This window comes from Gobio gobio (genome assembly GCF_949357685.1).
Source record: "Gobio gobio genome assembly, chromosome: 21".
NCBI classification, from domain to species: domain Eukaryota; kingdom Metazoa; phylum Chordata; class Actinopteri; order Cypriniformes; family Gobionidae; genus Gobio; species Gobio gobio.
This window is the reverse complement of record NC_137117.1, coordinates 26661298-26762496: the sequence shown is the minus strand read 5'-3', so window position 1 is coordinate 26762496 and position 101199 is coordinate 26661298. Positions and strand designations below refer to the sequence as shown.

Genomic DNA, 101199 nt, shown 5'->3' with positions numbered 1-101199 from the left:
TGCTAGATGGTAGCTAGGATGTTCTGGATGGATACTAGGGCATTACTCAGTGGTTGCTATGTTATTTGTGGCTTCTATAGCACTGGAAAGGGGTTTCTAGGGTGTCTTGTTTTTGCTAGGCCACTTCTAGGTGTTTGCTATGGCTTTACTAGGTGATTCCGTGTGATTAATAGGGTATTACTAGGGTGTTGGTGGTTGCTAGGGCATTGCCTGGTGGTGTTAGGGTGTTCTGAGTGGTTACTAGGGTGTTGCTACGGTGTTTGTATTTTCTAGGGCACTTCTACACTGCTAGGTGATTGCTACGGAATTTCTAGGTGCTGCTGAGTGGTTACTAAGGTTGCTAGTGTTTTGGTGGTAGCGAAGGCATTGCTAGGTGGTTGCTAGACTGTTCTGGCTGGTTACTAGGGTGTTGCTAGTTGCTAGGCTGTTACTAAACTGCTAGGTCCACACCAGTCTCTATGATATTCTGCAAACCTCATAAGTCACATTAAGCCACATGATTTGAGGTCTCATTCATATCTGGTCATGAAACAGTGTGGAAGGAGTAATACACCTACATTTTGGCCGGAAGAAGAACACTAATGCAAGCACTTTAGCAAGCACCACTAATAGACACAATGTAAACAAAACAAAACTCATTTTGAAACCGTGTACTACTTGTGTTATCAATTACTGACCTAAATAGAGGTTGCATGGTATGAAGTTCTGGACAAAGACAGATAAATGAATGAGTACTCCCAAGGGCTTCATGTCTTACCCAGTACTTAAAGAGGAAGTTTACTTTGGCCCCTCAAGTGAAGTGTCAGCAGTCAAAGCACCTTTTGATGTCCTAGTAGTTCAATGAGTGTCATTACAATGCCAAGCCTGTCCTATCTAATGAGAGACACTTCAGGTTTAGGACACTAGCCAGAGTCCACAGACCACACCTATAGACTTTAAAGCAGATCTAATGGAGCAGGGAGTGTCCGTCTGAACTCCTGCATACTTATTTGGCATGCTTGGGCATATCCAACAGACACCTGATTGGCGTGACATTTTCTTTCTTTTTTTAAAATGCAAATGCGCAAAATATGAAATAAAAATGACCAAAAACAGAATAAAGCGTTCATACCTTGACAGGTGTGTCAGTTTAAAACCAAACTCTGTTAGCTCATTCCCATTTATAAAATAGAGACTAAGTTTAAGAGCACTTAAACACAAAGTCCATGTATAATAACAAACCGATGGGCAGCAGTTCCATTGATAGGTGTAAAGCGTCTAGCAGTGGAAACTGTAAAGTGGTTGTGGTGCTGTGGGAATGCAGCCCTTCCAATAAGCATAACTGGAAAGCTGGTGTGGAAAAGCTACTATGCCATTTCTTTTTTTCCCCTAGTGTCTTTGAGAATGAAAGGCTATAAAATTTTACAGTATGAACAAAGTAAGCATTCTTACTCCAGAGAAAGCTGGACACGATTTAATTGCAGGATCGGACACAGAAAGACTTTCTGGTTTATTTTATTTATAGAATCATATAAATAGTGACAGAAAAAAAAACAGCCAATGTACTTTCCAACATCAAAAAAAGCCATTTCCTCTATTTTCACAATTTGGAAAATATGTTTGGTTTATTTTATATAACCATATGCTTCCCTCAGTGTTATGTGTAGTTGTATCTAAGCAGAGACATAAACCTTTCAAGAACAAAAAAGCTAAATAGTTCCATATGAAATGCAATTTTATCTGGACATAATAATTAATAACTAGCTGTCGATAATTGTCACAAGCATGTGTATTTGCCCATTTTCCCATACTGTGGTGTTAGATCATTCAAACTACCCTGAAAAATAAAGTCTTCAATTAGAACCAAGGACATTTTTTAACTGGCCGTACTTTTGTATGTAACATTTTTGGTGCTGTGTTGGCTTTCCACTTCATGTTCAATGCAAAATAAAAATCAGTTGTATTATCAGTACTATACACATCAGTACTATTTTTGTCAATAAAACCCTCTCAAGGCAAAATTCATCAAAAATGTATTCTCCTGACTCACGTTATTTTCCTGCTCTAACTTGACAAATCCCATTAAATGTGGGATTAAATGCTCTTCAAGACATGGGTGTGTTTTGATGCTGAAACCCAATCCACCCTGGACAAGTGAGCCCAAGGGAGCAAGCCTTGCCAGTTTGTCTCTGCTGAACATCAGTGCTGTTCCATCTTCCAAAGAGATAACCATTCCAACAAAAACACACTGCTAGTCACGTCCTGAGTTACCATGATCTGACGCAAATCTTTAGATAAAGAACTGAAGATGAAACTGTCTAGACAGGTTTGCTGCCACTTATTCCACCTCCTACCGATTTATGCACCAGAGATTAGGAAGAAATATTACATCATATGTTATGCATTTGAGATCATAACACCCATTTAATAAAACTACAGATTTTCCCTGCTGGGTCACATATTGTGGAATCGCTGACAAAATAATGGAAAGACGCTTTATAGCATCATGACAATTCACTTTAATTAAGCTTTTACTATGGACATTTGGGTTCTTGGGAAGAAGTTTCTGCTTGATTTTTAGAGCAAAGATGCAAGTGAGATCTAAAGGTGTGGCTATACCGTATATATTCAGGCCATGTTTTCTTTGGGTTTTATACCCTAATAATTCTGTCATCTAAGCTGTATGTTTGAACTCAAAGAAAACTGCAGGGGGGAAAGAAAGCAAGCAGTTTAAATCTAAATAAACAGAATGCACACAAAGCCACATCCATCACAGACTTGGAAGTCATACTGCTGAAGGACTAGATGTGTACAGTAAGTCTTTGATTTAAGAATATAATACACTTCAATAGCTTTGCTGGCACTACAATAGGCTACAATAAATCCATCAAAATTAGATTTATAGCATGAAAATGCAAGATTTGTGTGTATCAGTATCAAAGTGAGGTTGGGAGTTTGAGAAGTATTGTTTTTAACCTTTAACTTCCACTTTCTTCTTCTAAAGTCCACCAATAACATTTAACCGATACTCTGATGAGGGTGAAGAAGAGCACATGTCAGGTAACTATGAACAGATGGGATGTTTTTGTCTTTATAGTCTACCAGGCTGTGAGAACAAAGAGCTCAGCATCCTTACGAGTTCTGGTATCTGGATGGGGTGTGAAATTATGTGCGGTGGAGGTCCTGAGTCTCTTGTGGGCCCTGACACGCTGACCTAAGCAGGATATTTGCTTCTTCATTTTGAGTCAAATTCAGGGTCCGCCCTGAGACTCAGTTACTGCTGACACCTGCAGAAGCACCGCATGGGACGTTTTCTCACTTAATACTTCCACATTAATCAAATGGAGAGATTTCACCTGCTTCGTGAAGAATCATTCAACATTTTCTAGAGAAATCTCCTTTTTCTCCCATGAAACCCTTGCATTAGAGCAGCAACACATCTGATTTGTTATTATTAAAATATATATATTTTTAAATCATAATACAAAATAAATAAAAATAACATATTAAAAAATATTGAAATAACATTGCAAACAAAATGTCCATCTTTTAACCCTTTTATGACCTTCTGGACATTTTTGTCTTTTTCAGTTTAGTTTTTTTGATAATTTTGCCTGTGTTAATGCCAACTGCATAAAGTTAAGCATAGGTGTGTATTTTTATTAGAACGTTACTATTTCACTCCCATTTTCTTTTAATAAATCTATTCTGCACTAGGTATTCAAAATAGTTCCTCTCAGGAACTTTTGGACGAAAATGTCCCCATTGAAACCAACTGAAACCAAATTCAATCTGCAATTTTTAATCCCAGGGCATTTAACTATAAAATGATGCAGTCTTTGTTAATTTCTTTTGACAAGGCTTCACATCTTTTTTTTTCTTTTTTACCAGATGGCCATTTTCTCAGGTTTGGCCTTTAAAGCAAATGCTCATTTTATTCTGCTTCTTCATATTTTAAACCAATTGGATACGTTATGCAGCTATAACTGTGTGGGTGTGTTGGTATGGATGTCAGAGTGTGGTTAGTATGTGTGTAATAAAAAATAATTGTGTGTGTGCTTGTAATATTTGATAGAGAGAAACTCTACTGTACTGCAAATTACAAATCCAACCACTGTGTGTACCAGTGGAGTTTTGCTGGCATCTAACGGGGAAAATTTGGTACTGGGCTCAAACAATATCTTACTGAAAGCTCATTTTTTGAGATATCAACCTCAAATTTGGAACACAACTTGCTTAGATTTACGTTTTAAAAATGTTTTTATTTCAACAATAATTTTCCATGGGTCTTCTTTAAAAGTCTGTGCTACCAAGTTTAACATTTTTATGACTGTTTTATGACACAGACATTTTTGTCCACTATGGACCTGTGTAACTTTTTTTAATTGACGCACAAGTGTTAAGAACACTTGTTGTACAATTTTTTTCTATTATTCTAAATTAAGTTTTTTATTATTGTTGTACTTCTTTATTTACGATATCTTGAAATAAAATGAATAAGAAATGTCTTGCCCATTCAAACTGCACGTGTCAACTTGATTTTTGCAATTAAAACAACAAAAGAATACACCTTGCACACGCGAACAATTAAAAAACGATTTAAAATAATAAATAGTAAACATTTTGGTCAGTCTAATCGAGTCTAATAATTCTACAATAAGTTTTTCATTAAACTGAGAATTCTGTCATAATTTAGCATTTAGCAGAAATCTGTTTATTATTCACCAAATACAGAGTGGAAATGTACATATTGAGAGGTCTAACCATTAAAAAGAGTACATATAACCCCCACTAGAGGGCAACATCTGCACATTTCTGGAATTGTATTCATATATGATACTTGTCATAATGGCATATAGGTTTGGAACAAAATGAGGGAAAGTAAATACTGACATTTTCATTTTTGTGTGAAGTACTAAAGCAGAAAACAACCATTTAGTCATAGAGATACGATAAATAAAGGCAAAACACATGACAGAAAAGAGCTTCGGATAGTATGTGGTATCATGTTCCCAAAAAACTAAGTAGCCTAAGTGAGTAAAAAGTATGTCCCACTGAGGACAGTAAGATGAGAAACTAAAGGTCCCTGCAGTGGATGCATGCCAACACAGGTGTGCTGAAAGCAATAAAGGAAAATCTCTCTCGTGAGGCAATGGTAGCCTATATAGTCTGTTCAGAGGGAAACTAGACACTATATGAGGACATTTCACCTTTGATTAATCATGTAAATCTGCAATTGATTCAGGGGTGAATTCACTTGTGCATGAGGCAATTTAGACACAAATTGTTTTTGTAAGTTAGTTTGAGATTCCGGGGAATGGTCACAGAGCTTTAGCTCTACGCAATGTTATGCCACTAATCGAGCCGGACACTGGATTTCCTGTTTGTTAGCTTTCTATGAATGAAACCATATTACTGCCAGTGGGTGCAGAACCAGAACACAAGACTTCAGAGATCATCACTATTTTCCTTCCAGTTCTAAACATTCTAGAGCTCCTTTCTGAATGCAGTCGGTGCAGCAGAACCTTTTGTTTTTCTAAAGAGATTAATTATCCAGTACAGGTTATGAATTTTCATGAATTTCCTGTTTCCATGCAATTTGGTTCTGATCACATGGTAAATAAAAAATTTAAAAAACTGATTCATGGAAAGGATATTCCAAAACAGAAATATGATTAAAAACAACAACAACAAAAACTTTTTAGGGCCTTTTTCAAATGAAACATTTTTCATGCCATTGTTCATGAACACGTTACAGTGCAATATACAGAATACATACACCGGGGGGACATTATTTCATAAAAATCCAGCTATTCATGGTTTGTTCATGTTAGTTCACAGTGCATTAACTAATGTTAATAAGATTTGAATAATGCATTAGTAAATGTTGAAATTAACATTAACAAAGATAAATAAATGGTTTATAAGTGCAGTTCATTATTAGTTCATGTTAACTAATGTAGTTAACTAATGTTAACTAATTAACCTTATTGTAAAGTGTTACCGATTTATTATATATCTGCCACATATCAGTCAGCCTCATGCTAGGCATTTCTTTCATACTGAAAGGTCCAATGCTATCAAAACTCATCATGTCACCACAAAACTATATCTCTGAAAAACTATTCATCAAGCTTTTGTTTTTACGCATTTTCCAGATTTGACCAATGAATTTCCATGACTTTTATTCAAATTCCAACCTATTCACTAATGAGATTTTCAAACTAATTTGTGAACCAGTTTGACTGATTCATTGAACTGACTTGATTAATTCACAAAACAGACCTCACTTGGTGCAAGTTTTACTCGATCCAAAGAGAAATATCAATGTCTAGAAAACAATTCTAAAATTACCTGGTATTATTTCAAGAAATACCGTCTCTTTTTCCTTATTTATCATCTATTGGAATAAAAATGTCATGTTTATACAATAATTACAATATTTTTTATGATAAGCTATAGTCGGATGGATGGATGGATGATACAGAATTACACAACAACATAACCTACAGAACAAACCTGAACATGTATATGGACTTTAAAAATGATATATTCTGTCAGGAGAATAATGATCCTAATAAACTCATGACTGCTTCTAAACATTAGCCTATTTATTTAATATTAAGGTTTATATTTTTGAATCCCCCTAAGAGCAACCTCTAATTATTCAGGTTAAACTGTATTACTGTCATGCTGTTGATAAATGTGTTTGATTTTATCATCTGGGATACATTTTTCCTGCCCCAAAAAAACAACAACATTCTGGACAAGCTTCCTTTTCTATCTTCAAGAAACCCAGTGCCAGCACAGAATCCTGATCTCCTAATAAGCCATTATCTGGGCAATATGAGCCTTTAATACCTTGCTGCAATTCCCTCACAGGTAAGTGACTTCCCAAGTAATACCCCATCATAACAGACCAGAGACATAAGCAAAGTAAGGAATGGGAGAGAAAGAGAAAATTGAAGGAATAATTTCACTTCAGAGAGTGATAACATCATGGTCCCTCTCATATTAAGGGTAATTAATGAGAATTAAGATTTTACACAAAGCTACTACTATTCTAGCTCATGAATGCACATCTCCAGTCAGATTTCGGTTCATGACAGGGATACATAACTTATATACATATATTTCAGCAGGCTCTAGAGAAAGTTGGATGTATTCCAGATACAAATGCATGAGACTGAACATGCACGTCTTGATAGCAGGCGTCACATAGTCCAGGAATAAAGATTATTGTCTACTCTATGAAGTTAACATTTTCTGAGCTTTTCAAATAAATGGACTCAAACTATTCATGAGCTGCCTAAAGGCTTGGCAACACTAAATAATCACATATACAAATTGTGGCGTGGTTTCACAGACAGGGCTTAGATTAAGCCAGGATTAGGCCTTAGTTCAATTAGGGCATTTAATAGCTTTTTATACACGTGCCTTAGAAAAAAACATTACTGGTGTGAATCTTGAGACAAAACAATGGCAATTTGTTTTCAGTTAAAACAGCTCAAATATGAATTTGAAACATGCTTATGCCTTGTCTGTGAAACTGGGGGTATATGTTGTAAATACTAATATAAATACTTAGTAAATCAAACTCAGTAACTCAGGATGGGAATCATAAAGAATGTAAACATTTTGGTTCCGGTTCTGATTCCTCTTAATGATTTCAGTTACTTAACAATCCCATTAAAATAAATAAATGTTTGAAAAAATACATGTAAAAATGATCATTTAAAAAATTTTATTCAGTAGTGGTCTTGCTGCACCATTGAAGGTAGTGGTATTCTCTACACATCAGTGGAGGAATGGATTGATTCGTTTCCGGTATTGTTTAATGAAACTGATTCTGCAAGAAGGTTCGTCATGGCTCAACAATAAGGATTGTCTGATGACCTGGGGCCAGCATGAAATGCACTCAGGCCCTTTGACGGAACTGTCACTTGCCCAATCGGACCAGTGCTGCATCTTCATGGAAGTTGATCATTTGTACGTTTTTAAGCCTTGTCATCTTAAATATTCAAGTGCAAGTAGATACAAAAACCCACGTCTCTCAGTTTGGTACTCGCACGCTCTGTGATACATTTTGTGTGTGCAATACATCCAAAGCACGCGCCCAGATGTGAATACTATTTCACATCTTCCTTAGCTTAAACAGACATATTCACACAAAATTGTAGGCCTACTTGTTGAGTATCATCGTAAGCCCTTCCAGAAAAATGCGTATTTTTTTTGTGATTGTTGCGGGCAAAAATCCTTGATTTTGCGGCACCTTTTCTTATAAAATGCGATGGAATATGCAGGATATTTATGCAATTTAATGCGATGAAATTGCGGGAACTTGCAAAAACTGCGGTTTAATGAAAAAGAGAAAAAAAGTGATTTCCCCCAACACCCTGTTCTCACTAGGCTACTACCTTAATGTAAAGAGTCATTTCTTATTACTTCCTATGATAAGCAAGCATACTACATCACAGAAAGTGCTGGGAATAGTTAAGTTCTCATCTTGTTTTATTTCAGACCTTAAAGCAGCACTAGGTAACTTTTCAACCTTCATAATATATTTTCAAAACTCTTGTGATGATACATCGACTTACAATAGGTTGAATGACACGTCTGCCATAGCCTGACGGGGTCTGTATCGTTTTTAATCGTACTTTTAAACTTCGGGTTTCGGGTAGTAACCCGAGAACAAAAAGAACTACAAAATTAGACTGCTTTACGGCATATACGTCACTTCCACCACCATCCCCACTTCCTTAAATTCGGACGTGCGTGAAAAAATCGCTCGCAAATCATTTGTTTGCCGAATGTTATAGTCATGGCCGAAGCAGCACAGAAAAATAAGAAAGCAAAGGTTTTGTCTGAGGAAAGCAAAAAGAGAAAACGAGAAAGTGATCGGATTAAAGGCAGGACGAGGATCAACATTGGGCAGCGTTTGCTGGTTGGCGTGAGCTGAAGGAGGAGGGGCTTCATTCTTGCAAGTAAATACGTAATACATACAAAATCATATTTTAGGATACCTAACATGTCTGTGATTATTGGTTTATTTGTCTTTCCTCAAGCTTTAATGCAAATCGATTTTTCGAATTTGCAGATTCATCTATGGTAGCTTGATATTATAATATTGACGATACATGGTTATTACCTACCACTCAAACATTGAATTGAAGTATCATATAGATTCTGTAAAACGGGAACCAATAGACTAGGCTACTATAATGACGCTGGCTTGTAAACGTGAGCATCGCGATCATTTGGCGTTTGAAAAAAATAAAACCCATGAAATTGTATTCATATGACATGCTGAAACATATGCCACTGTACCTGGGATGAAGACATTTCACACGCGACGCAAGCAGAACACCTGCATGTGAACTCCTGCAGAGTTCAGGGCTATCATAGTTGTCATGTCAACAAATGCACGTGCGATGCATCCCCTGATGTAGAATTACCGTTTACGACAGTAGTAGAGGACAATACTGTTTCACAACTGTAGGGGGAGCCCGAGAGCAAAAGTTACCTAGTGCGGCTTTACAGTTTTTTTTATTCGCTTTAGTACTATTTTCACAAGTAAGGTGTACATTTTCAAAACTCTTAGTGCAAAAATCCAAACTGATCACACTTGTAACACAGCTAGTCATTCTTTCAAAATCTGATCTCATGCTTTCATTCAGTTGCACATATTTTCAGTCCATGTAATCATTGTTTCAAACACAAGATTATTATAATATATAATGAGAACATTTGGTTTAATCACCGAAACACAACAGTGTGATCTTCTTTCAGTTTAGTACTTTTAACAATCAGTTCATCCAACAGAAAACAATATAAGATACATGTTTCAAATCTCCCTCGTTGCTGAATTATCTACTGTAACAGAGGCTACATTTGCCTCATTAGAAAATACACTAACATTACCTAACTTATGTCATTGAATCCATAATGTTTGTAATAGCATTATTCAGTGTTATCAAAAGGTGTGATGAAGTTATTACACAGCCATGATGCTCTGTGCTATAACAGAGTTTGCTGCCAATACAGTAAATGTTCTCACTGTACCATATTACTCGAATCTAAAGTTGAGCTTTATAAAGGTGAGTTACGGTATTGTGGCAGACTCTACCATGGTAATCTGTTTACAGTATCACATGGCATACATACTGTAATGTAAAATGTTATATTTGATGCCATCTGTCGCCCTTCTTCTGATTTCTGATCAGTCTGATGTTACACCGTCATTGACTATTTCCTCTCCCTTATACTCTTATAATCTGTCTGGGTATACGTAGGCATAATGGTTACAAGCTATACAAACTGTATATTCTCTCCCCTTACACTAACACTAACCCTAACCCCTAAACCTACCCATCACACAAAACTTTCTGCATTTTTACATTTTCAACAAAAAAAAAACATTCTGTATCTATACGTTTCCTCATGGCCATGGGGACAAAAAAAATGTCCCCGCAAGGACAAGGATTTAGGATATTGCCATTTTTATGGGGACATTTTGTCCCCATAATGTAGAGTTTACCAGGCCCCCCCCACACACACACACACTTTGACAAAGTAGTTATAATCTAAGATAAATTGCTTGTAATGTAAAAAGAATTCATTACATATGGTTATCCATATCCGAAATTGCAAACAAAGTAGAAACTATGTCTATATAATCAATATCTATAGAAATCTGTAGGTGTACCAAATGATTCATTGATTAACCATTAAGATCAGTTGGATTAAATAATAGACAAATGTTTTAAAGTGAACGAGAAGAGATGCAAATCAAAAGTTTGATTGTAAGAGCTTTATGAAAGGCAGTTACTGTGAATGAAACATTTATAAAGAGGAAACACTTATTTTGTGTAGTGAAAAGGATACTTTGTGGTTTTGTGTATTGTATTAACACATTTGAAAATATGCTGAAATGTTTGAAAAAAGTCCACTTTTGATGATCTGTTGTGATATTAGCACTATGAGTTTTGAAAATGTACACCTTGGTTGTGAAAATAGTACCAAAGCGAATAAAAAAAACTGTAATAAACACATGGCTCAAACTTACAAAACATTGATGAATCAAACAAGTTCTGTAGCTTTACAAAAGGAATATGCTATAACTTCTGTAAATAAAATATAAAAAAATAAAATGTGTGCTTCCTGTTTTACAGAGGTAGCTATACAAAACAGACACATTTTGTTAAAATAAGTGCTTCCAATGCACAAAGTGCAATCTCTTACTGTAACGTAAATTTAGGCTACATACTACTAATATACTTACAATTGAAACTAGTATGATTTAACCCACTGGTAACAAAAAAGTGCAATCTTACAACTGTAAAGTTGCATCAACTCCTGAATGAAACTACAACAGTCCACTGTGAAAATGAAAACTATAACTGCAAATGAGAATGATTTGCATGCTTCTTCATCATGGTTTCATAGCAGGGTTTGCAGCTTTTCGATGATGTTCACATCGCGTAATTACGTCACTTCATACGTTCCCATGGCAATAGGGGGAAATGGCTGCTCTTGTGTGAAGTAAACGCAACATTTTTCAACTTTCTGCTAAGATATAGGCCTATGTGACTTTTTTTGCAATGAAACAGTGGGGATTATGAAATCGTGCAAGCCCCGCATATTTTGCGCGCGGAAATCTGCAATTTTTGCTGTGAAAGTGTGGCATATTTGAAAAAATGCGACCCCCGCATAAATATGCGGACTTTGGCTGATTATGCATTGAATTATGCGATCGCATAATCACGTTTTTCTGGAGGGACTGTAACGGTTATGTGAGCATAAACATTAAATGGAAATACTTTAGAAATAAAGTGACAGCAGCCTAATATTCCTGCTGCTGTCTGTTTTTATATGTTAATCAAACAAACAAAAAAAGAAAGAAAAAATAAATCGCTCACTGAAGGGTTAATCTATATTTATACAGTGAAGACTATGCAGTGATAATTTACATTTGATTACTATTTCTCTACCTGAAAATCTAGTAAACTGTTTATTTCATTTGTAGATGTTTGTTCTGTTGTATTCATTTATGCTATTGTTCGTAATTTAATTGTGTTCTTATTTTATTACTGACTGTCATAAACAATATTTAAAATGTATGAGTTAGGCTAGTAGTTTTTGGTGTCATAACCTTAAATATTAAGGTTACTGTAATGTGTCTAGTGTTTTGGCTGTTTCATGTTCATGTTTTATGTCACAGTCATGTTTTCTGTTGTGCCATGTGCTTCTCTTGTCTGTGTCATATGATCCTGCCATGTGCTCTCTTGTCATGTGTTCTGTGTTGTCGATTTCTCATTGGTTTATTGTCTTGAACGTGCACACTTGTCTAGTCATTAGTAGTCTGTGTATTTAACTTAATTAGTTACATGCATCAAAAACAACTAAAACAATAACTAGGCTAATTCTATGTAATTTATTTATTTATTACTTTTTTTGTGGTTGGTCCAGTTTTTATTTTTTTTATTTTTTTATCCTTAGTGTTGAGCCCTGGTTCTTGGTGTGGCCCTAAGAAATAACATAAAATACATTGACATTTAATCACATTTATATGCATTTTGAAGGCAATAATTATGAATCACTCAAGCATACATTTCTGTCTTACAAGCACTATTTACAAGTACCTTAAGTGTCCCTCCAAGACATCTATCACAGTAAGAGTGCAGAAGAAAAAAATCAGCCACACTGCTGTCCAGCATTACTCAAAGCTGCCACTCTTCCTTGCATGGTTTAATGTAAAGCTTCCAGATATACGAGTCCCTATAGACTTCATGCTAAAATGAATCACCTACTACTGCTGCTATACTCAGAGGGTCTGTGAATTAAATTACATCGTGTGGTAAGAGTGGTTAAGTTTATGAACAGAAAACAGTATTATATTTTATGTTTAAAAATCTCTAAAGTATTTGAAAAGCATGTTGTACTGAATAATCTGTCCATACTGATGATTTCAGTATACTTTTATGTCATTGGTAAATATTTGTGGCACAGTCAGCAGACTCATTGAAAACGTCAAGGATATTGTCTAACATTTATCTAGGAATGTAAGAGCATGACCAGCATTTGTCTTGTATCAGGGGCTCAACGATATGGCAAATTGCTGAAGTATTTTATCAAACTCATTTTGGCACAGAATTTTCCATAGATACTACAGACAAAAAAACACTGCTACTGCACCTAATGACAATAAACACAAAGATACAAGGAGTAAGTAGATTCCAGCAAGAATACCATTTATTTTCTTTCTTTTGGAACAGGAAAATGACAATGAAACTTAAAGATGCATCTTTCAAGAGGTCTATAACTGCCTGATTGTCGATATCATAAAATGTAAACTATATTACCACCAAGCGATATATTAAAAGTTTGAAATAAATTACATCCAACTTTGCATACATGCAATACACTCGTCACAAAATGTAAATGTACAGTTGTGCTCAGAACCCCTAGAATTTTTCATTAGTAAAATATCTCTGAAGTATATTCCCATTAATATTGATATTTTTAGCACACCAGGGTGACTAGGAACATGAAATTGTCTAGCTATGATGTCCTGTTTCACATGACTATAAATATGAGGAAACACAAAGGCCAAATTCCCTTAATCATTTATCACATTGAGTAAAACCAAAGAATATAGTTATGATGTGCAGAAAAAGATTGTTGAGCTTCAAAAAATAGAAAGTGGCTATAGCAAAATAGCTAAAGCATTGACAATTCCGCTTTCCACCATCAGGGCAATAATTAAGAAGTTCCAGTCAACTAAAGATGTTACGAATCTTCCTGAAAGAGGACGTGTGTCTGTATTGTCTTAATGCAAGGCGATGAGGATAGTTTGAGTGGCCAAAGACTATCCAAGGATCACAGATGGAGAATCGCAGACAGACAGACAACCCCTACATCACCACATGTTGTTTAAAAAAAATCCTACTTTCTCATCCAGAAACAAACTCCAGCATATACAGTTGTCAGACATGACTGGAAATTCAAAAGGGACCTGGTTTTGTTGTCAGATGAAACTATAAAAAGAGCTTTTTTGTGCAAACAGGGATAAAAAGTACCCCATGCCCACGGTTAAAAATACCGCTGGATCTTTAATGTTGTGGGCCTATTTTTTTGCTGGAGGTCCTAGACATCTTGTTCAGATACATGGTATCGTGGATTCCAGCAAATACCAACAGATAAAAAATCAAAACCTGATGGCCTCAGGTAGAAATCTTATAACGGGACGTGGTTGGATCTTCCATCAGGACAATGATCCAAAACAAACATCAAAATCAACACAAAAATGTGTCACTGAACACAAAATGAAGCTTCTGCCATGACCATCCCAGTTCCCTGACCTGAACCCTATAGAAAATGAGTGGCGTAAACTGAAGAGAAGAAGCACCAACATGAAGCTGGGAATCAGAAGGATCTGGAAAGGTTCTGGATGGAGGAATGGTCTCTGATCTCTTGTCATGTGTTCTCCAAACTCATCAGGTATTATAGGAGAAGACTCAGAGCTGTTATCTTGGCAAAAGGAGGTTGCAAAAAATATTTAATAAAAGGATGCCAATAATTATGGCCACTTGTTTTGGAGAAAAGCATTTATTTCATAATGTGATTCACCCCCCACTTTCAATTATTTTACTTCAATGAAAACTTTGAATAAAAGATAAAAAAGGATAAATGATGCAGATTTATTTTTTACAGCCATCTTTGATCATATTTACCAGGGGTGCCAATGATTCTGACCACAACTGTATAAAAAGTTGGATATGTTGTTGCATATCCTTTATCTACCTACATACAGGATACTCATGTAAAGCGTACAATATAGCACATTTATATAAAGTTGGATATATAAATCTGCACACATACGATATACTCATGTAAGGGGATATACAGTAGCAGGTCTCAACTGCTTAATTGCTTGTATCGTCACATAATTTAAATGATTGCCCAGCTCTAATCTGTACCTATACCAGTGGATTACTTAAAACTAGCACAGGCTACTGTATAATGTCCAAAATTCTTGAACTCAAAACAACCTCAGAGAGTCTAATGTTAAAACCATCTTTTATGCAGCAACTGAAAATATTGCAAGAGAGAAACTGTCATGTCCAATATGTCCATGATTACCGGTAGATTAGATTCACAGCGTCTCCATGTAATGTAATCCACTGAGGTTAACCATACCAAGACTGCACCTGACACCTCAGCCAAGACTATTTGATACGGATTGGTTTAGATATGATTCATGACGCAAAGTGCATCACGGGACCACATATCGTCCTATTATGTTATACCTATGGGTACGTTTACACGTCAACGATTTACTAAAAACAGAAAAGTTTTTCCTTTTATTTAAAAAAAGTTTGTGTACAAGACGACAACGTTGACAAAACTATCGCCGTTCACACGGATCTGCGAAAAAGACTAAAACCGCTGTATTATACATGCCAGGCCAGTAGGTGGCGATGTCTCTTTGAAAAGGAACACTACACACCTGTAAACTGAACACTTAATCAGTATGCGCATGACGTCACTGTTTTCACAAACTCACGTTTTTGTAGTTAACACAGAGACGATATGGATATTGTTTTGCAAAAAATTGCAAATCCGGTTTCAAAAGGTTGCATTTTCAGGCCTCCAAAACGTCATTGTCATGTAATCGTGTATTAGGGAATCATGATTTGTTCGTAAAAATGTACACAAATTTGTTCTTGCCTTAACTAGCTCAGTTACGATGACAGTTACTGCTACAACAGGCTTAAAGTGATTTTTGAAACGCAAACTGTGTCAAGTCAAACTGTTTCTCTGAAGTATATCCGAAAACATCCTTGACAAATCCCATTACATGATCGAACAGGTTTTCCCTCTATTGCGATGAATTATTGCACACCAAACTATTCTTCTACCACTCCTAGAATGATAAACGATCAGATCAGGACAAAATGGATAATGCTATTACTGTAAAAGAAAGGGCTTTTTTTTGTGCCATCAATTGAAGACAACAATTCCCAAGATATTCTTCAAGACAAATGGAGAGCACTGGACACAAAAGCAGCGTAAAAACTACATTAAGCATTTGGCAAACATGAGAACTGGGATTTGGGGATTTTCGTTTGCCCTGTTGTTGATGATCCAAAACACTCCCTCCAGCCTGATACATGTGGTGTGACTGATGTCTGAGGATTGTGAGAGAATACCACAGCATGTCCTCCAAACATTTGTTCTTTCAGCGATCGCTATCAGGGCTCAGAGAGCTCTGAGGTCACTTCTCTGGTAGGATTAATATGAGGTCTATTCAATGATGTGTCAAAGGGCCATCGAGCAAACACTCCATTTGACTACAGGAATAAGAGTCATTCCATCAGACCCATGAGACAAAAGGGGTCAGTAACATCACGTCCATAACCAAAGGTCCTCCAGCCCCATGGGCAACATCACATGCGATCTTCACAAGGCAGGAGATCTGGAGAGCAAGACAGACCACCTGCTGAGGTTTGTGTGTCCAACACAATCATTATTTGACTAAAAAGATACTGACTAGGGTCAGGGGAGGCCACTAGGGAATAATTAAAAATTCCAGGTCTTGGCAAACATGGAAAAAAAAAAAAATCTTACAATAACTTGTACATAAAAGCAATAAACATACTGTCAATTGTACTAAACTAAGCAATCAGAACATCTCAGTCACACTGAACATGTAAAAACTTTAGATCTTGATTTCTTTAGAAAAAAGGCATTCCTCTCATATTTCCAGAAAAATAATCTTAAATTACCTTTGCAAATAACACATAGATCCCTTTGGAAACAACTGAACACTTAATTGGTGAGATGGAAACTCGGGGACAGTGTTTAAACACTATAAATGTAATAACATTTCTGGGATATTGACCATACATATCTCAACATATAATCCAACATTTTTGCTATTCCGTTGTTTCTTTGGGGAGCTTTCCAAAAACTATTGAATCTTTTGGTTACACTTAGTTTTGACGGTCCACTTTAGACATTTGACTAACTATGAAGTAACCCAACTACATGTCAACTAACTCTCATTTCGGACTGTTTTTGACTGTTAGGTTAGTGTAAGGGTTAGTAGAATAAGTTGTTGTGTAATTGCAAAGTTACTTATAGTCAGTCTGTTGGAGGAGCATCAAAATAATATGATAGCAGATATTAAGCAGACAGTCTACTAATACTCTAATGACTGCTAGTTGACATAGTTGCAAAGTTACTAATAGTCAGTAGTACAATGTCTAATGTAGACCATCGAAATAAACTGTTACCAATCTTTTTTAAATTTTTTAATTTTCCACAAACTGGAACAAAACTACAGTTTTACTGTAGTTGGAAACTAATTAAATTTGAATTAAATTAAGTAGATTAAGCTTTTCTACAAAAGAAATTATGTGAACATGAAATGAAGCACAAAAAAACAAGATATCTTGTCTATATCTATACAAAGTATCAACATCTGCGTTCTCTGTCCATCTTTTATAAACATATATATAATATATATATATTAGTAATGTATCTTTTTATCTGTCAGCAGTAGTTAATATTAATGCATGAAAGACTCTTCAATAATTTGTCACACGGAATTATAAAACTCGTCCGGCAGGATGTGTCTGCACATACCAGTAGTTGGCTTTCGTCCTGTGGGCTCTGCCAGCTATACTTTACAGCATAACTTACAACTTTTACCAGTGTCCACTTTTGATAGTGCCATTAAAAGAACATCAAACATGTTATTTGGTCAAAAACTGAACTTCTTACATTGTGTTGATTACAAGGTCAAGGAGAAATTGTTAATCAATAATCAGAAGTGGGTTTTTTTGTTCGGATTCTTCTGTACTGCCTCTTGCTTGCTGTGACTTTAGGTTTTATAGTATAAACACCTGTTTATCAAAGCCCATGAACCTTATCAAAAAAGGAAACCTGTCAATATGCTAAACATTGCAGTACTGGCAAGCATGCAAAGCTACAATCCGCTCATGATGAAGTTGTGGGAGACAAGCTGTTATTTTCACAAAAAAGTAGTTATCTAAACTAACTACCAAACAAAAAGTAACTACATTGAGGCAACATGAGGGGACAATATTATTTAAAATACTAACAAATGGGAGACCAGCTAACCAGCTCAATCAAACTAAGATGACCGAACATCTTGTTTTTCAGGGTGTATTAAACTTCAAATACTATAACAAACCATCATTTATAAAAAGAAGTTCATCCAAACAAATCGATTCTCCTAATATTTTGTGATGTTTCAAAACCAAGACTGAGCAGGGCTTTAACAAAATATTTTGTGTGACGCTGAATTACATTTTTACACCTCTGAACATCCAACACTGCTCTGGTTCATATGAAATACAATCACGCGTCATGCTCTTTGTTTCCTTATTTTCGAACACTTTCTACAGCAGCCAGAAGGTCTTTGGTAACCTGCATGATTTTCCCACCCACACAGACAATGCAGCTGTGCAGAAGGACCTCCAAACCCCCTAGAGATCTGCTCTAAATCATAGTCACTTCACAGAGAAGCCTGACTCTCTTCCAGAACCTTATTCTCACACTCACTTGCACAGAAATACCATAAGGGAACACTGATCCTACAGTGTAAGGAGAGGGATTTAACTGCCCCATCAGCCCTGCTATGACCTTAGAGTGCCTGTGTTCTACTGACGCACCTGGAGGCTGTTCTGTAGGAAAGCAGTGGATGTGCTGTGGAACAAAATCAGCAAAGCAGAATGAACTGACTGAGAAGTCCAGAGGATACAATAGTGAAAGTGAGAAGCCCTTTGGGAGAACAACATATATTCTGATACAGGGGTTGGAGGTGCTTCATAGCATGTTGAATTTCACAGAAAAGTGCGGTGAAACAGCTGGAACTGGATGAAATACAAGGTTCTACTGTACTGTAAAGTACTAAAAAAGTTTTTACAATGAATTTGACATGTAAATATGTGACACGACAAATCAAATAAGCTTTGTTAGCTGCAGTAAATAGCTTTAGTCCTAAAAGCTGATGTAAACTGCAAAATTCCTAACATTTTTGAAACTGTCAGAACTCATTTAACTTTCCAACTAGCACTGTGTGATGAAAATGTTTCCAGAAACAAACAATATTTCTGTACACAACAATCATGCTTATGAACCAATAACCAACAGAAATTAAAATTCTATTCGAGTTGAGACATTATATACAAATATTACTTTAGGTGTGCTAATATTTCTAGTCTATTATCACGTTGTTTAAATGAAATGTATCCTAAACATTTCTGCTCTGGTCACACGAGAGACACACTCAGCAGTAACAAAGGAAGGAAGGAAAAGTGCCTTTCATTTAAGTGTTATCATGAGTGATAGAACACTGTCTGTTTAAATGCATTACACAAGCCAACTGACATTCATTGAGTGCTTTAAGAATGAGATAGCTTATTTCAAGGCTCAGATAACTTGTGTACTCACCATACTGACAGTTGGATCCATTGAATCCTGGGAGGCAGTCACACAGTTGATGCACGTGGCCTGTACACACACCTCCATTAAAGCACACACCGTATGTGCAGAGAGCTGGAGGAGGAAAGACATTTAGAAACAGACAGTCAAACTTATCAGGAAAAATCATTTTATTTCACCTATCAATGAAAGTGACAAATCATTTATGATATTTTGTTTGCTAAGACAACTCAGCTGCTAAATCAATTAAACGAGAGAACGAGATGAAGAAACAGAGAAACATACATCCTAAAGGAATACATACTTAAAAATGAAATTAATCAGAAAAAAAAATTGGATGGATGGATGGATGGATAGTTTCGCAACATTTGCTGCTTCAGTTGTTGTGGTGTTGCTTCACATTGTGCAGAGTGTTCATATGCATTTTAAATAATTGCATAAAGCTTCATTGGCCAAATAAAAAAAGGCAGTGGCTATTTGTTAAGTCTTAATAGCAACTAGGTTATATTTACACTAAGTGTCACAGGGTGTTTTGGTGTTGGTTCATGTTCATTGTTCCTTGTTCATGTTTTAAGTTGATTATGTTCAAGTTATGTTTGAGTGTCATGTTTCTAAGTTTGTCTTGTTCTTTCACTTCCTGGTTTTGTCATGTTTTATTGTCATGTGATTCCCATGCCCTCATGTGTTGTGTCATGTCATTCATTGGTTCATTGTTTAATCACTGTTCACAGGTGTCACTTGTCTTGTCATTAGTCTGTGTGTATTTAGCCCTCATGTTTGCCATATGTCTTCGTCTGTTATTGATGTTGTTACCTGCTGTATAGGTGAGAGTTATGCTTAGCCACGTCTTTTGTGTCGACTACTGCCATGTCTTTGTTTTGATTAAAAGCTGCATTTGGGTCCAACAACTCGCCTCGTCAGTAGAAAACCGTGACACTAAGTGAAAATAACTTATTTAATTAGTGATAGATGCTATTTACACTAAGTGCAAAAGCTGTAGATGCTATTTACTAAGTGAAATAGGTGATATAGATAAGTGTAAAAGTGATATATTTGCACCATATAAAAGTAGCAGTTCTTTGCAAAATGTGTAAATAGTAATTACACTTTTGACAGGTACATACTATTTTCACCTCAGTATTGTTGTACATTGACAGGATGCAATAATAACAGAGAGTAAATGATTATATTTATTACAATTATTAAATGGATGCCGCCTTAATGGGACAATAAAAGCCCTCCCTACACCTACCCCTAACCCTACCCAAAAAATGCTTTTATTATTATTAATCATTTCGTTAGGCACTTTATTTCCCCATTTAGAACATTTTCTTAATTTTTATTGAAAGTAAATGCCTTTCCAATGAGATGAGAAAAGAGATAAGAGCAAGCTCTGCTAAAGGCAGTTCGAACCCGGGTCGATCGCATCAAAACCTACATCATTTAGCCATATGCTTTACTGATTGCGCCACTGAAGATGTTAAAAGAGGGTTTTTTTGTTGTTGGCCCAAACAGGCATTGTTAGGCGGAGCTAGTGCGAATAGCGCTTGCCAACAAAGCATGTTATTTGCACTTGGTGTGAATAGCCACTCCGAAGAAAAGTGTAATAAAGAACTTTATCTCAAAAACTGTTTTTTATTCCTGGCAAAAAATTGACCAGCTAACATTTTACTCATCATATCATCATTACATGGTAAAATGAACTCAGGTAAAATCGCTCTATCATTCTGTTAAGATTTTAAGACCTTAAGACTGACTGCTATAAAAGGAGGGAAGAAGTTCTTCCAATCATTGTTTTCTTGTGTTTGCAATGGTTACCTTCAAAGAAAGACATGCATCCATCATCACTTTGCATCAAAATGGCCTCACATCCAAGGCAATTGCTGCAAAGAATATTGCACATGAAAGAACCATATACCGGATCACCAGCTTCAAGGAGAGAGGTTCAACTGCAGTGAAGAAGGCTTCAGGACGTCCCAAAATGTCCAGCAAGCACCGGACCCATCTCCTCCAGAGGAGTCAATCGTGTCACCACAGGTGCAGAGCTTGCTCAATATTGGCAGCAGGTGGGTGTGAGTACTACATCTCAACGCACAGTGAGGCCAAGACTTTTGGACAACGGCCTGGTGTCAAAGAGGGCAGCAAAGAAGCCACTTCTCTCCAAGAGAAACATCAAGGACAGACTCAAATTCTGCAGGAAGTACAAGGATTGGACAACAGAAGACTGGTGCAAAGTTATTTTCTCTGATGAAGCCCCCTTCTGACTGATTGGGGCATCTGAAAAATTGATTGTACAGAGAAGAAAAGCTACCATGAGTCTTGTGTTGTGAGAACAGAGAAGCATCCTGAGACCATCCATATGTGGGGTAGCTTTTCATCCAAGGGACTGGGCTCTCTCACAATTCTGCCCAAGACACTGCAGTGAATAAAGACTGCTATCAAGACTGGCATTCTGAAAGAGCAACTTCTCCCAACAATCCAGGAGCAATTTGGTGTTGATCCTTGCATTATCCACCATCATATAGCACCAGGTCACAAGGAAAGAGTGATAATGAAGTGGCTCTGAGATCATTACATTGAAATTTTGGATCTGTGGCCAGGCAAACTGCCCGGATCTTAATCCTATAGGGAACCTGTGGTCAATCCTCAAAAGGTGAGTGGACAAGCAGAAGTCCACAAATTGTGATGAACTCCGAGCACTAATTAGGCAAGAATAAATAACTATCACTCAAGATTTGGCCCAGAAGCTGATTTCCAACATGCCAGAGCAAATTACAGAGGTTATGAATAAGAAGGGTCAACACTGTAAATACTGACTGTTTGCATATATTGAATGTTTTGACCAATATAAGCCTTTAAAACTTCCAAAATGCTTATCAATTGTTTTTCAGTATACAATCGAAATGTGTGAAAAAAGAATCTACAAATACTGAAGCAGCAAACTGTGAAGAACACAAAATGTATGTCACTGCCAATACTTTTGGCCAAGGCTGTACAGCTGTCTTTTGCCACTGCCTCTGATGATCACAAAGGTGCATTGTATCCTAGCTCACTGCAAGAAGAGGTTACAAAGCCTTCCAGATTCTTACAAGGCCACTGATGAGAAGTTAAGCTCTGTCTTTTTATGGCCTTTAAGCATCAAAACAAAACAAAATGATGCAGAAGTGACAGTAGAGACCTACAGAGATTGATCTATCTAATAGTATCTTTTCAACTATTCTTGTGGATTTCAACACCACACTGACTGAATCCAATGCACAGTGATATACTATTTGATTGTTAGAGAATATAGTTTTATTGTGCCCCAGCAATCCTGAAGAATCCTGAATCAAAATAAAGAGTCTATTGAAATGTTGCTGGAAGTGAGCATCTGATGAAAAGATGATTTATGTGATTGCCAATAGCAACAAAGCCGGAATCCTTCTCAAGGAACTTTCGGAGAAGAACAGGAATCTAATTAATCATGTAAGCCATTCACTACACAATCCTTCAGTGAATGATGTTTAAGAATCATTAACTTCAGCCCTGCAGGTCTACAGTTTATCACTTTAATTTTAGAAGCTACTATATATATATATATATATATATATATATATATATATATATATATATATATATATATATATATATATATATATATATATATATATATATATATATATATATATATATATATATTAATAAATTGCCAGTGCATTGTCTGATTTATTTGTTAAAGGGATAGTTCACCCGAAAATGAAAATTCTGTCATCATTTACAGATGATGTAAACTTCATCTTGTGAAGTTTTAAACTTGTTCCAAACCTGTATGAGTTTCTTTGTTCTGCTGAATACAAAAGATGATATTTTGAAGAATGTTTGTAACCAAGCAGATAGAGCAACCATTGACTACCATAGTATTTTTTCCCCCTACTATGGCAGTCAATGGTTGCTCTATCTGCTTGGTTGTAATAGGGTAATTTCATTTGATTGTAACATCTCTATATAGTGTTTTATTCTAATTATATTTATTGATTAAAAATAAGTCATTTCTCAGGCAATGTGGATCTTTATGAATTTAAGGAGGTGCTGGTCTTGTCTTGGTCTCAACTCCTCAAAGTCTTGGTCTTGTCTTGGTCTCAACACACATTGGTCTTGGTCCCGGATTAAGTGGTCTTGACTACAAAACTAGTATAAAATGTAATTGAAATGTCTAATCAGAAATATGACAGAACTGACTGTGCAAACACTTACGATAGATGCAGCCTGTCTCTGTATTGAGCTGGGACCATCCAGGACAGCATTTGTATGTAGTCTTGAAGTCTTGTCTGTATGCTTGTCTGTAGCCTATGTAGTAGACAGTCCTACAAAGTGGTTAAAAGATATGATTACTGTAAAACTAGGTTAGTAAAATTTGAGACAAATAGCACAGTCTCTCACAGACAATGACAATTGGCCAATCAGAACGAGAGAGTCTTGTAATAATAGACTAGATTGCTCTAAAAACCCCAATTAGTTCAGCATTTGTTCAGTGCAATGGCAGCATTTAGCAAACCCAGTGCCTGTTTCATGAGGGCTATTCAATCACCTTCCATAATTGCCGAGGGGGTTGATGGCTCTGAGAGTCTTGAGCTTCCTTTTGATTCCCGGAGCATCTGAGACCCTTAATAACCATCGTCTCTCAACAAAAGTATCAGTTTCTAACTGCTGTCTTTCTCTAGCCCTCTGCCCATTCTCAAAAGTGGATAGAAGTTGGCTGGCACTGAAAGGTGTGCCAATGAGAAATGGCTGTCGGGGTAAAAGGACTATTGATCGTGATTTAGAAGAGAGGGATTCTTTACTGCATGTAAAATCTAGAATCAGCTTTTAAAATATCATAACCATCGTAGCTGAATTGAATCTGACAACAGTTTAACCAGCTCTTAAATCTGACAGTCAAATAAACAAGTACCTCCTCTCATAGTCCATACACCAAGCATGACCTGTGCATCCTTGCCGCCAAACCTTCACCATACGTGTAAAAGCCTGCACACATGGCTGTCTCTCAGCTGTGAGGATTCTCGCTTGCTCTGAGCAGACATTTGGCCTGAACAAAGGAAAAGGAAAGAATCACTTTCCATTTCAAGTGCATATAATGTTTTAAAGTCAAGTTTTAATGTTTTAATGTTTTAAAGAAACAATAAGTGGAAGTTGATGTGTAATCAATTTATTTATAACTATAATAAATGACATTTTAATTGGGACATTTACTGCAAACTGATATGTTTAATATATGTAATAATAAAACTACTTTTAATTTTTATATAGTATATTAAATAATATAATAGCATTATTATAGTGTACTATACTAATACGATTATACAATATAATATAGTACTAGAAACCTTTAGGTTATTAAAAAAAAGAGAAAGAAAATGTTATACTACATATTTAATAATAATTCACAGCTCTGTAAGGGGGAAAAGATTATTACAATTTTAAAAATTCATTTATTTTATTAAGTCATGTTCCCTGAAAAACTTTCATGCAAGAAAAGAAACATTAGTGCATACAATCATCAAGCAGTCAATACAAAATTAAAATAAAAACATGCCTATCCCCATGGTACTTACATGAAAGGCTGCAGAGCTCGAAGACAGCGCGATGAAAGGATCTCTGTAAAGATGAAGGATAATAATATCACCGCGAGTACATCCATGTCAGTGTCTGACAACACTTTTCCATACTGCTCAAACTGAGTGTTCAGGCTGTTTCATCTGCCAGCAAATAGCTGAGCAGGAACCGCATGTCTGGTACCGTAGTAGTTCAGCTCAGTGTTTACTATAATAGCATTTACAGTAGGCTAACCTGTTGCATGAGCAGGCGTGAAGCGTGTTATTTTTATTTTAGTTTTCCATAAGGATTCGCAAATTTTCCACGTTTTTGTCCACCTCTCAAAAAAAAAGTTTTAATTAGCCTAATTGTAGCCTAATTGTTTATTTATTTATTTATTGTTCATTTTCATTGCAAACGTGTTCATTGACATGCAAAAACATGATTCCAAAAACAACAATTTAAACATAGTCGTTAAAGGTAATAACAAAAGTCGTACAAGTAAAGTAACAGTTTGGGATGCAGAAAACATTGAACACCTGCGTAGGCTAATGTAACAAACAAACAGTGTAAGTTTGAAATATTTTGCTGCCACCTACTGGCCTAAACAGCACTTTAGGAGCACAGCATAAAATATTGTCAAGCAGGACAAAATCATATTTAGATTGCACTTTAGAAAAGGTGGACATTTACTTTTTAAAGAAACTGCAGGAATTATTAAATTTAAATAAAATCGTAATAAGCAATTGGAACCGGAAAGGGGGCTATTTTTATGGTGTATAGGCACCAGAAAAATACCCCCTTTCAGGTTCCAAAGCTTATGGGATTTTTTTATTTTTTTTAATTTAATAATTATGGAGTAAAACAATTAATAATTTAAGAAGTGTTAAAAAACGTCTGCAGGTATTTCTACCTAAAAATCTTTATTAGCATTTCATAATATCGCTCATATTTTATAACAACTTCTTTATGGTTCTGCTAGAAGTATTCGTTAATGAACTGATATTGTACATGACCCAGAAACATTATTATGCTGCCTTCACGTGCTATTGGAATTATCGTAAATACGAATTTCCTAGTTAACAATTGGACATGAACGCCCTCTCAAAGCAAAGTTCGAATGCGATGAGCTCGTAATAACGACTTCAGTAAGAAGTAGGAAGTAGGAAATTTCCTATAGCACGTGAAGGCAGCATAAATCCAGTCATGGGTAGCACGCGAATGCCTGATGTAAAACATTTTTGCAGCGGTTCACGCCGATCAATTTAATGCAATTTTTAAAAAATAATTTTGTATTGCCATAACTAAACTAATATCTAATATCAGATAGAATGGAAATAACACATAACAATGTATATTGTTTTATTAAAGGTTAGCTGTTTGGGTCCTTAACCGCATAGCATTGTGGGAGTTGTTCCTCTGCAGCAATGGCTTGGCTTGCAGTCAGATTAGCAATATCTGTATCTTTATTATATACTGCATCGGCGGTATTTGAAGACCAAGTTGGAAAGTTTGATTGGTATGTAAACGCGATTTGTAGCTGTGTGTTGGTTTCACGTATAATCCATTGTGGAATTTCTGCGACTGTAAAACAGCCGGTACATTAAGCAGGTTGCTGACTGTTGTCAGCTACACCGGGCTGATCAGTCATCATGTGTTAACATCACTCTCAACTCTCTGCGATTTCTTTCAGGAGGCAACAGTTCATCGGCAAGGTGCGTTTTGCCTTGTTTGACACTCATTCTCAAGCGTCTAAAAAGCTCCTGGTGGCAACTGACAAGAACGTGTTTGCTTCACTTAATTCAAGGACTGGAGACCTGTGTAAGTCTTTGTGCTCATTTTGAACATTCAAATCTTATATAGGCTTTGAATACATTTAACATGTCTAAAAAAAGTGATGCATCAAATACCTCTGGAATATTTACTTCTTTTTTCCCCTTTTGCAGTCGAAAAATGTGCATTTCTTTACAAAAACAACAATACAAACCCCACAAATAATAATAAGATATTAAAAAATCATTACAAACGTGTTGAAATAAAAATAAAACTTTTTTTTTACTAAAATAAAACTACTTGTTGATCAAAGATGCTGTTTTACTTCTGTTTCTTTATGACGTCTAAGTAGATGACTAACTCATTTGCAGAATAATAAATGTATTCATCTTGAGAATCTGAATCATAATCAAAATCTAGGTGGAGACGTTTGCATTATGGACGTTAGAATATGCCTACCTTAATGAACTTGTTAAATACAAAAACAAGGGTATTCATTTTGTGTATGATCAGTTCATTTAAAGACACAATTTTTTATTAAAATATCCAAAAACCACTAGAACAGTGTTATATATTTTGTTGACGTGTACTTGCAGTATCCCAAATGTTTCCAAGAATGTTTTCCAGAGAAATAAGCAATTTTAACCAGGACACAGACCGTGTCCGTGCGTCGCCTGTCAATGACATCATACCTGCCTTACCCTTAATTTCTGGTTTTATTTTGTAGACGCCATGGAAAATATTGTGTTTTTTTAGACAGGTGAGCAACTGTTTGGATCAATTCATCAACAGAAAACTAATCATTGTTAAATAACTCAACACAGTTAGTCTTATTGTTTAAATCGAATTTTCATGATTTACTGCGAGTCCGATGTTTTACCATGCCTAATATCGATCTAGCTTACTGCGGTGTGCAACAAATGTCTCATAGTAGCTGCTGAGCAAACGCACCGAGTAGCATTATAACATAACTTTCTACACACTCAAATGGTCGTCTGCGACATAATAAATGCTCAGCGAAATCTAGGTGTCATCAAGCTACGCCTTTGTTTTGAAAAAGCGACCCCTCTAGCAGCGAAAATGTACATATTGTGTCTTTAATATTGTTAGTGAACTGTTTTTAATTCTTGCAGTCTGGCGTCATGTGGATAAAACTGGTCCAGAGGGCCATATTGATGCGCTTCTTATGTATGGACAGGGTAAGCATGTGGCGCAAACTGTGTGTACTGTGAATTTGGGCTTTGTTTTTGGCTCTTAAACGGTTGTTATCTATTAGATGCTGTTGTTGTTGTCGGGAATGGCCGTCTGCTTCGCTCCTGGGAGACCACAGTCGGTGGCTTGAAGTGGGAGGCAGTGCTTGATACTGGAAGGTTGTAATTTGTGTATGTTTTATTGTGACAGTATTAGGTTTAACTGACGCATCAAACTGAGTGTCCTCTTTTAACCACAGCTTTCAGGCCGCTGCCTTAGTTGGAGTTCATGACTTTGTGAAGTATGTTGCTGTGCTGAAAAAATCTGCAATCTCTCTCCATGACCTTTCAAGTGGCAGTCAGATATGGGTGGAAAACCTACCTGACAGGTGATGATTAAATCTTTGAACAGCTTTTCTTTATATTGCAATTATTACTGATGTAATTGATTCTCATTGCTGTAAAAGTACTCTGCTAGAGATTAGTTCTACTTCTCAATTTTTTTTCTTCATCTTTTTGCATCCTACAGTGACACTGTTCAGTATCAAACTATTTATTCTGGTGGGAATGGACTGGTGTTTATTTTGGGATTTGTGCCAAACTCCCATATTGTTATTGTTGAATACAAAATTGAAGATGGAGAAATCATGAATAAGGTATGGAGTTTAAAATAAATTATTTATTTTTTCAGCAAAGATACATTAAATGAACAGTGTGACAGTTATGTTACAAAAATTACATTTCAACTAAATGCTGTTCTTTTGAACTTTCCACAAAATATTAACTGTTTATAATAATATTAACATTGATAATGATAAGAAGTGTTTCTTGAGCACCAAATCAGCATATTAGAATGATTTCTGAAGGATGATGTGACACTGAAGACTGGAGTAATGATGCTGAAAATGTAGCTTTGTCACAGAAATAAATTCCATTTTAAAATGTATTCAGAACAAAACTGTTATTTTAATTTGTAGTATTATTTCACAATATTACTGTTTTTACAGTATATTTATCAAATAAAATGTATTGAGCATAATTAAATGCTTTGTGAGCATGAGACTTCTGTGTGCTTTATAAATAAAATGTATTATTATTTTTTTTTATTACTTCTTTCAAAAACAAACAATTTTACTGCCACCAAACTTTTGAATGGTTGTGTTATAATGTTCTAATACACAAATATAGGAAATAAATTGAGTTTTCTTAATGAGAGAGTCAGATAATGACACAATCACACATTTGTTTTTCTTAGAAATCAGTTGAAGCTGCATGGATGTCAAGCCTGGAGAACGGCTGCGCAGTCATCAGCTCAGGGATCCTAATGTGTGTGGATCAGATCACACAGTCCTTGTACACTCTACCATTGCAGTCTGCAGAACAGACAGAGATGAGACAGATCCACCTCCAGGTGCAGATGTCACTACATGTGTATTTAACGTACAGTGCTTTCTCAATTTTCTGTAGCTATCTTTAATATCATGGATGTCTCTTTCTCTCTTTTTTCTTTTCAAAGACGCTAGATTTGGAGGTGGCATCTGGATTCCAACCTGTTCTGACATCCACTCAGCCCAATCCGGCACAACCTCCTCTCGCTGAGTTTTTCCTGCAGCTCAGTCCAGATCATCACATCCTGCTGCAGCTCAAAGATGGCTTCATCGCTCCGCTCCGAGACTTCAATCCAGTAAGCACTGATATGTCTCACACATGGAAGGGCACGTTCGCACCAGGGCTCCGAATCGGTCCAAGGAATTACATTTTAACAGCAACATAAACGAAAATGAATCAAGTTCTAATCTTTCTGAATAGTGTTGCTATGTGACTGGGACATTGCGAGACTCGCACTCCTAAGTAAATGTTGTTGTCAATCCCAAAAAGAATAGAATGGGACCAGAATGAACAGTATTTTTGTTCATTCAAAGTCTAAAGCCCAATGTTCTTCATATTTCAGTCATATTTGGCTGCTTTTGCTACATCTGGAGAGAAGACAGTTGCTGCTGTGATGTCCCCAAAGAATGATACTGTGAGTCACATTTCAAAAACTCAAACATCTTTCTAAGTATATACTTGTATCGTAATGGGTTGTTATTCTTCCTTAAGGCTTGTAGCATCAACCTGTTCAGTGCTGACACCGGACGGAGGCACCTTGACACCACCATTATCTACCACATGGACCCTAATGGAGGAAAGCCAAACAGAGTGAGGACTGATGCTGAAGCATATAAGCTTAAACGTTTATAGGCCAATCATTTGTGTAGGTAATTTTGGTTTGTCTGTTCTTTAGTTATATGTCCATGCCTTTCTGAAGAAAGATGACTCTGTGGGCTACAGAGTCATGGTGCAGACGGAAGACCTTACACTCACATTTCTACAGCAACCTGGTATGAATTACATTATGGAGGATTAGGAGTGCTACAGTTATTTATCAATGTATTAATTACAAAATAAAAATATGAATGAATTACAAATAAATAACTGTATTTAATTGAATTTAAATTCATATTATACACATGCATAGAAACACAATTTTTCAAAATGCAACTTTACATTTTAAATGATTTGCGTTTAAATAAGTCAATACATTGGTTTGTCAATTTGAAAGGGACTTGATTACTTTTTTATTGTTGATAATTGATTTTAATTTTGACATCATTTTGTTTTTAAGTGGCACTCCTGGACCTCCATACTATACCTGTAAACAATGATGTAAAGTTCAACTAATTATATTTTTCTGAGAAATATAATGTTATTCATACTATTATATTAATAATCATTTTTCCTTATGAGGTAAAAAAAAAGAAAGAAAAAAGTTTCCTTTTTTGCCTTTTTTATAATTTTCAGCCACAACTTGTATGGCCATATGTTTTATTCTAGCTTCATGCTAATTTTTACTATGAACACTTGAATGTGGATTTCATAAAAGGCTACATTTTGAACAAAAAGATAAGAAAATTGCGTTTTGTTTTTTTTCCAAAGATTACAACGTGCATAAGCAATGTTTTGATCACTTGGGTCTGCTCCTTTTTGCCTGTGTTTTGATCCGGAGATTCTCTACTCTTTCAGAACATGTGTAATAGCGGCCCCTACCGTATTACAGTGAAAACATGGAAAGGCTGGAAAATTCCGTCAATGGTGTGGAAAGAGTTAATATAAACAACAAAAGGCATGGGGTTTATTTTTGTGTTCCACTGTAGGCAGGGTAGTCTGGATGAGGGAGGAGGCCCTGGCTGATGTGGTCACCATGGAGATGGTTGATCTGCCACTCACTGGAACACAGGCAGAGCTGGAGGGAGAGTTTGGAAAGAAAGCTGGTAAAGTGCAACAGAAATGGAAACCATTGTTTATGATGTCCTCTGTTTTTGCTTATTACATATAGTTTATATTCGTATTTTTCCATCCTGTCATTTTGAAGCAATCAGGTTAAAGGGATAGTTCACCCAAAAATGAAAATTCTGTCATCATTTACTCACCCTCAAGTTGTTCCAAACCTGCATGAGTTTCTTTGTTCTGCTGAACACAAAAGAAGATATTTTGAAGAATGTTTGTAACAAAGCAGATAGAGGAACCATTGACTACCATAGTATTTTTTTCCCTACTATGGTAGTCAATGGTTTCTCTATCTGCTTGGTTACACACATTCTTCAAAATATCTTCTTTTGTGTTCAACAGAACAAAGAAACTCATGCAGGTTTGGAACAACTTGAGGGTGAGTAAATGATGACAGAATTTTCATTTTTGGGTGGACTATCCCTTTAAGAAGAGTTAGTTCATTATATGAATACACATATCTTGAAGTCAACAAGAAGTGTCATTTTAAAAGCTGTTTTACTTAGGATATAATAAAAAAGTAGATGGACTTTATTTTATCCATAAGGAATTTATTGAATCATGACAGTTGTCTCTATATTTATAAATACATGCACCAATTTATTGTTAGGACCTAAAACCAGTACTATAAAATAATAGAGATTAATTTTGATTTCATGTTGACTTTAAAGTCTAAAATCTGTTTAGGTTAAACCCTATACACATTTTCTAAATATAAGTGTTATGTAAGCCTGTGTTTGTGATTTATGTCTAATGCGTGTTGTGACGTTGCTGTTTTTGCTTGTTAAGCCCAAAAAAACCTACTGTCTTACTCATCTGTCCTGTGTTCCATGGCTTGCCATTTCTTTCTGTATTTATTTCTTTCTGTGTTTTCTTTTGCACTTGCTGCCCTCGGATCCAGCCATTCAAGGTAAAGTAGAGAGCTTCCTCTTAATTTTGCTTCTCTTCCTAATCCTGTTTATTTTATGTCTTTGTCAGTGTCACTAACTTTTGAACAATGATTGGCTCATGAATGTAATGAAAGTAGTGTTACAGCTGATTTATTTTTTTTCTTCAATGAATCTGACACTTATCACTGATCTCTTGTTGCCTGCAGATGGGCTGTTCCCCATGGTTCTTAAGCGCCTCTCTTCCCAGTTTATCCTGCTGCAGTCCTGGATGGCCCACCTCTGGAAACTCTTCTATGATGCCCGGAAGCCTCGCAGCAGTGTGAAGAATGAAGTCACTATAGACACACTTTCGCGTGATGAATTTAACCTGCAGAAGATGATGGTGATGGTGACTGCCTCTGGAAAGGTAAGTTCAGAAAGCACAGATGTTGTTTTGTCATTTTAGCTGTCCTGTTAGTAAATTCATCTGTTGTTGTTTTTTTACACAGCTATTTGGCATCGACAGTAAATCAGGAGCCATTTTGTGGAAACAGTATTTAGAAGACATCCAGCCCAACTCCGTTTTCAAGCTCATAGTGCAAAGGACCACTGCCCATTTTCCACATCCTCCACAGTGCACACTTCTTATAAAAGACAAGGTAAGATTTTGAAGTTTGTTTTTGTGTGGTCTGATGCCATTTATTTGCTGGCTTGCTTGTTTACTTGTTTGTGCAGTTGTCTGTTTGTTTGCTAGGTTTTTATTTTTATTTGCTTGCTTGTTTAAAAGTTTGCTAGTTTGTTTACTTGTGCATTTGCTTGTCTGCCCATTTGTGTAATTGTTACACGTTTGTGCATTTGTCTGTTCATTTGCTTTTTTCTTTATTAACTTAAAGGGATAGTTCACCCAAAAATGAAAATTAGCCCATGATTTTCTCATCCTCAAGCCATCTTAGGTGTATACGACATTCTTCTTTCAGACGAATACAATCGGAGAAATATTAAAACATTCCAAGCTTTATAATGGCAGTGAATGGCTGCCCAAAATTAAGCCTAAAAAAGTGCATCCATCGATTATAAACATCTGGGCCCGTATTCATAAAGAATCTTAAAGGGTTAGTTCACCCAAAAATGAAAATTCTGTCATTAATTACTCACCCTCATGTCGTTGGACACCCGTAAGACCTCCGTTCATATTCGGAACACAAATGAAGATATTTTAGTTGAAAGCTGATGGCTGAGAAAGGCTTCACACAGGCCTCCATTGGCATTCAGTACATTGACACTTCCAAGATCCATGAAAGGCACTTAAAACGTCGTTACAAAGTCTATCTCACCACAGTGGCTCTACAATAATCATACAATGCGACGACAATAGTTTTTGTGTGCAAAAAAAAATCAAAATAACACCTTTATCCAACTTGTTCTTGTCTTCCGTGTGCGCCTCCATGACGCATGCGCGAGAATATGACGTAGCACCGGTGTTCGGGAATCGATGAAATACACACTTAAGCTCCATTTTGAGCACTACGCCGAGACCTAAAGCACGATCAATGTAGAATCCAACAGCTTAGACACGCGCGTCTTCCTCTGCTCGTAAACAAATCGCTTCTGGGTCATATGTCCGAACGCCGGATCTGCGTCATATTCTCGCGCATGCGTCGTGGAGGCATACACGGAAGTCGAGAACAAGTTGGATAAAGGTGTTATTTTGATTTTTTTTTGCGCACAAAAACTATTGTCGTCGCATTGTATGATTATTGTAGAGCCACTGTGGTGAGATAGACTTTGTAACGACGTTTTAAGTGCCTTTCATGGATCTTGGAAGTGTCAATGTACTGAATGCCAATGGAGGCCTGTGTGAAGCCTTTCTCAGCCATCAGCTTTCAACTAAAATATCTTCATTTGTGTTCCGAATATGAACGGAGGTCTTACGGGTGTCCAACGACATGAGGGTGAGTAATTAATGACAGAATTTTCATTTTTGGGTGAACTAACCCTTTAATGCAAAGAGTAGCTCCTAGTGACAAAATTCTAAGAAAATTCTTAGAAATGTGGGCGTTTACTCTTAAAATTAACTAAAAAATCCTAGTAAAGAAAAAAGTAATTCAGAAAGCATCTTAACCCTTAAAAGAGGTCTTAAGGTCAGATTTGTTAGGAGCACGGACGAGGACTTTTAAGAGGCTTAAGAGTTTCTTTAGCAGCGGAGAAAATGGCGAAGACAAAGAGGGAGAAGAAATGTGTTGCAGACAATGGATGACAGTGACTTAAGAAGACGCTATAGATTAGATTGTGCAGGGATCATGTTTGTTGCATTAAACAATAATAAACCCAAATTTCAAACCACCAATTAAATAGACATGCCAGCAATCAGTGTAATTGGAAAGAGTGGAACAATGTTTATAGTTCTAAGCCAATCAAATACCTTATAAAAAATTAACAGCATGGTAAATAATAAAAGGATTTATATACATATATTGTGTGTGTGTGTGTGTGTGTGTGTGTGTGTGTGTGTGTGTGTGTGTGTGTGTGTGTGTGTGTGTGTGTGTGTGTGTGTGTGTGTGTGTGTGTGTGTGTGTGTGTGTGTGTGTGTGTGTGTGTGTGTGTGTGTGTGTGTGTGTGTGTGTGTGTGTGTGTGTGTGTGTGTGTGTGTGTGTGTGTGTGTGTGTGTGTGTGTGTGTGTGTGTGTGTGTGTGTGTGTGTGTGTGTGTGTGTGTGTGTGTGTGTGAAAATAGTACAATTTGCGCTTGTAATTTCAAAGTGAAGGCTTAGAATAGACCCTATAACTTAAAAGCGCTCCTTTATTCCCCTTTTTGGACAACCAACCAATCACAGTCTTCAAAAGACTGTGTCATACGTAGCAACAGGGTCAGCCCCGCCTCTTCACTAAGATAAAAGTTTTTGTATTGTCCTTGCTCAGAGTTGCTCTCAGATCGGTCCCGAATAGCTCTTAAGCTAAGACTCCTACTTAAAAGTTTTTAAGCTAAATTAGGAGTTTTCTGAGAGGACTCTTAGAATCTTTATGAATACGGGCCCTGAACATCAGAATGAGAGTAACCCATATGGCTCCAGGCGGTTAATAAAGGCCTTCTGAAGCGGATCGATGGGTTTTTGAAAGAAAAACATCCGTATTTAGCTTCCGGCGGACTGCCTTCTATATACAACTTATGAAAAAAAGCATAACTGGCGCGACAATTATGTTGGACGTAGTGCAAGCATTTTGAACTGGGTGAGGCGTTACACTTTCTTTGTAAGTTGAATGCGGAAGGCGGTCTGCCGGAAGCTAGATATTTTACTTTACTATACATACACAAACCCATTGATTCACTTCAGAAGGTCTTTATTAACCCCCCGGAGCCATATGGGTTACTTTTATAATGGATGGATGCACTTTTTTGGCCTTCAAATTTAATTATTTTTATATACTCATGATTGTATTAATCTGAATGAAGAATGTCACATACACCTAGGATGACTTGAGGGTGTGTAAATTATGGGATAATTTTCATTTTGGGTGAACTATCCCTTTAAGTTGTTTGTGCATTTTGTTTATTTTATTTTTCTATTCGGTTGCTTGTTTTTCAATCTGTTCATTTGTTTTTGTTTATAGGACAGTTATGTGTTGTTATGTGTATTATGTTCAAATTTGAATAGTCCTGTTTAATTGTATTACTTTTTTGTGCTAAATTTAAAAATTGACTGTATTTATAGGACACAGGTCTTGGAAGCCTATATGTCTTCAATCCTATCTTCGGCAAGAAGAGTCACATAAGTGTCCCTGCTTTACCCCGACCTGTGCTTCAGACCCTGCTGCTACCTGTCATTGACCAGGACTATGCTAAAGTCCTGCTTCTTATTGACGATCAGTACAAGGTAGGTATCCGTCCTTCTGACAAACCTTCTGTGTTCCTTGCAGAATGTGAACCCATTTATTTTATTTTCTCTTTCAGGTCACAGCATTCCCATCTACTAAGAATGTTCTACAGCAACTTCAAGACACGGCATCCTCCATATTCTTCTACCTGGTGGACTCCAGTCAGGGAAAGCTGTCGGGTTTTCGTCTGCGCATGGTTAGCATTCTTTCAGCAGGCATACAGACGGAAAGCCCTTTCTTTGGTCTTTGGTAAGGATAAAATGTTGCCTGATTAATGTTATTTCTTTTTCCCTTCAGGATTTGTCTACAGAGCTGATCTGGGAGGTGGTCATCCCCACTGAGGTGCAGAAAATAGTGGCTATCAAAGGAAAGCGTTCAAATGAACATGTGCATTCCCAGGGCAGAGTGATGGGGGATCGAAGCGTACTTTACAAGGTACTGCTGACCTTTATGACTGCTCTTATTGGCCAAATGAGAACACGTTTTTTTAATTGTAAATCCTGTCTGTTGTTTGTCCTCTCTGTTGTTCCTCTGCAGTATCTGAACCCTAATCTCTTGGCTGTGATAACGGAAAGCACAGACACTCATCAGGAGCGCAGCTTTGTTGGAATCTTCCTGATTGATGGTGTGACTGGCCGTATTGTTCATGAGGCGGTGCAGCGGAAGGCCAGAGGACCAGTTCACTTTGTGCACTCTGAAAACTGGTTGGTGGTAAGTAAACGGGGTTATCTAGATTAGATTAGATATTTCTGGTGCAGAATTTAAGACTACGTTTTGTTTTCTTCCATATAGTATGTGTACTGGAACTCCAAGTTTCGTAGAAATGAGTTTTCTGTGTTGGAGCTCTTCGAGGGAGCAGAGCTTTATAACAGCACAGTATTCAGCTCCCTGGACAGACCACACCCACCTCAGGTGCTGCAGCAGTCGTACATCTTTCCTGCGCCCATAAGCACTTTGGAGGCCACACTTACAGAAAAAGGCATCACCAGCCGACACCTTCTTGGTTAGTATTGAGCACACTTAGGAATGTTCGGATATTGACAATTATTTTCAAGTAATCGCTAATTGGTATGTTTGGTTCGGTTAAAACGAACCCTGGTGCGATTGCTCTGTTAGTGCGGTTCATTTGAACAAGTGTGAACAGATCTTCATTTGTGTGTGATGGAGGGCTTCCTGCCACTGTTTTGACTCCTTCACACATTATAAGACTTCACGAGATCTCAGCTGGTCCAAATGCGCACATACAACGAGCACATTTATCCCAGCACACGGCATTGTTTAAGATGTTCGGTAAGTTCCATCTCTAAATAGGCAATACGTCATAAAAGCCGGCCAATCAGGTTGTGATTGTATCCCTATGCCTTAATGTTTGGTATCTTTTAGGTTCGGTGAGCAAAAATGCCAATCTGAACGCTAAGCGGACCTGGACTATGTTTTTTTGTTATGTTTTTTGGTCTGGACCCAACTACAAGTGTGAACACACCTTAAGTGTGTAGACAGGGGTGTACTAGGTATGAATGAGGTCAGAAATATACTGGGAGCAAGACATTGAAGGGTTTTGAATGTGATTAATATGTATCTTGTATTGAATACGGAAGCGAAAGGGTAGCCAATGTAGTCTGCGTAAAACAAGAGTAATGTGGCGAGATTTCTTGGTATATGTGAGGACTCTGGCTATGGAGTTCTGAATATATTGGAGGTTATTTATTTTTGTAGTGTGGGTAAGCCAAATAAGAGAGAATCGCAGTATTCTAGCTGAGAAATAATGAAAGTATGGACTAGGGTCTCAGCATCATTGATATTTGAACAAGCAGCGTTAAAAGGACATAAACAAGCAATATTTCAGAGGTGAAAAGGCAAATTTGGTAAGTGAGAAAATGTGGAGGAAGGAGAGAGAAGAATAAAAGATTATGCTCATGGTTTCAACAGTGGTGGAAAGACGAACCAAGAAACCAATAATAGTAACATTGTTTACAGATATTTTTCTTAAAGATAAAACTCTTAAGACAAATATCAGCATTCTCTTAGTAAGTTCTGGGTGTTACTTTTTTCTTTATAGTGGGGATGCCATCAGGCAACATTTTATCCTTACCAAAGATGTTTCTGGACCCACGGAGACCAGAGATGGTCTCAGAACAAAGTCGGTGGGTACTAATATTTACTTACTATGTTGGAAAAATGTCACACACATCATTTAGTCTTTGATTGAGTAACCAAGTTGAACAATGATTGTGCCACCGTTTAGGGAGGAAAACCTCATACCATATGCTCCAGAAATGCCCATTCGTACAGAGTGGTTTATAAACTACAACCAAACTGTGTCAAGAGTTAGAGGAATCTACACTGCCCCCTCTGGCCTGGAGTCTACCTGTTTGGTAAGAGTCATAGTTTAGTCCATTTTTCATTTCACAGTACTAAACTTCTTGTTGGTATGATTAGTCTTAATTTAAGCTCTGGACATCCATGTCATTGTTATTACATTATACATAGTCACATGTATAAAATTTCCATTTCATTTCTTTACCCTATAGGTGGTTGCGTATGGTCTGGACATCTACCAGACCAGAGTGTTCCCCTCCAAGCAATTTGATGTCCTTAAGGATGACTATGACTATGTATTAATCAGCAGTGTACTCTTTGGCCTCTTCTTTGCCACCATGATCAGCAAACGTCTAGCAGAAGTGAAACTGCTGAACAGGGCATGGCGATAAGACTCTTCCTGATGGCCTGTTGACTTCACTCTCACCCTCACTGCAATGTGGTTGACACATTGATGGCAGGAGACTAGCTGGTGACCGTGTCAAAACTGCAAGATCATTTGATAAGTTTGGTGTATTTTTGCAACCAGCTGTCTTGGGGATCTTGTGGTGTCTTGAGTGTAAGTGCATAGATGGCCATTATAGTTTTGTTTTTTTTCGTTTTCAGAGAGATGTAATGGTGTAGGTCTTATTTTTCCCCCATCATTGAACAGTTCATTGTCTAATTTGTTTATTTATTGTGCCTTTCGGGGTAACAACTCATGTGATTTAAAGGTAGACCCGCCAAATGTAACAAATTAACTGTCTTGTTTATTATAATTTTTTCATTCTAGATTTCATTAAGTAAGTCTGAGTCTGCCTTTCGAAGAGGGTGAAGGATGAATTGATGTATTAATATTGAGGAAGGATTATTGCAAATGGACTGCCATTTTTATTTAAATTAATGAAAACATTGAATAATGTGATTTGGTTTTAAATGAATTAAAGTAGTATTAATATGATCTTTTGAGCTATTAAAGAATATATTGCCTCATTTCATGTACAGGATTTGAATGGACCAGCACTAGTGCACATGAGAACTGTGATATTTCAAGAGTCAAGATATTTGGATCATTTTCTCCTGTACATTAATGATAGAGTTTGGATAGTCTTTTGTAGTTATTTTATGGTATGTCAAATGCACTGGATGGTTTAGAGCCATGTTCTTACTTGATACGTTTATGAGCAAGATACTATTATGCCATATCATACTTTGATTTTGACTCATACACATGCAAATCTTTGTGATTTTACTATTGTGCAGAATGTTTCTACTCTTTTGTTCATAAATAGGCCTGTTTATATACTTAATTTTGAAAGCATCCCCTCTGCTGCAAATTAATGATGTCAGACAAAATGAGTTAATATTTATAACAAACGGATAGATATTGAGTTAAGTTGGTAACAAACCTAATGCTTTTTTAAACATGCATAAATTATTTGTTCTTTTTCCCCAATCAGTAATAAAAGATATCCCCTTCCTAATTGTTGATGCGTGAATTGTTTAGAAAATGTATTGAAGTTAGAACTGCTACAATTGTGGATAGTACAGGCAATAACCATTGAAATACTTTCTGGTTGATCATTAAAGGGAAGGTTCAGCCTGAAAATTTAATTCTGTCACTGTTTGCTCACTCTTATGTTGCTACAAACCTGACTTTCGTCCTGCGGAACAAAATATATTTTGAAGAATGTTGGTATCATCTTGGTTTCCATGGGCAAAAAATTATGACTTCAACATTTGGTCTGAGGTCTGATTTTGAACTATTTTAAATGGATAGTCACCCAAAAAATGCAATTGTCATCATTTACAATTTCTTAAATGGACCACAGAAGACCTTTTGAAGCATGTTTGCAACCAAAACCGTTTTGGTTCCCATTGACTTCCATTATATGGACAAAAATGTGACCATGTGCAGTGATTTTGGATGATTTTAAAGGGATAGTCGCTTAAAAGTAAAAAAATACCAAAATGTTTATTCACCATCATGTTGACAACTAGGAGATGTGTGTTAGGCAGAATGACAGCCTCAGTCACTATTCACTTACATTGCATCTATTATCCCCCATATAATTATTGAATAGTGACCGAGGCTCATTCTGTCTAACATTTCCTTTTGGGTTTCAGAAAAATAAAGTAATACAGGTTTGGAAATACATGATGACATAATTAGTTTAATTTTGGGTGTCCCTTTAAGTGAACGTTTCCTCATCTGTTTTGGCGACCGTTGTAAATAAATAAAAGATCAGATATTAAGCTTACGAGTAAAAACTGTCCATCACAGTCCTATTATTTTCTTAGAAGGTTACTACGTGCTCACATCATGACACAACACACACATACACAAGACTTTTCATGTTTATCTCTGACGACAGTTCCTGTTATTTGGCGTCTGATGATTAACCTCATTTCCGCTCTTGGATTCTAATAGAGTATCTCAAGATGGCGTCGAGTGGAGGAGATGGAGAACCTGAGTGGACCGCAGCCGTACGGCCACTTTTATCAGCGTCCTACACGGCTTTCGAAACGAAAGAGCTACCTCAGCTTATAGGATCCATCATAAACAGGTCAGACGAGGGCTTGTTTGTTGAGTTGGCCCGTGCAGGGATGAAATAAACTGTTGAGTGACTCTGCATTAGCTGTGATGCTATGGCAGCACCGAGGCTGTGTCTCAAAACCTAGTCAGCTGACTACCTTGACAGCATTTCGGGGCATCATGAGAGGGTTTCCCAGTGCGCACACGATGGTCCAAAATGCTGTCTTAAACACTTTCCAAAGCAAAAAATGATTTTTAATGCCCAGACGCGCATATTATGCCTAAACGTGCTTTCTACGTAGCCAGCTCGTTGGGTTTTGAGATACCTGGAGTGTTACTGTGCATTTACAGTAGCAGATACATCAGATTCTGCTTCATCATCAGGCCGGAGATCCATTCTTTACGTTCATATAACCGGCCTGAATGATATTTTAACAATGCCGCTTACTTATAATGAACGTACATGATCCCATGACATCCAACCCTAAATAAAACCATTTTATATTTGTGTCGGAAGTGAATTAATTGACATCGAATGAGCTTGTTAGCCTCCCTCGATTAACCCTAAACAAAGCTAGTTAGCTTGCTAGCCACTGTGAAGAGCTACAAATAAGCGTCCCTTTAAATGAAGAGCTACAAATAAGCGTCCCTTTAAAATGTCAACCAAATAAATCTTCCTCTGTCAGTCAGTGGAAACCACATCAGTCCCATTTACTCCAAGTTTTACTTGTAGTCGGTTCAATTTAATGCATATGGGGGTGTGCCTGCTAACTAGCCAGCTATGACTTAGCAGCTGGTGCTATTAGTTGCAGATGGTTCGCTAATTATGAGTTAGCCTCTTTTGGTTAACGAATAAACGTCGATATTCTGTGTTTTCGTTTGTTGTGAGCTTAGTTGTACATTTCAAAAGCTTATTGCCCATTTCAAAAGCTTATTTTGTTGGTGTATATATGTGTACTGTCATCGAAGTTTCGTTTTCACAGAAATAGTGTTAGGTGTGCGCAAACAAATCACCGTGTGTGTCATTTGATCTGACTACGAGCAACACATGTATGAGCTTTAAAATAAACAGTACACCCAATGAATTTAATTTATGATTTAAAAAAAAAGTTGTCCTTTTGTTTTGTCGGTTTTCATTGATAAAGTGCAACTTAACCAGTCAAAAGTGAAAGTAGCACGATTGAGCTGCCAACCTATACTGGACTAAACCTGTTTATGTTAGTAGTTTAATAATGATTGAGTCAAACTATTGCAGTTTGAATTTAAAAACGAAATTTAGTGTTACGGTCCCATATGTCTGTGTTCATCTGTCTGCATTCAGTGTTTGCTGACATGAGTGTATTTGTTCAAAATAAAGTTAATTCCCAATGGAAATTTTATAAATGTGTGTGTGTATATATATATATATATATATATATATATATATATATATATATATATATATATATATATATATATATATATATATATATATATGTGCATATGCATATATATATATATATATATATATATATATATATATATATATATATATATATATATATATATATATATATATATATATATGCATATGTATATATATATATATGCATATGTATATATATATATATGCATATATGCATATGTATATATATATATATGCATATATGCATATGTATATATATATATATGCATATATGCATATGTATATATATATATATGCATATATGCATATGTATATATATATATATGCATATATGCATATGTATATATATATATATATATATATGCATATATGCATATGTATATATATATATATGCATATGTATATATATATATATGCATATGTATATATATATATATGCATATGTATATATATATATATGCATATGTATATATATATATATATATGCATATGTATATATATATATATATATGCATATGTATATATATATATATGCATATGTATATATATATATATGCATATGTATATATATATATATGCATATGCATATATATATATATATGCATATGCATATATATATATATATATATATATGCATATGCATATATATATATATATATATGCATATGCATATATATATATATATGCATATGCATATATATATATATATATATATGCATATGTATATATATATATATGCATATGTATATATATATATATGCATATGTATATATATATATATATATGCATATGTATATATATATATATATATGCATATGTATATATATATATATATGCATATGTATATATATATATATATGCATATGTATATATATATATATATATATATATGCATATGTATATATATATATATATATATATATGCATATGTATATATATATATATATATATATATATATATATATATATGTATATGTATATATATATATATATATATATATATATATATATATATATATGTATATATATATATATATATATATATATATATATATATATATATATATATATATATATATATATATATATATATATATATATATATATATATATATATATATATATATATATAATGCGCATATATATATATATATATATATATATATATATATATGTATATGCGCATTATATATATATATATATATATATATATATATATATATATATATATATATATATATATATATGCATATATGCATATAATGCGCATATACATATGCATATATATATATACATATACATATACATATATATATACACACACAAGCATATACACATTAAGCATATGCTTAAAGGGGATTTTATTTGTATTGTAGTACAAACCAGTGTCATTGTTTACTAGAACCATTAAAATTTATTTTGTCAAGGAAAATCTGAAATAAAATAATCAGATAATATAAGATGAAAAACAAATTTGAAAAGCTTGAACGAAAATTAGTGCTGCCTTAGCAACTAACTGAAATAAAATCGGTTTAAGTTGAAGTACTAAAGTTATAAACAATAAATGACACCATATTAGAAATTCATACAAAAAATAATAAAAAATGACAAGCTCAAAACAACATTACTAAAACATTAAATTGAAAACTGAAAATATATTAAAAAGCTAATTCAAAATATTAAATGCTATAATATTATATACATAACACTCGTACAAACTGGGCAATTATTCAAAGAGATTTTAGGAATCATTTAACTCATGCACCTTAAACCCTTTTTAATGATGTTTGATATAGTGTATGTTGTTGTTGTTTTACACAAATGAGAACCTTTTGTAATTGCTTTCATGTAAGCATTCAGTCTGTCATATAATGTCATGCATTCATACTAGGACTGGGCGATAAAACGATAACGATATATATCGCGATAGACACGTAATCGATATCAATAAAAAATGTATTCGATAAAACGTTCAATTTTTTTTCTTCGTCGGAAGAAACCAGAGGTTGCGAAGCTAGTTTGGTTGCATGAACAAAGGCACTCGCTCTCTGGTAACCAAGCAACGTAGGGGGTGACACGCTTACAGCCAATCATGTAACTGTATCAAGTTTAGTTGCGCCATATCATTGTCTCGTGTTGGATTCATTCTTCAGTAAACAGAACCGGCGTGGAGTGATACGTGGAAAATGAGTGCCGCAGCGAGCGAGGAAATGGTTGATAAAACAGGAAAACAAGTGTGACCGTAGTCAGACCAATGTCGTCTGCAAAATATGCAAGACCATCGTCCCCACCAAGACCGTAATGCCACAAACTTGTTTTACCAGCCTTGTTTATACTTTCGTCTGGCTCCGCAGTGCGAGCCTCCGCTGACAGCGCGCTCCTCGTTCGTTTGGGGACGTGTTTATACTCAACGTACTCGCCGTTGTGCTATTGTTGAAATCGCCTCCTAAACCCTCAATCACTATTCCCTATTTTAGTCCACAAATACAGCTCACTTGAAGGAGTGAAAGAAAACAAGTGAGTGATTTAGGACTGCCGCTGTGTGTACATCAGCTGTACACTCGTTATTGCGGTGCAAAGTTGAATAGAATGAGTGCACTCAATAACGTCCACTATGGTTTCGAACACCACTACGAATGGCTGTCCCCTCAAATAGCGCCCTATTTAAGGGTATAGGGGGCGATTTCGGATTCAGCCTTTGAAATTACATGGAGAGGTAATGTTACTCTGCATCAGTGCCTTATGACAAAGCATGTAAACGTAACAGTTACAAAGAAATAACGGAGGCACTGCACCTTAATGTTTAGAGATAATTGTTAAGTGTTCATTGTGATTTTAGACTTGTGTTTATATTTGAATTATTTGAGTGTTTTCCATGGTAGTGTTGACATTTCTCCCTTAATAACTGAGGGGATTATAATCAGAGGAAGGTTACGTTTAAAATAAAAATGCTTAAATGTAAAATATTTTTCTCCTGGTCCTTATTTTAAATATAGGTGATTAAAAATATCAGTAATTATCGATATCGACCGATATGAAACTCTTATATCGTGATACAGTTTTCAGCCATATTGCCCAGCCCTAATTCATACTCCAAAGAAATGTTTGAGCTTTGGAATTTGTTTTTCAACTTTTATTTCTAACTAGTTGTTACATGCTTACTATTAGGACCGTTTCATAAGGTTATCTCTGCATCTACAAGAATCATGTAGATTGCTGGATGGAACAGCGTTTTGTGAGTTCTTTAGTTAGTTTAGCTCAGTGTGGCAGCATTCTGATATGTTACGCTAACATTCATAATTCAGTCAATTTTAAATTGGATAATACAGTCCCGCCCTACATTTGATCTCATTACATACCTGGTGTCACTTGGAAATGTCACATTACGAAAGTAAAATGAGTTGCAAACTGCAATTTGCATTGATTGTAACCGTTTTTTCCTCTTCTTTTTTATAGTGAATCTGAGATTCTTCACCACGACAAACAGTATGAGCCGTTCTACTCCTCTTTTGTGGCACTGTCTGCACATTACATCACCACTGTTTGTGGACAAAGTATGTCAAAGTTCAATATTTTGTTCTAAAACTAGAATTTCCTTCATTTCTAGCTGAAATTCACCATATGTTTTAGCTGAATATAGACATACACAGAATTATGGTTCCCATTTCAAATCACTTTTATCTTTTCTTCTTTACTATTATTTTACTAACAGTTTTTCTTTCACATTTTAGTCCCCAGAAATCAGTTGCTGTCAGTAGCTGCAGCATGTAAAGTATTGATTGAATTCTCATTACTGCGTCTGGAGAATCCTGATGAAGCATGTGCAGTCTCTCAGGTCAGAAATGCTCCTTTTGATCAAAACATGGTGTACATCCTGTCTCTTTGAATAAGACGAGCATTTTCTTATAAACTAAACTTCCTTTCTCTTTCCGTTCCATAGAAACATCTGATCCTCTTAATAAAAGGCCTTTGTACTGGCTGCAGTCGACTGGATCGGACAGAGATCATCACCTTTACTGCGATGATGAAGTCGGCCAAACTTCCCCAAACTGTCAAGACACTTTCTGATGGTAAGAGCTGTTTTAAATTGTCATAGTACTGTGGTACCAGATAAATGAGCTGTCTAGTCTTGTAAGGGGCTTTCACACTGAGCATGTTTGCTGTGGTCTGAGTCCAGTCAATTAAAAAAACAACAACACTTGGCTTTACTGTATGTGCGTTGCATAAAGGCGGCTTTCTGCTGCTTGCAAATAACTCAAAACTCCTACAGGTAGTCTCGGGTTGGGTACACCAGTACCAGTTTTTCATGCAAGCCGTACCCCGCTTATAGGTTAACTGACACAGTGAAAGCACCCTAAGGCATATGAAATATTTTGCTTGGTGTAATGACCTGTTTTTCTGAATCTAATCTCTGTGGTTTAGATAAAGACCCACTGTTAAAGGATGAGAATATTCAGCAGCGTTTTGGTGTGTTAAATGATGAGCCTCTTGCTTGTAATTTCAACGCAGCTGTTCAGAAGTAAATAATTTGAGGTGGTGAAGATGTTTCATTTGTAGGATTTTCATGTTTGCTTTGCCTTTTGCCATGTGATTAAAGGACATAATATCTGGTGTAGATTGGCTCAGATCATTTCTACGGGTCTAGTTGAGCTTATTTGGAGGGCAAATCTATAAAAATGTATACACATCCGTTCAAGTTTGGGGTCTGTAATTTTTTTTTTAAATCCTGTTCTTTTATGCTGGATTTATTTAAATAAACAGTAATATTGTCAAATATTATTACAATATTATTAAGTTTTCTATTTTTAATATCATTTAAAATGTAAATTTATTTGTGATTTGATTTATTCCTGAAAGTTTCAGTAGCCATTAAAGGGTTAGTTCACCCAAAAGTGAAAATTAGCCCATGATTTACTCACCCTCAAGTTATGCTAGGTGCTATCTATAAAAAATCCCAATGGGGAAATTCATTACTGCAATTCCACTGTAGTACAGTGTTGCCATATGGCAACGTTGATATTTTTTCAATTTATAGTAAAACTATGTTAGACAAAGTTGATTCGTGAATAAAAATATCTAATTTACTTAGCAATGAAGCTGCAAAAAAATCCCACTTGACAAGCGATGTTTAGAAATTAGGTTAATTGAGCAATTTCTGGAGCACTTCAACGTGCGTCTTCCATGTGAGGGTGACCGTGGGAAAAGGAGTTTTTGAGTGACATTCCAATGTCATATGACTTAAAAACAGCACATATTTGGCTACCTTAATGCCTGCCCTTTTTCAGAATAACAAGGAAATGAGTAGAAATTAATTGTTGCCATATGGCAGCTGATAGGGTTAAAAGGAGCTGAATGAAAATAGGATACTTTTTTTGGTAAATGATCAGTTTAGACAAAATATGTAATAAGCATACACACAAAGGGGCAGAGGATTTGTAGGATTTTAGGATTTGATGGAAGTTCCAATAGTGTGCAATTCTGCTGGGACAAATTCCATGTGGACAGATCCCTACGGTGCTGTGCTGTTGCAGTTTATTCATGTCTCACAATGCTGATGCAGAGCTGGCGGTACCCAGATGTGTCAACTATATTTACCCCCTTTACAGCCTGTCATCTGCTATACATGAGAATTAATGAAGCATAATTTTCTTGCGTGTCTGTTTTCCTGCTCACTTTCTTTATTGTGGCTAATTATAAGCTCTCTTGTGAGTTTGAATTAGTTTAGTTCAAGTCAGAAGGGAGCTGTTCTGTTTAGTAATTGCATTCTTTAATATTACATATTAGTACTGCATTCTTTTAGCATGTTCATTTAAAGGGGTGATGAACTGAGCCTGGTTGTGGTAGAAAACAGTCCCTGCATAAGCTTCCTTCGGATTATAATATTAGGAATGAGTGGTTAAACTTTATTGTTAATGAAGTTCCAGCTCATGTGGGGAAGACATTGCACGTATGTTCATTTCGTTTGTAAATAAGAGACTGGATTTGCAGACAGGATGATATTACATGAATGCATGAAGCTAATCACTAATGTGAATAACATTTTTTTTATATGTGATAGTATTGCATTGTTACAGATCAAATTAAATGTTACATTGTGTACATGTCTAACTAAACATAACTTACCACTGTCACAGGGCAGCCCAACATCCCGGGCCTATGTGGTTTCCAGACGGGCTACCAATACATATCATCATAAATAGTGAAATATCATTCCTTTCTTGATTCACTCTCTTGACTTGATGTTTGAAGAATTCCAATACAATCGCGGAAGTTTTGATCATGCTGTCTGCAACGTTGGCGTATATCCATGATGGGGCGGGGCCAAGTAATATAAAATAACATTCATATTAATTGTGGGTGGATGAGAGAAATCATTGTGTTTGTTCCGGTGTTCCAGTTGCCGTTTGTCACACACTTTCAAAACAATGCCTCACGTGTACTCATATGTGAGCCGAAGCTCATTTAAATATGCAAAGCTTATCCAATCCTAGCCGTGGGCGTTTACTTCCAAGTCTTCAGTGCGGCACGCCCATCAAAACCGACCGTGCCTTTAGAGAGCCTCAAAACCATGGCAGAAAATAGCCTATTACTTATTAATTATGATGTTTTTGAATGTAAAAACCATGCGTACGTCACAAGTAAACCTCAGACAACAGTATACATTTTTAAAAAAAAGCCAGTTCATGACACCTTTAATACCATTATAATTTTTTTTTTTAATGAACATTCATTTATATGGAATTTTCCTACTGCAACATTGTCCATTTTAGGGTTTTTCTCAGGAAATATTTTTATATGATTGTTTACAAATAATTTGATTAATTAAACAATGCATCATGGAAGTACATTTCTTTTCAATTGATTGACTGCCCTACAAATTAATAATTTATTTAGAATTTGTCCATAAAATAACATCCCTTGTCCATTGCAAAGCATTGTCTTATCTGAGTGTATTAACCTTTTTTCCTTGTGTGACTGCTAGAATGGTAGAAAGGAAGCTTTGTTTTCTTTGAGATCATCTTTTTGCAGATAGAGATGAGATTCTGTCTGCTGATATTCTGCAATCATTTTTGGTGCTCTTGTTTTCCAGTGGAGGACCAGAAGGAGCTTCCTTCCCCTGTTAACCCCGAACTCAGACATAAAGAAGTCCAAATGAACTTTTTCAATCAGCTGACGTCAGTGTTTAACCCTGACATTACCGGGCTGGCCTCTCCATCTGTTCACATGCAGGTTAGTTAATAAGATCTTTCAATTGAGTTCACAATAGCTAAATGTTTACATGGACGCCTTTTGTTTGTTTGATAAATCTATATATATATATATATATATATATATATATATATATATATATATATATATATATATATATGCTTGAAATCGGAATTGATCTTTTGTAAGGCACAAACTGCATGAATATAGAGTTTCTGCTGTTGCCGCCTATTAACCATCCTCCTATGGTTTCTTATCTTTGTTTAAAAGCAGACTTAATATTTATCTATTTAAGGGAGACAATGAGCACATGAAGCATTGTGCCATGCTGATTATATTTATCAAGCAGTAAAAACGCCCCTTCCTGCACCGAAAACAAGGTGTCTGTGGATGAGTCATAAGCAAGGACTGGTGGGACAATGTTGTCCTGCACCACTTCACAGACAATGAGTGGAAGGAGATTTTTAGAATGACACGACAGTCATTTATGACACTATATTCAACAACAACAACAGCTTGTTCCGTGCGTCATACCTCATTACGCCAATTCTACATCATTGCACATGGGCAGAAAAATCCGGCTTCAGTATTCAATCCAATCAAGTGTTACACATCCTATCGAATTGGGGTTTTTTTTTGTGTGTGTTTTTTTACTGTACTACTAGTCCCATTACAAATGGATTATTAGGGTCCATGTAAACAGTAACACGGATAATGATGTGAAGTGATCACTCCTGGGATTACTGCTGTTTTGTTATGAGTAAACAAAGAGGTTTAAGGACAACTGTAATGTTATGTATTTACAGGGTGAGAATGAGTGTGATGACCAGACAGCAACAGATCAGGCAATGCAGGCCAAAATGAAGAATGCCTTCATCTCTCAAAATGTGTCCAGTTTACAAGAATTAGGTGAGCTCAAAACCTTTTCAACACAAATACCACATGATCAAATCATACCAAGTACCAGATTCAAGCATTCCATGGACGAGAATCCATTTTTCAAGAACTGAGAATCCAAGAACTGCATTGAGACCACTTTCTAAGGCTGCACAATGTATCTCAACCATTTTTAAACCATAGTACAGCATGAATAATGCTATTGAGAATTTGTAAAGACTGCAATTAAATTAAATAAATGTGCCCTACGGGTTTATTATATATATGCCCATGTTTAATTATTTAAATACGTGTAGGTTGCATGTGTCTCAGAGCAGCTCTGTTCACAGTAAATGCTGCTCCACATGAACTGCTATCATTTACATGCGTGGAGCGCATCTCAAACTCCATCTCAACCCTATACGCACACCTTGGCAATAGAATCGCCATTGGCTAGTACATTTTTTTAGTTTACTCGCCAGACTGATATACTTTATATATATATTTATATATATATATATATATATATATATATATATATATATATATATATATATATATATATATATATATATATATATATATATATATATATATATATATATATATATATATATATATATATATATATATATAAATTCCACAAATTTTAACAATATCTTTGTTAAATGGCAAAGCTTTTTAAATATCTGAACCTACACTCTTAACATCAGTCAATCAAGCATTAGACTATATTATGATAATCAAGCACTATTTAATGATAGAACTTTAGTAATTAGAACTAAAACTTGGTAACCATGTATGAATGCATATGTCATTTAACTGAACTTAGGACTGGTGGTGGTGCTTAAGATATTGTTGGTCATTCAGTCTTTCTGTAAAAAATAGATAATTGTAATTATATTATTAAAAGATAATAATACAAATTCTACTACTAATAACGATCTACAAAGCAAAGGATTGTTGAGCTGCTTTGGTTCATGAATATTATCACATTGTCAGCATTCACTCAAACTGATTTGATGAAATCAAAACAGGGACAATAACAGATGAGCGCCAGCCAGATTGCCTTTTGCGCATTAGTTCCGCCCACTACCAGAGAAACCGGCATATCTTCTGCTTGTTCTTAAAAGCTAAATAATTCTAAATGAACTCTGGTATTTTGACAGGAAAATGCAACAAAAAATATTGTTTACATGTAGCGCGTCGATTTTTCGTGGTATGTAAGACTCTGTCTTTGAATGTGATAAACACGCTCTCAGCAATGCAAGTGCGAGTTGTGCGCCTTCACACTAGAGTTTACGGTACGTCAAATACAAGTACGCTCGTATCCATTGAGATGATTTAAAATCGTACAGATCGCTTGACGAGAGCGAAACTCTCAAGTGTTCCGCAAGTGAAAATATATCTATGCCAAATGTATACTTAGCATCTAACACACACAGGCGAGTAAAATCTAAGAATTTATTAGCCAACGGCTAATGATAGATATTATTTAGTTGCCCAGAGGGAAGATTTAGTCGCATGTGCAAGTAAGTGATTTACTCACATTGTAGAGGGTTGCATCTCTGCATATGCGTTCATCTATTAAGTAAACAATTAAATGTCGTTCGGCCAACATCAAAACAACGGTTCGATCTGCTGTAAAGTGTAACACTAGGTCGTTGGCGCCCTCTGCTGGCATTTGTTATAATATATAATGTACACAAGATGATTAGCCTGGATGCCAGCCGAACTTAGCCCCACCCACAACATTTTTACTCGGGCAGTTCGGTCTGGACTTGCTCAATAGAGAAGTAATTATGCCCGAACAGAAGCTGTTCGGACCAATGAAATTGTCAGGGCGGGCTTTAGACGATGATGGACAGATGATCAACAGTAACGCAATCATCCACGTCATGAAAAGCCGCTTGGGTTGAATTTGTTCTAATCCTAACGGAGAACTTGTTCATATATGCATTCACCTTTACTATTTCTCTCAGAAATGATGATCGTGTTGGTAAGTACTCTGTGTATCCTTAAATTCTTTTTTTACAACACCGGCAAAGTTAGTTTACACTCATCTTTTTCTTCTAACGTTAGTCCAGCGTGCGTGCAGACAGGGTTGCCAAGTGTTTACAACAAAACCCGCCCAATTGCTTACGTTCCTCAAAACTAGCCAAAAACAAGCCCAATAGCTTTCCAAGGGGGTTCTCCGGGAAAAAAGGCATTTGGGGGGTAAAATATGTGTTATTTTGGAAGGACTGCCTGCTAAAATTCGCATTCCTGGGTCTGTATATCACATAATTGCGGTCGCTTCAACCCGTGGACTTGGCAACAGTGCAGTTGAGTTCTGTTGACATTTGACAACTAACGCGTCGCTCGGTCGCTCCGTTGCTCCGATTGGTTGTAGGTCTATCCAATTGAGGTCTTTCCTGGTTCGGTTGAAACACGCCCCATAATCACAGCCCAACGGAGCAGAATCAGACTCATATTCTGACTAGAATTGAGTATGACGACGTCAGGCTACAAGATGATTGTTTATATTATGTGTTTTAGATGTTGTTCTATAAAACCATATGATTAATTGCTTTAGATTTTTTCTTTAACCAAAAATTATTGCCTCAATATATTACCACTCAAAAAAATCTGATTACGCGATTAATCGTCAAAACAATCGATCGATTACCAAAATAGTTAGTGACAGCATTATTTAAAATACAAAGTTAGCAGTCCACAGACATAAATTAAATACATATACACATAAATTGCATATAAATTAAAAAAGAATCTACTGCTGAAATGTTTGGTGACATTAATATTATTTTGAAAGAAATTAATACTTTAATTCAGCAACAACGCATTAAATTGATCAAAAGGAACAGTAAAGATATTTAAAATGTTACGCAAGGTTTCACTTTTTTTACTTTTTCAAATGTATCATGATTTTCTCAAAAATATTAAGCAGCACAACTTTTTTCAACATTGAAAAAAATTAATATTTATTGAGCACCAAATCAGCATATCAGAATGATTTCTGAATGATCATGTGACACTGAAGACTGTATTAATGATGCTGATAATTCAGCTTTGCATCACAGGAATAAATTACATTTTATACATATACTAAAGAAGCATAAGACTTCTTTCAAAAACATGAACAGTAACTTTTGAATATAGAAATTTGAGGCTATGTAACCAATCCTAAAATTTTTGTGGTTACATTGTCAATGTTTAGTTTTTTGCTGTTTTCTTTTATGCATATGAACTAAAATTGTAAACTGTGTCATCAACATTACAGAAGTTGGATGTCACACATTTGAGTTGCTCAAAGCTGTTAATATTGTAAATGGATCAGAAATGAGAAATAAAACATTGATAAATCAAAACAATGCCTGTTGAAATTAAGTTGAACTCATTTTGTTCCACAGTTTAAGTCCTTATTCTCATCTCATGCATTACAGGGGGTTCAGAGAAGTTGCTGCGTGTGTGCCTCAACCTTCCCTACTTCTTACGGTATATCAACCGCTTCCAGGATGCGGTATCCGCCAACTCTTTCTTCATCATGCCGGCCACTGTGGCAGACGCTACCGCTGTCCGCAACGGGTAAACCAAAGACACCCTCAGCTCACTGCTGTTTGTTGAATCTGTTGAGAGTGAGTACACTGACTTCCATCCCCATTTCAGTTTTCACTCCCTGGTGATTGATGTGACCATGGCCTTGGACACACTTTCCCTGCCTGTACTGGAGCCTTTGACTCCTGGGAGACTACTTGATGTGACCGTGTTAGCACTAAGCTGCCTCTATGCAGGTGGGTTCATTGAAAAAGCTCCTCTTGTAGAGTTCAGACGTACGCAGAGAACTTCAGGTGTGTGTATTTCTTTTCTCTCAGGTGTGAGTGTGGCAACTTGCATGGCCATACTGCAGGTGGGCAGTGGCTTGCAGCTTCGTGCGGCCTCCACTGGCTCCAAGGAGGAAGACTATGAAAATGACGCTGCTACCATTGTGCAGAAATGTGTAGGTGTCATTAGTGAAGGTGGCAGATGATTTTTGATAGTTTTATTGTCTTTGGTACACCGCTGATCTTCTGTTTTTCCTTTTTTTCAACAGCTGGAAATCTATGAAATGATTGGACAGGCCATCTGTAACTCTCGCAGAGCTGGAGGGGAGGTAGGTGAACTATTTGCCACAGAGTATACGACATAAGTGAGAAAGGCCCATATCTGAGATTTGGTTTCGTGTTTCAACAGCATTATCAGAACTTTCAGCTCTTGGGTGCTTGGTGCCTGTTGAACAGCCTGTATTTGATACTGAACCTGAGCCCCACGGCCCTGGCTGATAAAGGGAAGGAAAAAGATCCCCTGGCAGCACTACGGGTCCGAGACATCGCCACCCGAACCAAGGACGGAGCAGGATCTCCTAAACTTGGCCCAGGGAAAGGGTTAGTGCCTTTTTGTTTCGGTGCTTCAAGTGAATGTCTAATGAATATGAGTCCATGAAATATAAGTGCAGGGCTCGACATTAACGCTTGTCCGGGACAAGTGGATTTTTTGAAGGGTCAAGTGAAAAATAATTTTACTTGCCCGACGGACAAGTATCCTGAGTAAAATGTCAAAACAAAAAATAACTAGGGAATCACCAAAGTGCAATAATGATTCTGCATTCCGTTAGTGTAAGTGGCGATCGGTAGTGGATAATATAAAACGAACTGACAAGGTTGTGCTGTCGAGGCTCGCACTGCCTCTCGAGGAGAAAATCGAAAACAAATGAGCGCCGCTCATACAAAGAAACTCAGTTAACATACACGGTTAAAATTGTGTAGTTTTTATATTTATAACATATGATACAGTTAAGCAACATCACACTAACAAGAGTGTTGTTTTCCTGAATACCATCACAACTGAAAATGACACTGATTTCATATGCCAGTTCCATAAACAATTAATTAACATTAAAGTCACTTACATTTTAGATGCAATATGGACAGTTTTTGTTCTATTTCAGCAGCGAAAATAGTTCCAAGCAAATATTACAGCAGAACCGTAATGCATCTCACAGCAACAGCGTTTTACTGAATGATTCAGCGTTTTAATGAATTGGTTGAATCAAAGATTCAATGACCTATTCGTAGACAACCGCCAAATTCTTGAATGAATCAGCCGTTTCACTGAATGACTCGCTCATTAAGACGGTCACATGCTGCCACCTACTGGTGGTTTAGTTTCATCTTTCCAACATTTCTTATTTGTATATTCAAAAATATTTAAAATAATCCCATAACATTATTTAATGCAGTTGTAAATTTTCAGTGTAAATGATTTAATTTGATTGGTAACAGCCTATAGTGTCTTATTCTAATTTAATTTATAGATCAAATTTAAGAACATAAAAGGAAAGCTGAAGCATATCCTATATTTAATGAGATTATGGAAAAATGCCCTTTATAAAAAGGTAAAAAATATCACAAATATGCATATTTAAATATGTCAAAGCTGATTGAACACTGGTGAGAATATTGCTTCAGAATAGATTATATTTACGAAAAAAATCCGGACAAGCAAATTTTTTACTCGGACAAGTGAATGACAGATTTACTTGTCCGAAGGACAAGCGTGTGAACAGGGTTAACGTCAAGCCCTGAATTCTATGATATGGAATCTTTTTTAAAAAAAAAGTTTATATACAAGTTTATTTATATATATATAGGATTTATATATGTGTATATATAAATATAGCCTTGCCATGACATAAGGTCAAATTATCTATTATTTTATTTATTGACCTTGAGAAACTTTCATGATGGTCTCTTATTATTATGATACTTTCCTGATTTCATATTTATAATATATTTTCCCCTAAAGAAATAAAAGGTTTGGCCAAAATACTTAAGGTTTTCATTCTTTTAATTAAGCTTTTTTCCCCCCTTCATTTTTGATATCGGGTCAGCATCATCCTGTCCCGATATTATAATATCAGTATTATGTATTAAATGTATTAAAATCATTGTATGTATGAATTGTATTTATGTGATTTTTGAATATTACAAAAAATAATTTTCTTCCCACCCATCAGTCACCAAGGCTTTGGGGTTCTGTCAGTCATTCTGGCCAATCACTCAATCAAGCTGCTCACATCACTCTTCCAGGACTTACAAGTGGAGGCTCTTCACAGAGTAAGACCGAACACAAGTGCTTCTTTTGAAATACTGTGGCATTTTTATATTTTAAATATGAGTGAAGCCGTTTTCTGTCTTCAAGGGTTGGGCCAGTGACGGGCCTCCAGCAGAGCTGAACATCATGGCCCAGAGCACATCCATTCAGAGAGTGCAGAGACTCATTGACTCTGTCCCTCTCACCAACCTGCTCTTCACGCTGCTCTCCACCTCCTATAAAAAGGTATGTGGCCACAAGACTCAATCATGGTTTCTATGAGGAAGTGGTCTGCTGTGCTTGATGAATGTGGTGGCTCTGGTTCTGCTTGATTTCAGGCATGTGTGCTGCAGCGTCAGAGGAAGGGTTCAGTCAGCAGTGACGCCAGTGCCTCCACTGACTCCAATACTTACTATGAAGATGACTTCAGCAGCACAGAAGAGGACAGCAGTCAAGGTAGCGAACACTGCAGATTTCTTGTTCTTGTTATACTAGGATTTCTTGTCCTAGGGTTATTTAAAGAAACCCTCCTGGTTTAGCACTGCTTGTTCACACCGCTGATTTGAAAAAGACTCCAAAATGGGCTTGTATAGCTGTGGGAAGAAGGGAGACAACAACCAATAAAACACCTGCAACACACTAATTATACTGACAAATTAATATTTAAATGTGAGCGGAGAAAAACAAACAGTAGGCACCTTGATGTATTTTAAAATATAACCCTATGACAACAAACTCACAAAAATCTTTAGAGACTAACAACTATCATGACCAAATCAAATACATTTTGTCAAATTATACTTTATGGAAATATCAACAAATCAGCATTATAACTTTGCAGAGCTACTGGTCTATATGAAAAATGAACAAGAACATTTGAAAGGTCTAATAGTATTTACTATTAATACTTACCAATAATAATATAGCACCACAGTCTATGAACAAATGTCACATCAGTTTAACACAGAAAGAATAAAGGCTTTTTTTTTAAACTTTTTTGTCCATTCTTCTTTGAATTTTCGGTCTACATCATTGTCCTCCGTGTATCAGAATAATCCATCTTGTCATCCCATTCATGATCAGATGTACCACTGTATCAGTGTCCTTGCTCAAATATATTTCATTAGAAGACATGATGAAATGTGTGCATACACCGTGCTGTTTCATGTTTGGAGCAGGAGAACACAAGTTTTTTTTAACTCATTGTGACGTTCCGTGCAGAAACTGCTCTCATGCGCTCTTCGTGTTGTTGTTACATATGAAATATTGTTAGCCATATTCTCTCTGACTGCATTTCGGTGCAGTCTTGTGCTACTCTACTGCATTACACTTACCGCACATATGTCCTAACGCAATGCTGAACAGGCAGAGGTGAACGAACAGCACTGAACCTGTCGTGTGTGAGTTCTCCACTGTAATGCCATCTCCTGTGTAATACAGCGCAGTGATTGGTTTAAAAGAGTTTATTTATTATTGACGTAGACAAGTACTCTTAAACCATGGCAGCCAATCATCCCTCAGAATGAATGCATATACTTAGCTTTTTGTGACATTGCTTTTTAAATTGGAAGAATGAGATGGCCCAGAAAAACGAAAACGGAACCACTTTTCTCTTAATAATAAACATAATGAGTGCTATTGTTGTTTTCATGAATGTGCAACCGATACATGCAACTGTTAATATCTCAAGATGTGTTTCATAACCCTTTAACCTCGCAAATGAAGGCCACAGTGAGGTCAGACATTGTAGTTGATGAACTTGTAATTCAATGACATTTCAGTTTCATATGCAGAGTAGTTGCTTTAACCAGTAAATCTTCCCATTAGATTGATGTCTAGCTGGCTGAATCTCACAAATAAATCTAGTTATATTAAAAAATTATTTTGCTGAAAATGAAGCGCATTTTTGGACTTTTGTCTCATGACAGTTAAGCACATTTTGCAATGAAGAAAAATCACGATCAGTACTGGAATATTAATGAATAATAATGAAAATCATTCTGTCTGCATTCATGTATATTTATTTTATTTTGTTCATATTATATTTCCTTGTTGATTGTTTTTTTTTTACTTCTAAATAAACTTTCTTAATGCACTTTATAATAAAAAAAGAATTATTGTAATTCTGATACATGGTTTAACTTGATGCTTTTTTTATTGCTGCTACAATTGGGAAGGATGGATTTAAATGCGCTTATTTTTGATAACAGTAATCAAACATTTTTTTTTCTCTAAAATAGCCTTCATTTTCTTTATGCAAAATGTGTATATTTTGTCCTATTTTGACATCTGCATTTTGACTAAATTAATACAAAATAATGAATATATAATCAAATCTTTGCAAGATTTTATTTCTTTTTTTTCCTTGGGTTTTTTTTTTTTCGCTTTTTTTACACACCCCTAAATAAGTAAAAATATGTATTAATGCATTTTACAATTAAAAAAATTATGCATTACCGTAATGCATTTTTCTTTCTCTTTTTGTATTATGATAGTCTACTGACAATTGGGAAGGGAGGATTTAAATGAGCTTGATTATGATATCAGTCACGTCAAAATGCAAAAAAAATCGTCCTTAAAAAAACAGTCTTCATTTTCTTAAAGCAAAATGTAATTTTTTTTCCCCCTCATTTTGCATTGAAATATGACCTGTGCTTTTCTTGACAGTTTTGTGAGGTTCCCCCAGCTGTCTTATATAATGTTATTAGAATGAGTTATTTTCTATGCAGCTGAGTACAGGGTTTGCTTGTGGTTTACTGAGCTAGTGTCAGGGCTGAGGAATCTCAGGGACATTCTCAGGCAGTTCCTGAGCACTGCTCGCTGTAGTAGAAGGACAGCAGTCAGGCCTCCCCAGAGCTCAGAGTCAGGTCAGTTTACTTCCTGCTCCTGAACACTGTGGCACGCTAAGCATGCTCTGCTAACTGTGCCGATCTGGCAGCCATCACAGCCAGTGACAGTGTTCATTATTTCAGCAGAGAGAAGACAGGAGAGGACAAGAGCAGCTTGTTTCTCAGGTCAGCAGATCTCTGTTTTAGGCCAGACTCGTAGTGTCTCATTATGCTTCTATTTATTGTGCAGTAAACAGTAAAAAGATCTTAAGTAGATTATTTCCATGGCTAAATGGAAACAGCATCACTGTTTGCATACAGTACAGTGACTTCATTGAATGCGATGCTGAATGTCACTCTTGCCGTGTTTTCAGATGATGATAGTGAGCCCATTCTGGGACTGTGGTTTGAAGAGACTATTTCTCCCAGTAAAGAGAAGGTGGCACCTCCACCTCCCCCTCCTCCCCCACCTCTGGAAACGTCCCCGAGACTCAAGAGCCCCAGCAAGCTGAACACGGCAGAGAATGGCAACATCCTGGCTAGTCGCAAAGACCCAGAGTTGGTAAGGCCACAATGTAGTAGTGCAGATCTGATTTTGACTAACTTTGCTGCTGGAACTGAAATGTTGTTTTATGTCCAGTACAAACACTATTGTTATATGGCAACAAAGTATCATTTATTTATTTACTTGCGGGTTGCAAATACCATTTCATGTTGACTTGACATGTTTCTTGTTCCAGTTTTTGAGTTTGGCCTCAAGCATACTAAACTTCATAACCACCTCCATGCTGAAGTCCAGAAATAATTTCATTCGCAACTACCTGAGCGTGTCCCTCACAGAGCAGCACATGGCCACCCTTGCCAGCATCATCAAAGATGTCGATAAAGATGTCAAAGGTTTTTTTTTAAGCCCCCCACTCTTATCTTTATCTTACATATAGGCTTCCATTAAGGGCTTTTCCTAACATGCTACTTTTTTGCTATCCAGGTTCCTCTGATGAAGATTTCGCCTCAGCCCTCTATCACTTTAATCACTCTCTGGTAACGTCAGACCTGCCCTCTCCATCCCTACAGGTACGTTGATAAAAAAAAAATGCTTAATCTCAATATTACTTTAACAAATTTGTGACACAACAGGTATCTGATACCTTGTTTTCTATAACTTTTCTTCAGAACACTCTTCTACAGCAGTTGGGTGTTGCCCCATTCTCAGAGGGTCCCTGGCCCATGTACATCCATCCTCAGTCTCTCTCAGTGCTCTCCAGGTTACTGTTGATCTGGCAGCATAAAGCCAGCCAGCAGGGGGAGCCTGATGTACCCGAGTGCATGAAGGTCTGGGAGAGGTAAGACATCTCTCAATCGTAAAAAGAAGTAGTTTTCTTTTCTCAAATGTAGCTTTGGATTATTCACAAGATATATTGTGTATTAACGTCAAGTTCATCGCAAAACATATTCACAACTGGAATATATTTTCCTTAGGTTTGTGGGCACTCTAAAACAGCACACACTACAGGGAGCGGTACCTGCTGACGAGGACCTCAACGTTGAACACCTCCAGCTGCTTTTGCTCATCTTCCACAACTTCTCTGAAAAGGGCCGCCGCAACGTCCTAACCCTCTGCATGCAGGCCATCACTGAAATCGCGGCCCAAGTTGATTCTCAGCTTCAGGCTGTACCCCTCAACCTGGCCCGCATCTTGCTTGTGTTTGACTACCTGCTGCACCAGTACTCAAAAGCTCCCTTGTACTTGTTTGAGCAGGTACTACTGTAGCTGTACTGTCAGTGGAAACATGCCACTGTTCTGTTTAGATGGTTTTTAACAATTCGATTTTATTTGCACACTCAGGTTCAGTACAATCTTCTGACACCATTGGCATCCGGAGGCAGTTCAGGACAGGAGGGGGGAAAGAGAGGTGCCATCCCACTTTATTATGGTTTCAAAGAGGTGGAGGAGAACTGGGCCAAGCACTGCTCGCCAGGTAGGAGTAAGTCAGACCTCATATATTTCTCTCCATTATGCCCTTGATAATCTATATCACACATACAGCAGTACTCAATAAACAATAAAAGTTGAACGCTTTGCTAATCTAGTGCAAGAGCTGTTTTAATTGTTCTTTATGTCTGTTGTCGCTATCATTTAGATTCCATAGTGCAGCCGAAATTCTACTGCGTTCTGTCCCCTGAAGCCTCAGAGGATGACAGGAGTCGTCTTGACAGCAAGGTGAGGCCACACATCCCAAGTCTACACAAGTATTACAGCCATGGGAGTGTCTCTGCACATAGTTAACCCCTAGGAGTCTTAGCTGTTTTGGGGCCCTTTAGAAGTTTTGACATGCTCTGACATTTGTGCATTTTTCAGTTGCTTATAAACATATTAATGGCAAAAGTGTAATTACACTGTATTCTGCACAAACTGGGCTACCATAATATGTGAGCAACATGTATGTACATGCTTGTATTTTTGAGAGAATAATGTTTATGCATAATTTTTGAAAAAACAAAAAAAAATTGTTTTAAAATTAAGGCTTCAAAACACACAATAGATATGTGTTCACAAGCCCTTTGATTATTGGGTGTTTTTGTTTAGAGTTTATGATTTCAAATAGTATCTGGTGACTTTAGTTTGATTAGGACACTTTTTCCAAGTCATTTCAATAACAAATATTTTCTGAATATTTTGTAAATGATCAAATATACAAAATACTCAAATATAATTTCAAGCTTCAGTCAGAAACACGTGAAATGCATGAGCCAGCGCTAAGGCTATTGTCTGCTATTTTGGTATCAAATATACTAAAATATGTATTATACCAGTCTGTTATATTATATCAAATATATTAAAAACATTGATTAAAATTAAGATACAATTTATACAAAACGAAATTCAGTTTAAAGAAAGCAATTAACTTTCTAAAAAACAACAACATAGGGTATAATATTTAAACATCAATATGAAGCAAAATTCTTTTTAAAAACATTGATTAAAATTAAGATACACTGTCTCTAAATTTAAGGACAAGAACCCCATAGTGAACATAAAATTAACATTTATATATAAACATGGGTTTTTAAGTTAATGTTCATGTTATTTGTCAACTGTTCCAGGTCTTCCAAGTGCTGTTCAATGGTGCGGTGAAGTATGACGATTTATACTCCTCGTTGATCTCCCTGTTGGCTGCAGGCTCCCGCTTTGACACAGCGAGACGGCAGGAAAATAAGCCCATCACCCCAGTAGTGAGTTAAACACATTCTGCTAATTTCACAATTACCTTGTGTTTGTGTTGGTGGACCTCTACATGTTGCTGTCAATCTCTGTTACAGGAAGCATGTTCCTTGCAGTACTACTTCCTGGTGCTATGGAAGATCTTGGGAGTGCTGCCACCCTCAAAAGCCTATGTTGAGCAGCTTAAGAGTGGCAACAGTGACCCCAGCGAGAGTGACATCTTACACACCCTGAGGTGGTCATCAAGGTTGCGAGTCAGCACTTTTGTCAACTGGATCAAGGTTGGTTTTGTAATTGTAACATTAAGAAAATCTTGACCAAATGATCAAGGTATTCTCAAGTTTTTAACTCTGTTAACTCTCTTTTATCAGGAACACCTAGTGAAACAGGGAATGAAAGCTGACCATGCCACATCTCTGATCGAAGTGGCCTCGGCCAAATGCAGTGTAGTGAAATATGATGTGGATCTTGCAGAGGAATACATCGCCAGACAGGTACACTCTGAGAGTAGCCATTATTGGCTGATTATAGATTTGTCTCCTTGTCTCATAATATATGACCTCATAAAACATCTCCTCTATAGATTTCGTCGTTTTGCTGCGTGGACCCCAACAGCATCCTACCTCTTCACCAAGTACCCTCTCTACAAACCATCTACACATTGGATGCTGTGATTTCCAAAGTGCAAGTGTCTTTAGATGAGCATTTCTCCAAAGTAGCTGCTGATACAGACCCCCAAAAATCCTCTGAGATCACCAAAAACCTGCTGCCCGCCACGCTGCAGCTCATTGACGTCTATACAGCATTCACCAGGTTCTTATTATACCATGTAGATTGATGTTTATTACAGATTTTAAAGGATTGTTCACCCAAAAAGGAGAATTCTGCCATCATTTATTCAAACCACCATAAAAGTTGTTTATATGACTGCAAAATATGAAGTGCTTCTGCTTGATAGCTTTGTGTGTGTTTTTTTTTTTACTCTTAATCTTTGCCACTATTAAAAATCATTGAGGTAAACCCAAGAGCCAGAATTTTTTTTTCTTGAAAAAATTGTGCGGTCTCATTTGTGAATTGGATCAACTTTTCATTGAAAAGAACTCTCTCAAAAGAACAATTTCACAAACGCATGAGAGTAAATAATGGGTGAACTATCCCTTCAAAGTCTTCAAATAAACTTTACGAAACCGAATGCTTGAATGGAACTGTCCCTAAGCCCATTTGCTGGTCATATGTTTGCTCAGGTCATACTTGCTGATGAGCCTGCCAGAGGAAGGAGAAAACAAACCTACTGAAGCTAAACTGCAGGGTTATTCTGCTGTGTTGTCCATCGGATCCACACGATGCAAAGCCAACTTGCTTGGTAAGAATTCTGGATAATATCAAGATTTTATTGACACAATGGCTTTTATGTATATTGGCATATCTAATCCATTTGTTTTGTGCAGTGCAGGGTACATACAGGTGTTTTAATTTTTTTTTATTTATGTCTGCTTTTTATTTTTGCTCTTTCAGGTCAGACTGTGATGCAGAATCTGCCATCAGCTGTTCAGACACTGTGTGAAACATGGAACAACATTCACACTAATGAATTCCCTAACATTGGCTCATGGGTATGCATTCTTTTACTTCAGCTCTGAGTAAACATACTACCTTAGTTCTTCACTTTACACTGATCGATTTCTTTGTCCACAGCGGAACGCTTTTGCCAACGACACCATCCCATCGGAAAGTTACATCAGTGCGATTCAAGCGGCCCACCTGGGGACCCTCAGCAACCAATCATTGCCCTTAGCCTCCTCTCTCAAACACATTCTGCTCTCATTAGTGCGCCTTACTGGGGACCTCATTGTGTAAGTCTTGAGCGACAGCTGAAACAGATGTATTGTATAACAGCTTGATATATGCTCAAGATTATTTATGTTTGGCTATAGCACAGAGGAGCTGAACAGTCCACAGGTGATCCGCACGCTGCTCCCCCTCCTGCTGGAGAGCAGCACAGAGAGCGTTGCGGAGATCTGCAGCACCTCACTGGAGAGGATCCTGGGCCCTGCCGAATCAGATGCTTTCCTGGCTCTCGTCTACGAGCGTCTCATCACAGGCTGCTACAACATCATTGCCAATCACGCTGACCCCAACAGGTGAGACCCCAGATGACCATATGATTTTTAAGCCAACTAAAACTTGTAAACTAAAGATTGTGTCTCTTATTCTAAAATAATCTAGATTAAAGGGTTAGTTCACCCAATATTGAAAATTCTGTTATCAATTACTGACTCTCATGTCTTTCCAAACCCGTAAGACTTCGGTTAATCCTTGTGAAGAGATATGATCGCTATAAGATCAATTGATTTAACTTAGGCTTTTATTCACATATACTGGCATATATAGAGTGCATCGCACTGCATGCTAGAACAAACCTCATTGGTTCTTTTAAATGTTTGTTACCTGGACTTTCAATAGAGAGGACAGAATACTGGTTTCTTTAAAAAAATATCTTAATTTGGGTTTCGAAGATTAACTAGTTTTAAGTAATGGGTAAATGATGACAGAATTTTCATTTTTGGGAGAACTATGTCTTTTAATATGTTTATGTTTCCAATTAGTGGTCTGGATGAGTCCATCCTTGAAGAGTGTCTACAGTACCTGGAGAAACAGCTGGAAAGCAGTCAGGTCCGCAAAGCAATGGAGGAATTCTTCTCATTCAGGTACATTCTGACGAATAAACTTTTTTTAGGAATGGCTGAAACCTTTGCATCATTTTAATACATTACTTTCCTCCCTTGTCTTGAAGTGGAGAACTGGTGCAGATCATGATGGCCACTGCCAACGAGAATCTATCGGCAAAGTTCTGCAACCGGGTTCTGAAATTCTTCACTAAACTGTTCCAACTCAGTATGTAGCCATGCTATTTCTCTCAAAAATGGTTCCTTTGCTTTTCTCCTCTTACATTTCTCATCTGTGTTCATCCCTCAGCGGAAAAAAGCCCCAATCCCAGCCTTCTGTGCCTGTGCGGCTCATTGGCGCAGCTGGCTTGTGTGGAGCCCATGAGGCTGCAGGCCTGGCTGAGGCGCATGACGGCCTCTCCTCCTAAAGATTCAGACCAGCTGGACACAGTGCAAGAGAACAGGCAGCTCCTGCAACTCCTCACCTCCTACATTGTCCGTGATAACAGCCAGGTGGGTGAGGGCGTCTGCACGGTGCTCCTGAGCACTCTCATACCCATGGCAACAGAGATGCTAGCCAGCGGAGATGGGGCAGGCTTCCCTGAGCTCATGGTCATCATGGCCACTCTAGCCAGTGCAGGACAAGGAGCAGGACATCTACAGCTACACAGAGCTGCCATTGAATGGCTCACAAGATGGTGAGTAACTGGCTTCTGAGGGACATTATTCATTAAAAAAAAATAATATATATATACACACATACATACATGCATACATACAAATGTTCATTGTGAGTTCATGTTGGCTCAGGTCCATTAAATAATATTAACAGATACAACTTTTCATTTTAATGATGTATTTGTAAATGTCGAAATTAATTAACGAAATGAAAGGTTAATAATTTATTTAGTAAACATGTAAAAAAAAATGCTACCAATATAAAATAATTTTACTGTATGTAGCTTGTGTTAACAAATGGAATATTCTTGTAAATGTTATATAACTACAATTTATAATAATAATAATACATTTTATAAATAATATTATGTATTTAAAAGTATTATACATTATATAAATCAATTATATATTAAAATAAATGTATTGTTAAATGTATATTTACCATAATAACAAAGTAAATATATGCATATAAATTAATAATAATATATAAATGTATAATAATAACAAATTATAACTGTATTTAAAAAAGATTTAAAAAATTTTATGATTTATTTAAAATAAATATTGTTAAAGTACGTCATTCTTTTGGAAAAAAAATTCCTATAAGAGAATAAAGGTCTGTAAGTATGCATATGTTTATATCAGCAGTGTTGGTCAAGTTTCTTGGAAATAGTAATTAGTTACTGATTACTTCTCCAAGAAAGTAATCCAGTTACTTTACTGATTACTTATTTTCAAAAGTAATTAATTACTTTACTAGTTACTTTACGAAGTTATGTTTCAAAACATGATGCACAACCTGAATTCGCTATAAAGCAATAGACATTTCAGCCTAATACTATTCTTTCTGCATATTCCATCATCTTAAATTGAATCAAATGAAACATTCTCTTTTTTAAACTTTTATTAGTTTCAATATTTTAACTTTGTGCACATTGCATCAATCAAAAATTAAATTAAATGCAACAGTCTCAGACTTGAAGAAAATTGTTGAACATTTAAACCTATTTTCTGCACATTCCACCATATTTTAATGAAATAAAGTCCTTCTTCTGTTAACATATATTTCTGCATATGCCAGCATAAAAAAAAAAAAATATTTTTTGTAAAATCTTTCCTTAGATGTAAATAAAATACAGCAATAAAATAATTAAAATGAAAGTCTCTCCTGACTGTATTACACATTTATTAACATTTACATCTTTTAACAGTAAAGTGCAGAGAGGAGTAAAAATGAGTTTACCAAAACAGAAAATGCTGTTGCATGCCACATTTAGGCTGTTAGTCCAGTCTCATTTTATGGCTACCCTGACAAGGCCCAATGTTTTTTATTTTTCTTTCGGAGTGAAACAGTGGTTATATCGCATCAGCAGAAGCTTCTCAGACCTCATATCACACAGTCTGTTCCTTTTCGGGGAAAGCACCAATCCACCTAAACTGAACAGAACGTCGGAACGATTCAGAGTCAACAGTGGAAATTGGCAGCATGTCCTCGACAATATAGCCAGCGACGAGCTTCTTTAGTTCATCGGTATTAAGTGCTGTTGCTTTTAGATTTAAGTCTAGTTTCACCTGTTTAGCAGGAGAGGGGCCGTCGGAGGTTCGCCCGGTTGAACTGGATGTAGCCGCGGTGGTCATGTCAGTTGGGGGTTCAGGGGTTTTTTCAGTAAGTTTAACATTTCTGTGCCGGCTTGCTAGGTGCTTGCTCAGATTTGAGGTAGAATTTTTTGCTGTAGATAAAAGTTTTCTTCCCACTCAGAGTGTACAGTGGACGCTGATGTTTTTGTCACCTTTAACCGAGTCAAACTCAAAGTAATGTCGGTACTTCCAAGCATTAAACGCTGAATGGTCCTGCTCTCTCCCGCGCTCCATGTTATCTTGTTCAACACTACACATGTCGCTGTTACCACTGACGTACGCAGCCTGCCTACGGGGAAGTAACAGTAATCTAATTACTGTTTTTGCAATTTTAATCCCTTACTTTACTCGTTACTTGAAAAAAGTAATCGGAAAAGTAATCGTTACTGCCCATCACTGTATATCAGCTAAAAGTTTTGACTGCCACTCATGGACTGAAGCCACAAAACCACAACTTTGATTTAATGGGGTATTTACCTCCTAAATGTGAGTTTTTTTTTTCTTCCTATTTTTCTTTCAGTAAAAAATACTTGTATCAGAAGAACGTTGTGGAAAAAGTTACCGCTAACGTGTCGCAAGGCAAGGTAGGTGCATGTTGACGGTAAAAGTCAAAAGTAAATTTTTACAGTAGCCATTCACACATCTTGGATTTGATTGTGTCGGGCCATAAGTGAAACACTCTTGTTTGCAGCATGCCAGCATGCTGGAGTGTGCCTGCCACATCATTTCCTACCTGGCAGATGTGATGAACGCTTTGAGGCAGAGCAGTGGCCAGGGCTCGTCCCAGCTCCTGATGGATGGAGAGGAGAAGGCCATTGAAGTGGACTCAGACTGGGTGGAGGACCTAGCTGTAGAGGAGGAAGACTCACAGGCTGAAGACTCGGTCAGGAAACGGTCCGCTCACTGTAGATTTAAAGATAGCTTTGATTTTTCCAGTCATATCTGAGTTTCTTGTGTTATAGGATGAGGATTCACTCTGCAATAAGCTATGCACCTTCACCATCACACAAAAGGAGTTCATGAACCAGCACTGGTAATCCACTCGGCCTTCCTTTGCTATGAAACAGAAGCGTTCAGGAGCTGTGCTGTCAGCTTTAAATCTCCTGCTCTTCCCCGTACAGGTATCACTGTCACACCTGTAAGATGGTGGATGGGGTAGGTGTGTGCACAGTGTGTGCCAAGGTCTGTCACAAAGACCATGAGATCTCCTATGCCAAGTACGGTTCTTTCTTCTGTGACTGCGGTGCCAAGGAGGATGGCAGCTGCCAGGTGAGACCGAATACTTCAGGTCATCATGGGAAAAGAGCAACAGCGGTAACTTTGGCTTGCAAATCATTTATCATTGACTGCCATTAGCTCATTTCAGATCTCCCCCAATTCATCAGGGCTTGCAACATTTAATCAGTTTGTCCTCTATTGTTTGGTAGTATATTACTTAAGATGAATTTGATTGTATTGTTAAAGGAATTGTTCACTGCTGTAATAAACATTTTACTCATGTAGTTTCAAACCCTTATTTTATTTATTTTTTAAGTGGAACATAAAAGGTAGCGGCTGTGGGTGGAAAACCCTTAGCATTGTTGAATATATGAAACGGTGATACAGCAGCCGATAACTGGCATGGCGCGGGGTTCTTTTAGCCCATGATCCAATGTTTTCATTGGCTTGGTTCTAAGTAAATGCTGCGCCACTCAAACTCTCATCTCCGCAAGCATTGTAAGTTTGGATTGCTTATGACGTGCATTTGAAACAACAATATGGGACAACCATCTTCCCATACTTGTAATAAGAATCACTTAAGTCTAATATTAGCATAAATATTAGTATTGTAATTGTACTGTTGTATAATAAATTAATAATATTGTGTAGCCTGAATAATACAATGTCATAATTTGACATTCTATTGAATTGGTATTCAGTTTATTTAATTGCCAAAAATGCAATCTTTGTCTCCCACTTTTTTTGCAAAAAATACACTTTTAAAATGTAGGGGGGAAAAATAAAGTAACTTGTTTGAGAAAAATGTAGAAACGTACAAGTTTGGAACAACATGAGTGTGAGTAAATAATGTTAAATCTGTAATATTTGGGTGAACTGTTCCTTTAATCTTCATTATAGTAGATCTATATCCATAAGATTTCCACTTAGATTTCTAATCTGAAAAGTTTTTTAGATCAACATTTCAACATTTAAGCCATATTCACTCATGCATGTCTCCTTGATGGAAACACAAAGCATGTAACCAACAATTTTGATTCCCTCTTCCTTGTGGTGTCCCCTCCCCTCCCCAAGCATAAACATCTTTGTAATTTAGTCAATGCAATGCATCCCGTATCCCTGAGCCTTTGTCTGTATCCTTGTTTTACAGGCTCTAGTGAAAAGAAGTCCCAGCAGTGGAATGAGCTCCACCATGAAGGAGTCCTCTGCCTTTCAGAGCGAGCTGCGCATGCCAGAGAGTGCCATCCGTCACCAGAGTGCTTCACCCGCGGACAAGGGAAAAGTCACCATCTGTGATGGCAAAAGCAGCGACGACGACAAGCCTAAGAAGAGCAGCGTGTGTAAAAACATTGAGGGCTGCAGAGAGGACCTGCTCGTCCAAGTGGTGCGAGAATTTCTTCGCTCTTCTTTCGCTGAATCATTGATGTTTTGAATGAAAGCAGAACGGACTTGTCTCACTGCTATCATTCTTTTTTGCAGGCAAGCTCCTCCACAGCAGCCCTGGTGTTGGAGTTGCTCATTTTCCTAATGGACGCCATTCAGACAAACTTCCAGCAGGCATCAGCGGTGGGCAGCAGCAGCCGGGCTCAGCATGCTCTCAACGAATTACACACTCAAGACAAGACCGTTGAGATGACCGACCAGCTCATGGTATGAACCAAATACCTCTGAATGCTCACATTGGTATTTCAAATCAAAATTGCTGACACTAAACATGTTTTTATCTTCCAGGTTCCCACACTGGGCTCACAAGAAGGTGCTTTTGAGAACGTCAGGATGAACTACAGTGGAGATCAAGGACAGACAATCCGCCAGCTCATTAGCGCACATGTACTGCGTCGGGTGGCCATGTGTGTGCTGTCATCCCCTCACGGACGCAGACAACACCTCGCTGTCAGCCACGAGAAGGGCAAGGTAATTCAAAAAACCTCATACACAAGTTTGTATCTTCGCTACTTCCTTTTTTTTTTTTTTATTGGGACTACATGGTGTTTTTGTTTTTTTGCAGATCACGGTCCTGCAGCTGTCTGCACTGTTGAAGCAGGCTGACTCCAGTAAGAGGAAACTGACTTTGACTCGTCTAGCCTCTGCTCCAGTTCCCTTCACTGTGCTCAGCCTCACAGGAAACCCCTGTAATGAGGATTATCTGGCAGTGTGTGGACTCAAGGTAGCGAATGCAGACAAAACTATGAAAGGTTTTTTTCCCAATGATTTTAGTCTCATTTCTCTGTGCCTATCACCTACAGGACTGTCATGTTCTGACGTTCAGCAGCACAGGCTCTGTGTCAGATCACCTAGTTCTGCATCCGCAACTTGCAACTGGAAACTTCATCATCAAGGCCATATGGCTTCCTGGATCGCAGACTGAATTGGCCATCATCACTGCTGATTTTGTCAAGGTGAATTATTGTACTTGTCTTGGAACAGCTTTGTTATTGGTCGAAATTATATATAATCCCAAACTTTTGAACAGTAGTGCATGTATAATGCTATTTCTTGCTGTATTTACATTAAAATGCAATTTTCCTCAAATTTGAGACATATGAAAGCTCAGACTTTGTCCTTTTTAATAGTCGTCATTAACTCATCCAATTTAATGTGATTCACAGAGTCTATTACACTCCAGTAACACTACACACATTTTAAAGTACCTACTCAGAGCTTTGTCCCAGGACAGAGGGACACTTTTACACATGCTGTGATGTAACATCCTATGTACCTCTAGAAAAAATAGCATTTCATTTGAAGAAGCGTCAAAATCTGTTTGCAAAACACTGGGGCAGCTTTCTTTCTTATCTGGGTATTACAACAGGGCAAAGTACATAAACCTCATATAATGTTCTATGCCGCCATGTACCCAATAAATACAATGTTAAAAAAAGAGACATATTTCCATATATAGTCACTGACCAAAAGTATTGTGCCTCAAATCACTGTTCCTTGCAGATTTACGACTTATCTGTGGATGCCCTGAGCCCCATGTACTACTTCCTCCTACCAAGTTCAAAGATCAGAGATGCCACATTCCTGTTCAACGAGGAGGGCAAAAACATCATTGTGATCATGTCCTCAGCTGGCTACATGTACACTCAGGTGATGGATGAGTCCAGCAGTGCCCAGCACGGCCCTTTCTACGTCACCAATGTTCTGGAGATCAACCACGAGGATCTGAAGGTTATTATGATGTTATCTTTTGCTATTTAGTCAGTTAGACTGCAGTAAGTTAACCAAATGGATTGAGCATGACAGCATGCTGAGTTAGTTGTGTGTTTGCTTCACAGGACAGTAATGGCCAGGTGGCTGGAGGCGGAGTCTCTGTGTATTACTCCCACGTCCTGCAGATGCTCTTCTTCAGCTACAGTCAGGGCAAGTCATTCGCTGCCACAGTGAGCCGTAGCAACATGGAAACACAGAGACTCTTCACCATCAATGTCAAAGGGTAGGATTCCTACATAAGGCTATTATTATGTAACGCTCTTTCACTCATGTGTTTTGTATTTCTCTAATGTTCATTCTCTTTCACGTCCAGTTCTAATGGAGGTAGTAAGACGTCTCCAGCACTCTGTCAGTGGTCAGAAGTGATGAACCACCCAGGGTTGCTGAGCTGCGTGCAGCAAACAACAGGAATCCCTCTGGTCATAATGGTGAAGCCAGACACGTTTCTCATCCAGGAAATCAAAACCCTGCCTGCAAAAGCTAAGGTCTGTTCCTAGATTTTCCTAGTGACCTTAAGGAAATATAAAATGTATATTATGATATTATGAGTTTTAATATAATATTGTAAAACATTGTTTTCTGTGATTTAGAGTGGACTGCTTAATGCAACATCTGTTTTTGTTTTTTGCCCCAACCTCCCTTTCTGAGGCTGCGCTAATGTTTTTGCTTACTTCCTTTGGCTAGCATATGCTCACACTAATTAATGGCAATTAATAATGTCAGGTGTGATTAATCTGTGCATTTTACTTTTTAAAAATTTATTCACAGCCTTGGAAATACTACAAAATGTATCATAAATAAATATTTACTGGAGTATAGATTAATGTATTTTTTTATAAATATAAATATATATACTTTTTTATTTAATAATAATAATAATAATAATAATATAGAATTGCATTTGAGTTTGCATTACCAGTGCATTTTGGCAGTTATTGAGGTTACAAGAGAATTAATTATAAAATATAAAAATTTACCACTAACTCAAGTCCCAATTTACTACCGATACCAGGGTACCAAAGGCTGGAATGAGTAAAATGTTTGCAAACACACAAACAAGTCTCTCTCTTCCCCTCAGATTCAGGACATGGTAGCAATCCGTCACACAGCGAGCAACGAGCAGCAGCGCACCACTATGATTCTGCTGTGTGAAGATGGCAGCCTCCGTATATACATGGCCAATGTGGAGAACACGTCCTATTGGCTCCAGCCCTCCCTTCAGCCTAGCAGTGTGATCAGCATTATGAAACCTGTCCGCAAGCGCAAGACGGCCACAGCCAGTGAGTCACGCCACATTATCTCTGATTCATCACATGTTGTTTAGCACTAGAGATGTTTATGTGCCTTATTGTTTTCCCACATCAGCCACACGCACATCCAGCCAAGTCACTTTTCCTGTAGACTTTTTCGAGCACAATCAGCAGCTGACAGAGGTGGAGTTTGGTGGCAACGACCTGCTGCAGGTCTACAACGGCCAACAGATCAAACACCGACTGAACTCTACAGGGATGTATGTGGCCAACACCAAGGTATAAAAATGATTCTAGCTCCAATATTATTTAGAAATGATCATCAGTCGGTTGCTAAGAAATTTGAGCTACTTTTTCACTTTAAGTCATTTATGCTGTTTCCAGCCTGGAGGATTCACGGTGGAAGTAGTGAACAATAATAACTCAATGGTGATGACGGGAATGAGGGTGCAGGTGGGCACTCAGGCCATTGAGCGAGCTCCCTCCTACATTGAAATCTTTGGACGCACCATGCAGCTGAACCTGACACGCTCCCGCTGGTTTGACTTCCCTTTCACTCGTGAGGAAGCCCTTCAGGCAGACAAGAAACTCTCCATTTTCAGTAAGAGCCTAACATAAATCAGAGCTACCATGTACACTACCAGTGAAAATTTTGGACACCTACTCATTTCTTATAATTATATATATATAATAATAAATATAGCTGCAAGCAGCAATTGCGGGGCCAAGCCCAGAAGGCACCGCAAGGACAGCAAATAGCTCAAACAGCAAGTACAGCAGCACAGCAAGTTCTGCAGCACAGCACACCATTACACACAATTTTATAAAGTTGCCCAACACGGGACTCGAACCCACAATCTCTGGGTCTTGTGCCTGCAGTTTATCGTGTTGCGCCACTGGGCAGACATGCTTTCAAACAGCTGCCAAGGTTCCTTACTTAAAGTGAGAATCAACTTAGAATGAAGATTTTTTTTGTAAAAAATGCACTGCATGTAATATTTAAAAAGTTCAGATTAGATCATTCTCAGAATCATTTAATGTCTGGAACAGAAGCAAATTTTAGAATTAACCAATTGACATGCTAAGCTAGCTAGTATAAAGACACAAACACAGGCAAGGTCAAATTCAGAGACACATTTCTCAGGAACGGTAGTAACTATCAAGAATCCGTTCAGTCATTTCTGTGCGGCTCAGTCCAAATATCATCTGAGCAAACTTTGGGCAAAAACTGAAGGAAGAGTAGCGAAAAAACTGTTTTTCATTTGCGTCAATATGGCGGACAGTCAGATGTTGGGAAAATGACAAATGAGATATCGTTGAAATTGGCATAAATCAAGGAACATAATGACATAAAGAAATTAAATTTTGAACTTTGTTTTCAAAAGTTATAAGCCTTTTTGCAATAAAACCTTATATCTATGGAACACTAGGTGGCGCTGTTCTGAAACTTCTAATGTATGTTCAGGACATGCTGTCGGTCATGCATACCAATATTTGTGCAGATATGTTAAATATTATAAAAGATATTGCAATTTATGACAAAATCCAAGATGGCGGACACAGGGTTCATCTGATCCTAGCAAAGCCGGTATCCACGGATTTGGCATGACCCGAGGAAACCATAGACACCAATATTATGATTTTCTGACAAAGCGTTCAGAAGTTATGAGCAGAAATAGCCATTTTCGATATCTCACGACCTGTAGGTGGCGCTGTTCCCAACTTTGGCATGGACCCCCAGATCATGGGTCCGATGAAGCGTACCAAATTTTGTTTCGATTGATCAAAGTTTGGCCGATATATAGTTTCAGAACCAATTTTGGGTCGACCTCTTTAAGTTTGAGACAGTATAACTTTTGAATAAAGATAAATAAAAAAAATCTGTTCAGTCATTTCTGTGCGGCTTTTTCCAAAGGTCATCTGAGGCAAATTTGGACAAAATTGGACAAATTTTGAAGGAGGAGTAGCAAAAAAACTGAACACTGTACTTTTCAAAATGGCTGTTACTGTAATGGGCGGGGTTTTGATGTAAGGTGATGAATGCGATCAGCATGATAAGAGGAATCAGGTGTACTAAGTTTCAGTTTTTCTACCTCAAAGGGTTCAAAAGTTATAACAATTTCAATGTTGAAATTTTGAACTGGTGGTGGCGCTATGGAGTTGGGTGTAGAGACTCCAAATATGGTCCAATTACTTTTCATGAGCATCTCTACAATGTTGCCAAATTTCATCATTTTCCTACTTACGGTTCATAGGGCTGCCATTGACTCCCATTCGGGAAAAATAATAATAATAAAGTAAACTAACAACTAATTATTATTATTATACATGCATTTTCCTATAAAACTAGTTTAATGTGAATCATAAAAATGAATTTTAGCTCTTTCCCTGCCAAATACGGAATTTTCCAGGTTTCTGTGTTTTCACTGTTATATACGATAGGGGGCGCTATTACACATCTTCTGAATGAGTACAGAATCTCCTGATCAAAACACAGGTGAAGAATATGCAAAAAAACAAGCGATCATATGCATATGTAAAATAACGTAATTAGGGATGGGAAAGAGTACTTGAGTACTCGAATGTGACGGCGAAGTTCGATCGTGAAAACAATGATTGCCCTGATTTAAAAATATATATTTGACCAGTTTTTTGATTGGTTATTACGGCCTTTTGGGAGTTACCTGAGGTCTGAATGGTTAGCATTAGAAAGCACACCTTCCAGACCAGCGAAATAAAGTGAAACTGGATTTGAAAGAGTGCACTGCAGTAATGCCAGGAATCACTGTAATCATGAAATACAGTTAAGTGCAAGATGTGTAGTGCCAAACTGTCATATACATAGCATTATAATGTTGTAAATTCTCGTGCTTTAGTTGCCCGTGTATCAGCGTCGTTGTTAAGGGAAGAGCCAGTGGCATAGCGTCTGAGCATGCAGGGAATGCACGTGCAAATGGGTCCGGGCCAATAGGGGGCCCATGGGGAACTTTTAATTAAAACGAGGGAATTAATTTTTAATTAGTGGCCACAGTAAATATATATATATATATATTTGTATTCATGTCATGTGTAGTCATTTCTTGTTTTTCCGTTATGTCTAATTTCTCCGCCATTTCTTGTGTGCAGTAGAACTACTGTCTTTTTTTTTTTACGCTGCATCGCTGCGCCAAAAAAAAAAAGAGAACACCGTGTGAGAGGTTATAACGGCTAGACATCATAATTTCCCAGCTGAGTCTGCGATTTTCAGCTTTGCGATCAGTTGCCGATTTGTTCAGAGTGGTGCAGTCACACATACTTGCAACTGAGGAGAAGAACGCGATATACGAAGGGGAACAGAGATTAGTGGAGAGATATAACAAAGGCTTGTCTCAGCCCTTCCACAACAATTGATCGCATTCCGTGCAGCCTTTCAAAGACAAATCTCTGGGATGAAAACCGTTCAAGATCTGGCCAGTTTTTTGATTGTTGAGAACAACTCTAGCACATCTAGCTTCAGCTTTCATTTTGTGAAAATGATCAAAAAACGCTGTCGTTAATAGAACAAAATGTACATGAAAATTATATATTTGACAGATTTCCATTACATCATATAATACAACAGCTGATTGCATTATAATAAATTAAATAAAAATAATAAATATTATAACATTAATATTACTTGTTATGGTTCCACTTTATTTGAAGGTGTCCTCACAGTGTAATTATACATTTAACTCCTATGTACATACTTATAGGGATAGGGGTGGGATTAGAGGCTGGTTTAGGGCAAGTTGTGTGTAATTATGCATAATTTACTTTTATTACTGAAGTACATGTAACAAGATTGCTGTAAATTTGTTTATAAGTTTTAAAATTCAGACATTTATATTTAAATGTAAATATTGCAGATTTGCTTTTCCTATGTATTTTGACAATTGTTGTGTGTTTTTTTTCAGTTGGTGCTTCAGTTGACCCAGCAGGTGTCACCATGCTGGACTCCATTAAGATTTATGGCAAAACCAAAGAGCAGTTTGGTTGGCCAGACGAGCCGCCGGAGGACTTTCCTTCAGCTGCTGTCAACAATGTGTGCAGCCCCAACCTCAACCAGGGCAACGGCACCGCAGACAGTGATATCACCAGCCCCATCGCAACTAGCGGCACTGTACTGGAGAGGTACACTTGTCACCTGTGTGCTCTGATTTCAACCTATTACTTGATTTAATTTCATGTAAAAAAAAAAAATAATTCATGTCTTCTATCTTTGTCTTCATTTCCCTTAACCTGCATTTAATATATATTATTGTCTCAAATATGACCGTAATTGATGTCAATTAACGTAACTGAAACGAAGAGCAGAGGATAGAGGAGGGTCTAGGGGAGGGGGGTGTGCGCGTGACGTGTCCAGTGCATGGCTGCCATCATAATGACCTCGTGCTAGCATGCAATCGTTTCCTGTGTTTGACATACAAATCATTTTTACGTATTTCTTTTCTGTGATCCTCACACATTTTTCTTTTTCTTTGCTCCCTAAAACAATAAAAAAAGTTGTGAAACTGAGTCCTTATCAGCCTTGGACCGGTTAGTAACTGCCCTTTCTCTGCTTGTGTGCATGTTGGTTTGCTCGTGTGTATGTGTGAGCGAGCAGGCAGACTGAGCTTGCTCTGGTGTAGATCATGCAGGACAATTACAGCATTTATAAAAACATTAGTAATCACACAGGAGTTGTTCTTTAACACTCTTAATGTTTGAAAATGTGTTATGGTTTGATAATGACAATGCTTTGAGAATGGTGTTGAATTTAAATATGTTAGTAGTATGGACTGCTGTAATTTTAATATAATGCATTGCTTTCCCTATCTAACTGTTGTCTGATCTCTAGGTTGGTGGTCAGCTCACTGGAAGCTCTAGAGAGCTGCTTTGCTGTGGGCTCCCCCATTGAAAAGGTAAGGAAGGAGTTGTTCTCGTTGTGATTTAGGGATATCAAAAGTACTTCTGCTTTGCTACTAAGTTGGTCCAAACATTGAAAAGAAAAAAATCATAAGGTAGAGGTCTATAAGGATTAGTAAATTTGCCTTTCAGTAAATCAGAAAGGTATACTGGTTTTACACAAGAAAATATTTTAAAATGTTTAAAGTGATGTACACTCATAAGATGAAAGCATATCAGTTTCCTAATAAAAGCTGTTTTATTGTGCATGGAGCGGGTCCGTCAAGGTGACCGTCATGTTGAGATCACATGACCTGCTGAATGCTACTCGCTTTATCTAGATAACTTCACTGTAACTGGACATTTTTGCTCCTGCAATAAATTAGTCATAGGTTGACTGTGTATTGGGCATTTCATTGACGTTTTACTGGCATTGGCCAATAAAAACGGTGTAATTCCAACATGACAATTATTTTGGCCTGCAGAAAATAAACAACAAAGTATAGCTTTATGTAAATAATTGCATCGTAAATAATGTAATGGTATTTCAGTATTTGCTATTGTAAAGAATGTGGTTTCAGAAATAATCACAATTCTTGGTATTGATTTCTATTTTATTGAAATTGTATATTTTGATACCCCTTATACCCAGTGGTATTTATATACTATTACAGTATTTATTTCAAATAAATATTTAATTTGAATTAAAGATTTAGTCATTTTGCTATGTGCTTTTGAATTTTTTCTTAGTTTTAGTCTTTTTAGTGCTTCAAATTAAACATATTATATATCAGTAGTCGAGGTAACATTTCTAATTGTAGTTTAAGTTTTTCATCTAATATTTATATTTTATTTTAGCCTAAAAATTTTACCTAAAAAGTTAAACATAGCAACACTGTTTTTTCTGTTTGTTTCATGTTTGTTTTGAATGAAATTTCTATTTTCGTGTGACATTTTTCTATCCCTTAAATCTATAGGAGAAAAATAAAACTGCAGCTCTAGAGTTGGCCACTCTCCTCCTGTCCATCCCCACTCCTGCTGGAGTACTGCAACAGACCAAAGGCCTTCTGGCAAGCCTGCACACTAGCCGCACAGCCTACCACAACCACAAGGTACACATGATCAAGGTTTAATTTCTAATCAGCAGTGTTAAACATGAATCACCATGTCTTTTAAGCTCAGCTTTATAACCGGTTCTGAATCTGTGTTTAGGATCAGTCTCTGCTGAGCAATGCAGTACAGTGTCTGAACAACTGCAGTAAAGAAGGGAAGGAGCTGGATCCTGATGTTTTCCAGAGGCTGGTGATCACAGCCCGCTCCATCGCCATCATGAGACCCAGTAACCTTGTGCACTTCACGGAGTCCAGACTTCCTCAGTCAGACACTGGTATGCTTATTGAACCTCTTGTATGTTTATCTTCGAGTCATTTTATGTGCCTCTTAATAAAGGCTGTTTTTTTCTTGTCAGATGTAGGGGATGATGGGAAGGATGGTCTGAAATATGATACTGAGAGCTGTAGCTTCATCATGCAACTGGTCACTAACTTCTGGAAACTTCATGCTCTGAAACCCAAGAACGCCTTTTTGGCTCCAGCCTGTTTGCCAGGTACGTGGTCACATTGATTTGAGGAGCTCATGGCTGTATTGTTTCAAGATACTGACATCGTTTTATATTTTTCTCTAAGGTCTAACTCACATTGAAGCCACAGTGAATGCGCTGGTTGATATCATTCATGGCTACTGCACCTGTGAGCTGGATTACATCAATGTGGCATCCAAAATCTACATGCAGATGCTGCTCTGCCCTGTACGTATCCCCTTGTCATTCTTCTCAGATATAATCCATATCTTTTGAGAACAATTATTATGGTAATCTAATCTTTTTGGTCTACAGGACACCTCTGTGAGCTTTGCTTGCAAACAGGCGCTGATTAGAGTTTTGAGACCCAGAAACAAGCGCAGACATGTGACCTTGCCTTCTCCCCCACGCTCCAACACACCCATGGGTATGAGCCGTGTCTTTCAGCTTTGTGGCTTAAATCATATACGCGCACCTTTTATAAATCAACCTCAAACAATGCATTTCTGTGCTAGGAGATAAAGATGACGATGATGATGACGATGCTGATGAGAAGATGCAGCCCTCCAACATGACAGGAGGGGAAGGCGGCAGGCAGGAGAGTCAAGAGCAAAACGAGGTGGACCACGGAGACTTTGAGATGGTGGTGAGCTTCGCTGCCACTATGAGTCCATCTATTGGACCCTAAGAGTGTTAATAATTTATCTGACAGTGATTAGATTACTTTTTATTTTATTTTATGATTGTGAAAGTCACTCTAAAATGATTTGATTATTTTGGAATTCGGAATTAATTCATATATACACCTACTGTGCAAAAGTCTAGGGTCTGTAAGATTTTCTGTTTATAAAATAATTCTTACTTATAAGTCTGCTTACCAAGGCTGCATTTACTAAAAATAAAATTAAAATTAAAAAATAAAAACAGTAATATTGTGAAATATTATTGTAATTTAAAATAACTTTTTTATAAATATATTTTCAAATGTAATTTATTCCTGTCATGGGGTTTTCAGCATCATTACTCCACTCTTCATTGTCACATGATCCTTCAGAAATCATTCTAATATGCTGATTTGATTCTAAATAAATATTTCTTATTATTAGCTATGTTGAAAAAGTCTTACAAGACCCCAGATATTCAAATATTCCAGAATGTGCACAATAAATCGCCAACTTTGCCCCAAGTGGATGCACATAACGAATAATGATGCACAAATATGAAGTCAGCAGCTGAATTTACTTCATGTAAACTGAGAACATCAAAAGTCCAGTTCATGCTTTTTAAAAGCAAGCCCAAAAAAAAAAAACTGCCATCGGTAAAACGTATATTACACTGTAATTACACATATTTAAAGAAGGCAGTTGTTATATAATCCTCTTCTCTCTCACTGTTTGATCTACAGTCGGAGTCTATGGTCCTGGATACGGCAGAGAATGTGAACAATGGGAACCCCTCTCCTCTGGAAGCTCTGCTGGCAGGGGCGGAGGGCTTCCCGCCCATGCTGGACATCCCCCCAGATGCTGATGACGAGACCATGGTGGAGCTGGCTATAGCTCTCAGTCTGCAACAAGACCAACAAGGTCACTGTTTCCACTTTTCTGCCCTCTGAGAGAAACTGGCATGCCATTTTTTTTTTGTTAGTTATATGACCATCAGGTGTGCTTGTTTTGTGTCTGCAGGCAGCAGCAGCAGTGCTCTTGGTCTACAGAGTCTGGGTCTGTCCGGCCAGGCCCCTAGCTCCTCATCTTTAGACGCAGGGACGCTTTCAGACACCACTGCATCAGGTAACTGCACCCATCTCTCCACAAAACTCTTACTGCATGCTCACCCAGCATTCCTTCTGTCATCCCTTCATGTCATTGTTTTTTCCAATCATTTTCAAACATATGGCTGTTTTTCTATGTATATGTTCGTGTGCACCTTTAGAAACCCCCCCTTAGCAAAGCCTGCTGTTTTTTTCCTGTAACAGCTCTGGTTATGCTTTCAGCCCCAGCCTCGGATGATGAGGGGAGCACAGCGGCCACAGACGGCTCCACGCTGCGCACCTCTCCCGCCGAGCACGGGGGCAGTGTGGGCTCTGAGAGTGGAGGCAGTGCTGTCGACTCGGTTGCTGGTGAGCACAATGGTAAGACTCGATCCTTACTGTTTTTCTGATGTTTTTAAACATTAATGATGCCTTGTTTTGGGGAGTTTTATCCACTCAGGACGATGTGTGTGTTTCAGTGTCTGGCCGCAGCAGTGCTTACGGGGACACGACTGTTGAAGGACACCCTGCTGGACCAGGCAGCGTGAGCTCCAGCACAGGAGCCATCAGCACCACTACGGCCCAGCATGAAGGAGACGGATCAGAAGGAGAAGGAGAGACAGAGGGTGACATCCACACAAGCAACAGGTCTGTCTACATGATGGAAAAACTTCTCTCCTTTTATAAATTAGAATAAAATATGTTTTTGTATAATAATCTATTTTCCTGTCTCGCTCCTCTTACCAGGTTGCACATGGTGCGTTTGATGCTCTTGGAGCGACTCCTGCAGCACCTGTCCCAGCTCCACACTGTTGGTGGAGTTCAGGCCATCCCCTACATGCAGGTCATCCTCATGCTGACCACAGATCTAGATGGAGAGGACGAGAAAGACAAGGGAGCACTGGATGACCTTCTGGCCCAGCTCATAGCGGAGCTCGGCATGCACAAGAAGGTTGCAAGAACATCACTTATATGCGTTGTTCTAGTTTGGAAAATATATACCCCCAGAGTCCCAGGCTTAAATGCATGTTTGAGCTGTTTTAACTGAAAGCAACTTACACTGGTACCTCTTAAAATGTCAGTACCATTGTTTTGTCTCAAGATGAGCATCAGTAATGTTTTTTTCTAAAGCATCTAAAAGCTACTTAAATGTCCTAATCTTAATCTAAGAATTGTCTGTGAAACCAGGCCATCGATTATATTATATACATCAATATATTGATATACAGAATATAGATTGTCATTTTTGGTTTCAAGGATGTTTCAAAGAAGAATGAACGCTGCTCCATAAACGAGGTGCACCTGGTCATCATGAGGCTCCTCAGTGTCTTCATGTCCCGCACCAAGTCCGGCTCAAAATCCTCCTCTGAGGTAACTGTCAACTTCGTTGTGGTAATATCATGCTCACAAAGCTTTGTTGTGAAGGTTAAAAAGTGTGTGTGCGTGTGTATATTTACAGTATATAATATATAAATATAATACATTTTTATTTGTTCCATTAATAATTCAGAGTATTGATTCAGCCAATAGTTAAGTGTCTTTACAAGAACAAATGCAAAAAAAGCCTAAAATATAATCTTACCTCAAATGTAACTATATTTTGCTTCAGGAAGATCTATTTAAATCTATTTAATCTCTATTATTTACATGGTACTACCAGGTTTACTTTGCAGTAAAAGCGGTAAAAACCTTTAAATAATTCAGTTTCATCTCTCTCGCCAGTCGTCTTCTCTCATCTCCAACGCAACAGCTACCGCTCTGCTCAGCATGGGAGCGATAGACTACTGTCTGCATGTGCTGAAATCACTGCTGGAGTTCTGGAAGACCCAGCAGGGTGAGGAGGAGCCAGCGGCCACCAGTCAGCTCCTTAAACCCCACACTTCCTCCTCACCCCCAGACATGAGCCCCTTCTTCCTGCGCCAATATGTCAAGGTACAGACTAAATCGAAAAAGCTTGCCCTTACCCAAATGTTACATATATTTGATAAGGAAATATCAGGATCTTTTAAATTGTGTGTGTTTCTCAGGGCCACGCTGCTGATGTGTTTGAAGCATACTCTCAGCTCCTCACCGAAATGGTCCTCCGACTGCCGTACCAGATCAAGAAAATCGCAGACGCCAACCCACGCATCCCACCGCCAATCTTTGATCACTCCTGGTTCTATTTCCTGTCAGAGGTAATGCACTTAATTCGCTTTTGGCCTGTGCTGAAGACTTATCAATGAATAATTCAGCATGCATCAACCTCTTTCGATTATCTTCCAGTATCTGATGATCCAGCAGACGCCGTTCGTGAGGCGACAGGTGAGGAAGCTTCTGCTGTTCATCTGCGGCTCCAAAGAGAAGTACCGGCAACTCCGAGACCTCCACACACTTGACTCCCACGTGCGTGGCATCAAGAAGCTTCTGGAGGAGCAGGGCATTTTCCTGAGGGGAGGAATCGTAACAGCGACATCTGGCTCCGCTCTACAGTATGACACTCTCATTAGTCTGGTGAGTAATGGCATTTGTGACGCCCCATGATTTTTACTCTTCTTTCAGTTTGGATTTATGTGAACTTTTTTTTCCTTTTACACAGATGGAACACCTTAAAGCATGCGCTGAAATAGCCACTCAGAGAACAATCAACTGGCAGAAGTTCTGCATGAAGGATGACTGTAAGTGTACAATGTTCTTTTATCCAAAGCGTCTTGCATTGCATTCAGGGTACAGATTTACTGTACCTTAGATTTACTACTGTTTGAGCTACAGGAAGGCTTAACTGTTCTCCTAGTTGTAAAGTCACTTGTGGTACTAATCGATTTCTCTCTGTCTTTGTGTAGCGGTGTTGTACTTCCTGCTGCAAGTGAGTTTCCTAGTAGACGAGGGTGTTTCTCCGGTCCTGCTGCAGCTGCTCTCTTGCGCCTTATGTGGCAGTAAAGTCCTGTCGGCCTCGACAGGATCTTCAGGTGGAGGTTCAGGAACATCTCAGCCCTCTCAGAGCAAATCCTCCAGCAAGAAGAGCAAGAAAGAGGACAAGGAAAAGGACAAAGAAGGTTTGATCTTTGATCATTAAACCACTTTCATTCAGGATTAATAATCAGAAAAACGATTCCATGACACTTTTCTCAATGTTCTTGTTGTGTTTCCTGCAGGAGATGGAGCTGGAAGTCAGGAAGATCAGTTGTGTACGGCTCTGGTTAGTCAGCTTAACAAATTTGCGGATAAGGAGACTCTCATTCAGTTCCTGCGTTGCTTCCTACTCGAGTCCAACTCTTCATCTGTTCGCTGGCAAGCTCACTGTCTAGCGTTGCATATCTACAGGTACTTAGACGCAAGAACCTTCCCTAAAAATGCACTCCCTTGTTTCCAATGCTTTGAGCTTGAACCGTCATGTTAAATCAAACGGAACATTTATCTTTCAGGAACTCAAACAAATCCCAGCAGGAGTTGCTGCTCGACCTGATGTGGGCCATTTGGCCAGAACTTCCTGCTTATGGTCGTAAAGCAGCTCAGTTTGTGGACCTGCTCGGATATTTCTCTCTCAAAACACCTCAGACGGAAAAGAAGGTAGTCCTGCTCAAACATGGGATTGTTTATAAAGATGACTGGGTAGAATTTGATTATACTTTTTGAACTTTTGAACAGTAGTGTAATATGTAGTAGATTATAAATTGTGTGATGCTTTGCACCTAATGTTTTGCTTCTGTGTTTTCCAGCTAAAGGAATACTCTCAAAAGGCTGTAGAAATTTTGAGAGCACAAAACCACATCCTGACCAATCATCCCAATTCAAACATATACAAGTAAGTGTTTCTAGCATGCTCTCATCAGAAGATGTTTTGGGTCATGGATGAGCAAACATCCCTGAACTTGTTCCTCTCTTCACACTTATCTTCTCAGCACCCTGTCTGGACTGGTGGAATTTGATGGATTTTACCTGGAGAGTGATCCCTGCTTGGTGTGCAACAATCCTGAAGTGCCCTTCTCGGTGAGTGACGTTCATGACATGTCACATTTAACTGCTTGTTTTGTTTTAGTTGCTATGGGTTTGAATGTTGGCCTACTTTATTCCCTATGCTATTAGAACATCAAACTCTCATCTATCAAAGTGGACACCCGTTACACTACCACTCAGCAAGTGGTGAAGCTGATTGGCAGCCACACTATCAGCAAAGTCACCGTGAAGATTGGCGATCTCAAGAGGACCAAGATGGTTCGCACGATCAACCTCTACTACAACAACAGGACCGTACAGGCCATCGTAGAGCTGAAGAACAAGTGAGCATTCTAATCGCCCATTTTTGCTGACAGTATTTGTAGATGATTGATGATACATTCAAATAATTTCACATTTGTGTCCACAGACCTGCTCGCTGGCACAAAGCTAAGAAGGTACAGTTGACCCCAGGCCAAACTGAAGTGAAGATCGACCTCCCTCTCCCCATCGTGGCCTCCAACCTGATGATCGAATTCTCTGATTTCTATGAGAACTACCAGGCGTCTACAGAGACCCTGCAGTGTCCTCGCTGCAGTGCCTCTGTCCCTGCCAACCCAGGGGTTTGCGGCAACTGCGGAGAGAATGTGTATCAGTGTCACAAGTGCAGGTACGGAGGGGCTGAATGTCCAGATGTGCTTTAAAAATGAAAATTGTACAAAGACCCAAGAAATTGAATTGCACTGAAATTGAGGTTGTTATTTTCTGTTTTGAATTTTCCAGGTCCATTAATTATGACGAAAAGGACCCGTTCCTGTGCAATGCCTGTGGTTTCTGTAAATATGCGCGCTTTGACTTCATGCTGTATGCAAAACCCTGCTGTGCTGTCGATCCTATAGAAAATGAAGAAGATAGGAAAAAGGTATGGCGGGCATAAATACCCAATATATAAATCCATTTATATAGATTGTGTAATGTAAAACAGAAAAGTGTACAACACCAACACAAAACGAGACATACAAACAGACCAAGTTAAGTTAGGAATATTCTAAATGAACAAATATATGCTGAGACTGCATTTTGTAAGTCCTTAAACATTTTTTACTGATTTATTGTGCCCAGGCTGTGACCAACATCAACACTTTACTCGACAAGGCTGACCGTGTTTACCACCAGCTCATGGGCCACCGGCCGCAGCTGGAGAGTCTGCTGTCCAAAGTGAACGAGGCTGCACCTGAGAAGCCACAGGTCAGAAACATTGATCAGTTTCAGACAGATCAATGACTTTTCTCTTTTGAATTACCCCAAAAGAGTTTTTTGAGTGTGTCATTTCATATTTTCATGATTCTTCTCAGGACGATACAGGAGCAGGTGCTGGTCTGGGCACTTCAACTGCCTGTGTGAACCGGTACATTCAGCAGCTGGCACAGGAATACAGTGGAGACTGCAAGACTTCATTCGATGAGCTCTCCAAAATCATCCAGGTTAGAGATAAATAGAGCTGTTACCAGGGGTGGGTTTCCCAAAAGCATTATTAGCCAGCTATGGTCGTAAATTCTGATGTGTTGGTAATGATGGAACTTGAGAGCATAGTTGGCTTCAGGAAGCATACCCCAGAATGGTAGTCAAGAACAATACCAGAGAAATTTTACGATACTAATACCAATGTTCATACCATAGTGAACTACAACTAATATGCTATTAAACTTAAAGGTGCAATATGTAAGTTTTTTTGGTTTAAAGTATACAAAAACCCCTAGAACAACGTTATATATTTTGTTGACCCAAATGTTTCCAAGAATATTTAAATCCAGAGAAATAAGCAATATTAACCAGGACACTGACCGTGTCCATGTGTCTCCTATCAATGACATCATACACACGTTACCCTCGATTTCTTTTTTTATTTTGTAGAATTCATGGAAACACCAAAGAAGCTTTAATATATTATGTGTTTTATTAGACATGGGAACAACTGTTTGGATACATTCATAGACAGAAAAGTAATCATTGTTATATACCTCAATAGTTAGTCTTATTGTTTAAATCTCGTTTTCTTGGTTTACTGCGAGTACCATGTTTCACCATGCCTAATATCGATCTAACTTACTGCAGTGTGCAACAAATTTCTCATAGTAGCCGCCGAGTGAACACACTCAATGTATCTAATATGATAAAACAGCGCTGTGTTACCCCACATACGCATAAGTGGAAGCGGAGGCACTCGTCTGCGACATAATAAAAGCTCAGTGAAATCAAGGCACCATCAAGATACGCCTCTGTTTTGAAAAAGCGAACTCTAGCGACGAATAATTAAATATTATTGCTTTAAATGTAAATATCTAATTATAAAATTATTAATATGCAAGTTTTTTTATTAATATTTATCTTAATTGTGCTAATAATTAAATGTAGTAATTAATTATATAATTTAATTATGCAGCTATTGTTGATAATTGTTAATAAACGTTTAATAGCATATTACAGTTAAATATTAATATTAACAGAAGTATTATTAAATAATTTTATTATAAAATGGATGTTATAAAGTCTCTCTTTATTACTCATTCAGAAAGTGCTTGCATCACGTAAGGAGCTGCTGGAGTATGACTTGCAGCAGCGGGAAGCTGCTACCAGATCATCCCGCAACTCCACCCAACCTACTTTCACAGCCAGCCAGTACCGAGCCCTGTCTGTGCTGGGTTGTGGACACACATCCTCCACCAAGTGCTACGGCTGTGCATCCGCAGTTACGGGCCACTGCATCACTCTACTGCGCGCATTGGCGACCAACACTGCCATCAGGCAGATCCTGGTACTGCAGGGCCTCATCCGAGAGCTGTTTGAGTACAACCTGCGCCGCGGCACCGGAGCCATGAGGGAGGAGGTCCGCCAGCTCGTCTGTTTGCTCACCAGGTATATACAAACAAATCTCTGAAGAGAATAGCTTAATGGTGTTTGATATACAAGTTGTTAACTACTTTTATGTCTATGTATTTGTGCAGAGATCACCCAGAGGCCACGCAACAGATGAACGATCTCATTATTGCCAAGGTGTCAGCTGCCCTTAAAGGACACTGGGCCAACCCTGATCTGGTATTTATTACATAGTACATATTAAAGATCACATCTAGCTATTGAGAATTACTGTTTTTGATGCATGCGGTAGATCTTTAGTTCTTACTTGATTCTTTAGTTCTTACAGTTGTCATCTCTCTTTCAGGTCAGTAGTTTGCAGTATGAAATGCTGCTTCTTACAGACTCCATTGCTAAGGAGGGAGGATGCTGGGAGCTCAGACTCCGCTGTGGTGAGTCCTGTGGTGGATTTCCAGAGATAAACTTCTGAACCTGTAGTTCCACAGAAATATAATCTACATTTTTATTTTATATAGTTTTTAGCTTATCTATGTTGGCCAGAATTTTTATATCGGTGCTTCCCTACTCTCATGCCTCTTCGTTCTTTTTCAGCCCTGAGTCTGTTCTTGATGGCAGTGAATATAAAGACCCCTGTGGTGGTGGAAAACATTACACTGATGTGCCTGAGGATCCTGCAAAAACTAATCAAACCTCCTGCCCCCACCAGCAAGAAAAATAAGGTACAGCAGATTCATAGTACTGATGATGTATTGATCGATATATTCGGACGCACTTACTTGACTTGTACTCTATAACAGGATACTGCCGTCGAATCCCTGACTACAGTCAAGCCATATAACAACGAGATCCACGCACAGGCCCAGCTCTGGCTCAAAAAAGACCCAAAGGCGTCTTATGAAGCCTGGAAAAAGTGCCTTCCTGCTAGATGTAAATATCCAAATTCTGAATTAGCAATGTTGTTGGTTATTTGCGTGAAAGCCTTTACTTGATTATGCACACTTGTCTTTCTCAGGTCAGGAAAGCGTCTCTAAACCCTTGAACAAGTCTGACATCAGGAGGCAGTACCTGATGGAGAAGTACATGTGGAAGTGGAAGCAGTTCATGAGGTCCAGATCGGAAGGCCTGTTCCCTCGCCTGCTCAAACTGGGCCATAACAACTGGCTGAGACAAGTAAATGCCCCCTCAAAAGTCTCTAGAATGTCTGATTCTATTCTCCATGAATGTGCTCTAATGCAATCTGACCCCTCTCATAGGTGCTCTTCACCCCAGCCACCCAGGCAGCGAGACAGGCGGCTTGCACCATCGTCGAAGCTCTAACATCAATCCCCAGCCGCAAGCAGCAGGTTCTGGACCTTCTAACAAGGTACAAATCACATGGATGAATAAAAGAATCCTTTTTGGCCCAATATTTTCAGAGTAGACTCAAGCGAGTCTGATTTAGGAGACTTTTTTTTTACTGGACTGAAGATTTTGTTGTTTGTTCTTCAGTTATCTGGATGAGCTAAGCATCGCGGGAGAGTGTGCTGCAGAATACCTGGCTTTGTACCAGAAGCTCATCAAACCTGCTCACTGGAAGGTTTATCTGGCTGCCCGTGGTGTTCTGCCATACATCGGCAACCTCATCACCAAGGTATCATCAGAAACTGTAAATGCTATAGGGTTATATAGTGAGGATGTGTCATTTCCAATTAACCTGAACTTGTGTGTTCTTCAGGAAATTGCTCATCTTCTCGCCCTTGAAGAGGCCACACTGAGCACAGACTTACAGCAGGGATATGCCCTCAAGAGCCTAACAGGTAAATTTTTTGTGAACAGTTTCTATGTCCTACTTTATCAGATCCAATAAAGTTAAAACTTCTTGAGAGCTTGTGGCTTTTTTTTTTTAACCGTTTCTGTTTTCATATACAGGCCTGCTGTCCTCATTCGTGGAGGTGGAGTCCATTAAGCGTCACTTTAAGAGTCGGTTGGTTGGCACAGTCCTGAACGGCTACTTGTGCTTGAGGAAGCTGGTGGTCCAGAGAACAAAACTGATTGATGAGACCCAGGACATGCTGTTGGAGATGTTGGAAGATATGACTACAGGTTCCAGCCTTCACCTTCAGGTCTTTTCTGATGTTGCTGCATTATTAGAGACAAAATCGGCTCAATGCTTCTTCTTTTGTAGGAACGGAATCTGAGACCAAAGCGTTCATGGCTGTGTGCATCGAAACCGCAAAGCGGTACGATCTGGATGATTATCGCACCCCTGTCTTCATCTTCGAGAGGTTGTGTAGTATCATTTATCCGGTGAGTAGACTTCATGGCTTTTATGGCTTTTGGAAAAATAATTTTGGCAAAACTCAAGCTTATTTCTCTCATCTGTGTCTATGAAGGAGGAGAATGAAGTGACAGAGTTTTTTGTTACGCTGGAGAAGGACCCACAGCAGGAGGACTTCCTGCAGGGCCGTATGCCAGGAAACCCATACAGCAGTAACGAACCAGGCATTGGCCCTCTCATGAGGGATATCAAAAACAAAATCTGCCAGGATTGCGATCTTGTGGCACTACTGGAAGACGACAGTGGTATGGAGGTACGTAATCTGCAACAGACCAATCTCCTGGGGCTTTATTTCAAATAATCTTTTTAGCATTATATAGCATTATTTGTGTTTTTAAATCATTTAAAACCTTAATCAACCAAAAGAAATGTGTTAATTAAGGTTTTAGGGTCAATTACACTACCATTGAAAAGTTTAGGGTCAGTTTCATTTTGAAAGAAACGGATACTTTTATTTAGTAAGGATGTATTAAATGGATCAAAAGTGATTAGAAATCTTTAAAAACATTTCATTTTTACTATTTCAAATAAATGTTGTTCTTTTGAACTTTTAATTAATCAAAGACTCCTGAAATGAATATTAAAATAGAATAGTTATATTACATTTGAATAACAATTTTACTATTATTTAATGTACTTCAAAACATTAAAAAAACATAATCTCAACCCTGTTATAAATATTTGAAAAAATATTTCACTGCCAAATGTGCCCAAATAAGTCAAGTGGCGCAACCGGAAACATGCAGGAAAGAATTGTTTTACAAGATTTCTATACTAATAATAAGCACTTTATCTTATGGTGTCCTTGTTACAGTGTAATTATACATTGAAGTATTGAGTAATATTAATTAACTACATGAACTTACTATAGGTATAGGGTTAGTTGCATGTAATTATGCGTCATTTATTGTTAACACGTTTACCCATGTAACAAGAACACTGTAAAAAATAATCTCTGTAAATGTTACCCAATTTTGTACAAAAAAATCTCCTTTGTCTTGTTTTAAAAAAAAATGTGCGGACAAAGAATAAAATATGACTTTTCTTTGCAGCTCCTTGTGAATAACAAGATCATTAGTCTGGATCTTTCTGTTGCTGAGGTCTATAAGAAGGTCTGGTGCCCCACCAATGAGGTGAGCTAAAGAGGATAAAAAAGATAATTCTTATTTTATTGATAAAAAAAAAAACGTGCTTATTTACCATGGCATAAAATCTGTTTTTCAATAAAGGGTGAGCCAATGAGGATCATCTACAGAATGAGGGGGCTTCTGGGAGATGCAACAGAGGAGTTCATTGAGTCTTTGGACTCAACTACAGGTAAGTGTTATGTTTTAGGACTTTTTCCCAATATTGCTGTCAGTTCTTTTCCCTCTAGTTTTACTCATCTTTCGTATTTGTAATTGGTGTTTTCTCTCTTTGCAGATGAAGAGGAGGATGATGAGGAGGTGTATAAGATGGCTGGAGTGATGGCACAGTGTGGAGGTCTAGAGTGCATGTTGAACAGGCTCTCTGGAATCAAAGATTTCAAACAGGGCAGGCACCTCCTCACCGTGAGTATGAAGTTCACCTCTCTAATTCATCACTTTCTACAGATTCCTCAGAGACAATTCTAATGATTGTGTTGTACTTTATAGGTTCTTCTCAAGTTATTTAGTTACTGTGTTAAAGTGAAAATCAACAGACAGCAGCTGGTGAAACCAGAGATGAACACACTGAATGTTATGTTGGGCACTCTGAATCTTGTAAGTAACTTACCAAAGGAATAATCACTAGAGCTTATGAGACAAGATGTAATATTTTGGAAGGTATTATAATTGGATGATGTGTTTCAGGCGTTGTTGGCAGAACAGGAGAGCAAGGACAGTGGAGGAGCATCCATAGCAGAGCAGGTTCTTAGTATTATGGAGATCATCCTGGATGAGGCAAATGCTGAGACTGTGTCTGAAGACAAGGTCAGCAAGACATTTGGATTTATGCAATGAATATTACAACAAAATAGAAGTGAGCCAGATGTGTTCAGATCGCTCCTCCATTGTGTTTCTCCTTAAGGGTAACCTGCTGCTGACGGGTGATAAGGACCAGCTGGTGATGCTGCTGGACCAGATCAACACGTTGTTTGTGCGTTCAAATCCCAGTGTCCTGCAGGGGCTGCTCCGCATCATTCCTTACCTGTCCTTTGGTGAACTAGAGAAGATGCACATCCTGGTCGAGCGCTTTAAACCCTGCTGCAACTTCGATAAGTATGGAGTTTGAACTCTGACTTCTCCTTAAAACAGTGGAGAATGTTTGCTGCTTTTAACACCATTTGTTTTCGCATTCAGGTATGATGAGGAGCACAGTGCTGATGACAAGGTCTTCTTGGACTGCTTCTGTAAAATAGCTGCAGGAATCAAGAACAATAGTAATGGCCATCAACTGAAAGACCTCATCTTACAGAAGGGCATCACCCAGAGTGCCCTGGACTATATGAAGAAACATATCCCCTGTGCTAAGAAGTATGAAATGTCTAAATATAATTTTTTTTTTAATATATTTATAATATGCTTAGTATAATATTTATATATTATTATAATAAATACAATATAGTATTTTGTTATAAATAAATAGTGATATAAGGATTTAAATAATAAATTGTGTTTTATCCAAAAATATTTGTTATAGGTGTGTGTATATATAACATTAATATATAATATTTAACATGTTCATTTGGTGCGATTTAATTAAAAATAACACGTTAAAATTATTAACGTATTTTTTGCCCCTGCCCAGACCTGTACGTCATCTTACATTGCACGCAGTTGTGTAGTGACACACATGATGCAGGGCATTGCAGATGATGCTGGATCTTTTGGTTAGAATGCCCCTAGAATTCAAGATATGAGGGGGACAAATGCCCCTGTATTGGTTTTTGTCTTATATTTATATTGTATATAGTTTAAATATATCACACGACCAAGAGTGCTGTTTTTTTCCAGAATATCTGCACTATTGCAAATGTGATACTGATTTTATACAACAGTTCAATAAACAAGAAGTTGATTTTGTAAATTGCAGTTTTATTGACAGTATTATCAATAAAAAAATGCTCAATTTCACCAATTAAAATCATCTATATATACATAATTTATATTTTAAAATAGTTTTTTTTTTTATATTTATTTTTTTTGTACAATATAAACTAATCGAACTACTTTTGAACTAATAAAAAATATAAATCAATATTTTGACAAAGTGCTGGGTAAAAATGAATCATGATTTTAGTTTTTTTAATGTGTTAGTATTTGCATTTATATATGTGTGTGTACGGTGTATAATTATTATGTATATAGATAAATACACACACATGCATGTATATATTTATGAAATTTTTTTATGTTTATTAAAAATATTATATAAAAAGATAAATGTTATTTATACAGTATATACATGCAAATATTTCTTAAATATATACATGCATTTGTGTGTATTTATATATACATAATAATCATACACAGTACACACGCATGTAAACACAAACTTTTATTTTGTATGCGATTAATCACGATACATTTTTCCCCGGCATATTTATCTACCCATATATAAAAACATTACTGTTTACAGAGTGATTACCCTGTCTATACATATTATTTTGTAGCCTGGATGCAGACGTTTGGAAGAAATTCCTTGCTCGACCAGCCCTTCCGTTCATCCTTAGACTGCTGCGTGGTCTGGCCACCCAACACCCCCCTACACAGGTAATACTTTTACCACTAGTTTGAGATATTTATTTCATGCAGTATCCCTTTATGCACACAACAAATGAAATAAACCGTCTCTTCTTATTATAGATGCTAATCGGAACAGATTCAATAACCAATTTGCACAAGCTGGAGCAGGTGTCCAGTGACGAGGGCATTGGCACTTTAGCAGAGAATCTTCTGGAGGCTCTAAGGGAGCACGCAGAGGTTAACCTGAAGATCGACGCTGCTCGAAGCGAGACTCGAGCGGAGAAGAAACGCATGGCCATGGCAATGAGGCAGAAAGCTCTCGGCACACTGGGAATGACAGTGAGTTGCACATATAGATTGAAGCTTGATGTTTAAACCAGAAAAAGTCTTTGAATAGAAATATTTCCGTTTTTTGCTTTTGTTTCAGACCAACGAGAAGGGTCAGGTGGTGACTAAGACATCCCTGCTTAAACAAATGGAGGAGCTCATAGAAGAACCTGGGTTGACTTGCTGTATTTGTAGAGAGGGTTACAAGTTCCAGGTCCGTTTCTCTACCAATTACATTCCATTTTAATGTAGGTTGTTGCGGTGTTAATGTTCAGCCTCTTCATATTTTGTACTCCACAGCCTACCAAAGTTCTGGGCATCTACACATTCACAAAGCGTGTGGCCCTTGAGGAGTTTGAGAACAAACCCCGCAAGCAGCAGGGTTACAGCACTGTCTCACACTTTAACATAGTCCACTATGACTGTCATCTTGCTGCTGTCAGGTGAGTGAAATTGCTGTGAAAACATTGGATTTGATCAAGAAAGGTTTTGTCGTCTTGCTGCTTTTATAATTCTCTCTCTGTGTGTCTGAATCAGGCTTGCCAGAGGGCGTGAGGAATGGGAAAGTGCGGCACTACAGAATGCCAACACAAAGTGCAATGGGCTCCTACCAGTATGGGGGCCACACGTACCTGAATCTGCCTTTGCCACCTGCCTGGCAAGGTACGTCATGTTTGCATTCAGTTTAAGTGCATGTACTGAATAGCTAAAAGAATATATCCTTATTGTGTACTGTTACAGGCACAACACATATCTGCAAGAGTGCACAGGGCAAAGGGAACCCACATACCAGCTCAACATTCATGATACCAAGCTGCTGTTCCTGCGCTTTGCAATGGAGCAATCCTTTAGCGTGGACACAGGGGGAGGAGGCCGCGAGAGCAACATCCACCTCATCCCTTACATCATTCACACAGTCCTTTACGTCCTTAACACGTACGTTTATCAAAGATGAGATTTGAATTCCAATGCATTTTGAGATGTTACAGTTTTTAAGCTTTTTTTCTTCCGACTTCTTCCTCTGTAGAACAAGGGCCACGTCACGAGAAGAGAAAAATCTACAGAGCTTCTTGGAGCAGCCTTGTGAGAAGTGGATGGAGACTTCGTACGAGGTGGACGGGCCGCACTACTTCACTATATTGACCATGCACATCCTGCCACCTGAGCGCTGGAGGGCTACGCGTGTTGACTTCCTGCGTAGGCTGCTGGTCACCTCTCATGCCCGCAAGGTCTCACCAGGGGGTGCTAACAAGTAAGGGAACAAAGCATGACACTGCACGTGTCAGAGCTTGAACATTTAAGAGCTTGTACAAGCCTGTGCTGTGCTTTACATGCTTAGCTGTTTATTTTTGGATTTGGCAAGTGTTTTGTGCTTACTCAAACTGCTTATGTTGGCTTAAAGCAAGACTATAGTATGCCTAGAGGATTGATGCAAGATTATATCAGGCATGGCTTAGACTGGGTGTGTCCTCTGTATTATTGTTTGCATGATCTAGCCTATATGCTCTCATCCTGTAAACTCATTGAAAATCGTTTAAAATGTGAATGAAAACAAAAGCTATTAAATGTCTTATCATTAAAATGACAGGTAATAATAGATTGACAGAATATTTACGACCCTGTCCATCAAAATGATGGACAATGCGAAAGTCTAACTGATGGACAATGCGAAAGTCTAACTGATGGACAATGCGAAAGTCTAACTGATAGACAATGCGAAAGTCTATCAGAAAGCACCCCAGTATCGCATTGATTTCTCTTTCGCGCAAAAATGTCAAAATTACCGTTATTGGCGAGTATCCTCGTAAGCGCAGTCTTAAAGTAGTTAATAAAGTATTAAATTAATTTCGAGAGCAGACACTATACATAAATCTATACATAAATGTTATACATCATGCTTTTTTTTTTTATTTATACATTTATTCTTATTAGGCTACATTAATCCGGATAGATTTGAAAACAGCATTTTAGTTTGAAAAAGCTCTGTCCACACTAGCATTTTCACGTTTTCCAAAAGTTTCTCATCCACACTGAAACGTCGGAAAATGCTAAATTCACCTTACTGTGCATGCGGAAACCCTAATAAATGCTCACTGAGATGATACAGACGGAATATTTCACCGTTCACTGATGCATCCAGGTCGCTCTCACTCACCATTATATGTTTGGTCTAAAACGCAATTGCTCTCATGTTTTGCCGCAGGACAGCAAATGCTGTGTCATCTTTGGAGGACTGTGATATGTGTGCAAAGTAACATTACTACAACTGTGTGAAAGTGAATAGCACATAACAGGCACAATACCAGTATAATGATGATATAGACATATCTATCGGTACAATATGCGTCACATGACTAAACATGCGTCATCATTTTCAAATACCTCCGTTTTCACGGTCCACACTGCAACGCAAAAACTGTGTTTTCAAATGTATCCAAAAATGTGTCTAGGCTGATTTATACTTCTGCGTCGGACCTGCGCCGTAGCCTCTACGCCGTGGGCTACGCATCGATTTTCTTTTATACTTCTGCGTCCTTGTCCGCGTTGACGTGCAGTTAAAGGGTTAGTTCACCCAAAAATGAAAATTCATTAATTACTTACCCTCATGTCGTTCGACACCCGTAAGACCTCCGTTCATCTTCGGAACAGAAATGAAGATATTTTAGTTGAAATCTGATGGCTCTGAAAGGCCTCCATTGGCACAATGGCACTTTACACTCTCAAGACCCTTAAAAGGTACTAAAGACGTCGTTACAAAGTCCATCCCACTACAGTGGTTCTACATTTTTGGGTGAACTAACCCTTTAAGGCTGATTTATACTTCTGCGTTGGACCTGCGCCGTAGTCTCTACGCCGTAGTCTCTACGCCGTGGGCTACGCGTCAATTTTCATTTACATTTCTGCGTCCTTGTCCGCGTTGACATGCAGTTACACAGAGGGAACGTGTACCCCTGAGGGAGGGATTCTGGCAGACCAATCACAGCGCTTGCGGTCCGCGTTGAATTGACGCGTTGTTAAATTTTTGGAGAGGTGGAGTCAGGGTACGACAGCCTACGACGTAGCTATGGCGTACACTCGGCGCAGAAGTATAAATTGGGCTTCAGTGTGGACCAAAACGGAGGGAAAGAGATGCGCTTTCAAATGAGAACCGTATTAGTGTGGACAAGGCCTTAATGGCTATTCCTGATTTGATAATCAGAATCAGTCTGATATGTGATTTAATTGCATTTTTTAATTTCAGGCTCACTGACAAAGCGGTGAAGGAGTATGCCGTTTACCGCTCACCGCTTCTCTTCTGGGGTCTGGTGGATCTTATCTATGATATGTTTAGGGTATGAGAATATGAGAGCGTTTTTCCCCTCTTTCTGACTCATGTAAGCACAATGTCTAATAGGAGCGCGTTTCCATGAGTTCTAATGTTATCTGCTATGTTCCTACAACAGAAAGTGCCCACCAGCAACACAGAAGGAGGCTGGTCCTTCTCGCTCGCAGAGTACATAAGGCACAATGACATGCCTATCTATGAGGCTTCAGAAAGGGTGTTGAGGTCTTTCCAGGATGAACTCATGCCTGCTGAATCCTTCTCAGAGTTCCTGGATGTCGTAGGTCAGACATTTTCAACACTTTTCTGCCATGTGCTGAACACAAAGCTCTCTCACTCTCAAGCTGTAAAATAATGTGTCTGTAATCCCCTGTACTGACTCTCTCTTCTCTTCCCAGGGCTTCTGTCAGAAATCCCTGACCCTGACGCTTTCCTGCAGGACCTGTTGAACTCTGTGCCCTGATGGCACACATTTATGCACCTCACTTTATGGACTCGTGACCGCTCTGTCCAGTGCAGGTGTTCCTTAAACTTGGAGTCTGTCCGCTAACCGGACCCAGCTACTTGCAACTCCAAAGGAACACCTTTCAATCGGGGCCCAGGCTCCCAAAACTTCTATCAGCTCGCATACACACTCGTTCATCACCTCCACTTCTGCTCCTGATCTCCGCGTGGGTTCATTCAGTTATAACTATCCTAAACAAGAAAGTGACGAGTTAATGCGCATTTATTCTACAATGGTTTTGTAACACCTAATACACATAAACACACCATTTTAATATGAAAAGTTGCAGGTAATCTGGTTGGGAATTATTTCATAAACAACCTTGATGGCATTTATTTTTCCCATTGTGATTTTCTTTGTTTTTTTGACTCAAGTTTTAAATTGGAGTTACAGATTCACTTAAATGTGAACTAATCTCTCATTGTCTTGTTCTGTTTTTTTTGTTTTTTGCAGTGGTGTTCTATGAATTGTTTGCAGTTTGTAAGACAGGCCAGGCCTGACACTGGTTCTGTGATGTGACTCAAATGTGTGACGATTGTTTTTCATGTGTAAATGGTTAAAGAGTGAGATGAAAGCTTGTTTAATGTTATTCCCGTGAAATGGAAATACTTTCTGATTTGTAAAGGGTTTACCTGCATCAACAATGAAACGCAAAGATAAAGAGAATAAAAAAGGGCCTACATATTTATATTGGGAGCCTTTTTCCACTTTGTTTTTCTGGTTGTGTTTTTGTGTTGTGATCAAAATCGCGACACTGAATTTATTTTTCGTTTTGTCTTCCATTTGACCGTAATTCACTCAATAATATTCCGCAGATTAAACATTTTCCCCAGAGCAAGTTGTGCCTCTGGTAAGCAAGGTGCCACTGAGAAGAGTCTCAGTGATTTTAAGTTTATTCTTACAATATAAACACACACCTGCGAAAGGGTGTTCTTGAGCTGAATGCATGGTGTGAAGTTTGTTTAAAATAAGAAAACAAGAAAAACCCACTTAGTGTTTATTCGCCTATTCCCGCTGCTACAATGTTCAACTGTTGCTGAATGTCTGCTTTTTGAATTAGCTCAACTTAATAAAGGTGTAAGAATACCATATCTGACTCAATGTGTCACAAAAGCAATGTTATTTTAGTAATATTTATATGCTAGTATTGCATTCAATATTTTATATTTTCATTTTAGTTAAGTTTTATCATTTTTTTTGTATTGTTAGGTTTTATATTTCTATTTAGGTTTATTTTTATTTTAGTTCCTCAACTTTAAACCACGAATACACAAAAAAAATGACTGTATTCAAGGAGTTTTGTGCTTGAAATTTAAAAAAAGTAAAATCCTTCCCTCGCGGGTCAATTTGATCCACGTAGGAATGAATGAAATGCAAGGCATTTTTCAGTAAGCTCAAAATTCAAACAAAAAATGCTAAAAATTATTTTATAATGTCTACATGTGTATCTGATTCATAGATTAAAATAAATATGTACGTAGTGTCTGTAACGTCACCCGTAGGTTTCTGAAGAGCATTTTTGAAGCCTAAAGTGGGCCGTCGCCATCTTGGTAGTGCGTCACTCCTGGATAACTGAAAATAGCCAAAGAGGTGGGATGTGGGTGGAGCTGAGGTGCCTGGTTGCTGAAACCACGCCGCCTAGCTCGACCATAGTGGCAATCCACCTGTCACTCAAGTGGACAGGCCCTTAATTATGCAGAAATTTAAGGCTTAATATAATTTAAATAGATGAGTTATAAAAAAATTAAGCCCGGGTGGTTGTGGAGGCAAAAACTCGGGCCTGGGAGGAGTTCGGTGAGGCCATGGAAAAGGACTATCGGCTGGCCTCGAAGAGATTCTGGCAAACCGTCCGGCGCCTCAGGAGGGGGAAGCAGTGCCCTACCAACGCTGTTTACAGTGGCGATGGGCGGCTGTTGACCTCAACTGGGGATGTTGTCGGACGGTGGAAGGAATACTTCGAGGATCTCCTCAATCCCGCCGTCACGTCTTCCATTGAGGAAGCAGAGGCTGGGGGCTCAGAGGAGGACTCGTCCATCACCCAAGCTGAAGTCACCGAGGTGGTCAAGAAACTCCTCGGTGGCAAGGCACCGGGGGTGGATGAGATCCGCCCTGAGTACCTCAAGTCTCTGGATGTTGTGGGGCTGTCTTGGCTGACACGCCTCTGCAGCATCGCGTGGCGGTCGGGGACAGTGCCTCTGGGATGGCAGACCGGGGTGGTGGTTCCTCTTTTTAAAAAGGGGGACTGGAGGGTGTGTTCCAACTATAGGGGGATCACACTTCTCAGCCTCCCCGGGAAAGTCTATGCCAGGGTACTGGAGAGGAGAATTCGGCCGATAGTTGAACCTCGGATTCAGGAGGAACAGTGTGGTTTTCGTTCAGGTCGTGGAACACTGGACCAGCTCTATACCCTCTACAGGGTGCTGGAGGGTTCATGGGAGTTTGCCCAACCAGTCCACATTTGTTTTGTGGATTTGGAGAAGGCATTCGACTGTGTCCCTCGCGGCGTCCTGTGGAGGGTGCTGGGGGAATATGGGGTCCGGGGTCCTTTGCTGAGGGCTGTCCGGTCCCTGTATGACCGAAGCAGGAGTTTGGTCTGCATTGCCGGCAGTAAGTCAGACTTGTTCCCGGTGCATGTTGGACTCCGGCAGGGCTGCCCTTTGTCGCCGGTTCAGTTCATAATTTTTATGGACAGAATTTCTAGGCGCAGCCAAGGGCTGGAGGGTGTCAGGTTTGGGGACCACACGGTTTCGTCTCTGCTCTTTGCGGATGACGTTG

At 37.8% G+C, this 101199-nt stretch overlaps 2 protein-coding genes across 18 annotated transcripts; both read left to right on the top strand.

Annotated features, from left to right (window-relative positions):
* The first annotated feature begins 26423 nt into the window (after window positions 1–26423).
* emc1 (ER membrane protein complex subunit 1) lies at window positions 26424–39972 on the top strand. Its single transcript, XM_079803539.1, has 22 exons — window positions 26424–26542; window positions 26717–26844; window positions 27930–27995; window positions 28073–28166; window positions 28247–28375; window positions 28516–28642; window positions 29242–29397; window positions 29503–29670; window positions 29938–30009; window positions 30087–30185; window positions 30271–30367; window positions 31181–31297; window positions 32410–32609; window positions 32692–32841; window positions 35891–36052; window positions 36130–36249; window positions 36351–36488; window positions 36591–36764; window positions 36846–37056; window positions 38113–38197; window positions 38299–38428; window positions 38585–39972. The coding sequence occupies exons 1-22, from the start codon at window positions 26451–26453 to the stop codon at window positions 38762–38764; spliced, it is 2895 nt and encodes a 964-aa protein (XP_079659665.1). The 5' UTR covers window positions 26424–26450; the 3' UTR covers window positions 38765–39972.
* An 814-nt stretch (window positions 39973–40786) lies between these two features.
* ubr4 (ubiquitin protein ligase E3 component n-recognin 4) lies at window positions 40787–99696 on the top strand. Of its 17 annotated transcripts, none has more exons than XM_079803051.1 (106): window positions 40787–40918; window positions 45749–45846; window positions 46024–46127; window positions 46233–46362; window positions 49383–49522; window positions 50308–50410; window positions 53821–53962; window positions 54044–54168; window positions 54250–54374; window positions 54468–54527; window positions 54608–54798; window positions 56430–56529; window positions 56615–56752; window positions 56845–56962; window positions 59479–59520; window positions 59709–59896; window positions 60075–60231; window positions 60323–60408; window positions 60508–60677; window positions 60814–61093; window positions 61181–61313; window positions 61476–61555; window positions 62440–62568; window positions 62656–62838; window positions 62929–63051; window positions 63141–63370; window positions 63802–63920; window positions 64073–64170; window positions 64253–64410; window positions 64492–64698; window positions 65164–65265; window positions 65352–65452; window positions 65534–65921; window positions 68060–68123; window positions 68231–68422; window positions 68502–68572; window positions 68661–68808; window positions 69908–70141; window positions 70237–70407; window positions 70489–70671; window positions 70766–70924; window positions 71004–71156; window positions 71704–71931; window positions 72039–72196; window positions 72287–72458; window positions 73052–73253; window positions 73339–73502; window positions 73608–73824; window positions 77159–77375; window positions 77748–77780; window positions 78082–78145; window positions 79106–79240; window positions 79341–79515; window positions 79597–79734; window positions 79814–79935; window positions 80023–80134; window positions 80223–80353; window positions 81113–81290; window positions 81390–81494; window positions 81698–81835; window positions 81934–82102; window positions 82202–82406; window positions 82712–82825; window positions 83177–83386; window positions 83482–83631; window positions 83720–83947; window positions 84033–84111; window positions 84277–84489; window positions 84589–84757; window positions 84859–85003; window positions 85153–85238; window positions 85336–85423; window positions 85520–85713; window positions 85800–86039; window positions 86153–86291; window positions 86492–86617; window positions 86725–86853; window positions 87942–88285; window positions 88375–88465; window positions 88593–88677; window positions 88838–88965; window positions 89044–89173; window positions 89259–89416; window positions 89500–89609; window positions 89735–89876; window positions 89961–90042; window positions 90155–90328; window positions 90411–90532; window positions 90619–90816; window positions 91616–91696; window positions 91793–91880; window positions 91986–92113; window positions 92198–92305; window positions 92396–92515; window positions 92613–92803; window positions 92885–93058; window positions 94198–94297; window positions 94391–94609; window positions 94698–94811; window positions 94898–95040; window positions 95135–95260; window positions 95339–95533; window positions 95625–95849; window positions 97839–97929; window positions 98041–98203; window positions 98318–99696. In XM_079803051.1, the coding sequence occupies exons 1-106, from the start codon at window positions 40794–40796 to the stop codon at window positions 98380–98382; spliced, it is 15516 nt and encodes a 5171-aa protein (XP_079659177.1). In that variant the 5' UTR covers window positions 40787–40793; the 3' UTR covers window positions 98383–99696. The 17 variants fall into 17 exon arrangements, with proteins under 17 accessions (XP_079659177.1, XP_079659187.1, XP_079659184.1 ...); XM_079803061.1 differs by having other exon boundaries at window positions 68661–68853; XM_079803058.1 differs by having other exon boundaries at window positions 68661–68853; window positions 81680–81835.
* Window positions 99697–101199: the final 1503 nt, after the last annotated feature.

What these genes read in the sequence shown, in the direction of transcription:
- emc1 (XM_079803539.1), top strand. Translation starts at nt 26,451, where the DNA reads ATGGCTTGGCTTGCAGTCAGATTAGCAATATCTGTATCTTTATTATAT. An exon ending in TGTCCCCAAAGAATGATACT is followed by an intron (nt 30,010 to 30,086) that starts GTGAGTCACATT and finishes TTCTTCCTTAAG; the next exon opens with GCTTGTAGCATCAACCTGTT. An exon ending in CGGGTTTTCGTCTGCGCATG is followed by an intron (nt 36,250 to 36,350) that starts GTTAGCATTCTT and finishes TTTTCCCTTCAG; the next exon opens with GATTTGTCTACAGAGCTGAT.
- ubr4 (XM_079803048.1), top strand. Translation starts at nt 40,794, where the DNA reads ATGGCGTCGAGTGGAGGAGATGGAGAACCTGAGTGGACCGCAGCCGTA. An exon ending in AGAAGAGGACAGCAGTCAAG is followed by an intron (nt 56,963 to 59,478) that starts GTAGCGAACACT and finishes TCATTATTTCAG; the next exon opens with CAGAGAGAAGACAGGAGAGG. An exon ending in TGTCATCTTGCTGCTGTCAG is followed by an intron (nt 95,041 to 95,134) that starts GTGAGTGAAATT and finishes TGTCTGAATCAG; the next exon opens with GCTTGCCAGAGGGCGTGAGG.